This window comes from Anguilla rostrata, chromosome 10 (genome assembly GCF_018555375.3).
Source record: "Anguilla rostrata isolate EN2019 chromosome 10, ASM1855537v3, whole genome shotgun sequence".
Lineage (NCBI taxonomy): Eukaryota > Metazoa > Chordata > Actinopteri > Anguilliformes > Anguillidae > Anguilla > Anguilla rostrata.
In genome coordinates, this window is record NC_057942.1 from 30,892,177 (window position 1) to 31,036,355 (window position 144,179).

Below are 144,179 nucleotides of genomic sequence, written 5' to 3' on the forward strand. Positions count from 1 at the left end.
CCAGCATAATTGTTAGCTTTCGACGTCCAAGTTCATATTTTTCGCTGATATGCAGTTACCTTCGCAGGCGTTTCCGTTTGGCTCCATTGGATTCACGTTCAGGTTTTACAGCGAGGTCACGTTCAATGACGTAGACTAGCATATCTGCTACGTGCAGCCATATTTAAATACATCAAGGAAATTAGTGCATCAAAATATGCAAATGCTGCTTACATAGTCTTTCTTCCAGAAGCCGGAATAATGTTTTTCCGTCGATTTTATTCTTGATGATATTTTTTATGTTTTTTTTTTCTTTTCTTCATTTGCTTATATGCTTTTGTGAAGCTCCGAGCCTGTGTGCTCTGTGTCTTACGAATCCGGGAACGTGTAGTGAAGAAGCGGAGATTCCTGCCGGGGAAATCGCCCATGCATAATGAGACGTCTGCTGCACCATTCTCACAGCCCCGATGCTGTTGGCTCCAGAGTGTGTATTATTTTTAATATCGATGCATATGTAAAAGGTAGATTTGCATTTCCTTCATTTACTTACTGATGTGCCATTTTCCATGCAATTCATAGAATTAAATGATATTTACGGGGGATAAGCAGTCTCTCTACGGGCAGATATGTGCATATATGCTATAGGCTAATCGTCTGATATTCTTCATAATAAAGGTAACTAAATGCTACTTTTAAAAACGGATGACGTTTTAGTGTAAGTCTATAAAAAGAAAATCGAGCAAATATATTTGTTTATGAAAGTGTAACGATAATTTAGGAATCGCATAAACAAAGGGATCATTACTGGTACAACAAAGAGGGATAGTAACGGAATATTAGGGCAAATCGAGGATGTTTCCGTTGATTTCTTTGCTAATTCTTTTTAAACTACTCTATAGCGTCATTAGTCACACAAGTCTAAGAAAACAAATATCATTTTAACTACTTTTATTTTTTATTGATAAAGCTGTTATCAATGACATATAGACAATGTATACACAATATTGATGCAGAATTTCAACATAGTGGCCAAAGCAAAGTAATAATTTAAAATATAATATTTCTGTATAAGTGGTGTCGCTAGAAAATGAAGCCCTCTGAATATCGCATGTATCCGTTTTTGTATTTTCTTTAGTTACCTAAACAGCAGCCGTCCACTGGTGAATCATACAATGTATAGTCTATACTGCTATTTTTAAATTTCTTGATGGCAACGTTATATACGCAGCAATGAAAAGTTACATTGCTGAGGAATTTCGCTTGCTGACTGTCATTTTGATGCAGCACCCCCGATAATCCCCTCAAAGTAAATGAGTCACTTGTAACTTACCGGCATCAAAATATTTCTACGTCATCTTTAAAATCCTCCGCCTAAAAAGATGTTCGTTACTTAGACTTAAAGTAGGCTGTATAGAGCTCGTGCATAGTCGAATGCCTACAGTAACCGACTGCAAGAGCTTTATAATGGTTTTTAGTACTATACTCTTTCTCTCGTTGTGTGAACCTTGCTCCGAAGTGCTCATATGTGTCGCCCAATAGAAGTGGTCAGATGGCCACGCGTAAAGATTTTTTCCCCCAAGCAAAAAACACATGCTGACACGGACTCACAAGTTGCATTTCTTGACAAACATATTGTACGCTCAACATCTAAGTTCCATTTGTCGAACATTCATAAACATAAATTTGACTCACCTAAATAGTAAAATCCCCCTCATATATCTTGGCGACTTGGATGACTTCTGAGTTCTGAGGCACGTGGGTTAGATGCGAGCGAGCATAAAGACAGATACTAGATTACCATATAGATGCATATTCACTACAATCAAAATAGCTACACCCGTTTCTGAATCTGAGACGCAGCGTTAACTCAGACTGTGGAAAAAGTGTAGACCTTCCACGTTAAGCGAGGTTTAACATGGGTAGGGGTGGTGGGTAGACATTTTTCACGGAAAACTGCACATTATTGTTTTGAAATTAATAGATTTCTAAAATTGCTCATTTACAATAAATGTCAGCCAGAAATGTGCCATTGAAAAATGAAATTGTACATTAAGATGAAAAAAATGAAACACAATGAAAAGTTTTCTGCGACGAGTATGCGCCTATTTTGAAAGGAATGCATCTTTACTAATACGAACCTTATATATTCAACAATAACATAATATTTATGCGTAAAAAATGTCAACACTTTTCCAACTTCTATATAATCACACGTGCACGCGCGTGCATGGTAATCGCATGTCCAGTTCTTATTAACATTTCATATAAGGCTGCTGTGTCATTTGTGCTGCCGGGGCCAGTACTGTAGGCTTTTTAAATAAAGATACGATATTTTTGTTGTTAAATAGCTAGCCTGTTGCTTGTTACGTTAATGAACATTTAAGATCTCAAAGTATATTTTAAAAGATTTAAACACGTTTAAAGGCGTTTGTATTTGACAGGTATCCCAGGTCAGGTAGTGTTCTTTCGTCTGACTTTCGGTTTATCTTTATCTAGTCTAAAATATGTTGGCTACTGTGCCATAGGTTATTGTCTGGTATATTTAATCAAATAGATTAATAACACATATGAGAAAATCTTGAAACATGCTTAAATAAATGTTTTCTTTGACACTATGTTTAGTGTGATACGACTGACAAATAATTAATTGTAATTCCATTAACGTATAGGTAGACTATGAATATACGTCATTTTTATTTTATTTTTATTAGTAGTATTAGTATTAGTATTATATACACAGTATAAATTGTAAATTACCCAAAAGACTGATATCTCTTACAAAGCTACAGGCCCAGCTATGAAACAAAATCAGGTCCGTGTGTGTGTGTGTGCGTGCGTGCGTGCGTGCGTGTGTGTGTGTGTGTGTGTGTGTGTGCGTGCACACGTGATAAAAATAGTAAAAGAGATGTGTCGGATAACTTTCTGCATTTCTGCTCTTTGTTAAGTGGGGCAGTTTTTCCGACAACACATTATTACCTTTCCTGTCAATAAGCAATAATTTTAATGCCTGCCTATTAGGTAACTCTGTGACTTATAAGGGCTTATTATACACAGTGCAACAAAGATCAATTCACTTGCATATTCATATTCTCTGGCAAAATGCATCTTTCACGAGGCCGACTTTCCAGTGCCATTTCCGTAAATTATTAGGAAAATTTAACTGTATAGTCCAAAAGTAGCCACTAGACGAACTAACGTATAATTTCAACGAATACAAATGTCCTGTGTATTCATATTCCTGTGCATTTATTCCTTGGAAGATTCTGTCGTTCACACTCTCCAAGTGGAGGTTTCGCGATTGGCCTGTAGCCATATCCTTGAGTGAGAGCGACACCCAGTGGTGGGTATTAAGTCATGCACAGAATGGGCGCATTCAAAAAGAAGGAAACGTCAAATTTGTTGAAGGTCAGACGTTACAGTGTCATTAGCCACGATAATTTGAATCCTAAAATGCAATATAAATGATACTCTTTTGTTGGACTAAATGAAAATTACGTGGTGCTAACTTACATTTTGTGTTTCATTGGAGATAGGCTAAATGTTATCACTTTTCCCCTTGAGAATTTGACCAAATTGGTGTAGAAACATCACATAAAAAAATTTAAAATAACATACTTGTAAAGGTAATTGTAAACACAGATTGTCTTCCCAACACAATTGCCTTCGCTACACATTGTACTAATTCGGTATTGCATAGGCTACGCCTCTGTTAATTGCATAGCCTGATAAACGCATTTGAAGTATTTCCATGTCATTTTGAATAGGCTACTTGCCATTCTGCGGGCCACAATATTCAAGTATATGTAGGCTAACTAAAATAATATAAAATGTTTCATTGTGAGTATGTACGAACAGTATCGCTTGTGGATATCTATCTTTTATTTTTTGCGTGCTATGAAATTCTTACTGCCCTAACATCCATAAATTCTCAATAAATTCACTGCACATGCAAAACGTGAATATCCCCCCCCCCCCCCCCAAAAAAAAAAAACAAACAAACAAACACAAAAACAAAACATGTAATGAAATAAACAATGAACAATGAAATACATAAATAAAATAAAATATTGTGCTCTTGTTAAAGGTTTTCCATAAAATTGTATTTCATTAAACGTTAAATTATTGGCGCGTTTCATCTGGCATCGGGGCTGTGCGTTACATCCTACAATTCCTGATTTTCCTCCAAGCAAATTAATGAAATTCCTTTGCTTTCAAATCCGTATGATGGCATGCTTTGTAGATATTCAGTTTGTGTGAATTATAAGGAACTACTGTCCATTGTGGAGTCTGGACTAAAGTAATAACAAAAACATGTAAAATCGGATACCCTTATGGCAATGGGACATATATTGTATTGTCAGATTTTTCTCTCTCTATTCTCGTATTCACATTAGAATGTCGGAGGCCAACTAGTCTCTCTCTCTCTCTCTCTCTCTCTCTCTCTCTCTCCCTCCCTCCCTCCCTCCCTCCCTCCTTCACTTTCACTTTCTACGTGCATTGCTTTCTTGTTCACTGCAAGCAGGGAGGGATAAAATTGCCAGCGTTAACTGCGTGCGTGAGAAATTGCATGTTTGAAAAGGTGGTTGCATTCGGTGGGCGACATTCTATTATTACGAAGAGGGGGCTGTGGACTGTTATTTCAGAATGAAAGCCAAAAACTGCAATTTAACTGCTTTTAGGAATCTGGCATTATTAATACATTTAGATTTAAAAACTGCAGAACTGGCACAACACACACACACAGACACACGCACTCTTGCATAACTGGTAATACTGTATTCAGTTAAGTGAGTTAATACGTTATACGTTTAACGACGTCATACACCTACTGTGCTGACGTTGTTGTTTTACTTTTGTCAACTCCAATATCACGTGTACTACAACATACGTCACATTACTTCTGTACGTAAAACCTATATATAAGGTAAATAGCACATGCCTTTCTGCACTCCATGATGAAATAATCTATCTTCCAACTCAGTATAAGACACCGCCCCATACAATAAAAATATTTGTGATTTTTTATTTATTTTTATTTAAAGCTTGAGTTCGTTTTAAAATATCTGGATGTAGCCTATTCACTTACACACCGTTTGGTACAACGAGATTGGTACAACGTGCCATATAAAGAATTAAGCTCTCTTTAATTGAGAGTCGTAGATTGCAGTTATATAGGCTGCCTAATAAGAAAAGACTGCTTAACCGTGTGTGTTATGTCGGTGCGCGAGCGCGCGTGTGTGAGATTATACACATAGCTCAATAACAGGCCATCCTTAAAGATGCGTTGAATAGTTTCAGACAATACATATTTTTGAAGGCTATACCTATCTTTTTGAACTCTTTTGTAGAAATCTTTCATCTTACAGAGTATAAGGCTACCTCTGAGGAAATAACTTTCGTTGGTTTCAGGAATACCTTCAGTTTGTTCCAAATTTCTTTAATCCAGTTCCAAATTCGTTTTTCTTTTCATACACAAAATATTCCATCAATTTCTGCCAACTCTGCAGAAGTCTTCGTTGCATACAGGCATATCACATCATGAAGGTTTCAGTGAAGACAAAAAACTTGACGTACTCATCGGAATAATAATAATAATAATAATAATAATAATAATAATAATAATCGGTTTATCAAAAGTTTTATAATAGGGTAAATGGTATTAAGTCGGGGTGCTGTTTAATGAGAAGGTATTCTGATATGAATGCAGGTACGCAGTTCATATTTCCTAATAATTATTGAAACAATACAGTGCATATTCTGAATCATGCTTGAAATATTTTGTGATTAATTAATGATGAAAGAATGTAAATATAATAGCATTTACGACCTCTAGTGGCATAATTATTAAATGTCGCCATAACGCCATGCAATTTGCATGTTTTTAATGTTTGCGTTACTTTTGAATTGACCGAATTAATTTAAACTATTTAAGGATAATTAGTCTAACAGAAAACGGAAGTCAAATTCCGAAACACATACGTTAACACACGCATGTAATTGTGGACAGGTGCACGCACTCACGCACGCGCACATACACACGTACGCTGTACAACTATACAAAAAATACGAAATAAAAAGGTGCCAATAGCTGTAACTAAACACTTAATCTCGGACACTTATCATCCCTATAAAAAGAGATTTATCCAATATTCAATACGGTTAAAATGCACGCAAATAGGCATTGATTCTCGATTTCCAACGATAATCTATGCCTATATGAATGAGGGTGCTGAATGCGGGTTCAGTATGTTCGAGATCAGCCATTTATTTCGAACAAAACCAAAAGTTGTCAATATCAATGGCCGGAAGCCTGTTAATTAGCCCCTCTATGCTGTACCATTGAAAATTCAGTGCAAAACACAAGACGACTCATATCGCTTTATGTCATCAGGTCCAGCAGAAAACAAAACGTAGAAAGATTTTCATGAGGTTCAACAGAAAATAAAACGTAGAAAGATTAAACTCGAAATATGCACTGTGCATTTTACATGACCGTGAGAAATTATTTTGAGAATATTATCTAATAAAAACGATCGAAATCTCTGCTGAATGCGACGAGGCCACCAAGAGCAGGGCTAATTACAGATCTACAAGCCATCTTACTGACACTACTTAGTTAGTAACAATTTAGGCCTACAAGATCTTCCAACACGCGATGATGACGACGACGACAACAATACTACTACTACTACTACTACTACTACTACTACTACTACTACTACTAATAATAATAATAATAATAATAATAATAATAATACAATTTTCGTAACGCCAGTTATTTTCATCAAAGTAGACGTACAAGGTCTCTGTAGATATATTGTATTTTGAACTAAAAAGGATGCTTCAAATACAAATACAATTAACAACGATAACATAATTATTTTACCTTTTTGATATGTTTTTCAACATCAAGTTGTAGAAAACCTGGCGTTAATTTGCTGAGGTAAAATTGCATGCAACACTTGATGGGGGAACTCACATCAGAACCACAGAAACACAGTCAGAACCACAGCCATGTTTAAATATTCAGCCAATCTTAGTTGTCGACTGCAGACAACTATGTTGACCTTGAGATAATAAATAGGTTATTTTTTGCATTAAAAAAAATACTACGATAAAATATACAAAATTACTGGGTCATACAACAAAACAAACACAGATGGAATACACTGAATACAGTCACCTTATAAAATACACAATCGAAAGGTGTAATTGTATTAAATCGTGTGTTTGAAGTGGATCGCCAAGAATCCGCAGTTGTTATGCTATGAACCCGCGTGCACGAAGGGACAGTCGTGTATGCCAAATTATAATTAGCTAATTCAAGGCACGTACTGTTACTTTGAACGACCCACAAACATACTTACATTAACGAACTTCTGGTGTAGGAATCGTTGGATTTCACAGCAAACGAGTTGGATTTAATTCACTGAAATAACAAGGAATGAAATCCCTTGTTTTCAAAAGGAAAGCCGTTATACTGGGGGGAAAGGATGTATTCAGGACATCCTATACAACGTCAGGCTAATCTATGGCCTCCAAAACAATCTCCAGGTGGGTTTGTGATCGCACTGATTGGCTGAAAAGGACTTCCTATGGGCCTACTGTAAACCCCGCGCCACTTTTCACTGGCATCTCGTGGCTCCATTTCTCCATTGTACACCTTTGCGCCACAAACCTATCAAAAAAGAAGCCAGCTTTGCAATATCATCTTAACCAAAATCAAAACAACCAACATTTGCACACGTACGCGCACGCACGTGGGTGCACATAATTTAATCCACAATTTGTCCTCTTGTTTACACATTGCGACGTCACCAAATGCGTATGTAATTAACAACTGCTGGACAATCAGCTGAACCACAACCTACTGCAATTTTTTATTTTAAGAATATTTTTTCTTTACCACATTCGGTAATTTTTATTAGTCTATAGATCATCTATCATAGATGTAACTGATGTAAAATTGTACGTGAAAAGTTTGAGAATGCGTTCATTTGTGAAAATGCTGTTATCGGGCGGGGCTATTTTAGATGATCCTTATAGCTTACACATAATGGATGAATGTACGTTTGGATTAAATGGCTAAACTTTAAGTCTGATGCGGGCCCATACACAAGCAGTAAATAAATAAATAAATAAATAAGGGAGGGACACAGGGAGTCTGTGATATGCAATGGTACTACTGTTCATAAGAGCCACATAAGTGAAGATCTCTAAAGCTCTTTAGACGCCAGTGCGCCAGTTCGAGGACACTACAGTAAGCAATGGGCAGAAACGACACTGGTGCCCCCTTCTGGCATATTCTGGCATAATTGGGTGACACATTAAATCCTCAGCAAGCTATTTTTTACCCGAGTAGGCTACTTCAGCTCCGAAACGGTGATAACACATAGACATGCGCACACGCAGTGGCCTACATGTCTTTCCAATTTGCATGGTGACAGGTCTGTCACAATGGGAAATGAAGGGGCTGGGTGGATGGAATTAGTGGCTGAAAGTGCAGATTGGTTGTGTGAATTTGCGGATTCTGTCCCGGGGCTCTCCTCTTCGAGTTTACAAAGCCTCTTTATAATCAACGGGCTGACTAAAAAAAAAGAAGAATTAAAAACGGGAACACAACGTGTTTGATTTATCCTACACCTGCAAACTGCCTTGTAAGAAAATATGCATAATAAAGTAGCTATTTACAACGAAGGAGTCATTATTATTGTTTTGCCGAATGATATACATAGATATGTGTATCGCACACACACCTGACTTCGCTCTCTGGGCACTGTATGTGGGTCTCCTGTACCCCAGCCCCAGCTGTTTCCCTGGTGCGGCCTGATTGCGCAAGGCCACACGTGCGCTCATCTTTGGGTGGGCTGTGCGTTTAGTGCTGTCGGACCGCTTCCCCGTCTCTGGAGGACACCGCCGTGGTCTCCTCCAGTTGTGTGGTCTCTACCTCAGGGCGCAAGCCTTAGGAGCGGGCGGAGGACAAGGTGGTTGGTACTGTGTGGCTTTTTTGCACACCCTGCAACTCTGATAATGACACGCTCTGCGTAAAATGTCAACGACAGCAACTCCGCAAGGAAAAAGCTAAAATTCTATATATACTCTTAAGAGCGCAAAACGTGGACTTATTACGAGTTAATGGTAAATGTAGTTTGCGTTTTCAGACAAATGAATGGACCTACACCTTGTAAGCTACGCACACACACACACACACACACACACACACAGCGACACGCGCCCAACAATAGGCCAATGCAGCATAAAATTATGCGTGGGCAGTGTAGCCTGCGATCTTTACAATGTCATATTCAATCTAATAAAACCGGAGCTTGAAATATTGATAAAGCAGCACCCAGGACAGTTGCAGAGTGACTGAAGAACCGGGGACACTGAGTATGTATGCATGCTGTCAGTGTGTGCAACAGGTCATGAACACATACAATCGAATAGTTAATGTTTCCGTGCATTTTCACTTTTTGACTGGATTGAAAAGCCCCCGATGTGAATAAAATGCTAATCTCTGGACGTGAAATTCTCATTATTTCTTTTTTTTATATTGCATGTGATCATTCATAAAACCTTATCGGTTTTATGCCTTTGATGTTTTTTATTTTTTATTTTTTTAATTCTCAATGCACAGGAGGTCAATTTAAACGGTACTCCATTGCTTTAGAAATGATTCATGATGTCATGAGTGATGCACCAAAATGATTACAAATGTGAACAGTGAAAAATAACTAAGGAAATGGCAATGCAATAACTTATGATTCATTTCTCAGTCGAATGTGCTGTTAATGCCAAGATATGTAATCTGCTTTACATGGTGGCATAATATAATTTTGTCTCAAACTATCTATTATTGATAACATCATATATCAGTTTGATATCGGGATGTACTGATACTGAGGAATAGCCATAGACAATGTGACAAAAATCACACCCAGACAGCAGATAACTAAGAAAGCCAGAAACTTTACTGAATTCTCTGCAAAATACAAATACCTTTTTTATTTCCAGCAGGAGAATCTTTATTTCCATATTTTCTTTCACTACAGACAGCTGAATTAAGTCCCTTGAGATACAGAGATGTGGTTTCATTTAATAACATCTTGCTTTTCAAGTGGCGACAAAGTCCAGCTTGTGTCGCTGTGAGCCTCTTTTTCAAAACATTTACTTCACATGTTCTCCATTTTGTGTTTTTTTTTTGTCTTTTTTTTAATACAAGCTACATTTGTTACTACTGTTCTTTTTATACATTTTTTTAATACTTTTTCATTTTTTTTAATCGATGGAAACAATTCATTTAGGATAAAAGAAAACTGCAAACCAGGTGGAGCAATCCAAGTTTCCCGTGTAGGTTATAAGACCAAATACCCACCAAAAGCCATGGCTCTACACATTGCTTTACAAGAACTGGGTGGCTGAATACCTTCTGGCACCAAACAGACACATCAACGGTAATCTGAGGTATTGGGTGGGTCAATTTGAGGTACCAGTAAATTACAGAATGAAACAACAACAAACAAAAAAAAATCAATTAGGTTAGTGAGACACTGATGGTAATCTGAAAGAAAAAAAAGAAGAAGATTGCTCCGTGTCTTTGGTTGAAAATATGAACGAAAGAGAAGCTGTTACCTAAACCCTTTTGAAGCGCCATACAGGTGTTCTGTGAGTGTGTCCCATGATGCGAGTTTTTAGGAAACCATCATCGAAACACGGACATGTTTTTGTTGAGGAAGAGAGAGAAAGAGAGAGAGCGAGAGAGAGAGCAAGAGAGAGAGAGTGAGCGAGCGGGAGAACAATACAAGAGGGAACAGACAGTGGAGATGTTTAAGCAGGCCAGTCTTAAAGAGTGAATTACCATCCAGTGGCCTTTGGACTGCAGCATTAGGTAAATGCTCCCAAAAGACCAGGCAACACCAAACTGAGCATGTGCAGGCAAAATCATGTGACTATACATTAATGGAAGGAACTGCAATTGCAGACCATTTAAAAAAAAAAAAAATGTTTTATGAGCGTCTCATAATATTTATTTATATGTCACAAAATGTTTGGTTGCTTGCTCCTCATATGTGGATTCATTTAGTTTTTCTTATTCTACTTGTAAATGTGATTTCTGAAAGATGATTTTAAGGGCTCAAATTTAAAAATACAAATAAATGCACGTTTGGGTTTTCTTCACCATTGATAATGTACGAATGCTAAACTAAAATTAAAAGATTAGATTAATTTAATGCCACTGGCTTTGGTTGTCCTAAGAGACTGTTGCCTAAAATCAGCTTGTATTCCCTGGCCTTGCAATTTTCTTGAATTAAAAAAAAAAAATAGGTGACAAATCAGTGGGGCTCTGCCCCATTTTGCTAGACCACATGTACACAGGAACAACATGGCAGCCACTGTCTCGTCTATTCTGCGTGTAGCCATAACACTTGAGCAACAACAGGTTCAGATACAGTGTGATTCATAGCTTCATACAAAAAAGTGACTTATCAAATGAAAAGTTGTGCTTCTGTTCAAACCAGCTTTTAGGGTTCCCCCCCCCCCCCCACACATTTTCTGCTCAAGTCGCCATTTAAACCTAAGTTTTCTTTCACCACCTATTTGCGTCAAATAAAAACACAACACCTCTCCTGATCAACGCACCTTTAACACCCGCTAAATCATGAAATATTGATTGTACAAGAAAGGTAAAATCTTCAGTATCTCAGATCAGTTTTTCCGAAAAGATACTTCGGAGGTGCAGCTCGTAACTGTGCTCAGAGCACAAGTTCGTCACGGAGAAACGAGGTTATTGAGGGTTTGAGCTCTAAACATACAATATTTTGCCAAAATAGGTTAAATCGGACAAACACTCATAACGGGTTTTGATTCAAGGCTGTTTGTCAAAAAGTGCAGCATTTAGGTTTTAAGTTCTTAAAACATACTGTAGGTTTAAAACAAAGGAAACACAATTTTCTTTTTCGTGTTGTTGTTGTTGTTGTTGTTGTTGGCAAAAGCCTTGAACAAAAGCGTCTTCTGATTCAAGCTTCAAGATACATGTGAGTAGTGCTGTGATCTCTACTCTCCTGTAGAAATCACCCACCGTCAACAACCAGACAAACTTCATGAAACGTCATCATTTTTAAAGAGGCATTTTTCTTTTGTTTGTTGTAAAAACACAGATATGGGAAATTAATTAATCGGTTACCAGAGTTCAACTAAATATTACCCTCCGCAAAGAGATTGACCGAAACAGCACAGACAATATGTGCGTCCGCACATACATGTAATGTTACCCCACTAATAAGATAAAAACAATGTCTGCTATGACCATAATTATTATATATTTATATATTAGAAAGCTATACACAAGCATGTTAATTTCACAGATTTTTTTTTTTTTTAAAGATTCTTAATATTATCATATATAATTAGAAATACACGTTTAAAACAAAACCTCTACAAAGAGAAAACAGTTCATCAAAGCAAGGGGTTTCAGTGTCCGTTCCATGGCTTCGAGGGGAAAAAAAATCCCAAATAATTCTTCATTCTTTTTAGCCTTATCTTTTTTTTTCTTTTAATATTAGCAAAGCTATCAAAAAACACATTCTGGCTCATATAAACTACAAAAAGCCACAAATGCTTTGCCTTGTATTCCTTTCATAAGAAAATATAAGCAAATGTATTGTACATCCTTATTAAATATCTAATGCAAGACCCGGATTTCTCTGAATTTACTAACATGGCTCTTCAGTAAAAGTATGGTCCATGGTCTATTGAATGCCTTTTGGTAATCCTGGTATTACTAAGCTCCATACTTCAAGGGGAGTATAATATTCATTTAGGGTAATAGGGGGCTCGGTTGTGTCATCAATGGGTCTGCAGGTAAACCTGTACAATCCTTTAAAACGTTGCATAACAGCTTTCTTCTTTTGTTTGTGGTAAATAAGTCCGCAAAGTCTGGCGGCTTTTGCCCCTGCCCCCCACCTCCCCCCCTCCCCTTCGACAACCCTCTATTTACATAAATACGTTGAACCTGCAACATGACATTATCTATAGTAACATACATTTTGCAAGGGAGTTCTGCAAAAAGGGGTAGGTAGCAATCAAAGCAAATCTGTACACGTGTATTAGTTGTACAACTCAAGTGCTACACTGTTAAACTCAGCAATATATGCTTTTATTTTTATCGTTCATTCATTTATTTACGGTATATCACTGAGGCAAGTTGTAAGTATTTTTACAAAACAGAGTACCTGACTTTTTTTGTTTATTTCTTTTTTATATTCACACATATACATACATGGTTGTATATACATGTATGTATATGTGATTTTTTTTCTTTTTTATCCACACACAGCACAAAAAAAATGCATAGTTCCCCACCCACCCCATCCCCACCCTGACATCATCCAATCCCGTCCTCTCCTTTCCCCACACCCCTCCCCCCAGTTCCCAACCCCTCCCACTGTAATATGTATAGCACACACACTCTGCAAAAAAAAAAAAATTATAATAATAAAATATTTAAAGTTAAATTTTTTTAAAAAGGAGGGGGGATCTCCCCAGTGAACGAGCCTTGGGGGGGAGAGAGAGAGAGAGAGAGAGAGGGGGCGGGTCCGGCTGGGGGGGCGGGCGACCGCGCAAGACGGCAAGGGGGGGGGGGCGGGGGAATTGCGGGTGGGGGGGGGTGGGGGGGAGTGGGCGGGAAAGTTGGGGAGGAGCCTATCATGTGGCCCAGCCCTCGGACAGGCGCACCCGCTTGACGGACGGGCTCTCCCGCTCGTCCAGGGAGGGCCGCACCAGTCCCAGGGGCGAGTGGAACTCGTTCCTGTGCTCTTCGCGGTCGCTGCCCTCGTGGGAGCTCCCGCAGCTGCTCAGGCTGTCGACGGGCGAGCGGCCCGAGTCCTGGCGCGACGGGGCCTGCTGGGGCCCGTAGCCCGCCGGCGTGCTGCTGGTGCGATCTCTAGGAGGAGAAACAGGTTCGGACTTGATGTGCAGGCTTTGAGCAGAAGGCAGGGAGAGATTTGAACTCTGACATAAGTGAGTGCTAGTGCAATTTCTGTAGGAGGAAAGGAAACGTGGTTACAGGATGAGGAAAGACACCCGCACACACACACACACACAGGCACACGCATGCACACACACACACACTCGTACAGAGACACACGCACTCGCACGTGCACACAAACGCACCCGCGCCACCACACCCATACACACGCATGCACGCTCTCATACAGATCAAGTATCATGTACAATGCAGTTGCAACTTTAAACACACACTCAATTACACGTAAACAGAACTGTGCCTGCCAGGTCCGCTGAAAATCAGAGAAAATCTCAGGGTTTAAGGAGTGACTCCCTCTTCAGAAAGAGGCCAGGCTCATTCTGCATTTAGAAAATGACAGACATGTGCTGTCTGGTGATGTTGAAATTAGTCTACTTTAAGGCAGGAGATGATATTAAATGCCCTGCAGCATTTGTCAGTCTTCCTCATTTGAGGAAGCAGGTATTTGAAAACCTGAAATTGTGCTATTGTCCTAAAGTCCTTTGTTCAATATGTAGAGACAATATGGCAATTCAGCTGGCCACATACTGTGTTTTAAAGAGTAAGAGGTTTGGAAATAGGCCCCATGGAGACCCAGAGAATAAAGCGTAGCATGGAATGAGCCTAAGAAATAATCACTTGATAATATGGTCAATTTAGGGCACACTCTTAAAGCTGCATAATGAAAAAGCCTTGGCAGTTATATGAGCCTTTTATTTATAGCCTTTGCATATGTCTCCATGAGCATGTGTGTGTGTTTGTGTGTAATCGTGTGTGTGTGTGTGTGTGTGTGTGTGCATGGGTGTGCGTGTTTGTGTGTGTGTGTGTGTATGAGTGTGCATGTGTGGCGTGTGTGTGTGTAGGAGCATGGGTGTGTGTATGTGTGTGTGTAGGAGCATGCATGTGTGTGTGTGTGTGTGTGTAGGAGTGTGCGTGTGCACAGTATATGTGTGTGAGTGCGTTTGTGTGTGTGTGTGTACAGTATGTGTGTGTGTGAGTGCATGTGGGTGGTGTGTATGTGTGTGTGTGTGTGTGTGTGTGTGTGTGAGCGCGTGTGTGTGTGTGTGTGTGTGTGAGCGTGTGTGTGTGTGTGGTGTGTGTGTACTCACCCTAACTGGCCGAGGGCTGAGTGTTGCATATTCTGCAGGTGCTGTTGCTGCCAGCCGGTCATGGAGCCAAGATGGAGGGCACTGGCACTGTTAAAACCCGACAGGGAGGACAGATCTGCACTGCTGAGCGAGTATTCTGTAAAGGAAACAACACTCCATCACTTTCTGCCCCTTACATCCATTACACACACACAGTCACTATCTACCACTTATATTACACACAGCACTCTATCACTATCTACCACTTATATCCATTACACACAGCACAGCTGCCCTTACGGAAATGTACTAAATGTGTGGACATCGTTGATAATGTTGTGTTTAATAGATTTTACAGCAGTATATTTATTCAAAAAAAACATATTGGATTATCTGAAAATGACAATAATTTGTATATGTGCCCATATTTAGAAGTATTGCAATATCTGAATATATTTTACATCCGTATATTAGTAGCACTCTCATACTGTATGGGTGGGTTTGAAAGAATGTTGGCAAATAAAATAATAAACAAATAAAAAATACAAAAAACATACCATCATTTTAAATTTTTTTTGTCTGAATATAGGTGAAAAACGTTTTTATAACACTGTCAGTAATGTGCAGAATTCTACCGGTGTCTAAAGGGTTAAAGTATTTGACCCATTTCTGAGAGACAGGCGGTGCGGTGGCGGCCGCGGCATCGGAGAGGGTGCGGGAGAGTGGGGGTCCATTGCCCGCGCGGGCCTCCGCGGCTACAGCGCAATTGGTCATAACTTTATATCGCCCCTTTCCGTTTCACGGGAGCGGCAGCGCTAATTTAGAGTAATAGCCCCGGACTTTGGGGTTACAGGATTCGTGCGTCCAGGTAAACCCCCCACCCGTTGTTGTCCCTTTGAGCCCAGCACTTAACCTCAGCAGCTCCAAATTCGAGGGGAAAAGCCGTTCAAATCACCTGTGTCAATGTGCGGTGTCTGCCAAATAAGGAATTAAATCATGTAATGTGACAAAGGAGGGGGGACCAAAAAAAAAAAGCAGTGACCACATAGCACCATCTTCTGTTGGCAGATTGTCATTACAGCTGATTTATCCACACCGAGCGCAGCTGGGCTATTTGAGTACAGTATCTGATACACGGTAAGGATGGATTTATCTGAACTGTCACTTCTGTCTCCCGAGATTAAAATGATCTTGGGGCAGCATCTGCCAAGCAAAATTAACTCAGGGGAAGGGCATTGTGCACGATGCAACAGGCATCCGGTCACAAAACACACAAACGGTTTGCACACCCAACCAACAGTTTCTTAAGACGCCTGTCTCAGGTGTTCAAATAAAATGAACGGCGAATCAAAATGAAGTTATTTCCCTGCATCAATCAAATAAACACAAAATCAAATGCGTGTAATTGCATGTATAATATAAAAAAAATACACTGTTTGCTTTGATGTAGGTCATATTGAACATACGCCGAACATATGTCCGTTTAGCCTACGCATGCTGGATACTCATTATACACGGCGCTCCAGCAAAGCGCAGATCCGCTAATGGCTTTCATCGACCCTGCTGTGTAAGAGAGAGGCTGTGGCCTCTCGTGTGCAGGAAGTCGCGCGCCCGCGCGTGCGCACGCCCGTTTCCTGAGGTCAGCGATACCTACCAGTACCGTACGTGGTGGAGATAGATGACGGATATCCTCCCATCCCCTGCCCGGGCAGGGTGGGCGTTGCTACAGAAACCACGGGGGTAGCCAATGACTGAGCGGACTGCGAGTTGTTTATTCTCTGGTTCTGTAATAAAAAAAAAGAAAGACCAAACACGCATTTGTAAATTAATCAAGACGTTAAAATGTGCCTGTAGGACTTGGACTGGAATCAACACGATATATATACATCTCGAAATGAATATTTTAACGTGCGCCCCGAACTCTGCCAACCCTATCATTTACAACCCCCTTTCTGAGAACCAGCTGTCGCTATAGTAACCCCTGCATCATGGTCTCCTTGGCAACAGGATCAGTAACAAGGGAAAGGGTTCTTTCATTGTGGCAGGAGCCGGGAGTAATGGCGGTTGGATGAAACAAAAAACATCTCCCTTTTTTTTTGGCTGCATTCTCCTTTTCTTATTTTGAACAAACAAATACATAAAATGAAAACAGATGTGCGATGTACTGTTGTACTGCTATTGTGAATCCGTTATAAAAGAGAGGGAGAAAAATAAATGCAGTGATCACAAAGGACAGATGACATCCCCCCATGCATTTATCCATGTGCGCCACTAGGGGTCTCCCTCAGTTCTTGTGAGAGTGCAACATCGTCAAAATGTGAACCACATGAACCTGATCATGAGCCTCCAATTTAGCCTCTTGTAAGAGCACAGCTAGTACTGATTCGGTTCCATTTCAGACTGTCCTTAAATGATCTTTCTGGACACCCAGTTGAGGATGGGGTGGATTTTGCTAGACATCCTATTTGTCCGACTACATTACCAGCCAGAGGCAGTCCCACTTACCAATAGCAGGTCAACATCCTCAGACTGATGGCATTGGGGGTAGGGGGGGGGGGGGGTAATAAATTGAAATTAGTGTCATCGGTAGTTGGGGGTGAGGTGTAAGGGTGTGGATGGGCGTGGCTCTAGGGATGGCACGTTTCTGAGTGTGAAACTACATCAGGAGACGGGCTAGCAGGCTACGTAGATGGAATGAACACTACAAGGAGCAGAAATACTGAATCTGATGCTAAGAAACTAAACTTGCTCAGGCTGAGAGCCTCTAAATGGAAAGACCTGCACACAGCAGCTGACGGAAAGACAAAGAAGAGAGAGAACAAAAAAGGAGGCGGAACAAACAGAGGAGAAGAAGATGAAGTGTCCTATCAGAAAAAGAGAGAAAAAGAGAGAGATGGGGAGGAGAGTGAAAGATAGAGAAAGTGACAGAGGATGAAGGAATGTTCAAAAAGAGGATGGAAAATAAAATGGAATGGGGAGAGAGAAAGGATGAACAAAGAAGGGTGAAAGAGACAGATGTGTATGAACGAATGTAGAAAGACAGAGAAACAAGACAAAGGAGTATGGGTGTGAATATGTGAGAGAGAGAGAAGAGAGGAGAGAGATAGAGAGAGAGAGAGAGAGAGAGAGAGAGAGAGAGATAGAGAAACTCACAATGGAGGGCATGGTGTTCTTGGCTCCGGGGGGGATAAGCACTCTCAGGTCTGGCTTGCGGTTGTTCATGCCCAGGTTCATGGGCGGGGGGGACTTGGCCTGCAGGTTCTTGTTCATGTTTCCCGGGGAGCCCAGCAGACTGGGAGAGTTGCGGTGGTTCCCGTACCCATTTCCTGCAGAGAGGGAAAGGGAGGAAAGCAGAGACGGGAAGAGTAAGACTTCTGCACTGTGGGGAAAACCTGGGTACATCTCAAATGCATCGAAACGCCTTACCACTTTCACACATTGACTTACGTGTGTGTGTGTTTGTGTGTATAACTCCACCACACTATTTTACCCATTTTCTTGTACGGGGGATACAATGAGATTCACTCTTTTCTCTTTTCTCTTTTCAAACACACAGTTCTATGGTAGATAAGTGCACACACAGAACTCGTTGTTTGTTAAAATCAGCCCTGAATGATGAAAAACACTGCACTTGGTCACTTTCGTAAAAAAGAAGTGGGTAGAAAGAATTTCACAACTCCGAAGAACAAACGGAGCTTTCCTGAGACAAGCAGCCAAGGCGTGGGAATTTTCAAAAAGCGCATTTTATTTACAGCTGCTTCAGACCTCCAAACCAATTGTGCAAAAGACATCCACCGTTACACAGCACACGATTAAAGAAGAGGAATGGCAATAAACCGTGCCCGGGGACGCACGTAATAGCATGTTTTGACAAACCGCTCTTCGCTCGCGTGTTTTTCTGCTTCTCTTCTAGCTAACAGACAAACGGTTTTGATGCCTTGATGTCACGGAGGAGCCTGAAGAAGTCGGAACGGCGGCTGTGGTTTGGCGGGGCTAAGCGTCTGCTAGAGCATCCACCTCCATAGGCTAACTGAGCGAACGAGCGAAACTGCGGACGCGCTACACAGCGTTAGCGCGCTTTCTTCGCGGACCGCGACTGAAAGGAGGAAGCAGGGGGTGCTGCACGCAAGTGCTGCGGTGCGACAGCGCCACCGTCACCCCTTCGCGAAACTCCGCGGCCCGCGGCGCTCGCGCTCCTTTAGCTATCTTTAGACGAGTCACGTGATCGCTCGAGACCCAGAGTGAAGCCTCACTTGTTCCCCCTGTGGTTTTGTTTTTTTCTGGGGGGGGGGGTGGGGGGAGCAGGTGTTTTGTGAATCGAGATGCGGGCACCGCAGTGCAGTTTTTTCGAAGGGCGAGGCCGGCCCAAATTCGCCCGCTTTCAATTGGACCTTCTCCTTTCGGCGCTGACGATGTGAATGAGAATGTTTGTTGCCATGACAAAAAAGGGGGGGGAAAAAAACTTTATAGTCGAGCTATTTAAAGACTCTAACCGTTTGCTGTTTAAGTGGAAGTGTACAGTACAATCTCTGTTTTGTTTCTGTCTGTTATTTGGTTGTAGGACCCAAAGGCTGCCATTTTCCAGTGATCCAGACAGCAAGCTGTGCAAATCTAAATAAGGAAAGCCTCAACCGTGGTTTTGAAAGCCACACAGTAAAATGTCCAGTGTTAATTCAACTCGTAAGAGTATGTACTTATGAGTACGTGTGAGTGCGACAGGGACCATACGTACTCTGTAAGAGTTTATTTAACGCTGAACATTTTATGGTGCCGTCATTCCGTGTAACTGATAAACATACGGATGGATGGCTTGTGGGTCACTGCTACAGAGCCACTGCATGAATCTTTTAAGATGTTAGATGACAAATATGCGATTAGAATGTTCTCAACTGCACACTCTAATGCTGATGTAACAACCACTACTGGTAAATGGAGTTCTAGAACACTGATATAGAATGTTGAAAAAACATTCCAAAAAAACGTGCTCTTCAAAGGGTTAAACTGTGCTCCTCCAGCTCGCAGTTTCTTAAAGCAGAATTCGCTTGCGCAGACAGAGCCATCATTTCCCTCCTCGAAGATGCCGCGCGTTTTCAAGGAGTCAAAGCCCCCGGCTTTCTGCGGCTAAAACGCCAAATGCGCTACGCCGGCCCTTCCCCGCTTAAAAGAGGGCCTGGAATTACACGTTACGCTTTAAATGAATCCCCTAATCACATGCTCGGGCAGAATGAATCACAGATGTCTCTTCCCCTCCGCGATTTAATTGGCGAACTCGGCGAAAAGAAGAAGAAGAAGAAGAAGGAGGAAAAAAAAACGTAAAAGGCGGCAGTTTTTTTTTTGTTTTCGAAATGAAAGGCTCGACGGCGACAATTTGCGCAGTCAAAAGGGACACAAGGGCCCGCCAGCCGCACTGGCACGGAGGGCTCGCGTGGGCGGGGACGGCGCGCGCGCGACGCCTTTTGTGCTGTAAAGCGCTTCCTGGTGTCGGCGCAGATGCGCGAATGGGCCCCTTCTCGCGGGCTCCGGCGCAGCTGAAGCGCCGGTCCTGGCCGTCGCGCAGATGGGTGAGCAGTCAACGGGCTCGGCAATCACCGAGGCCTTTCACTCTCCCGCGTATGAATGTGAGCGCGGCTTCGCGGGCCCGTGTGGGGGTTTGCTGGCCTACAGCCTGGATTCAATCAACATCGGTCCTTAACTTTGACTTGGGAACGAATGGGAGGCGTTGGTGATTTGTCTTTGCAAATGGAGTTGGTGAGCTCAGCAATGACAAAAATAACTTGCCAAACCCAATGTTTGTGAAGGCTTACAAAAAAGTATTTATTGTATATATCTAGTTTAGACTGTAAAAACTAAATTGGACAAAACGACTGTGACGTCACCCATTGACTATCTATTGGTTTGGGAAAAGCACTTTAAAGCAATGGAGTGCCGTTTTTGTGCCTCCATTTTGGAAAAATTAGCTAGAGACTGTGCAGTAGGGTGAAGGGGGGACCCTTGGACTGTCAATCACAGTGTGTGATTACTAAGCATGTGGAATACGCCCCGCCCCCCCACCCAGTGACGTGACTCAAACTGTCCTTGAATGATATGATCCACCTATGGAGCACATGGGGAGACATTAGACAAAGAAAATAAATTGTGACTATGCTCTTGTGAAAAAAAAACCGACTTCCTATTTTGACCACATAGGTACCATTTACTTACAATGAACTGGGTGGCTGAAATAAAGACCTATACCGGAGCCAACCGCACTGCCGCTATAGCAACCTCTCCAAACAGGACTACGAAGCGAGCTTCAAAAGTAAAGTCTCAGCCTCTGGCCCTTTGATACATATTCAAAGGTTAAGGACAAGCACTGAGCGAATCAAGGCTCTTAAAGGCTCTTGATTTGAAGGTCTACTGACCTCGGGAACTGGAAATAAACACCTAGGACAATATGGCCGCCTAAAAGCTTTCAGCCTCGCTCCCAGCCGCGGGGCCTCCCGCTGCGCCTGACGCCTGGAAGACCGTGGCGGCGCGGGGGCGGCACGCTGCGCAGCGAGATTGCAGGCGCTGGAGTGGAGCTTAACGGCTTGCGCTTAAAAGGCGGTCTCCGCGCGACACTTCGCACAGCTGGAGGTTTCCCCGGCGCCTCCGGGAACAGCCGGGGTTCGCTTCTTCGCCGTCTGGGACGCAGAGCGCTCATAACCCTGCCGTCGCGCCCCTCTCCGCAGCCGACGTCTTACGGGGACAGCGGCGGCGGTCCTCGTCCGGCTTAAACCGCTTCGCCCCTTCTAGCCGTTCGCTCGCCTTTTGGCGTCCGATAACCATGGCGACCGATTTTGGGTCTGCTCTTCGTAATGTCTTAACGTGCCTATTTCTTTCTTTTAATTCTCATGTGCATACTGAGTGCTTAAGAAATGGCGCGGCACACGCAGCGCCTACACACTGAACCTCAACCTCGTGTCGCGAAGAACCCGACAGGTCAAGCGCTTGGTTTTCACAGCACTCCGCTCACCCTTATCAAGGCCAACAGAAACAGGGAAGAGAATCAGCGCAGATATTACACTTTTGAGTCTCAAACCTGTGCTGCTATACAAACTGAGCCGTTGTGAGGTATAGCCAGCTTTATTTAAAAAAAAGGTAAGCCAATTAACCTGCAAGAAACTATGTGCGATATGCACACTGCCTTCCAGTGGATGTCTAATGAGTTTAAAAATAATGGTGGTGTGTGTTTGTGTGTGTGTGTGTGTGTAGGTGTGCATGTGTGTCTTTAGAAGGCATATTCTTCTCACAGTCTGTTGTGTGGAACGCAGTTGCGAAGAGGATGCACTTGTCCGTTTGAATTGGGGAAGTAAGCATGCTGAGGTTATCTAGATAAGATTTGTCTGCTGTTCAAAAAAAGAAAGATCTGCTAATTTGATAAACCAAATGATATTTTTGCACTTGAAATGCACCTACACTGTATTCTACAAGCCGGTAAGTTCAAGTCACTTGTGAATTAGACGAGCGTACATAGAACACCCCTGTCTTCACTTCTCCTCATTTGCTTGAAACAGGTGCGGTTAGCAAATGCGCACTCGATGTACAATTTCAGATTTTTCTTGTGGTCTAACGGACAATTCCATCCAATTCTCCATGCACACAAAATTTCCGTTGAGGCTTCATCTTTAACTGCGGGCAACTGAAAAAACGAAATAAAAGTTGCATTTTTACGTACACTATGTGTATACCATAAATAATTACTATAAGTTTTGATACACAGTCTTGATGGTGCACTTGTACCCTGCAAATAATGCTACAATCCATGTCTCTGCTGCGTGTTGCCACAAGTTGTACGGCTTTTCATGCAGAAAGTAGTGACAAAGCAAGTGGAAACTGTTTTTTTAAGTGCTTGGGGTCAGAGAGGAACAAATTTCTCAAATGTACCTTGAAAGGTACAGTCACGTTCTATTTGGGTACTAATAAGTACTTTTTACAAGCAAAAAAGGCACAAATGTATTGTGTATTGCTGGGTAGGGGTACAACTTAGGCTACTGGGTACCACCCCAGTGACATTTGTACCTTTTAAGGCATTTTTTGTACTTTTTTTCAGAGAGCGTATGCGATGAAAACAACCCTGCTGACTTATTTTTCTTAGAATAGGGGATAAAAACATCGCAATTTCAGTGAAATGGTAAAAGGGCGCACAGGTGCAATTCAGGCGAAATCGAATGAAAACCTGACAGTTCGCTGAAATTACCCACACACTTACCGATGTAAAAAAAAAACAAAAAAAAAAAACGGATTACAGTTCATACGAGGGGATAGGAGGTACCTGCATCCGGGACAGGAACTACTCCCCAAGAAGACTGGACCTTACAGGAAACGCTAGGGCGAGGGCGGGTCTGCCGGAAGTGTGTCGGCAGGAAGTGTCCAATGGGACACCCCTGCAGCCTGGTCCCGGATGGGTGGCTCGTTGAAAAAATAAAAACTCACCAGCGGTAAACAGACCGCACCGTTTAGGTCTCTGATAGGGCAGTGGCCCGCGGAAGTCAGCGAGCTCTGGGCGTCCTCACAAAAACAAACAATTAATGGTGGGTTTTGATGAACATACCATCTAAACGTCATTTGCTGTGCGGAATCACACAAACCGACCTGTCCGGGGTGTATTCCTGCCTCTCACTCAACCAATGCATGCTGGGATAGGCTCCATGACCCTGACCAACGTAAGCGGGTATAGATAATGGACGGATGGATGGAATCGCACAAACCAGTGCGTAATGAGAACAGAACCAACGTCTGGGCAGGATCAAGTAGGGATAATTTGAGCAAGATCCAACCGACAAGATTCGAAATCAGTCCAGGCTTCCGACCACAGACCGAGCGAAAGAGCACAGACGTGAGGTCATCCGGACAATTCCAGACAGACCACAGACACGGATGACATGTGAATGACAGCATGTTTCTGTCACCATGAGACATCTGTCTGTGAGACGGGAGAACAAGAGCATTTTTCAGTGATCCCAGACATGTGGTTGATGATCTCGAGTCTCTTTCAGTCTCTCTCTCTCACACACTCTCTCTTGCTCTCTTTCTCATTCTCTTTCTCCCCCTCTCTCTCTCTCTCTCTCTCTCTCTAGCTCTCTCTAGCTCTCTCTCTCTCTCTCTCTCTCTCAGAACACTGACCGGAGACGCTCAGCAAACTATCGGGTTAAAAAAGGGGGTTCTCAGCGCTTTGTAACAAAACGGCCCGAATGGAATCCGGCGGAGCCGCGGCGAGCGGCGGCGGGGGAAACACAGGCCGTCTGTTTGGCCGGCCGCCGCGGGGGACAAAGGCCGCGTTTGAGGCGCGCTCCCCCGCCGTGTCCCCCAACACGCCGCGCGGCCGCAACAATCGCCCACGTTGTCCGGGGCGACGGCCGAGCCCAGATGGCAGGACCCTCCCACATCCGCCCCCCCCCCCGCCCGCCCGGGTGACCCCCGCGTCGGACGGCGGCGACCGCAGGGCAGACGGGGCGACCCAGCTGTGCCCGGGCGAACCCTCAACAACCCCCACACCATCCGCCTCACCCCCCCCCCCCAAACGCTACTCCACGCCGACGAGTCCGCACACGGGATGCTACGGAACCTACCAGACAGAGCCTCACAGTAAAGTGAAAAGGAGGGAAATAAAAATTTTTATTTTATTTTTTAAACGCACAGGGGTTCCACACAAGACGGTGCGGCGAGGTACGCCAAACGCGCGCTCGTTTTGGCATGACGTCACACCACATGAAGAGCTTTAAATAGCGGAACAGCTCCATCGAATGGCGGCCATCTTGTGCTGTCATTTAGGGTTGACATCAAAGCCGTGGCGATAAAGGCGAAGGGTCTCATAAATTCTCGAATTGCAGAGTTTCTGTCCAAAGAACTCACGGTCTGTCGGAGGAAAAAAGGACGCGTTTTACTGCGGCGCTGCACATGTGCGTGCGTGTGGTATTCAGAAGCCTTTTTTTCAAGTGTCCTTTAATCTAAACTGTCTTCATGAAAGTTTGAAAGAGCGACTAAAAAACTGTGTCTTCAACGCGTCCGCACCCAAGCGTACAATTAAAGGATCGCAGAAGTTCACGACGATGAATTCTCACGCCTTCTTTAGAAATCCGTATTTTCTCAGCATTTTAATGTTTTTTTTTATTTTTTATTATTTTTTATTTTTTGGCAAACACCTGAAATTCCACAGGCTGAAAAGCTTCCTCAGGACATCTGAGAGCAGCATTCTGGGTAAACACTCCGAGGGAAAGCTCACACCGCTAAATCGACGCGTGATCTGCGTCGGCCGTAGGCCTTTCCGCGTTTCCGATCAAAAATACTATTTTTTTTTGGGGGGGTGGGGGGGTGAAAGGGGGAGGGGGGAAATTTCTTACCGGCGCTGGTGCCTGCACCAGTCGTCATGTCAGCACCCATAAGGCCTCCTAGGATTTAAAAGAGAAGGAGAAGAACACGTTTTTAGGGGGGCGGGGGGGGGGTGGGGGGGACAGACGAATCCGTGCTCTTCTCGCCTCACGACGCGCGTCCGCACGCGCGAGAGAGGGCGGGCGATCGAGAGCGAGAGAGAAGCGGGGCTTCCTCCCGCCGCGCCTTCTACAAAAAGCCCTCGTAGCGCCGGCGACGCCGTCCAAGAAAAATGACACATTTCTAAAGATGGACTCCGTGCGGTTTTGGGGTGTCGCGTACCTCGCCAAGAATCATATTTAGCTTTGCTCCTGTAATGTGGATCAAATTGTACAGGGGAGCCAAGGATAATCACAGACCTCACAAACTGACCGGCGGACAAAACAGAGCCTTGTGACGATAATAGCAAACCCAGAACAGGATTAAACTTTTGCGCTATAGTTATGTCACTGGAAACTCAACACTTATGTATGAGGCCCGACGTCTCAGGGTAATGTTCGGAGTTAAATAGCGAGCTAAGCTAACTTCCTTTCGGTAAAACGTCGGACCGCAAGACCAGGAAGGCTCGATGATGTTTTCTTATATCGTTGGCCAGAACTCCACAGGAGGGAGATGGGCTTGTGTTTCCGCCCTTCAAATCCTCTGTTCTTTTCTGAAAGGACGACTTCAGAAAGCTTGTCAGCCACATGTACTCTTTTAAACCTTGAGTGATTTCGCAGAGCTTATTGGTGGAAAAAAAAAATTAAATCATATTCAAGATCTCAATAGTGTAATATAGAACAAATGTGAAAATTTGAACATTTATTTTCATTCCTACATAGGGCCACTTCGAATATATTAAAATACATAATATCCATATTACATTCATTTTCCTTTTGATGTTATCGCTTCCTTTGTGTTTCCCAATATTTTAATGTGATCTCCATTCTGAGATGAGGATGATGATGATTGGATGATTGTACTGATGACAAACCTATGTAATTATGTTTGGGGTGACTGCTGCTGGACCATACCTGTGATATCAGCACTTAAACCTTCAAGGTGTGAGATCACAATTATGTGATTAGAATGTTCATAACTGAAGATTCTAAAGTTGATGTCACAATCACTACTGGTAACCGAACATAGTGGAGTTCTAGAACACTGACTTAAAATTTTGAAAAAAACATTCCAAAACACCTACTCTTCGAAGGGTTATAAGGTTTCTGTATGTGCGTGTAGCTGCTGTTGACTAATCTGTTCCTGTGTTTCACCACTGTGGAGGTCAGTGCCCTTGCTGAGGCTGTCGCGGTGACCGTTACTGGACCGTACCTGCGTTGCCAGCACTGGGGGGTCGGTGGGTGATTCCGGGGGACATGCTGTTGCGCTGCAGCGAGTGGTGGGCCAGGGGAAGCAGGTTGTGGTTCCCCAGGGAGCCTCCGGAGTGGCTGTAGATCAGGCTGTTGGGGTTGGACACCGGCATCTCGTAGTTAGAGGGAGGGACAGCCTGCTGGAAGAACACAGACACAAAAAGCGCAAAATAATCAGGTCAGGATATGAACAATGTGTTTTTCATATAAATACACATGGTAATTTAAAAAAAAAAGAAATGACTTCTTTAACGTTTATACAGCCGGTTATTTAACGGGAGTCCCGCTGAGGGGACACCGTGGCAGGGAACCCCCCCCCAACTGGGAAATGAACCCACAATGTACTGGTTACAAACCCGGCGCCTTAACCGCTAGGACACGCCGCTGCCAGACGCTGACTCATGCACTGCGACTGAATCCTTTTTGAAACAGAGCCCAAAGGCAGACACGCACTCTAGGGACAGACGGCCAATTGTCAATGCATCGGTTACACAGAGGACGGCCCTCTAATCTCAGCAAGTTTACATGTTTGCCTTCCAGTTGTTTGCTGACAAACTGGCTTAAACCAGGGAAAGTTCTAGATGCCAGTCCCCCTCTGTATGTTCTTTGGGAAGTACGAATACCCCAATATCTGCGACCATGTGTTCCAGACACATGTTAATACTCTGCAGAAGGAGTATGTACTGGTGACAGATGAGGCTACTGCTGGCTGTCTACGCAAATGTTATTTCTGAAGGGATAGGGAGCAAACTTCTCTCCACTAACGGCTCAGCGTCCCCCCCCCCCCTCCTCTCCCGCCTCTATGTTCTTCTAACGGCAACCCGCCGGTCTGGTCTCCGAGTAGCGCTCTTTAATTACCGCCTGGCAAGAGCTTCCCTCTTTTCTTTATGATGTCTTCCATTTTGGCTGCCCCCAAACTGAAATGCACTGGGGGGTGGGTGGGTGGGGGGGGGACTGGGAGGGTGCACACCCCTGTGAACGTGAGGCAGGCTGTCATTTGGACTATGCTATCCTTCCTGTTTTCGCTGATGCCCCCCCCCCCCCCCCTGCCCTCCCCAGCTCTGAAATCCAGCAGCCCGCCGCTCAGTAACCACGGAGACCGCGCTCCGAACTGTCACTCGCTCCCTGAAGAGGCTCTATTACCGCTGCCAGTCCCTCGAACGACACGCTCCACCGGCCCCTCCCACTCCGTCCCATCCACCCTCCGCCCCGCTCCGAAATAAAAGAGAAATCTGCCCCAGTCATTACCACAACCGATCCAAACCCCCAACCTCCACCCCACATCACTCCAATAACTCTCCGCCCGCGGCAACTAGCTTTCAATCCGCGCTCATAACTGAATTTCATTCTCCCAAATACGCTCTGTTTTCTTAATAAACTAAGTACACATTGTTTTAGGCTTGTTTTAGTTCACACAAGTTCACACTGAGGACACGGGCCTCCTCATAAATAGCAACAGATACTGGTGTTTCTTGTGGTCGGGGCGCAATATGACCTCCACCACGTGCTGTGCGTGTAGAAACATCAGAAGCAACACAGCAGGGGGAAAAAAAAGAACATCCATTCCACAGGTGACAAAACCAGACCCCACACAAAATATTAAAGCAACGAGCTGAATCGTTTCTGAACCAAACATCGGAAGTGTTAATCAGGATTGGGTGAGAAGCGTGCTTTTAAGTGGGGACAGCACGGATGGGTGCATGTGTGTGTGTGTGTGTGAATGCGCATGGTTGTGTGTGAACGTGCATGGTTGTGTGTGTGTGTGTGTGTGTGTGTGTGTGTGTGCGTGTATGTGAATGTGCATGGTTGTGTGTGTGTGTGTGTGTGTGTGTGTGTGTGTGTGCGTGTATGTGAATGCGCATGGTTGTGTGTGTGTGTGTATGCACGCGTATGTGAGTGTGTGTGCGCGCACGTGTGTGCGGGTTCCGGAATGTTGGACAAGACAACAGGAAAAACATGCAAGGCAGGATTTTCTCTCTCCTGATCGGTGGGGCCAGGCTGGCGGCAGCTGAGAGTGATGTGGTGAGTGCAGCTTGTGGGTTAAGAGCGGGAAGATCTTCAGGACCCAAGAAGCAAAGCAGTCGATCTAATCTAGCGTTAGCAGCGCTGAAAAGCCACCACCTCCTCCTCCACTGCGTATGTTCAAATACATAACACGGTTCCAGCTCTCCTGTTAGGAACCCAACATGCAATCTTCAGAGCTTTAACCCTTTGAGTGTGGTGAGCTAGCTGAATGATTAAGACAGTCAATTTGATAGGGAGCCATATTACCTGAATGAAAAAATGTGTATTTTTATTTTATTTTTGGTACCGTTTTCAGTCATGCTAGAATATGACTGCTGGCACGTGAACACAGGACTGAAAAACATGGTTAAAAACCCCTCAACTGCCAGATCTTGAGATGCTTTTGTCTTTTACAATGCAAACCACTGGATTCACATTCACATCTGTTTTGGCTTTACTGACCACTTAAATAAGTTGCCATCCCGGACTACGGGAAAAGGCTTTCATTTTGTTTCTTGGGGAGATTAATATGTTCCAAAAAAAAGGCCACACGGCAAGGGTTAAACGGGTTACTGCGGTGGGGGTGGGGGGGGGTGGGGTGGTGTGAGGGTCTTCTTTTCTCTGTGTGAGGTACTTACAGGGATCTTATGGGTCTTGATCATATTATCAAACTCCTCGTTAATTTGTTTGTATTTCTCCTCGGTGCGTGGGGTGAGCGTGAAGGAGGAGTCAAGCTCCGGGCTCTCTGAGCCCTTGTTCTCCTTCTTGCTCAAAGCCTTGGCACGGGCGTTCCCCCCCAGCCCGGAAATTTCCACAGAAAAGACGCACACACAACAACAACAAACAAAAAAAAACAAAACAAACAAAAAAAAAAAAAGACAGAGAAAGAGGAGAGAGAGAGAGAGAGGAGCGAAATTAGGCTGGGGTGGGAGTCTGAGCGTACTTACACACAGCCTCTGTCGGCTGATCATCAGATCGATGTCCTCGTTGATCTTCCGGTACTTGTCCTCGGACTCGGGGCTGTGGCCCACCGAGTCGTCCGCGTCCGGGTCGGGGCTGTCGCAGCCGTTTAGCCCCTTCTTTCTTAACGTCTGAAAACACGGGGGGGGGAAGGGGTGGGGGGTTAACAAAAAAAAAACCAGTCGCGCGCTTTTCAGTGGGACGCAAGAAGGCAGCGGAAAAAGAGGGGACGTCGGGAACCTTGCCAAAATAACACCTTGAAACACCCCGGACGGCGAAACGCATTAAAAAGCAGCGTCCGCGCAAATAAAACGTCCCCCGAGGAAACGAACGTCAGCACGATGACAGAATCAGGTGCCCGGCTATGTAAATTCAACTGCAAAAAATTTTTTTTTTAAAGTTGCTCATTTGTGGATGAAAACAAAGAAAAAGGAAGAAGAAGACCACGTTGGGTATTTAAAAAGGAACGTTCAGGGTTCACCCCCTGCGAGGTCCGTTGCCTTGGCAGCGGACCCTGAATTGCGCTCGGGGAGCAATATCCCCGCGCAGCCACCTGATGGCCACATTCTAGCAGAAATGGCACCTCCTCCGGAGGGCTCCGGGGCGCCTCCTCCCCAAACCCCTCTCCCCTCCGGAGGCGCGGACGCCCCTCCGCCTCTCTCCGGGTCCCGACGGAGCTCCGTTTCGCGCGACGGACGAGGACGGAGGACGGGGGGCGGGGGGGCGGGGGCGCGGGGGCGCGGGCAGAAGAAGAGTTTTAGAATTGTGCCGATTTTCTTTGTGCCGCACTCACAGGGCGAGGGGGAGTGGATAGCTATCGGGGCTAATCAAAGCCCTCTCCTACCAGATTGACTGGGTTTAATAAAAGGGGATTAGCGGAGGCGAATATTAGCGCTTCCCCCCGCCGCCGCCGCCACCGCCGTCGCCGACGACGACTGAAGCGCTTGATCGTCTCTCTCGCGCGACGGCGGCGGCGTTCAGGCTTCCGCGCGAGCGCCGGCGTCAGACCGCAGTAATTAAATTTACTTTGGAGCCGCTCATATTTCCGCCCGGGATGACTGAGGGAACTCAGACAGGTCGGCACGGCGACGCCGTAATCTCTTCGTCTGCGTGACACTCTTAATAATTAGGATGTTCGGCGGTTAAACCCGAGAAGTCTTCACCTGATTTTTTATTTTTTTGTTTCATTATTATTATTAATTTCGTGCGTCTTTATGATTTGTACTGCTGTCAAATTTTTTAATAAAAGAAGGAAACAACATTTTTCCAACAGTACATTTTTTAAAAAATTACTTTTTAATACACCCGAAAAAGCAGTATATTTATATGCATGACCTTTCATCTTACAAGTTGACAGCTAGGGCATTACACATAACGTGTTCAGTGTTAAATCAACTCTCATGGAGTCTGAGTCTGGCTATTTCTGTTAGAGCTGAATTAACCCTGGGCATTTCACTGTGTAATATCTGTAACTGTAAATTCATGTGATGAAAGGTCATGTTGCACATTACTCCTGACAAGCCACAAAAAAAAACAGACAAAAAGAAACTATAACAAAAACTTTTTGTGTGACAGAACGCCTGGGATGGAGTTAATGTAGGCAATGAAGTCAGCTGTCCTAAAACCAGGTGTACAGTCAACATGGATTTTCAGAACAACCGCTGAAATGCTGCCCTCTATCTACAGGAGGGGGTAATGCATGGCTGGGCCCAGACTGATGGCTCCAGGGGCTGTCCTAGCTTGGATCAGGGACCCGTGGGACGAAGATTGGGGGGTTAGACTGAGAAAATGGGGAGAGCGTCGTGGTGGCGCTTCGGAGCGAAAATTTAGGGGGTGGGACGGCGTCATGTGATCGTAAGGCACGCGGCCCCTGGCTCAGCTTTCCGGCGCGCCTCAGCGCCTCGGGGGCGGGGCAAACGATGGCCTCGCCCGGCCCGGAGCAATTCCACTCATTCAAGACATTCGCACCTGTCATCTCCCCCCACACCTGTCATGCCCCCCCCCACCCCCACCCCCCAGAGGCTCTGTATCCAGCCAATCACAGCCCCCGGTAGCAGGGGATGGCCATAGAAGGTTCTCTCTACGGTTACAGACCAGCACCCCCAACCCCCACCCCCAAACCAACCCCCAACCCCCAACCCCCTGCCATCTGTGACAAACAACATTCTGCCACCTTCACCCCACCCAATCAGGGCTGGGGTTTTTTTCTGCATCCTCTGACATCATCGCTTCAACGGGGGAACATTTGGCTCAGGGGAAAAAAGCACAAACAAACAGACGCAGACAAACACACACACACACACACACACACGCACAACAAATACACATGTGGACGCACACACACACACACACACACACACACACAGCCAGCACAGCCACATTTCTCGAGTCAAATTCCATCTTTGCACAGTAAAATGCCCAGTATTCATTTACAGTGTTAATTTACTGGAACTGGGACCATATGTACTCCGTGAGAGTTGATTTAACACTGAGCATTTTACTTTGTGGTTAGTAGGAGTTAACGCACATTACTATTTCACTGTTTCTCAGAACTTAAGGGTGCCTTCAGAATTGTCATGCAGACACTGTTCAAACACAATACAATACAATACATACAAGCACAGAATCGCATTTGAATATCAAATGGCTACAATCCTTTTCAAAGGATTTTCAAAGAAATACAGGTCTCTGGGCAATGCAGTGTATGTAAATAACATTGATCGCATTGTGCCTGCTTTCCGCTCAGAAATATAAATGCTTTGCCTTTGAAAGTCCCATCATGTGAAACGTCACCAGTCTGACTGTGACTAAGAAAGAGCTGGTAAACAGTTCTGTGTCTGACGATGCTGACGTCTCCCCAGCACTAGGGGGGGAAAGTCGCCGTGACCCAAGGCTCTGACTGAAGTGAGACCGGTCTAAGAAAGCAGCAAGCAACAGCGGGTGAAAAACAGAATGGCACGGGAAGGGAAGAAAAGGGAGGATAGAGGATAGAGAGAAAGAAAATGGGAGAGAGAATAGAGCAGGGATGGAAAGAAAGACGAGGAGGAGAGAGAGAGAGAGAGAGAGAGAGATGGAGAGAGGGTAAAAACTCTCTCTCCTCCCTCCTCCCCCTTCTGAGGATCGCTCCTAATTAAACCACTTCTTCATCACTCTCCCTCCCGGCTGGGCCTGTCAGGGGCCTGCTCGGTGCCAGGCAGAATGTAGACACAGCGTCCTACATACCTTCATCATCAGTAACCTTCAGCCTGGGAACTGTGCCGTGTGCATTACTGGCAGGCTCGAATGGGGGGGGGGTTTGGTTGGACAGCTGACTCTCAGCCCCTCCTCTACACCCCCCCCCTCCCCCCATACCTTCTACCTTCTGTGGACATCGACTGACTCTGCGCTATGCCCCTGGTCTACATGCCACCCCCCCCCCCTGCCCCCCCTCACACCCCCCGGGCGCCCCTGCCGTCAGTATCGGGATACAGAGCCGGGACCCCTCCATGTTAACCTGCTCCGTCCTGCCATTCATCCCAGCCCCCCTCCCCCGCTTCGTTCAGCACCGTGGCTGCTGCACATCCCCATCCATCCCCCCACCGTGCTCCGATATTACCGCGATGTTCAGAGGGGGGTAACGCGTACCTGTGGCGTCGAATCATCGGTCGCTAAGGGACGACTCCCCGCGTCGCTGATCCCCACACAACCCAACCCCCATCCCCCCACCCCCCACCCCCGGGCACCCCCAGAAATTCAGGCGAGACAGAATCACAGCATGGCGGGCTATTTCGGGACCCTTTTTAAAAAAGGTAACTTGCTCAGCTGTGGCCACGCCCCACTCGCCCACCAGGCCCTTATATGGAGATTCTCGGCGCGGGGCGGAGACGGGGGCCGCTCGTTCCACCCGCCCGGTGTTTATTTGCCATTCCGATGACGCCGCGGCACGGCAAATACCCTTTACCCAACATGCCCCCTCGCAGCGGCCCTACCGCGGAATATTAAAGGCTGAAACACATCAACAAAAAATATCAGTAAAACAAAAATATCTGGATGTGTGAACGTCGCTCTACGAGAAAATTAAACCCGTTGATTTGGTTTGGTTGAACGAATCATCTTTGTATGCGCCACTGACCTAGATGTGAACTTGTTTTGTCTATCTAAAAACGTATGGCCCGGGGGGACTAATTTTTAAATACTTGGAAATTATTTTTGGCTGAAAGTGAAACACTGAAACCTCCCAGCAGATATCCCGTACGCGTTTTAATGAGAACTGAGATCGACCGCCGACGGCTTTTCACAGGACGGCCTACAGGGTCCGCCAAGCGTGTTTACTCTGCTTCAGCGTCTCTGAACTCTATGCCACAGACTCCGGCCATGTAGAACGGACGATGGACTGGGGGTAAAGAAAAGACTCTTAATGAAAACTTGCCTTACATATCACTTGTCAGCAAGTTGGTTTTTGTCCTCAATTCCAGCCCGGTTTGGCCAGAGCCAGAGAAGAATTTTAACAACATCGCTGTTCAGCAGTGAATCGAGTTTCGCATTTCAGGAAAACAAAGCAGACAATCAGCCATTAATTCCTTTTCGGAACTGGAGGCGGTTCTGTCGAAGTCGTCGTGCGAGATTTCGTCAGGGCAAACGGCAGACGTTTCTTTCTTTCTCCCGACGTCCGCGTCCCACAGCGCAGCGACGCAGTTCGGTAGGCCGCGCTCGTGCAAGCGCACGCGTGCGAGTGAGCGCGTTTAGGCGGTCATGCATTTTTAAAGCAGAGCCCGGCCCGCACGACCACCCCGGATCGCCCGTCACGAGAGGAACCACCGGCGTCACCGAGAACCTGCGACTTCAAAAAGCCGCTTCTAGCGCAGTCCGCTAACGTGCAAGCGTAGTCCTGCAGGGGGTGTGTTTGGGGAGGGGGGGGGGATTTCGAGAGGGGGAAGGGGTTTGAAGGACTGCTGCTTGTTTGGTGTGGTGGCGGGCATTGGGGAGATCAAGCGTGGCTGGGTTTATTGGAAGCAGATGGGGAATCCAAAGTGGGAGGCTTTCATTTTAATAAGCGCGGTTTGACCGTGCCAGGACCGTGCGAGAGGCACGTTCAGGGAGGACATCAGGAGAGCCTTGTGGGGTGGGGGGGGGGGTGGGTATCCCCTCGGTTTACCCCCTTTTTGGTCGTGACACAAATTGGGGCCATCACTCTGACTTAGACCACTGCGGCCTGGCACCCTCGTAAAAATCATCCCGTGTCGGGTGGGGGGGGGGGGGGTGACTTTTCCGTAATTCGCCCCATTTTGAAGACCCCCGCACACTGTAATCAAGAATCAAAGGCTGGAGCGTGTGATCTAACAGCCCAGAAGCAAAGGGCCCGCGCATCCCATAATAACGCACTCCGGCGTGTAATTACAACTGTCTGTGGATCTCGTAGGATGAGCTAAACAAAAAACAGAGCTTTAGATATTTAATGCGGAGAGGGTCTGCCCAATCCCTGCTAATCCCCGGCACAAAGACAGGGTCTCAGAGCGGCTGCCAGCTACTGTAATTCGGAGAGGCTGAACATTCATGCGGTGATGAGAGACAGAGATAAGATGTAACATTATCAACTCAGAAACTGATAAAATAGCGGCGCTGATTCGCATAGCACTGCATGGTAGCAGCGCAGTAGCGCAGCTACAGCTACGGCTACAGTCCAATGTCTTCTGAAGTTCTCGGACGGACACGATCGCTTTAAATGTTAACACACATCAGGGATTTTAACGGGTGCCGTTTCAATGCGTCCTCGCTTGGGTGTTTCCTTTGGTCATGAGCTCAAACTAGTTCCCATAAAGCGCCTTAATGTCCAAGCTGCTCGGACGTAACGCCGGCCTTGTCACACTACTAGGGCTGGGAGATCTCTCTAAAAGTGATGTCACAGTGGTGGCACTTGGAAAATATCCTTTTTTATTCTTCTTATTTTTTAAAGGAAACGTTGTGTGTCAGTACACCATGAAGCAGCATGGCTGATGAAAAATAGCCTCTCCAATGAGACCCAAGCACCGTTAATGACAGCAAGGATTCCGCATAGCTGAATTTACTTTGCATCAATTATTTTCTCAAGAGATGTTTTTCCCTGAACTTAGAAAGGCCACAGATTCCATGCCCCCCCCCCCCAGACACCCTCTACAGGACCCCCACCTCCCCCAGGCACCCGCTACAGCCTCACCAGAGGTTCTGGTGCCCCGTTACAGAACTGAACGTCTGACCCTCGATGAATCTTCAGAACATGCATCAATCTGGAATGTCTCAGCTTTAGTCGGCTGGGAGACAGACCGTTTTAATGTTAGGAATATATGCTGTAGGAGTAAACTGAGTCTGCTGTGGCTGAAGACATGACTCAACTGAGGTCAAAACCCAAAACCTTGATGAGGTACACACACACACACACACACACACACGTGGCAGCTTACACAGACTCTTACGCTTTCACAAGCACTTTCACGGGCTCGCGCTTCTCACATTTGGGATCGCCCGTTGAAGCGAGTCCCTTAATCCCTTGTGACCGACCGATGTTTACTACCGGCCACATCTGTCCGGGGCAGAAGAGAGGGGGTGACAGTGCGGTTATTCATCTCAGGATAATTGCTAATCCACCACAGGGACACAATGCCACTCAGTGTGGTCGCATGAAGAGGGCACTTGTGGGCCAGATCCTTCCAAGTTACCAGCCAGGCTGTGAACCGTCTGCCTCGTGGGCGAACGGGGGGGTGGATGGGGGGGGTGGGGGGGGGGTGGGGGGACGGCCGACACAAGGGCAGTGATTCTTTTGGGTGGTGAGTCTAGGCCACCCCCACGCCCCCCCCCTCCACCTCCTCCCTTTCCCCACCCCATCAATTATCGGCTTTTGTCTGACCGGCCCTTATCACATGCACCACTGCAGGAAGGGGACCAAGTCAGAGGGTAACAATGATGGGGATTTTGACCTCATGGGGCCCGCCCTGGCAATTCCACACCCCGCCCATGCTGACCAGGACCGGGGGAGGGGGGTGTCCCATGAGCGCGGCTGTAAAAATAGATCCTTGTTATTTTCAAAATTTTCCGCATTAAATTCAAGAATACGTTTTTGTACGGTCTATTTTAATATGCCAGCAATTGGCCTGAATGTCTGGCCAGCAACATCTTAAGGGGACTGATCTTCACAGCAATTAAATAAATCAAAATTTAAAAAATATATAAAAACTAAAAATAAATTGAAAAATTAATAAATTACCCTGTAAAAGCATCCTATTGAATGTTTGGAACATCTGCTTTAAGACTTCAGAATCTGAATGCATAAAGATGAATTCAATATAATTTTAAAAATGCAGCTTTTCCTCTATTTAATCTCATTAAAATACATAAAATTAAGGTCAAAAGACATAATTAATCTCTTAAAAAAAGAAAAAGTAAAACTGTTGCACATCGTTCAACGGCCTGCTCAAGTTTGCATTTCGATAAAAGAAAAAGACGTTCTCGGCAGAAGCGTCCTCAAAGACTGCTACGTTCGCCGGAGGTGACTTGTTCGCTCGGTGAACACTTAAAACTAAGAGCGCTCAATCCTCCGGACTCTTTAAGTCTACACAAACGCGATACGGCAGACTCTTTGCCAAAACCGAATCCTCTCTTTGTACTGAAACCGTCTGTTCGGTTAAAGAGCCGAGCCTCGGCTGGCACCTGCGGGCTTTCCGAAACGGAGCCCTCTCGCGCTCGAGCCGACGCGCGAACTCGTTCCTCCCGCGAGCGATTCTCTCGTCGTTCCCGGGCCGCCGCTCGCCGCTCTTTTTTTAACGATCTCGCGTCGTTCGGAGCGCGCCGGAAGGAGAGAAGCCCGCAGATAGCGAATCCCTGCCGGACGCGCTTGGACGGCGGACAGACCGTGACAAATGCGAGCGGCTCCACAGGCACTCCGCTCCCGCCGTTTAATTCTATTTCCCCGCCCCGCGGGTCCTTCAGGCCTGTTAGGAGCTCTGAAGAGAGATTTGTTATCGGCTCCGACGACTACGAACGGATACGGGCAACGCAAAGAGTTAGGGTGTGTGTGTACGTATGCGCGTGTGAGTGCGTCTGCGTATGTGCCAGACTATCTGTCTGTCTGCCCGCCTGTCAAAATGTGTACTGTGCTTGCTAGTATGTATGTATGTATGTGTGCTTCCATTTGACTGTATGTATGTATGAGTGTGTGTGTGTGTCTGTGTGTGTGTTTGTGTGTCTGCGTAGGTGCCAGACTATCTGTCTGTCTGCCCGCCTGTCAGCATACGTATTGTGCTTGCTAGTATGTATGTATGTATGTATGTGTGTGTGTCTGTGTGTGTGTGTGTGTGTGCGTGTGTATGTAGGGGCCAGACTGTCTGTTTGTCTGTCTGTCTGCCTGCCTGTCAGCATATGTATTGTGTTTGCTGGTGTATGTGTGTGTGTGGGCGTGTGTGCCAGTATTATGTGCCATATTGTATCTCCTTGTGCGTGTGCTTCTGTTTGTCTGTCAGTATATGTAGTGTGTGTGCACACACACGTTCCTGTGTGCGTGTCAGCGTGTGTCCGTTTGTGTTCACGCTCGTGTGCGACATCTTTTTCCCTCGGCCATCAGAAGCGCTGAGAAACAAAGCCCTGCATTCAGCCAGCCGGGAGTTTGTGAGTCATTAACGGACTCAGTAAAGAGGAGCTGTGACGGAGAGCTGTGTCCCCGGCACCCAATGGGGGCGCAGCCCCGTGGCCGCGGCGGCCAGGGGTGCTCCGGCACGGCCGGAGGAGAGGGGAGGGAGGGAGGGAGGGAGCCGAGGGGCGGGGGGTGGGGGGGGTGGGGGGGGTTGCTCAGCCATCCCACGCCTATTTTTCAGCATTTTCCCCGGCGCCGCAGCGAGCCAAGAGCTATTTTTAGAGCCCGCCGCCGTCTATTTTTAGCCAACTACCGGTTTTGAGGCGTTTATTAGGGAAAGAACGCAACTGAAGAAAAAAAAAAACACACACACACACACACACACACACAAAGAGAGGCGGAGCCCCCTGATTCCCGGGGCTGACGGACAGGCCGTCCGCAGCGAATCCCAGCTCTCGAAGCTTCGCTGCGAGGGGGCCTCAGCTGGTTTCAATCCCCGAGAAGTGAGGGGGGGGGGGAAAACGGAAACGGAGGGGGGGGAGAGAAAGAAAGAAAGAAAGAAAGAAAGAAAGACAGAATGAAAGAGTGAAAAAAAGATTTCAAAAGTTCTTGTTTCTATAAATATCCGTGCCCTCCGGCACACGAGGTGAAAGTACAACAAGCTGTTTCTATCTTAAACACCGGGCAACAAAAGGAGGAAATAAAATGACCCAACACAAAGGGGGTCTCTCTCTCTCTCTTTGTGATGCGTAAAGCTCCACGGGGACTGGCCGGGGTTTAGCTGGGCACGCAACGCATTTCGTTTCCCTCTCCACTCCTTGCGCACGTAGAAGTTTGTTTTTCAGCCATCTTCGTTTGTTAAAACCGAGAATACAATGCCACTACAATACTCTGTAACTGCACTCCTGAACCCAGGACGAATGGGAAGCAAACAACTGGTGTCTCCACACACACACACACACACACACACACACACACAATATTCTTACAGCAAGTAAAGACCACGGGCCTCACTTATCAATATTTGTACAAAACCGTGTATACACATAATCAGAAATGAACTGACAGCTTCCCACAGATTTATTCAACTGACTTATAATTTATCCAAATAATTTTGGAATAAAAAAGTACAAACACGACTGGAATGGTATAAAATAAATGAAATACTACAAGCACAAGCATGCAAAACTTAACAACCGTGTTTTATTTTTATTATTTACGCACACAGTACAAACAGTTTATAGCGCATGAGAAATTTGTTTGGATGCTAAGAACCAACCGACATACAAAATCTCACATTTCGTTTACGGAAATGCACTTACGGGCGAGCTACGATCAAATTTGTTCAGCTTCCCTTTGACGAAACGAAACCCATCGTAAATAAAGTCACGTTTTAGCTGTGGAGTTTTTCTTTTCTCTCTTTGAAAATGACGATTTATCTGATGATCTTCCAGCACCTCGTGTCACAGCCGAGGTAGATACGAGGTGAAAATGAGCAACTTTGAAACTCTGGTTTTTAATCTCTCGGTAATATTAACAAATTAAAAAAAAAGGCAAACATGTTCACCTTTCCAAGTCCCAGAGTTACAGAGGGCAAAAGGTCAATTGACTTATCCACACAAAGCTGATTCTCCTTTAAATCCCTTGAAGTCACTGGCAAAGCCAACCGATGTGGCTTAACTCTAACCGAGGAAAACAAGTCAATCTCCAAGCTAGCAGGACCGGCAAAGGGGTTTTATACACGCAACACAAAACAAGAAGCAAGTAGCAAAAAAAAAAAAATTCATGTCAGAAAGCCAAATTCACAATAATGTCCTTATGACACCGCTGATATATGAGAATTAACCAAATGCGCGTACAAATGGGTAAGTACAGCGAGCTCCATAATGTTTGGAACAAATGGATTTATAGGTGTTTCTGATTAGGCGGGTGTGTCAAATTGCTTAGTGCAGGTATGAAGCCTACAGAAGCATCAAGCTCAAGCTGATTCATCCAAACTCATTGGCTGGTGCTTCATCCTACAGTAAGACAACGATCCCAAACATGCTGCTAAGGCGACAAAGGAGTCTTTCAAAGCCAGCAACCGGAAAATTCCAGAATGGCCAGGTCATTCACCCGAACTGAATCAAACTGAACATGCGTTTCATATGCTGAAGGCAAGACAACTAGGCAACTAGCCCCCAAAACAAGCAGGAGCTGCAGTGCACGCCTGATAGAACATAAAGCACCTGGAGATGTCTATGGGTCACAGACTTCAAACCGTCATTGCATGCAAAATAATAAATATGTAACAAATAAACATATCTGCTTTCATTTACATAACATTCATGTCCCGATGTATGGGCTATGTATAATGCCTCTAAAAATGCCTCTTTGATATCAAATCTAAAATTGTGGAGCCAAATCAAAAAATATATATATTTATTTGTCCTAAGCATTATGGAGCTCATGATGTATTGCAATATCAAATGTTTTATGAACAAAATAAGAAGCCTTTCTCCACCAATACAGAGAGAAATGTTCATTAGGTCAATGCTCCCTTCACTGTTTATAATCCAAGCACAGCACACAGATATCACATCTACTCAAAAACATTCTTACAAGCAAAACGAGAAGTAACCTAGCAGTTTCGAGCTAAAACCTGCCTCAGAACCTACTGAAGTTTGTGAGCGTAGCGAAGGAATATTTAAGATGCCTCGACAGCAGCGATAGTTTCGGGGGCAAACAAAACCGAAATCGGCCCAATTAATTAGCTTGCCTGGTATTTATAAACGTGCAAATCAAGCATTCTTTCTTTTGCCAAATTAAACGCGTGCGAGGTGTTCGACAAAACCGGTAGGGATCCATCTGTGTTTTTTAACATCCTTCCCCCCCCTTCCTCCTTCCAGGGGCAGTCACGGGGACGACGTCGCCCGCCGATATTCTTCCTCGCGGGTTTTTTTTCTTTTTTCTCTCGACTGAAGACGAAACGCAGTGGGTCCTGCGCGCGTCGTGAGGGAGCTTTTCAGAATCTCATTAGCCGAGCAGGTAGTCATTAACGGCGTGACCTTTGGAAATAATTAACAGCCCCCCCGCCACCGCCAACACACCCACCCTCTCCCCCCCCCCCCCCACCCCCCAATCATCCCATTCAGAAGTGCTCGGCGGGTGAGGAGAGAGAAGCAGACGAACCCTACTGTTGCTTTTTAAGATTAAAGGGTGAGTGTTCTCGTTAAGATAATCTGGCCAATGGGATTGGTGGGGGCCTAAGGGCGGTGGGGGGGGGGGGGGTCCACGCGGCTCTTCTCGTGAGCCTCAGCCCCCCCCAACGCCGTGCCCTGGTATGAACCTGCCACGCCCGCACGCCTCTTCTCCCGCCACGCTAGCAGGCCGTCATTCGGCCGGCACCGGAAAGGCGAGCCTGCGGCTTCGTCTCTCATCTTCCCGGCCTCGAGGAGAAAGACCTAGCGGAGGCTAGGGATTTAGCCGCTAAACCCGCCGCCGGGCGGAACGCCAGAGCCTTCGCGGAGGTCACGCGGACCTGCCAACCGGAGCCCTCGGCGAAGAAACGGCAACAGAAATAAAAAAAGCTGCTTTACACCACGTAAGGGCAGATCATTTGTTGTTTTCCAGAGCTTAATGTTAATTACCGGGGGGCTTATTTCACCTTTTTGTGCGGCGTTGCCGGGCGGGGCGTTGCTAACGAGCGGCGCGGAGCCCGAAGCGCGCCGCTGGAGGCCGACGGGCTGCCCGTTCGAACGCGCAGGAAAACGAACAAACGTCAACGCCCCGCTCGGCGCACCCGATCCCCATTGTTTTCGGTCGATAAGGACACGTTACTCAGCCCGCGATTCGATACACACCGTCATCGGCCTCGAGAAGCGCTACTTGGGATATCGGATAATTTTTTTTTGGGGGGGGTGGGGGGGGTTTCGTTGTTGCTTTGTTTTTCCCCTACCGTTCACCCCCTGGAAAGGGAGGGGGGGAAAATGAGGGTGTGAACAGAGTTAATGGCTCAGCCTGGGAGAGATGAGACATGAGAGGATTGTGGGTTTGGATTCAGAGGATGGCTGCTCTGCTAAGGCTCTTTGCAAGGGCGTGAATCATCCTACTGCTCCCTCTGTGTCTCTTTCTCTTCCTCATCTCCCTCGCTCATGTCTTCTCTCTCTCTCTCTCTCTTTCTCCTGCTACCTCATGCAAATGCACACACACACACACACACATACACACGCATGCACGCACACACACGCACGGCACACGCACACACACACACACACACACACAGGCATGCATGCACGCACACACACACGCACACATGCATGCACAAACACACATACGCATACACACACACACACGCACACACACGCGCACATGCTTGCACAGAGGATCAGAAAGGAGAACAGGTGTGCGGTTTCGACCTAGACTCTCTTTCTGAAGGGCTCTCAGGCTTCAGAGAGAGAGAACAGTGAGAGGACAGGAGCTCTCTAAGAGCGAGTAAACATCAGCCCCCACCCCCACCTCCACCCCCGTTCCACCCCCACCCCCTCGCCTATGTGCCACTGCACCAACAATGCTAATTATCAACCCAAGACATGCTAATTATATAGAGCTCTGCTGCTAATGTAGCAAGCTGCCTTTCAAGCCGCCTACGCGCAGCCTCCTCGCACCACCCCCCCCCCCAACCCCCCCCCCACCCCCCTCGAGTCTCCAGGCGGATCCCGCGCCTGCAGCCTGGTCCAGTAGCTCCTGAACGCGCTGACGGAACATGCCGGAACATCTCCCACACGGAGACAGCCGGCACCGTCAGCACCCTCTGCCTGTGCCCTCTTCAAAATGCCCCCCTCCCCTCCCCCCCTCCTGTGCACACCCACCCACAGGGCACAGATCTCAACAGGAAGTCTGCTTTGTTTGTTTGGCGATGACGTAAGCCAGAAGCTGAGCGTGTGGCCCTGCTGTCTGGCCGCCATTACTGAGAGCATTACCGCGAACGCCTTTCTTTTTTTTTTTTGGTGGATTACACTTCATGGCTCCAACCCTGATATGGGTTCTTATAAACTCTTTAATCACCACACTGGTCTAACACACTGTGAACTCCTGCTGCAAAGAACCTATCACTCACGATTTCACCAGATCATACTGTATGAACAGCTAAAGTCTTTTGATTGGCAGGTATGAGGCATTGATATCATTTGGCAGCCCCGCCCATTGAAGGATTTGTGAATCTCCATTACTCTTAATAAAGAAAACCACAGTCTTCTATACTAAAAAACTTCACAAATGTATTACTATTATCATCATTATTATTATTATTATTATTATTATTATTATTATTATTATTATTATTAATCCTTCTGAGGTTTATGCTTCTTGCTTCAAAACTCTGTTGTGACAAAGCCCAATGCGCCTCTCATCAGGAGGCCCCCCTGCTCGCGTTCACGGGTCAAGAGAACTTCACCCGCGGAGCCGTGGAGAAATGCAAAAACGCAGAGAGGTCTTCTTCTTTTTCCGCGCACCAGAGCGACAGATAGGATGTGCGGGGAGGCCCCCCGACGCCTCCGGGGGGTGTTGCAACGCCGAGGCCCCCTCGGTTTCGCTTTCGTACGCGGGCGTCGGCGAGGGCAAGAGAGCGCGTTCTGACGCCTGCAGGAATACGCTTCCCCGAACATGAGATTCTTTTATGCTGGGGGGGGGGGGGGGGGAGGGGTCACGGAAGAACCCAAACTTAAAAAGCTACTTTGTAGCGTTGGAAACCGTTTCCCCCCCGCCGCGGCCGGCGCTAAGGGACGGTAGCTATGGCAACCGAAGTCAGACCGATAATATTTATAAACAAAAACAGGCGAAGGAAGAAATTATGACTGGCGAAATGTGGTAGAACTGCGGCGTAGATGGTCGGGAGATGCTCGATGGCTGGAGAAAGTTAGCGGGCATACAATGCTAAACGCTGCCAGCTCTGATGCACGGACTTTTATTTTGCTTTAATTATTAAAGCAGGAAGTTGTTTGTTCTTTAAGGCAGGTCGGGTCGTGCTTTCATCTACATCTCTTCTATGTAGTCCTCCTTGCCTTTATCGCTCTGACTAGAATGGTCCAACCTGCTCGCTGCCTGGAAATAAAACGCACTGCCTCAAGATCGATTGTAGGAATCAGTGGGAGACGCTAACGTTCAGTAATCAGTGGAAGACGCTAACGTTCAGTAAGCGTAATTCTGTTGGTTTTGCGCATCCGCCTATGGGAGAGCACAGGCGTATCTGGGAGCCCCGCCCTGCTCTGAGCACCATGGGGCCAGTCCACATCCCCCCCCCCCCCCCATCTCCTTTCCCGCATCTCACATGTCCAGGAAAGCCGATTCTGTCGTTTAAGCAGCAGTGAGCCGGGAGATGGGCGGAGTCAAATCCCTTAGCAGCCCAACCCACTCTCCGGCGAGGGGGGGGATGCTCCGGGAGAGCGGGCTAAAGCCTGTTATGTAACCGGGTTGGGTCGGACTTAAGGCTCCCCTGCAGGATATGGACTTTGGGGACTGGCCCTGACACTCTCGTTTAACTTCGATTTCCCCGAAACCCGCTTACAGGTCGGGTGGGGTCGGATCGCAGCGTGGCACGCATCACCCGCGCGGCAGCTACCAGATGGCGAGGTGTCTGCCAGCAGGGCCGCCACAGCGCGCGCGCGATGCTAACAGGAATACAGCACAGGAACCGGCTCCGTAAACACAAGAGCAGCTCTGATGTCACCGTCAGGGTTCTTCCTGCATTAAAATGTTTTAGGACGGCCGGTTTTAGGTGTTTTTTCAAGCCGCTCATGCCGGCAATAGGAGAAATCGCGAAAAAAAACCTATAAAACAATTAGAAATTATCCATGCTTTTTTTGGTAAAATTTGGTCATGAATGATACTGCATTTCAAGGTTTTTAAAGTTTTGACTTTGAGAATTTTATGTGCAACCTTAGACACACTAAATTAAAAACATCAACAACGACAATTTGCATTCAGCATCGTATGAAGCATTGATAAATCGGTTACCTTAAATTGGTGTTGTGCCTTAAGCATGCGTGATTTCATGATCTGCGATTTAAATATATTTATAGTATAGTGATTAACCATAATTGTGAAATATCTGAAATATGTGATAATGCTTTATGTAAATATGCAATCTCTTTAAAATGGAATGAATGGGAAATGGTTCAGGATCTGGCAATTCAAAGCAAATTATGCAATAACTAAGTGCACCCTGTATTACATTTATGATTACAGATCAGCGACCTCTGAAAATGACAGAAATAAAAGTAAACCAAAAGTAACGCTGAAGGATTTGTTTCAGTCTGTTAGCCAAAAAAAGTAAACACAGACCCATGGCCTAAACTTGGACCTGAGCGGTTTGGCTTTGGGGGCGGTCTCACCTCCACGATGTCGGAGTTGGTCCGGCTCTCGTGCGGCTCGTTGTACTCGGTGTACTTGAGCAGGACCTTGTCCATGTCGGTGCTGGCGTACTGGAACAGCTTGTTGGTGCTGTTGAAGATGATGAGGGCTATCTCGCAGTCGCACAGTACGCTCAGCTCGTAGGCCTTCTTCATCAAGCCGAACTTCCTTTTTGTAAACGTCACCTGGGGGAACGGAGAAAAACAACATCGTGGTTAGCCGCAATGCTAAAGCCACAAAACAAAACAACAAATGCGTAAAACTCGGGGTGGGGGGAGTTACCCTATCTTCCCTTCTGTTACTTTGTGGTAAGAGGACCATGTTGACCAGATGCTTTAACAGATAAAACCTGGTTAACCAAGTTGTCATGTTTACAACCTTATCAGTAGACATGCCTTGACTTGCTTTCCAAAATTCAAGAAAAAAAATGTCCGTGTGTGTTTATTTAGAAAAACGAAACACGCACTGCACGAAACAATTTTGCAAAAGTCAAGGGTCAATTTGATTCTTCAACTAGCAGTGGGGACTACAATTTGTCCCAAGAAACGCTGCACTTCAAACCCTGATCTTTGCACTCGCGCTTACATTGAAAGTCACTATGTCATTCTGGGTGACAGTGGCTGCTAAATTGTTTATTAGAATAGGTCCGGTTTTGCTTTAATGAAGAAACTAAAGTAAGCGAAAGGATCTGCGAACCGCACGACGCAGCTGCGAACGCTGCGTGCCGCGGTGTGAGGCCAGGACGTCGCATCCTATTTTGCTCTGAGGTCTGTTTTTCACCTGGCTAGACAAATCGCGGTCGCGTAACGGGCGAAGGGGGGACGAGTCACGGGCGCGGCGCTGAACAGCGTCCCTTCCCCGGTTGTCTCGAGGGCTGAGTTAGCACGCCGCGGCGCGCTCGCGCATCCGCAAACCCGAGCGCCTGGGATGCTTACCGCCGGCGCGAAACCCGACTCCCGAACCGGGAGCGCGCGGGGGGGTGGGGGGTGATGGGGGGCGCGGCGTTCTCACCGGCGCTCTCGAAAGACGCCGCGCCTCGCTCTCCGCCGCGAACAAAAAAAAAAAGAAAAGAAAAGTACGCAGCGTGTCAACTTGACACTTTTCGCCTTTTCTGTGCCTTTAATTGACGCGAGCCGGCTCCTTTTCTAACAGGATGATGGGCTGCTCTTAAGAGAGCTCCAGAGTCACGCAGCCTGCTGAAAACAGTCCTTTAAGGACCTCCCGGCAGGAAAATCAATCACCGACTTAGATGCGCGTTTTTTTTTTTTTTTTTTTAAACGCAACCGGAGGTCAGGGGCAGCGTAACACGCGGAGGGTCAGGTCCTTTTATGATTGCTCCGCGAATGAATGGATCTAAAAAGCACATCCCCCGGTGTTATAATGAACACCTTGTAAATTACGCGTTTCGTCCATTACGGCAGCGGCGCGGGGCTCTCTGTAAAAGTAATGGGATTACGATTTATCAGCGCGCTCCGTTCCGCACTCCCCGTTAAATTTAGAAACGGAGACCAAGGTGAAGATCGCGCCCGGGGCGGCTTTTCATAAATCGACGTTTTTTTTTTCCTTCTGGGTTTTTTGGAACCGCGCGCGCGGAACCTCGTCGGGCTCGTCGTCGCGGCGCGTGGACGGTTTCCGGGGCCGCCGGTCGCTCGATTAGACGCGGTTCTCTCCTTGACGCACGCTCCCGACGGAAAGTCGCGAAAGGTCGGCGTCGGAGCAGGGGCGGGCGACCCTCGGGCGGTCGAGACGGTCCGACTGATTCATTTCATCACCGCTTCCCTTCCCCTGCGAGAGCGACGAGCCGATCGCTACCGAACGCCGCACAGACTCGTAAAAGAAACGCTCGAAAAAAAGGTGCTATGTAACGTCTCCAAATCCTACGAGAACTCCACGTCCCACAATCCAACAGGGGAAAGCTGATCCGAGACCAGCTCTCCAACTCTTGATGTGATTTATGAATATAAGCCCAGGATGTCACCTGACCCGCCTTGTTTTTCAAACTTGCCCGAAACGCGCATCAATCACCTTGGAGTCCCGTTTCACAATGTTATCAATGGGGGAGACAATGGTGAGGGAAGGCAAGGCAGCTTTCGGGCGTTTGACCCTTGACCTGACGGAAGTGCATCCACGTCCTCTCCACCATTTCCTGAAGACTCGAGCTCGTAATCGCACACGATTGGTCCCTGGGTGAGACTCGCGCAGAAATGCGACGAAATAAATCATACATAGAACAAAGGCCCGTGGCACGTAATGACCAAGAACCACGGCAGGATGACTAATTGTCAGCAACAGATATCAGATCTTCTTTCCTCTCTTCCCTTATTTTGACAATCTACCTGTTCTGAAGAGCAAGCGAAAACTAACCACAAAGCTTCCAGCGCAGATAAATGCAAAATGAATGAATAAATAAATACATAAATAAAAGAAAAAAGCCATCACTGTCTGTCTGCTCAGACTACTGCTGCAATGATCTCCACTGTAAGAACAAGCTCTTGTCATTTCTCTCTTGGGTTTGAGCATTATAATCCAATCCGGTATTGCTACCATGGCTCACATATAAACACCACAGAACTCCATCTAAAAAACTTTCAAAGTGAATAAATCAGTCCAACAGAATTCTGGCAACTAATGTCCACACTGCGTAACAGTTTGTCACACCTATTTCAGCTGAAGGGGTCTGTGTTCATCCTACCCACACTGCATCGGCAACAAAGGGATTTAGACAAGAACACTGTATACGCAACCGACCCGTTAGGAGAATCCGTGTATTGGACTGACAGTGGAATAAATGCATGAAAATATCTGTTTTGCGCGAGAGACTGACAGAATGCAGGGCGTATTTCACGCTTGTTTTTTTTCGTCGCTTTACCGCGTAATTAATTTTTTAAACCGTGCGTGCGCGGGGGGGGGGGGGGGGGGGGGCTCCGCGGCCTGCCGTGCCGGGCGCCGGGTTCGCCTTTGAAGCCCAGCTGGTCACGGCATTCAAGCGTGGCATTCTGGGGTCTCTAATCCCCGGAGAGGGGGGTCAGGGCTGGCTCAAAGGGGAGCGGCACACGCAGGCTCTCAGTGTACCTGCTCCCCATACAGGTATGGATATCTGCCTATCTCCATCTCTCTCTCTCTCTCTCTCTCTCTGTCACACACACACAAACACACACACATACAGACAAGCAAACACCAACTCGCATTCCAAAGCATACACACGTTTAAACTGTAGACAGACACACAAATACCGACACGCACGAAACACAAATACACACGTACACAAACAGCGAGAACCATGCTCACGCAAACTATGTGGCACACATACACGAACACATTCGAGAATCAGCTCAGTACTTGGTGAAGTGAATTTGGCACGAATGGAAACCACGATTCACACACTAAAAGAAAGTCACACATCCACGCCTGCACCCCCTTCCCACACACGAGTATACACACACAAACGCAGGCGCACACACATACACACACACACACATGTACAATCACACCTAAAATTTGATCTGTGAAACATACTGATATACATCATTAGAAAACCCAAAGCATGCGACATGTACTGCTCTCATACTCCAATTAAACTTAAAAGATTAAAGCCCCATGCAGTTCTATCAGGTGGTAAAGTTGAATATATCCCCATATGCTTTTCTGAATATCTAGAATAAGCAGGGAAATCAAACAAATCCACTGTTTCCTCCCACAAACCCACTGATATGATAAACGAAGAATGATCTGTGACGACAAATGAAAAGTCAGTAGTACAGAACAACTGTAACATTGGCCAGTATTGGACTTGCTACGTTAACCCACAGTGGTCGAACTTGAGTGGCTGGATGAGGCCTGGCTACCCCTTTACTCCTGTCACCTGAGCTATTGCACTTCCTGTCCATTACATCTCCCACCAACGGGATTCAGTCAATAGTATACCACTGATCAGAACACAGACACTTGCTCTGACGCTGATCGGTCAATTATGCCCGCAACGTGAAAATCTCTCTAGCGTTTTAGCCGACAATTACGTACTGCAATTACCAGCCCTTATTATGAACTTTCACTTTCAATGGAGCCTGTTTCTTGAGTGTTACTTGGACAGTAACTGACACATTCTTTTGCCACAGGAAAGTACGTACAGTCTGCTAACTTCAAAAAATATCAGTTGAATCACCTCTGCCACAATGGGTGATTTTTCACTTGCAAGTGTGAAAGCACAACAAAACTCCTTGCTAGCTTCTGACCACAAACCAAAGACCCCAACCAACCCCAACCTCCTCCACGTCAGCACACAGTAAATGTAGCTGATATGTTATTGTACTTGCCAGTCTGCACCCCTACTCAAAAGCCCCCTAATGAATTGATCACCCCCAGTCTTGAAACTAGGATAATGTCTCCAGAACAGCAGGACCCCCGAGGCGACCTTTTTGGAAGCCGGAAGGCTTGGGTGTGTAAATTTCATTGGTGCATGTGCTGCTAATTAAATAAACCTGGTGTGTTTTGATCCTTTTGGCGGCCGCATACGCTGCTTCTGAGACTGGTGGTTTTTTTCTTCTTTTTTTTTCTCTCGTTTTTTAAACCGGAAGGGAGCGCGCTCAGTTGGGGAGCAGCCACCCCCCCCCACCCCCAGCTCCCCCCCCCCCGCTTCCCGACGTTGCTCCCTCACACTCAGCCAGTGATCCATGGATAAACATGTTTACCAGGAGGCCTTCCAGAACATGACGGTGCCCCCGTAGAAGAGTGAGCGTGTGCGTGTGCGTGTGGGTGTGTGTGTGTGTGTGTGTGTGTGTGTGTGAGAGAGAGAGAGAGAGAGAGAGGTCAACAACAGCCTCATTCCCTGGCATGCGAGAGGTCAGGAAGCACATTTGTATGCATTTCCTCTCATAACAGGAAGAGCCCAACTGCTTCCCCTTCACAAAGCCTTCACTTCTGCTTCTGATTCCCACCTCCTGCCCCCTCCCACCCCCCCACCCCCACCCCCACCCCCAACCGCCCCCCCCACCCTCCCCCAGAGAAACGGGGATGACAATCGCCCATTTGTCCCCTCCGCCCCGCGCGTGCGTCCGCATGGACACTGTCCCATTGTCACGGGCCACGGGGACGACCAGGGATGGGAGGAGACCGACTCAGGCAAAAAGCAGCACAAGAACTGGGCCTGAACTTCTCACTGGGCCGGCTAATTAATTGAGATGCAACGACAACAGGGCCTTTGTTTCGCCTCATTTCTGCAGTGCACTCTGTAGATCTTCTGATTTTCCCCCCTCTCCTTCCATATCTCTTTTTTCCTACACCCCCAACCCCCCTCACCGCCCCGTCCCTCCCCCAACCCCTGACATCCTGAATGCCCAACAGCGTTTCATTTTTATAAACTGTCCTGGCTTGCAGAACACACTACACTAACCTAAAAAAGATTCAGTTGGTTGCAAGACCCCCATATTTATTATTTATTATTTATTATTATTTCATTCTAATATCCAACTGAATTATTCAAAATAAGCAGGCCGATTTACAATTTACAAGTCGCTACTCCCAGAAAACTATCGCTACTCAAGTATGTGCAAACTCAGAGCACTTGAAGGATAAAACATCGACATCCTCGCAGGCTCCTGCGTTAAGTTCATAACAAGTTACACGCGTCGATCTTAGCGAGTGAAAACGTTGACATTAGCCTATGCTAGCCAATGCCTCATAAGACACTTCTGTCCTTCTCCTTTTGTTCCAGATCACCAAGGAGAAATGCAGAAAGGCACAGCGGTGAACTTAAACAGACGTAAAAGACAAAAATGAGGTGATAGCAGCAAAAATAAAAATCGATAGTGTTCTACGGTTAAAAAAAAATAAAATAAAATAAAAAACACTTCTTTTCCCCATTACTTCTGAAAAACGAGGCAAGGACGGAACGCGTTTAAGTGGAAAGGAAAGCTGCCGCGGCTGCCAGACGCAATGTTCCGCGGCTGTTTCTGGATCGGGGCGTGGAGCGGGAGCCGCTGATGAGCCGCTCGAAGAGGTAACGATCGCGAAGGAGGTGGGAAAGGAGGAAGAGTGATAAGAGCGGTAAGACACCCAACGGGCCTCATTATTTTCCTGCTGTTAATTTAACTTGAACTGTTTCTTCACTCTCGTGCTGTTGATTGGAGACGCTTGCTGTCACAGTGTGGCGTGAAATGCCCCGCCCGCTCACTCTGTCTCTCTCTCTCTTTCTTTCTCTCTCTCTCTCTCTCTCTCTCTCTTTCTCCCTCTGCCTCTCTTCTTCTCCCTCTCCCCCACGAGCCCACCGAAAGTAAAAATGCAGTTTCTCGACAAGCCCCAGCAAGAAGTTGTGTGGAGCCCACTTCTTTTTCCTGTAAACCCCCCCCCCTCCCCCCCCCAAAAAAAATGAGAAGAAAATTTGCCCTGCCCTGCCCTGCCCTGCCTCCCTCCACCCTGTCACACCAGCAGACGTGTTGCGGCACTGTGTCGCAGGTCTGCTGCCAGACCCGGTTACCCACCCTCCAAGATGGCCGTCTCGCCTTGCAGTGTGACAAGGGACTGAGCCACAGAGGCCTGAGCTGTGAAATTCTCTGCTCTCACATTAAGTGAGTATGTATGTGAGAGCGTTCGTGTGAGTATGTGTGTGTGCGTGCGAGTGTATATGTGAGTGTGTGTGTGTGCCTGTGTATGTGTGCATGAGTATGTGTGTGTGTGTGTGTGTGTGTGCGTGCCTGCATGTGTATGTGTGTATGTGTGTGTTGTGTGCAGTGCGTAGGTGGGATATGTGGGGTGTATGTGTATGTGTATGCGTGTGTATGTGTGCGTGTGAGTGTATATGTGAGTGTGTGTGTGCGTGTGCGTGTGTGCGTGCCTGCATGTGTATGTGTGTATGTGTGTGTGTGTGTGCGTGCGAGTGTATATGTGAGTGTGTGTGTGCGTGTGCGTGCCTGCATGTGTATGTGTATGCGTGTATGTGTGTGTGTGTGTGTGTGAGCTCCCCGGCTGTGGCTAATGCGTTTATAGCACAGGGGGCCTTTCATGTGATGTCCCTGGGAAAGTGTTTGAGTGGCTCTGAGGAAGCGCTCTGGAGAGCGCACACTGATGCTGTGTGTGTGTTCTGGGCAGCCGTTCAACACCAGGGAGGCCCAGCTAGGCCCGGGATCGCCCAGCACCAGGGAGGCCAGCCACGGCCACCCCGGGGCCCGCGGAGGCGTCGCAGAGGCAGGCAGAAGGACCGGATAAACGGGCCCGGCCCGGTCTGTGGAAGCCCCATCGCATCAGGGCCAAGCCTCGTGCGGGCAGAACTGGGGGGTCTCAGCATCGGGAGGGCGGGGGGGGTGGAGCCACAGTTGATAAAAGCTCCTTTCTGATACGAGGGCTTTATCGACAACCTTTCTCCCGGGGTCGCGCAGTTCCGCGCCGCCGACTGCCGGAACCTTCCCCCGCCCCTTCCCGCCAACTGTTTTTTTTTACCAAAGCGGGTGCGGGCTTGTGTTCGCGTTGAGGGCTAACGCTTGCGCTAATCACGACAGAACCCCCCCCCCCCCCGTTCTCTGAAAATGGGGATAAAGAAAGGCCTGGAACGAGCGCGAGGCAGGCGGCAATAAAGCCACGCCCTGCGGAAGCGGCGGTACCGCCGCTTCGGAGATCCTCGTTAAAGAAACCCCACCGGTACCGCCACCCCCGGGGGGCCCAGCCGGAGGACGCCCTGAACCCCCTTCCGACGCCGCGGATTCGGGGGGGGGGGGAAACGACGAAGCCCTTTTCTAAAACATCGCTCTGAAGCGCGTCGAACTTCTGACGCCTTCCCAGGTGCACGACGGGGAAACGCACGGCACGCGGACGCATCCGTCGTCGGCGCGCGCCACGCCGGCGCGGATATGACACCATCGGAAAACAAAAAAGAGCAGAGATGTCAGATGTCTGACACATGCGAACGTTTCGGCGCCAGTCAGCCATGCGTGCGTTTCGTCTGTTTGCTGCACCACACTCGGAAGGCTCGTTTTTTTTTGTTTTTCACAATTCCACCAAGTGTTCTATTTTAATTTTTTTTTTAAACACTGAAACAGATTTGAAAAATCTACTTTCGAGCCGTTTTGGATACTTTATTGGCTTTCGGCGAATGACTGTCACTCCTGACATCTCAAAAATGACAGGGTGTGAACTTGTGAATATGTTTTATATTTTATATTTTAATTATTCAATTATCTTATTAGGTTTAACGATGTTGATTTTAGCAGGAGCTTTTCCTGACTACAAAACATAACTCGAGTACGAACAGACTGAAGAAAAATATTAGTGAAGTGCTACTGAGGCTGAAAGTCAGGCTCAGGATTTTAATAAACACGAAGTGACACCTTAAAAGTCAAGAGGTGATTGTTCTGGTGAGGAAAGCGTTCTTAAAAGAGGAAGTGAAATTATTAAAAACCTGACTATTTCAAGAAAATAAAAATAGAAAACGACCTTGCACCTCTATGAGGCCAAGGTATTCTCTCCAGGTCCATATCTAACTTATAACAGCAATGTGTGCAATTAGGCTAGCAGGTAGGTTAGCGGTATTTCCCCCTTTAAAGGGCATCTAAGGTGCTTCTCTGGAAAAAAAGAGTAAATAAATGTTTGTCTGTCAGTACTTGATGTGACGTGACATTAAAATGAGAACATTTAGCCAAATTGTTTTGGATTTTTTATAGTGAACTTCTAGAGTGAACAAACATTTTAGCATTGACTACTATGCCAATATTTGTATATGATCAATGTGTGTACGTGTGTACGTGTGTGTGTGTGTGTGTGTGAGCGTTCGTGTCCGTGCATTTATAGATCTAAAACACGTACGCAAATTCACCGACATGAAGTAAGCATATTTACAAGTTGCTAAATAATATAATATGATATATATAATAATAATATATTTCGTGAGGAACGCCAGTGACAACCTTTAACCAGACAGACGCGCCTGACAGGAGAGACAGACGGCGCGGAGAGGACGGGAACCCGGCGGCGCTTCCTTCTGACAGAGGAGCGCGCGCGCAGGCGGAGCGGCGGGACGAAGCGCTAAGCGCTTTTCTCTCTCCCCGGGTCCGCGCGGGGTCGACGCTCACCCGGCGCTACGCCGCGGGCTCCCCCAGCCGCGGCGGTGAGCGAAGGGGGCTGGCGCTCCCGCATCGATTTCCATCGGGTCTCCTTCCTGTTCCGATCTTTAATCTCCCGGAGCGGGGGGTGGAGACGTCGCTGTGGTATAACCACAAATGGGGTTGATAACATTTGACAGGATCTTCTCACTGCAACCCGATAGCACTCACCCCAAAAAAAAAACCAGACGAGCTCCACATTACTTTCTTCTTTCCTGTACGCATTTACTTAACTTTAACCTAGATTTACTCTGACTACGTGAAAAAAAAGAAGAATTTATAGCGCCAGGTAATTCCCATCTACCTTGATGCGATGCCTATGATTATTTCCAACATATTTCGCAAGAGATAATCACATTACTGTATGAATAATTCTTCCCGTGCACAAGAGAAAACGTATTCAGAACTGTTTTTAATTACTTTCAAATATAAATAGTATCTAGGTGGAAAAAGGTTTCTCTATTAAAGCAAGTCTGCCAAACAGGATAAATTGGCTCAAGGGCTTCCCTATGCTGTGGCACTTTCTGAGTACAGGCGAGCGATTCAGTCCGTATTCAGCTTATATTCTGTAAACCGATTAAAAATAAACACGTCGGTTTAGACCTGATTGACTTACGGCTTTCTGGTCTGGCGCTCCAGTAGTATGCAACTGGCTGGCAACCTAACAAACAGCAGGCTGCTCATAACTTTTGTCATATTCTCTTTAAAATTTTATTGTTCTGTATTAATTTAGCACTTTGTACAGCGATATGGTCTACGGTCTCTGTCCTATGTCTGAATGTTTCTAATTCTTACTATTTTGTCAAAATTTGAGAGAATCTGTAAAGCTACTGAAGAGTAAATGGGTCACATCAAACATATTTTACGAGGTAAAGATTTTGGCAGACATTATTAGTATCATCCAAAGTGAGCTACAAGGTTAACATGGTAAAATACGCTAAATGGAATATATATATATATATATATATATATATATATATATATATATATATATAGACACACGAGACCACACCTTCTTTCAGACAGTGACCGCCAGTGATACCCATATACCCATCCTGCCTGTGCACAGGACTAATTGTTCTACCCAACATGTCCTGTGGTGCCTGACACACCCCAATCCCCCGGAACAATCTAGAACGATCTTTCCTCATCTCCCTGCCGGCCACAGAAGCCTCGATACGGCGCGCTCCAGACGCCCTCGCATTTACAGTAAAAGCGCTTCGGTTTCTACGGTCTGGCCACCGGTTCGGTTTCCTGGACTCCGAGCCGTTAATCCGTCCCCCTTGCAACGTGCGTTTCTCCCCCCGCCCCCCCCCCCCTCTTCCCGTCTCATTTTCGTGCTCGCAGCTTTTGCGTCTCCTCGCTAGAAATGAACCGTAAGCAAAGGCTGCAAGGATTCGGGGCCTGTTTGGGGCCTCCCTATTTGTGGCCTCCCTATTTGGGGCCTCCCTATTTGGGGCCTCCCTGTTCAAGACATAAGAATGGCTGAACCGGGTTCAAGCAGTAGAAAAGAACTGCTGCGGCTACCGCGGGTCGCAGAGAGACCGAGCTCTGCGGCTAAACGTGCTGTTTGTTAACCTTTTAAGATAGGCGTCATCTGCAGCCACCTATGTTTTTTTTTTTTTTTTGCACAGAGGGCTAGGCTAAGAAGTGTTGCTGTTGCTTCATCAGTCACTTTCCTTTAAAGAAGACCTGCTAAATAAGCGGTGGCTTATTGCTTATTACGAGCCACTTTATTCCTTTTCCATCGACGAGACTGAAGATTGGTTCCGAACGCTGTTTCCGACCGCAGCTTTCACAGAACGCTACCGGGCGGCGGCGTCCGCGCGTGCATCCACCTCGAACGACGGGGACGCAGGAGAACTGCGGTCTCAGCCGACGCAAGAGAGCCGATTGATTTCGCGTTTTCATGACTCCGAGTCTGGCTTGCGAGCGTGTCTCCTCCGCTGTCGCCGATTTTCAAATCGCCGGATTTTTCCACCACAGGTCCAGCGTCACCTTTCTTTCTGGTTTCCCGCTCGGGGTATTTTCGACGTTCACACCTCGGCTGGGACAGACGTAGTAACCGCGTATCCGTGCGTGTTTATGAAAAACAACCTTTATAAAAAAAAAAACGAGTGATACCAGCAAGTCAGACTATTGTCTGCGGTTGGCATGGCTTTTCTCCCCTCTCCAAAGGTGTAAAATGATGTCAAGCGGTTGACAAGCAAAAAAGATTCACACCTAAGAGCTGGTGCTCTCTCAGAAGCATGGGCAGCTGTATTTTTGTACAGGGCAAACGCAGCCCCTAAAATAGCGAAAAACCAGAGACCCGAAATACCCCCGTCCCCAGATACACTCCTGGGGACTGAAGGTTGTGAACACCAGTCTGTTTGGCTGTATTTTTCCACTAACCCACACTGAGGAGGTAGACCCCGGTTTCGTTTGGGAGATTGCACCCGCCAATCCCAAACCCCCCCACCCCCCATCCGTCCCCCCACACACACACACACACACTGGGGTACCTGTAAGAGCATCCCCCCCCAGCCTGCCTGCCTACCTGTCTGTTGCGTTCGTCCATTATCCGCGTGATCTGAATCTTTTTTCTCCCCATCGTCCCCGTCTTCTCTTCGGTCCTCTCCCCAAACTTCTTTGTGCTTCCTTTCTTCTTTCCGAGTATCCTCCAATCAGTTTTCCTGTCCTTCTACACACGTGCTCCTCTCAATTCACAGATTCCAGCATCCACTCCTAATAGCATGAGAAAGACAGTGTGAGAGAGAGAGAGAGAGAGAGAGAAAGGTGGTGAGAGAGAGAAAAATAAAATAAGTCAGCTCTAAATTCTGAGAATAAATAAATAAATAAATAAATAAATAAATAAATCCGAGCAGCCACAAGAGACAGCAAACAAAGAGAAAAAATGTCAACTTTTTGTGTGAAAGTGCAGTGGAATTTTTTTTTTCTTCTTGTCAATAGCATGCAAATCTGTTGTTGTATCTTATTGTAGACTATAAGGAGAGACAGGACTGTCATGAGCTCCCCTAGTTTACAGTGAATTTGACAGTGTTCGGAGGCACAGGCAACTTAAACACTCTAATCACCTCCTTACTCTTACATCCCCCGAAGTCTGAACGATGAGAAAATGCCCCTGGACCATTGGAAGAGAATAAAAACTCAACGACACTCCTGTCTTCAAATCTACACTTCATTTAGCATTTCCCTGTTGAACACACAAAGAATATATAGTGGATTCACTAGTAAGAACCCATCCTGAAGATGAACTAAATGGGAGGAATTAAGAGACAAAACTTGCATGTGGTATTCTCCCTGTCATTTTTTTACTACCACGACATATCACAGCATAGTCAAACAGTTGAGATATTTTGGAGCAGTTCGGTTCGGGTCTAGATCGGGCAGTGATCGAGGACTGGATCTCAACTAAACTGAAGTGGCTGCTTCACGTCTTCTCAGTAGCTTCTGACTGAATCACCAGCGCGCGTGAAAGACCGGCGCGAATCGTAGTTTCGGCGCACTCCTTCCTGAACCTGCGCATTTTAAGTAGGGCAGCCGATGCGTCTCGGAGAAAACAAGAGCTGTTGTTAGGTTTGTGTGACAGCAGAGGTGATAACGTCCCCCCGTTATGCAAATGAGCGCTCCGTTATTTAAGATCTGTTTCATGCTCGAGAGCTGTCGAAGCCTTCGCCTGAAGATGCGTCGCCCTTTCTTCTTTAAGAAAAACAACACGCGCCAGAAACGTTGATGTGCAGATGATGCTGCACCGCGCAACAAGAAACGTTTGCTCTTTTACTTTCTCATCATCAGCTATCGACTTGCACGGAGTGATGTACACGTGCAAGCAAAGCACAGAATCATTGTGGCGCACCAGTCAATAGCTGCCTTCAGAAAAGTATGCATTTTCCCCGCCACGGTATAAACTATTTACACTGTGAGGCCATGGGAACTTTTGCGTGGTCTGAGTGGATGACGTGCATGTTTCTTTAAAAAAAATTGTAATTTATTCATGAATTTCATATTTTTCGACGACATAACTGAAAAAAACGAAGACTGTAAGAGGGATGTTTTTTTTCACCCAATGGGTGTTGACCACGCTGTTGAAATGAGTGCGTACCCTAGGGAGCGCATAAGACAGCACAGAGATAAGTCAAAATGCAAATGAAGATGTCATAGCAGCGCGGCAAACGAGAGGGGGTTGGTTTTGTTTTTAATAATACTGCTAGTTATCACAAAACATCTGAAGCAAATCAAAAAACCTGTATTAAATTAACAGTTTTGGGATTCGACTGCTGTGTATTCAAATGAACATATGTGTACGAGTAGTAATTTCATCATAGGGTGATATGTTATAGCATGCAATTAATTCACTGTAAAAAATGCACAGCCTCCTGGACCCAACTGCGCTTTTTTAACGAATCTGATAGTCTAATATAATATTCCAAATACATATTTATGCTATGCTTTGTTTGCAAAGCGACTGGCATAAACATGAAGTTATTCCATTATAGTTTGGGCTAATGTAGAGCGGATTAAGCACCCGATTTACAGTATAATTTCTAATGAGAACTGGCAGTCCCCTGGACTGAAGCCACTACTACCACGCAAAGACTCCGATTAATGCAGCCTACGTCAACTGACAAAATCATATTAACCGCCACGACTGGGTTTGGGCCTCTATGTATTAGCAATAATATATTCAGTGAGAGGCGTGTGGGCTACCTCCGGTGGAGAGATAGCGGTGTGCAGCTACCGCTAGGGCCAACACCCCCCCCCACCAAATCAAAGTCACTTCAGGCTTACGGCTGCTCCCTATGTCAACAAACTCCTACAAAACCTTACATAATAGTAATCCGATGTCCTGAACATTTAATCCCGGATTTGGCTCCTGCCCCGTAATACCGAGGTGAAGTGCTACTTAACCGGACGCCTATGATCTTTCCCCCACAGAGACACGAGATTCCCTTCCAAACTCCTTCCAGCCCTCCAAGCACAGCTCTGTGGACGTGGGTCCGGTTTGAAGGCAGGACGCTCACCAGAGCACTGATGATTTAAATTATATTTACGAGCATGATGCCACATTTAAGGCGACAAAAGAACTTATATATTTGCATAACAGAGAAAATAGAGTCCGAAAAATGTTAAAAGGTTGCTTGTTTATTTTATTTTTATTTTCCATTCTTATTCCCTCACACAAGTGATATCAACACTTACCCCATACGAGAGCAAGTGGGAAAGCTGAAATCTCAGCACATGCCAGAGTCTAACAAGCTTTCTCAAAAGCATTAAGCCAATTCACTAATCCACAGCCAAATTACACAGGGGAAAGAGAGAAGGGGGGATAGAGAGAGAGAGAGAGAGAAAGAGAGAGAGGAGGAGGGAAAACATAGAATAAGGGAAGAAGAGACATGTTCTTTCTCTCTAAAGTGAGCCTGATGTCACTTCCCTATCAAGGCACACTCCAGCAGTGAACTGGAGGTTTTCTCGAGAACACTAAGAGGTGGTGGGGGGGGTCTTGTACACACTTCCTTCATGAACTAGGTGGAAGGGGGAGCAGGCAGAGAGAGGAGTTTTAACTGGAGTCAGGCAGACTCCAGGGCTCTCTTGGTGAGCTGTGTGTGTGTATGTGTGTGCGTGTGTGTGTGTGCATGTGTTGGGGTGTGCCTATGGTGGTGTGTGTGTGTGTGGAGGGGGGCGGGGGGGCACCACGTCACTCCCATCTGTTAATCAGTCCCTTTATATTTCCCGCAGACCGGTGGAAAAAAAGAGTGGTGAATGTGAACACACTCGGTCTTCCCGGGCAGCCCAGGTCTGTGCTCGGAAACACAGCGGCTCATTAGAACGCGAACACAATGAGAGCTTGATTTGGTGTCATCATCTTCCACCAGACTCATTTCTCTCTGTTTGTTCAATGAGAAATTCATTAAGAAATGATTGAAATTTATATTAAATTCATTGGGAGGAAATGTGTGTGTGTGCGCATATGTGTGAGTGTGTGTGTGTGAGAGGGAGTGTGTGTGAATATATACACACACAAACTTTCCCCCAATGAATTTAATATATTTTTTCAATCTTCAAGTGTTTATTAAAGTTCCTTCCCTTTTAGGGTTGTAATATAACACTGAAATGCTTTGAGCTGTACTACGAAACTCCCCCTAACAACCCCCCCTACCCCCCCCCCCCTCCCCCACACACACACACCAAACTTTGGGTCCCCGTTTCAATTCTTCTTTTTTAAACTGAGCTCACATCAGGACGAACAGAGATAGAGACTAAGGTCTATTTTCATTTTCAACATATCAACAAACCAGAACATTAAATGGATTAAATGAGAGAAACTAGTTCCCCATCCCAATACAGTTGTGACCCAAGTCCTGTGTTCTTGGATATTAGGATCCTATTTCCTGTGGGTCTTTTTCTCTTTCACTGTAAAACGCTGCATAGAGCAACCTTAATGCATCAGAATATGATTTATTACCGTAGGATGTGTAATTTTTTATTTTTTTATTTTTTGTTGCAAGTCCCTTACTGGCCGATTACTGCAGTCCTTATTCTCTCAACACATCTGCAACACATTTAGTAATAATGTATGATTCAGAAAAGCAGTACCCTCTATCCTCATAGGATATGTGGTTATAAGGATTTGAAATAACATATTACAGAGCCGTAAGTAAACCTTTTAGGGGGTGCATGATACATTACATAAACCCACACGCTTTTAAAATAAACTCCCATTTCCTTGAAGGAAAAAAAAAACATCTTTGATATAGTTTCTGATCAATCTAAGCACGGCACAATGTCGATGCTAACCATAGCTTCGTATCTGCATCTGGCTAGAACGATTTAAAATAAAATTTTAAATTCATATTCCCTTATTTGATTGTGGATATAGTTTTTAGAATATCCTTTGAAGCTCACAGCTAGCTGCCTATCTCTGGCAATGTAGGGGTGTGAATACAAGGCCACAACAAAGTGAACAGTAGGTGACTCACTTCGTGTCTCATCTCATTACAGTCAGAGTCTTAAGTGTGCCATGCATTAATCCAGCCTGCTTGTACGAGCGCTCGATGGTGGCAAACAGCTATCGCCGAGATGTTCCTGCATTCGGTACACCCGTCCATAACACGGGAGAAGCAATGTAAACCTGAATTATCTTTGCTCTGCGCTGGAATGCGAGCTTTTCAAACAGTTCCCTCGCAAACACTGAGACTGTTTTCAGTGAAGCAACTCCAGCAGAACAAAAGGGGAGCGGTCGTTTGATAGAGTTTGACTTGATGCAGACGCTTCAGGACGTTATACAAGCCAGCAAATCAAAACACATTTCAGCTTCCTTTTTCTGTTCCTGCTAAGAAATTCCAACGCCGCTCCTGTCTGTGTATGCGTGCACATTTTTGAGTGAGTTGATGTGGATGTGTTTGCGCATAAGTGCGTTCATTCTCGGTATGCGTGTATGCCCGTGTACGCCTGTGTGCAAATATGTGTGCGTTTTTTTGTGTTTCTTTTTTTCAGTCCAGAATTGTACACAGAAGTAAATACAGACAGACGCACAAAAAAAGATGTTTCCAGGGCTTCATTTTCCAAATCAAGAAGCATGAACACACAGGAAAATGAAGCTTCTCTGGCAGACTGTAGTCAATTCTCTTTCAGCTGAATAAGATCTCACAGTAATCACCAATTAATGAGACCCTACTTGGGGACTGCACCCCAAAGCATTTGGGGGCGGAATACTGTGGAATGGCCCCATGGAGCCCCACAGCAACCCCCCATCCCCCCCCCCCTCCCCAAAGCTCTCAGAGCCACACAGAATGGCAGGAAACATGCGCCAAGCTTTCACGGAAGGATGTGACATCACAGACCACAGACAATAAAAGGTGCTAAGGTGCATCCTTCCCAAAACTGAGGGCAAAATGAGAACCAAAACTCCGGCACTTCCTCCTCCCGGCAAAGAAATCTGTCCCACTCCGCCGTTTCAGCTGACCATCGTCGAAACCGCCATTTTTCTGGGGCTCGCCCAATGACACCCGGTGACAGAAGACCTCAAGAAAAAACCATTTGGTGAAGTGTGGCCCATATGCCCTCTGTTCCATCACCCCCAGCAACTAGAGTTCCTGCCGACACCACATTCTCATTTTACTCTTAAACCACATTTCTGTCTAATTTCAGAAGCCATCAAACTTGTAGTTAGTAAAAAAAACAAACAAATTCCACATTTATTGTCATAGCCATATTGCGTCGTTGACGCACTGAATCTGGGCCAATGTTTCTACTGTTGTTTGTTCACTGGATACACACAAAAACCTCATCCGACAGGAATGTACACAAGAGTCGGGAATCTGAAGACACCGCTGGAGGCATTTAGCGACAAAAAAACGAAAAAAGAAAAGCTAAAACGATAATTGCACAAAGGCCGGTTTTGATTTTCCCGTGACGTTACAGACCAAACGCACCACCGTCGTGAAAATGTTAGGATGGGCAGATAGTGCCGGGATCTATTGCAGAGCACAAGACATGCTTTATCGGAGTGCGTGTTTTCCGCAGTGAAAAAAATTCCCTGAGTAAAACTAAAGGCTTTATGCTCGAGAGTGTGAAATTACGGAAGAAGTGCATTTCTGCTGGGCTACATTCTGTGAATAGCTCTTTTGAGGTGCTATGCTAGATTAAAGCACTGAGGAGGAGGAGGGGGGGGGGTGTGGGGGGGGGGGGGACGTAGGGTTTTTATTTATGCATTACAAGGCTCTCTTTCAGACGCTAAACTGCCATGCTATCCCCCCCCTCCGCTCCTCTGATAAACTGCAAACTGGTTGAAGGGCTCGGAACAAGAGCTCTGCCTCGCTTATTTTTCACAGTTTTTTTTTTTTTTTTCAGCAGCGATTAAAAGAAGTCAGACGTCTTAGTCATACACACCCCTCTCCTACACTTCCCCACACACCACACTCGGTCCGCAAAAATCACTTTGCTCTGATCTGTTCCTTTCATAAAAAATAATATAATTTGCACTTTTCAATTTGATCATATTTGAAAACGGTATGCCATCATAAATAGCTCATGTAAACAGCTGAATTACAACTTATAAAATATTATCCTTAAAGAATGTACTGTTCTAGAACATATTATTCCCACAATGAATCGTATTTCCATAATTAAATATAAGATGATGTATTGCGATGATTTTAATGATAACTGCAATATTCCACAATATTACATTTAAAATCGCCAGCACTGAGATATATTGGCCCCACGTGTGTTATATATTCAGAGAGGAAAAAGTCATGCTAGCCACTCTGTCAAATCATCCTCCTTTCAACGCACTCTGTGCATCGATGCACTTTATCTGTACATTATCTTGCTGTGCAGAACTCTGCTGCTTTACAGCTGCCGCCCCGGCAGTGTAGAGGAGCACTGGCAACCCTGCGACTGTATCAATCAGAGCCGAAATGGGGACAGGTGAAATCTGTCTTTCCATTTAGCCATGGCAGACCCTCCCAAGGACAAAAGGAGACGAAACCTTATGTCAACCCTTTTTGAAAAGAGGGAAGTGCTCCAGAGACCAGCTGCACAGCTGCAGAAAAGAGGGGGGGGGGGTGGCAGGGAGGGGAGGTGTGTGTGTGAGTGTGTGTGTGTGTGTGGGGGGGGGGAGAAGTCCCGCCCAGTCGGTTTAGCGTTCAACGCTGCAACCTTCCTCTCACCTGGTTTTCTCAGGTCTACAAACTGCAGTATAAAACTCAGGAAAAGAGTCTGCCTGCACAGGCCAAGAATTTTTTTGTAAGATGTTTTCAATTGAGTGCACTTGGTTTGTCCAGGTAAAATTTTTTATTTTCTTTTTTTCCCAGGTGAAGCTTGTGCACAGCTTACGTTTCCTGAACACACCTTAAATAATTTCCAGCACAGAACGAGGCCTCCCTCCAGACCCACGTTAAATGTTTGTGCTGCTTCCTGATTTTGCAGGCTTCGGGAGGCTTGTTTGCAGAGCAGCTGGGACATGCCCTGATGATAAGATACACTGGTGGGGAGGACAGGGTTGCCAGGCTGAAACCAAAGGGGAGGTGGGAGGGGCCAAAAAATAATATGAAGGGCGTCTCCTGTAGCCTGCAGAGTACTGACCACATTTTGAGCGGCGACATCAGCGAGCGAATCGAATCCAGACGCGCGACCTTTCTTCCTGTTCCCCCTGTTCTTCCTGTCTCTCTACGCTGTCCTGTCCAATAAAGCTGAAAAAGTCCTAAAATATATATATATTTTTAAAAGTATGAAAACACACATACCTGAGAAGCTAAAGATGGCTTGAATAAGTATTTCCAAGCAACTGTTTCTACGCTGTTAGCTCTCGACCGCCACTCTTCCCCGTTGCAGACGGCCAGACAGGGACTAGGCCGCACGGCGCGAACACGCGCTTCCGCACACAGAGGGAAAAAAGACGCGCGCGCTTTAACCCGAGAACCGCGGGTCTTTACCCAACGCGCCGGTCTGTGATAGTGTCTCATCTCTCCCCCCGTCCCTCCGAGGTCCTCCTGTCTTTGCGAACGAGTCGAAATGCTTAATTCTGAGGGCGCGCTGGAAAGGGGCGCCAGAGGGAGAAAACACACAACGCCGACGCGAGCGCAGCGTTATGTCATCCGTCAAGGATAACCATGACTTCCGGTGTCCTAGGTGTGTCTTAGGGGGCTGGCGCGTGTGTGTGTGTGTGAGTGTGTGTGTGTGTGTGTGTGTGTAAAAGAGAGAGGTGGCGGGTAATGGAGATGCCATGTGGCCCCCAAACACTAAATGGAATGGTTAGATGATCCGCTGATTACTTCATCTCACATTTCAAGCATTCTAATCAGCCTAATTAAAGCTTTGTTCATTTCTAAATCTCAGATGACAATTTGTTTCACTCTACCCTCCAGCAATCCTGTGAAAAAGAGAATTAAATTTGATCTTCTGACAGCAATTATTAAATGTTCCCCACTGGCCCCAATTAAGCCTAGAGGCTTACAGGACTCTGAGATTCATCTGAATGCCAGATTACTTCCTCTTTCTCTCTGTCATTTTTTTTTTATTCCATTTTAACACAGAACCAAATACAGTAAATTAATCCCGCCTCAACTGTTTATTGGAAATGTAGTTCTACAATGATTGGAAGAGAAACATGTTTCCCTCTGCTTGTGGTTTGCAAAGAAAATACAGGGGACAGACAGAGAAAGAAAAATAAATACAATGCAGACAAAAGAGGAAGCTCTCAGACTTTGTGAAACACAGACAGCAGTCAGATCAGCAGTTTCACAGAAAGTAGAACATGCTTGCTTTGGCCAAAGCTGCAGCATTTCACTGTTACAAGAAACACTAAAGAAAATGTAATTTAAAAAAATATACATGTCTGTCAAAATTGATGACTTCTCAAAGTGTTCTCAGACAGTCGTTACTTACTTCTGGAACATCATAAAACTGCAGTATGCGCAGTTCAAATATGGGTAAGCCAGCTATTGTTTATGCCAGTCATCATGTCAGTTACTTTCCCTGTTAAATGTAAATTTTCCTTTTTCAGACTACCGTAAACAACTTCCTTTCAGTTTTTTAGGCGTTTTTTTTTTCCTTGCAGAGCTATTTCCGCACAGCGCAGCACACCGATTAGTGGTGAAGAGTGGATTGAGTTAGCCTTTTTAACCTCAGGTTCTACTCCAGCCTCCTCGCGGACGCTTCGCGTGAGGGAGAGAGAGGCTGACCTCACGCGGGGGGTATCGAAAAATTGGCCACCGGGGCCAGCGTCGCGAGTGTGAGGAAGCATGGCCCCAAGAGGACCAGAGACCACGAGCACCCACTCGCATGCCACTGCACTGTCCAGTAGCTGCTTGAGAATAAATGTGATCGCAAACAAGCACTACCAGAACTTTATGCCAGTATCTGCTAGCACACGCGTCGCTACTCTATCTGACAGGTCTGATGAACGCGAGTATCTCCATCTAAACTGTTCATAATCTTTTTTTAATACTCCACATCACAGAAAAAACAAACAAACAAGTGAACCACAGCCCACCCCCCATAACACAATGGCACAGAACTCAATTAAAACTGACACTGTGTGACCTTGCGCTGAGCGAACATCTCCGGGAGGAGAGCCGTTTCGCAGAGAGCCGGAGAGGGCTGTGCACTTCAGCAAGGATGTCCTTCACAAGTTCGACCTTCGGAGGGTTACATTCCCCACGCGCTCCATTAGGAAATGGAGTAACCCAGATCATGTAGAGAGGAAAGTGAGAGAAATAAAATAAGTCTGATTCTAACAGGCCCAGACCGAAGAAAAGAAAGAAAAAAAAAAACCCACAAAAACGAGTAGGCGAGTCCGAGCCTGTTCGTCGCTATGTCACTGCGACACCCAGAGCGACTCCATTTTTAATACAGCCACAAAGAGCGAAAGCCAATCACTGCTTATGTGTTATATTATGTTTTGTTTTTTTTTGTTTTTGGCTGGACCGCAACAGCGGGGCCAGCCCTACAAACGCGAATGTCTGTGAGTGACTGATTGACTGACTGACTGACTGAGTGATGAAGTTACACCATTGGTCGGCCGAGTTATGATGTTACGCCATCGGTCGGCCGGATCACGTGCGTTAGGTCCAGTCATATACTAGGTTTTAACCTGGTCTTGTTTTACTGCTTTTTAACCCCTTCGTGCAGATACCAAATCTGGCCAATCCGCACCCATTTAGGGGGTGTTCTATTTAAAGCTTTATAGCTCCAGATGGGAGCATCACAGAGACTTGGCTTAAATGAAGCAAGACATGAATACTTAGATTATTTTATATTCATAATTTATGGGGAAAGTGTCACAAATGCAAATATCTTTGTGAAAATGCAAAAATGCAGTTGTTCTCCTTTAGGCTGAAATTAAATACTGAAAGATCACACAAAAGAGATAACACTACACATACTCTTTGACCACAAGTGTGCAAATCTGAGGATGATACGTGGAACTACTACTGTTTTGACTCAAACTCACTTTTGCATTATACTAATGCAATTATAGTATAATACTAATACCCCACATAATGTACAATACACTGTTGGAAAGCTTATATTGTCCTCTACTGTATAAATGAGTTATCAATCAAACCATAACAAATTTAAAAGAGTTACAATGGTGTAAAATGCAAGTGGGTTTTTACGCATGGCCGATGTAAATGCCCACCCATGCTTTCTATATACATGTTTATTTCTCAAAAGGATTGTTCAAGACAATAAATGGCCACTGAATGCTGAAAGGGACATGTGTAAAACTAATGGTAAGATTGTATATTTATTCCATATTTAGTTTCAGATATTGATAGTAGAATGACATGGTATAATTACACAAAACATCATTGTTTATCTTACTATTCAGGCTATTGTTGGCTATTTAGGCTTAGTTGTTGTATATGGTCTACTCATAAAGCTACACCACAGAGTTTGTTGTTTCCGTTCATAGTTTGGTCGCAGGAGCACTGAGTCAAGCAATATGAGAATGGCGGTATCCTGGCCACTAGGGGGCTTGCACAAAGAGGTTAAATTGCAATTGATCCTGTTTGTGTGTGCAGGTCCAGTTCTGTCTAAATATATCCCTACTCTTAGCATGTGCATTTACAGGAAAGAAAGATTATTTCAGGCCTCTTTGTTAATGTGTGTGTGTGTGTGTGTGTGCAGCAGTTTGTGCATGTGTGTGTGTGTGTGTGCATGTGTGCATATGTGCGTGAGTTTCCGTGCGTGTGTGTGCATAAGTTTGTGCGTATGTGTGTGTGTGCATGCGCGTGTGTGTGTGTGTGTGTGTGTGTGTGTGTTGGGGACTGACCAAGGCTACGATATATTGCCCAGTGTGTAAGAAGACTGGAAAACGCTGCCCTACCATGGTCTCCTGCACGCTGCTATTACTCAGCAGCCCAGCGAGGCTGCCGCGTTTGTAGTGGTTTGAAGATCCAGCAGGGGCTGGCAAAGCCACACACTCCACTCCGACACCATCACAATCCGACCTCATCAGAGTAAAGGCTCATAATTTGCCACAGAAAGCCGCCAATTAACATATGTTAAAAGTGTGCGAGTGTGGGGTGGGGGGGGGGGGGAGGGGGAGGGGGTGGTGAGGGGGGCAACTCTCCAAAACAGATAGCATATGATTAAAGAACGCGCGCAGCTGTGGAAAATCAAAACGGCAGGGTTTTCAAGGAAACCTCAACCAAGGCTAGAAGATGGTCGCTCCGATAAAGCTCGCCCGCCCGCTCCCTCTCTGCTTAACCCTTCGGTAAAGAGAGAGGAACGGGGGCGGGGGGGGGGGGGGATAAGAACTGGCAAACGAGCCGCTTTGCATTGCAAGAGGCATGAAGTCTGGGCAGAGCCATTTCTTATTGTTCCAAATGACTTTGTGCGCGGTCCACAGCATCGCGACGAGCTCACCCATCGTGCCAGAAAGCTAACGCCGGGTCAGCCAGGCCCTATTTTTAAACCGTGGTCGCATGCCACCGCGCCTGACGCGGTCTCGAGAGAGTCTGTCGACGTGGTTTATCGTACGCGGACGTTCACTTTTATTTTTTGCCACTGCTCAAACAGGCTCCGGAATGACTGACAACGGCCATGAGATACCTTCAATTAATCTCCCGCTCCCATTTTACAAGAGAGCTTTTTTTTTTTTTACACCCTCCTCACCCCTGGCAGAAAATAAATAAATAAAAATAAGAAACCTTTCCACAACTTTCATACTCTTCCCCCCCCCCCCCCCCCCCCTTACACTTCAACCTTCGGCTCAGCAGCATTTCATAGAGGAGCCGTGCGAATCGAGATGTGTTTTTTTCTTCTTCTCCCTTTCGTTGCTCGATACCGAGCGCAGGCGAATTTGCATAGCTTCCTTCGCTGCGCGTGTGCGTGTCTCACAGCTGCGGCGGACTGTTTGCGGCGAACGATCAGAACTGGTGACAGGAAAGTTCGGGCTTCTTGTCACCCCACCGCCGAATGCAAAATTAAACTGCGCACATTTTGTTTTTGTTTTTTGTATCTCAACGGCTCAATAAGAAAAACACAGCGCTCGCTCGCGACTCCATCCGTTAAAAAAAGAGAGGAAAAAAAAGAGTGCAGGGGGATATTTTTCTAAATGTATAATTTCTGAATTGGAAAATAATTACCCTTCATAATTGTTGTTATTCTAATAATAATCTCTACGCTAACTGAATAATAAAAAAAAAAAACAGCAAATATGTTTTTAAAAAGACGCGGGCGTAGACAAAGTGTTTTCTTTGCAGTCTTATCCTGAACATCAACATTTTTGGTTTGGGAGGCGAAGGGTTGGGAGCGGGAACGGGGGGGGGGGGGTGCGAGTCGTTTCACAGGGTCCTGTGCAGCCTCCATGGAGCACAGGACCCGCCTTGAGTTCCCCAAATCCCAGGGCTCTCCTCGCAGCTGCACTGTTCACATAACCTCAGCTGTCCCCTGGCTAATGATAGCCGAGCGCGGCGCTCGAGCACCGACGGCTTTTTCCACTCCCATACTGGTGGGCACACACAGCACCACACACAGCTCCCCCCCGTTTATTGGATTTCTCTCCGTCTGGGAAAAGTCTCCAGTCGCATGACCTTGAGATAGGCCGGGAGACCCTGGACTGTAGCTGGTGGAGAGCAACTCCCCCACGACACACACACACCCACACACACACACACACACACACACATTCACAAACGCAGACACACACACACACACAAGCATGCGTGCACTCACACACTCAAACACACACATGCACCAACACACAAACACACACAGGCATTCTCCGGGAGTTCTCCTGTGTGTTTTTTTCTTGCAGCATTATCCAAAATAAACATCTCATTACATGTGTAATTAACCAAGAGGGGCTGGCGAGCATCGAAAAACCTAATCCTGCCTATCGCGCCTCGGCCCTTCCTTCCCATCATGCCGCAGGGGGGAGAGTGGGAAAGGTAGACTGTCGGACAGACCAGGGAAGGGGAGGGAAGAGACAGTGTTCTCAAATCTACTTCCCACAGAAATTAACCCCCCCCCACTTCGATTTTTTTTGTGCCGTTCTTCCTGGTTCCCGGCCATCTCGGAAGTGGGTCGCTGCTCACGCTACGTGGCCTAATTTTGAAGAATATTACTTTTCGAAAATGAATACACAGCACAAAAAAGACTTTGCTCATTTGCCGCCACGACGGCCATCAGAAGCTTTCGCACGTATTAATAGCCTGCAATGCTATTCCTCTCTTTTTTTTTTTTGACAGCGTTCAGTGTTTAATTCGCTAATGTTGTAGCGTACCACAGGAAACACTTCAGCCTCGGTTTCTCTTTCCTAGGATGTCCTAGTTAATAAGATTACGGGCCCTGCATTAAGTGGACCACAGAACAGAGAGACGACCGCTCATTTATGGATTGAACAGTCACCACAAATACAACTTGAGAGGAAGCACTGAAAGGTTTACGGGAGCATTTGTAGCCAATCCTCTTGAGATGTTTCTCTCCCTAAATATATAGCACATAGCATATAATGCACTCACAACTGAAAAAGAAGGTGAATAATCACAATGAACACCGAATTTCAGATGCGGGACCAGCAAAGACCACAGCGGCCTTAATCTGATTAAGGCGTCATCTTTTTCTCTTTCATTGATTATGGCATCGATACCCACCCTCGCTGACGCGATTACAACCAGGGCCGGGAATTTTAAAAAATGATTTAATGAATTGTTGCAACTTTTTTTTTTTTTAATTCGACCTTTTCGCCACCTGAGAGGCTTCTGGGGCAGACCACCGCCGCCGTCCAGGAAAAGGATCCTATTGGACAGGAACCGGGCGTGGATCCAGGGCCCCTTCCAGCTCGGCTCCAGGGAGTGCGCCGCCGGCGGGGAGGGGGCGCCAAGTCGTCCGGGTCCGATTCGCGGGGCCCGCGCGCCAGCGGCGGCGGCGGGAGCAGCGGCCGCGGACAAGCGAGGGCGCTGTTAGCGGGGCCAATTCGATCGCGCCGCGTCGTTAACTCTAATTAAAAGGGGAGCTCTGGGAGGAGAGAAGGCAAACAAGGCAGACCGGGGGGGGGAAGCCCGGCGACGAAAGGTCCAATTTGAGCTGACGCGCGGCGGGTTGGCGCCCTGTCCTCGTCTGCCCTGATCCCCGCCGCCGCCGTCGCCGCCGCCTTAACACGCAGTGGTGTTCAGTCGCGCGGCTCGACGGGAAAGGTTAGACGACGAACCTCGAAAACGAACGCCGACGGGGTGCGCGGAACAAGCACAGAGCCACAGAGTTCGGTGCTAAAAAAAACTGTCCTAAAGGCTGTAGCTACAACTGACAGTCCCTGTAGCTAGAGACTCTCTTTTCAATCTTACAGTAATGTTTCCTACACTTCATACAATTTTATCATACAATATTAAGGACAAGTGATAAAGTAAAAAACAGACTCAGAATACCAATGCACTTCACTTGAGCCCTGCACACATATTTCTCGTGCCTTCTACTGTGTGCAAAATCTACTGTCTTTAGGTGGGGTGGAAACAAATCTGGACTTCAGTTAATTGCTGCAATCTCACAGGCCATATATCAATAAAGAGGAAATTAAATTACGCGTGGAAACACATTGATGGAAATGATGTCAAATAGGCATGGCCCTGTGAATTTACATGCTTGACACCAAAGAAGCCGGTGTCATTTTTCACAGTCATTACAAAGCTGGCCATTTTGCATTGATTTCAATGGGGGGAAAAAAACAGTAAAAAATGATTAGTTCATGTAGATCTGCTGAGATTAATCTTTGTCTGCTCTAGCCTACGTGAACTCAGTACTGCGTCTCTGGGCACTGAACTACCGTGGCCAATACTGCAAGCAACTAACTTAATGATTAAACGTGTCAATGGCGAGAGTCAAATGAAAAGCTGTTAAATGAGCTCGCTATTTTGTTAAATTTACTCCACAGGTTATGTAACATGTTCATGGTGCCCTGTTGGGAGAGTGCGGGGGGGCGTTGAGTTGGACAGTGGGAGAGAAACCGGACACGCCCTAATGAGACCAGCGAGTGGGAGGACAGGATGTGACATCAGAGCTCCGAGGCTGTTGTGAACTGAAATAAGAGGACAGCAGGTATCCCCCGCACTTCCTCGACTATTTATAAACGGAAGCGCACTTCCACAAATAAAAGAATGACCTTTCTTTTCCCAGCGCGGGCGAACGCGCGACGACACGCTCCAGCGCGGCGACACGGCCCGACGCTCACACACACGCGCTCAGACGCATTCCCGCGCCTGCACACACACACACACACACACACAGAGGCAAATATACCGCCACAACCGCCCCCTCCCCACCCACACACACACACACACACACACACAGCCCCCATCCCCCTGCCCCCCCACACAAACAGACACACACACCCATCCCTGCCCCCCCAAACACATGCACACACACACACACACACACACACTCACATCCGCCCCTGCCCCCACCCCCAACACACATGCACACACACAAGCCCCCTCCACACACTCACCGACCCCCATCCCTCCCCCCCACACACACACACACACACACAGCCCTCGTCCCCCAGCCCCTCCAACACAAACAGACAAATACAAACGCACACAAACAACATGCAGACACGCGCACACAGAGGCAAACACAACACAACCCAACACACACACACACACACACACACATACTCAGACAATCACACAGAGACACAAAAATCAATCTTGCTAAGCCATTTCTGTCAGGACACTTTTTAGGAAGTGTAGGATGAAGGCCAAATGGCCTTGGAGGGGCTGCAGACAGTCACAGAGAGCTCACCCCCCATCGCTGCCCACTGCCAACCTGTCACTCACACGCCCAGACAAGCTTATTTGCTTTTCCATTGAGCTTCGCCAGGATGCCAAGGAAAGGCGCAACCTCCCAATCCGGCGAGCCCTGAAGCGCGGACCGGGTCTGAAGTTTCAAACACAGCGCCTTTATTAATTATACATGCAGCGCGCTACCGCAAATTTCATTTCTCGCATTTCTTTCGTTTCTCTCTCCCTCTCTTACTTCCTCTCTCTCTCTCTCTCTCTTGCTCTCTATCTCTCTCTCTCTCTGTCTCTTTCTCTCTCTCTCTCTCTCTCTTTTCTAGACGGTGCATCTGTGAAGTATGACTAAAAAAAAAAAAAAAACAGAAAACCTTCAAAAAGAAAATAAAATCTTTAATAGCCCGTTTGCCCTCAGTGACTGCGGTCGCCTGCTTCTTCTGGCCCGTGTGATGTGGTCGGCACACAGGGGGAATGGAAAAGGTGGAGACAACACAAATTTCAACCATTAAAATACACGCAAGTACATACACACACTACGTACACAAGGCCCAATCTGGTAAAATGGTTTTATTCAGCCATTTTCAAGGACCAATTTGACCCCCCTCTCAATTTTTTCATGTAAAAATTTAATTGACGAACGTATAGGGAGAGGGAGGGATATAAAGATAGATTGATAGATGTTAGGACAGGGTGTGAGGGAGGGAGGGAGGGAAAGAGAATTCCTACACTCTCTTAAAGAAGAGCAGAGTATACTGCTCATGCATATGGAATGGCTATGGTCCAGGTTTACCTCAGGTCACCATCACTGATAATGCACATGCTCAGCAAACAATGAGATCAATCCTTTATATTGTTTTGCGCTAAGCTGGAGAACAACATATCCGTAACAAAAACACATTCAGAGTCACATTACCGCTTGTCACATTGTAAAGAACCCGTTATTGTCACTCAGAAAAATGAAACAATAGGTTTCTGATTAACCATGCAAATTATAAGTACTTTACAAAATGTATTATCAAAGCAATATTTAAACAAAATATTAGAATGCATAATTATGTGCATCATTCTTTTTTTACTGTCTTTACATCCAATTGAATGTCTTTAAAAATGTAATATTTTGTAATGTTTTTGTTTTCTGGCAGGCACAAAAAAAGCTGACTGGATTGCGTCTGTATTTATTCATCGAAAAAGGCTTGTGAAGCCGACTGAAGCGCGCGGCGGCGACTGTCTGCAAGCGCGAGCGCAAAGTAGATGACACCTTTCAGATCGGTAGAAATCTAACCTCTTTTTCATATGGAGATCTCCCCGCCTGTCACGCTCAAGATGAATCTGTGACGCGAGCGTAGCTCGGTTACACACAGTAAACAGGCAGCGCTACAAAAGCGAGACAGAAAGGTGGAAGCCATTTCAAGAGTAGACTTTTTGGAATGTCTTTTTAAAAAAAATGTTTTTTTTATTTTTTATTTTAGTCAGTCGCCAGTAGTGATCGTTACATCAGTGTTACAGTGTTCAGTTAAGAACATTCTAATCGCGTATTTGTGATCTTACACCTTAAAGGATTAAGACGGACAATAAGGGGTTAAGTACCCACCCCTCCACCCCCACCCCCAGAACCGTGGCGCACAGATGAAGCCGTTCCGTCAAACGGACGCTGACTCGCTCTTAAGCGGGAGTGACGAGAACCACCACCCTTTCTGACACGTGCGTTTCCACGGGCTGAACGCCGTTTGAAACGAGAAAGCAGGCTCTCAGCGTCAGCTGGGAAAAGGACAGATGACAGGGCCGAGGGAGAAAAAAACAAAAAACACACTTAGCGCCTGTTTGGCAGGACACCCACCGCGTACGCTGTTAAAGGGGGCAGAGAAACCTGCTCGAAATCGCCCTGCGTCAGTATTTTCCCCATTTGTATCGTTGCATTTTTTTTTGCGTAGATGTTATTCTGAGTTGCGGAGGACAGGCCTCACAAACAACTTCCTACAGGGTCTGCCTGCTGTGACAGGGCCGTGGGTTTCGTTCATAACGCAAAACAAAAACAATAGAGAAAATTGCTTTTGTGCTTTTGTTTGCCATGTTCTGACACAAACACAAAACGGCAACTACAAACGAAAGGGCTTCCCTGGAGTGTTTTTATTTACTTACTACACTGCAAAAAAATAAATAAATAATACAAACAAAAGCCATAGCCATTTTTTTTTTTTTTTTCTTTTTTTTTAAATGGAGAGCATGTCTCGAAATACATTGGTGTGGGCCTGAATGACCTCACCTCCTTCTCCATTGTGAACACAGGAACTACTAAAAATACCCTCTTTAATACACACTCGGGCAGAGAGTGTTCAGATTGATGCTACCTGCAGCTCCGCACAGAAGCCTCTCTGTCCTCAGCTGCCTGGCTGGAAGATGTTACTGAGGGAATCGGCCGCGTTGCCCCAGCGACAGAGATGAATTACGCCGGCTGGAAAATACTTGAGCTTTTTTGGGCTAGTGTCCAGCCGGCCTGCGGACAGGTCTGGAGAAGTGGACGAGCGGGACCCCCCACGCGCACTCTCACCACACCAAAAAGGGCACGGGCAGGCCCTTCCGTTTCATCACGACTTACCCCCAACCCCCCACCCCCCCCCAAAATTTACACAGCGTCGAATGAACAAAACGCAAATATTCTCCAACCCAGTCAGTCCGCGCACCCCCTCCCAGCCAAAAACTCCCATTTAATTCCAAACTATTTTAACACTCCGCATTTTTTAATCAAGTAAAGAGCCTTGAAGGTTCAGATTTCTGTTTGACCGGGGTTCAATCCGAGTAGTACGTTTCTGGCCTTTATCAGCGCGGAGACTTAAATTGAGGGAAAAAACCTTCACCGGAGGACTGCCGAAAATAAAGCCAACAAACACACACGGCCATGAAAGCCGGTCTGTAATTACCCAGCACTGACTGTCTCTGACATGCTACATGCGTGCGTGGACCGCGCAGATCGTTTCAAATTAAAAGCGAAAGCAGTTTATTTCTGAGGAGGCTATTTTTTTTTTTCTTTTTAAGTTCACAGTGCAAGACCGAGCTATGGCGTCGGCAGAAGAGACGGACGCCTCGTCGGTACGACACACTTTCACGCTAGCCTCCCTCGCCAATTTTCTACACTCTCTCCATCCCTTGCTCAGAAATAATCCCATGAGGAAATCCAGTCTAAATTCTCATCCAGACGTGGGGGCCATTTTCTTTTTTTTTTCTTGATGTCTCTTGGCCAGGGCTACAGCTGAAGATATAAACCAACAGCGGCCAGCCAAGAGGTCTGCCACTCCGGACCACCCAGGTCTCCAGCTTTGGCCCTCACAGGCGCCTCCTTCACCTTTTTCAGCTGTTTGTGACACACCGCTTCTCACTTTGGGAGAGAGGTTAACGAGGCCCAGCCCTGCGAGCCTGTCAGTCTGTCTGTCTGTCTGTCTTTCTCTCTTTCTTCTCTTCTCTCAGGCTGCCTGACTGACTGCCTGACTGACTTTCCTAGCTGCGTGATACAGGTTCTTTCAACCAGTTCTGCCAGACTGCAGCACATTACAAGACTTAGTATCCTTTTCCCCTTCTGAAAAAGGAAAAGAAAACTAAAACAAAATGTGTGCACACACACACGCCCACCCACCCACCATATTGGTAGCATTAGATTTTATGCAGAGATATTTTAAAATGTATTTTACAATTACAATTAAACATCAAAGCCAGATGTATTCCACTGTGATCGCATGTACCCCTGTGAATAAAACCTACACATCCCTCCCCACTTAGAGGCAGAATAAAAAGTTACTGAACGTCACTGTTAATTACTAGATAGAGATTGCAGAGTTTGTGTTGTTATGCTAACCAGGACCCGCACGAGTATCTATACAAATAAACCATTAGCTATGCATAAACAACAAAGAGTTGTTTGAGTCTTATTGTTTGTTTATTTTAATAACTGCAGCTTTAAAAATGAAGTCATTGTGACGATGTGGTCCCAATTCGGAGTTTTTAGATGTAAAGTAAAGGCAAAAACTGTATCTCTCAGAAAGTGTTCTCCGCAAACATTGAAGTCATCGTTGCTCACTTTAGTTTTAATCCAGAAACATATACGTCACAAGAACCGGGGTTTCACCACGGTAACCATGTCAATAACAGGGCCGACTAAGAACTTTCTTACAATTACAGAAGCAGATCCAACACCTGCCGTGAAGCTGGTAAATTAAAATCCTATGAAGCTCACTACATATAAAATTAAATTATTAACATCTGGTGGGACAGTGCAATACAAATACAGAGTACAGATGCTGCTGTGCACACTACCAAATTCTGAAATATACTTAAAATCAACAGACAAAACTGCAGAAAATGTAAGTTCAAATAATAGTGGGTTTAAGGTGGTCCCACATATAATACACAACAAAGGATATATCTGAGAGGAATCGTTTAACTATAGGAAAGTAAGTAAAGCATAGCTCCTGCACTTTTTTTTTCTCCAGGAGGTGAAATGTGCCATACACATTTTGAGGAGCAAAAAAAAGGAACAATGCTCACTTTCTTCTGCATCTATTTGCTGATCTTGCCGATCAGAGATCTGCAAATGAAAGCATTTAATTTTTTTTTTTTTTTTTAATGGAGAAAACCACACATTTTTCCCCAGTATTTTACAACTATGACTAAGCTGGCTTCCACAGTACAATATACACAGGCATTAAAAGCCTAATTTAAACAAAAGTATGTGTCTACGTGTTTCAGATTGTCGAGACTTTTCTGAGAAATTATATTTGTCTTATGTAATTCCAATGAGCAGTATTTCCCCTTTAGTGATAATAAAACCGTATTTACTCTCATATAAAAGCACACCGATAACAAATCATTGGCAAAATCCTGTCAGATAATGGAGAACTATAACGGTAGCCAGTATCGAGGGAGATGATTCACAAAGTGTGACGCCACATGAGGGGGCAGATAGTGTATGGGCAGAGGGTCAAAAAGTAGGCTCAGACAGACGTTTTAAACCGGCGCGCACAAGAGCCCCTCATCCCCCCCTTTTCAGATTCCCGCACTCATCTCTCCACTTGCAAAGAGGGTGATCTGCAGTAGGGGCGTTGAGGGGATGGGGGTGGGGGGTTAATCTGGAGCTACGCTAGACGGTGCCGGAGCTCCCATTGTGAAAGCCCGCCAGGCTCCGGGGGGGGGGTGTCGCGCACCGCGCCCCAAAACGCTTACCTCAAGGGGCCCGGGCCTATCAGGCCGACACGTGAACCGCCCTATAATCCTCCTTTCTTTTTTTTTTTCGTGCGTCCTCCCTGTCGGTTTTGTGAATCGGCCGGGGCAATCCACGGTGATTACCCGGAGATGACAGGTCCCCGGCAACAGGAGCGCGAGCGGCATGGCGCGCGCTGCCGGTAGCTACTCTAAGCTCGCAGCCCTTAGCCGAGGGCTCGCGAGTAATCACCCGTCCGCACGCAGCACGTTCACCTCTAATCTAAGCAGATTAACTGCAAGCGAATCCCCGCTGCAGAAACAGGCCGCTTCCAAACAAAACAACTTAAATGGCTATTTATCTTTAAAAGCGTATTGTGTTTGATTTTATAACTCCACGATGAAGCCCACTTTGATGTCATAACAGCAGGAAAGAAACTTTGGAAGGTTAGGTAATTTAAGCACGAATACCGAAGCTAGTCATCATAAACATGCTCCATGCAAAATTTAGGAGAATAGCAAAACTAATTTATTATTTAAGATACTGACCGTGAGTAAAAATAATAACAAAAAGCATTTAAAAGCCTGTGAGTTTGTAAAGGCTAGTTTCATAATATTAGTGTGAATCACTTTTTTAAAGGACGTGCTGTTTTTTTGTTATGATACAGAATTCTCACATATTCAATATATAAAATGATAATAAGAGATTTTCTTTAATGTGCTAAAAAAATAAATATATATAATCCTCAATTTGCTCAGGAAATTCTGGCTCTCAAACTTACTGTACTCCGGTCTTAAAAAAGTCTAATATTAAATATTAGTCACTAAATTATTCATTTTTCATTTTGCGTTACTTTTTGAACCCAATATGCTTTTTTCCCCTGGAAAAAAAATCTAGAATTGTTAAACTCCTTACATATGAAGAACAAATTGAAATGAGTATACTGTACTGGCTCCTTGTATAATAAATAAATATATTAAATCTTTATACCACTTATATTTTATTTTGGTAATAGAACCGGTAGGAGAGTTTTCACTCTCTCTATTTCTCTCTTTCTCGCTCTGCCTAAAAAGTGCTTTGTTTTTCTTTGGCTTACACAAAAGCAAGTGTAAGGAAACAATGTTCGGTACAGTAGAATACACTACACTGGAGACGTTTTTTTTCTGAAGCAGGCATGACTGGAATCAGTAAGAAGTCAATCGAGAAGATTGGCTCACAGGTGCTTTGTGTTTGAGCTGCCATGCCAAAACCTCCAGGCAATGCAGCTATTATGATCCAAATAAACATCTTTACTCTGCGACCACAATACCGTCTGCTTTGTGCCAGCAACAACATTACCAGTCAAGATTTCAGTCTGGCATAATGAGACACATTGGCCACCTCGACTCCTGTGTATAACAAGAAAGAAAGCTGAGCGACTTGAGTACTTTCAATTGTATCTGTTGTGCCCACCAACAGCTGGTCTGCACAGACCATCAGTAAAACAGAGTTACCCTCTTCGGCACAATTGTAGAAGAGTTGCCATGCGTCAAAAAAATCACGCTCATTTTAGTAGGACCGCAAGACAAAAAAGGCACTTGACTTTTTCATCTCTGATATCACAAGCATTCAGGTAAATAAATTCGGCAGCCAAAGTAATATCCAGTTCTGTTTAATTTAAAAGGAACGTGGTGGCATAGGTTGAGCTGTCAGTATTTCTACAGTATTGATACAATATAAATACAATACTACTGTATTTATACAACCTCAAATGTAAATACAGTATTTGTGTATATATCCATATCAGTAAAAATATTTGAGAAAAATTATCTGTATTTATTTGATCAAATGAATGGGGTGTCCAGTATGGACTGACACTTAATGTAAAGTGTTTAGGCAAATGTTTAGAAATGGCATTATTAAAAAATATATATGTATGTATTCAAGTGACCCTTTACATGTAAGGTGCATTTCATGCAATTCAACGGCACCTTTTTAAGAGTGGAGATGTTCATTTGGAAATGATAAACACAGGAAAATCTGATATTATATAGTCACAGAACATCTTAAGAGTTTTGCTACCCTTCTGCTTCACCTAAAATGAAGCATTACCAAGTGTACATCCATAATTTAAAGTATTAAAAGTAAATAAATAAATAACATTTCGGCAAAACTAAGATCATACTGTATAATATATGCGTTTGTTCATATTGACATTTTCCCCGATGGGTAGTTTGTTGCGATATTGTGGGAACGAGATAAGGCAAGGTCAAAGCAGCAGTAGAATACAAACAATTCCACGAGTAAGACCTTGATTCTGGATACGGCCCCGTAAACTGGCTCTCCACCCAACTCAACAATTATGTAGTTTGACACAGGAACGTTCAGTGATCTGTCAGCAAGAGCAAACAAATCAAGTTTCTATAAGGTTACACCTTTTAGAAAAGCCCACAAGTTCACCCGGTAATGTCAAGCTGTTTTACCCTGAACTCCCTTATAAAGATGACATTGTCGCAAGCTACCGTGTAACATCTGGCTGTGACATCGTATTAATTGCAATAGGAGCACGTTACTTACTTTATTATGCATGTAATCGGCCCGGTAAATGTCAGTTAACACGTGCAATTTTCGCTTGTCTTGTCCAGCAGGATGATACGATTGAAAGCCTTCTGTGCACGCTAGCACTTCGCAAAAAGAGGTGAAAACTCTCTTTAGATCCACAAAGGCAGCGGCGCAACTCTAATGTAGTACAAACGTGGAAAAGTAGCTCTAAAATTGCAACACAAACTAGCCGGTCTGTCTTATGACATGAAAAACCGACAGTGTCTTTAAAGGATTGCGAGGAGCGTGCTTCGGTCTCCCTTGTCGTCTCGGGGTAAAGGGGAAAAGGATTAAACCGAGAACGCCTTTCGATGATGATGAGGTCTGCTCCTGTTCTCTCCCACAATCCCAAACGAGTCTCTCTCACCCTCTTCCAGCGCAGCGAGAAATAATCAGTTTTACTCATGAAAGGGGGCGGGCTCAGAACTCCCAAGTATTTTAATGAAAGAAGCATAGCCCTAATACTTTATTATCTCAAACCCATGCTGATAAAGTCATGTGTATAGACTGTTTGTGTAAGATAGCGGATGGATGTGTATTTAAAAGCTAGCTAGCTGTAGGCTTCGCATTCCGTAGTGGATCCAGTACATTCAAACAGTAAACCGAGGACCGTTATAAATAATGATTAAAAATAACACAGGAAGGACGACTTTGTCCCGCCGCGTTATTTTTATTTACTTAGAGGTCTATTGATAGGCTACAGCACGTCGGCTAGATTCACTCGCCTAAATTATCACAATGGTTTCCGAAATTTTAATAAAAGCGGCTGTAAAGGGCTAAAAAACGGACGATTGGATGTACTTACTGTGAGAACCGTGTCAAGGACCATGCCGCACAGGGTAGGCTAATTGTCCTATTCTGCACTACAGCGACAATTAAAAGATTACTCAAATGATTACACTTTAATTCGGTTATTGGATTGATACAGTTGATCGTTATTGTTTAATTGTGTTTGTTTTATTTCTGTAATTTGGCCTTGTTTAACTAAGTGACATAGCCTACTGTAGTCAGCTCGTGTTCTTTTAAGTGATAACATATGGGATATGTGCGGGGATTTTGCGTGTTGGGACTTCACATAACCTGCCTGCTGTAGTAGGCTACAGAAGTCCTATCGCTTCTGATAAACGACTTAACTCACATCGATGTAATGAATGAGTAATTCACTTTTAAAGAGTCTTTTAACGAGTGTGTTTGGGTATATAATCCGCTCCCTTTACACATCGTGCAGATAACAGACCTCCTAATATTACCCATTTTTATGTTTGACGATGGACAGTACCTCTATAAAAGGTTAAGCTATTTGTTGGCCTTTATACTCTACTCGAGCCTCATTGTGCATTTTCGTGTACAACGATTTAGAGTGGGCCTATCACACTGAAAGTTATTGCTCTTGGCAGCAATTAGTGGGTGTCTTGGGCGACGCATCGCAGCCGACCGATTCAACCCCTTCCCACGGTGCGAATATTGATCACTTTATATGCCACTTGTTGAATGCTACCTTGCAATAATACAGTACAATACAATGTCGTATTGTATTAGATGTGTTGATGAATTAATCAAGGTAGCTAATCTGCTTGACGCAGGACGTTGAAGGTAATTGGATCCTGACGTGTCTGCTTACAGTACATGGCGATACCCACCTTTATGGCACACGAGACTTTAATCTTTAATTGCATTTCCTTTGTACATAAACCGCCACGATCAGTAGCCTCTACAGTCTAAAAGACTGTAGCAGAGTAAACGTGCAGTTTGTCGCTTCAGAGACCACGCTTTCATAGTGGCACTCAAAAGCGAAACCGATACATTTTTTATATAGTTGTAAATTTTTTATTTATTAAATACGATGGGGGTAGAGGGTAGGGCAGGTTTTTCTGCAGTTATGTTGTGATATTAAAGTTGTTGCTGCGTTTTTCCGTACTATACGTCGGTTTGGAATGGAAGCGCAGAGGATTGTAGCAGTGCGCAGACGGTCTTACCCACCACATTCACGTTTCTTTCTGTTCAAAGCTTCAGCTCCAGAGCTTCCTGTCCAGTCTTGTCTTTCACTGTACCACCAGAAATGCCATCAGAGGTTTAAGTGGGTGTTTTTTTCCTGTATTAGTTTGGCACCTAGGGAAAAAAAAGCAGAAATAAGAAGATGAAGCAGATGGTGATGACAGAGATGCTCAGATTATGATGATGAGGATGAGGAAGATGATGGTGTACTACTTATGAGCAGACCAAAAATGTACCTGTATCACATACAGAGCAAAACAAATCAAACTTGTGCCAGGCTGGATTAAGAAAAGAATCAATAAAATAATTGATTACCTCAACAAATATACAAATACTGGCGGAAGTGCTTATAGCTCCAACAGTAGTGTTTAGAGCCAAGAAGAATAGCATTATATGAACTGATTCAAGTCATTTAAAATTTTGATACTCCACTTCAAAGGCTGTTTAATTACAACATGTCAAATTTCTCTGACAGAAATCGGGCACTCTACAAGCAGGACCTGCCCGGGCCCATACCCAGGTGAACTTTGGTGAAGACCCGGGTCGGCTGTGATCGGACAGGTCACACACAGCAAAGAAGGAGAGGGGCAGATGCATTTGCACAGCTGCAGTCAATTAGTCTGTCACCGTTTTATTTTTTTATACCTTTTTTTTCTTGACAATTGAGATACTGCTCAGTGCTTTACAGAAAAAAATATTTTCAGAAGATTTTTTTTTTAAATGGTAGCTGTAACTAGTAAACAGCAATGCAGTAAAATGTTCAGTGTTAAATCAACTCTTACAGAGTACATACGGTCCCTATGGACTCATATGTACTTTTTTTTAGAGTTGAATCAATGCTGGACATTTTATTGTGTGTATTTGCGCCAAAACGTGCTATGCATTTAACAGATGCTCATATTCAGAGCAATTTTTACATACAATCAATTCATACAGGTGGATAATTTTACTGAAATGAATCAGGTTAAATGCGTTGTTCTAGGGTGCATGTGCTGTGCCACGTCTCGGAATCAAACCTACAACCACAAGAGTTGAAAGCCCAGTTCTGTAACCTGTTACACTGCATAGAATGTAGGCAACTTTTGATTTTTCAATTTTTCATCTGAATAAAATGAATCTGTGTTTCATCTGTGAGAACCTTGTCTAGGTGTACCTGTACAGTTTTGGGAATACAATCTCTTCAGTGTGTTGCTTTGCAAAACCCCTTTGAAACGGTATTGTGAACAGTAAAATGTGTCGTTGGGCAGCGGGATTTTAACACGCAAGTTCATTTTCTGCAAATGGTGTTTTCAAGAAAGCACTGGTCATCTGCTCCTAGATGGTACTCTTGTGTAGATATCCTAGAACATTTACATTGCATTACTCAAGTAATTACTAATTACCATTTGTTTTCATCAGAAGCTTGGGGAATTTGTTTTGTTTTCTTAATACTGGAAGTTATGCAGCACAAATATATTTGTATTTAAACCAGCACAAGGGATATGTATTCATTTAAATCCGCACACGCACTGTGGAATCCAGAACATTTAAAAATACAGTGTTTTCAAAAATTAAATTTACGGCACAATGCCTTGGTTTAGGTTTAAGTTTAAAGCAATACATGCTGCATTCCTTCAGTCTGTGATTTATTTATTTATTTATGTATTTGGGGGGGGTGTGCGCTAAGAATACTATAAACACATGCCTTTTGGCTCATTGCACTTTTAATTTTATAGAGAAGGTTACAGCCTTAATAAGTACTCATTAATTCAAATTGACCATTTCCTCATTTCCACCCTGCACTGCCCCCCCTCCTTCCCCCACGCTGCCTCACACATGCACCCGAGCCGGCGTTCGCAAGGGCGATCTTTCCAGTTCATTTTCCCCTTCAAGCTGCCAAGCATGTAGAGCGAGATCCTAAAGTGAACTTTTTTGGCATCCCGGTGTTTGTCAAGATGCTTTTCAGTAACTTAAATGTGGAAAAAAATTTCTGTGTGCTGAAATGCTTATACAGTGAATTAAAAAAAATGCAACACCACTGTCCGACGTAAGTGGGTTTAAGCATAAGTATTTTTCCACACACAGTTTTGTGTCAGCTGTTCTTATAAACCAACTTCAAAAAAAGCAACGCTTGAGAAGCAAATCACAGGGAAGTCTCTACTCTAATGCTGATATCAGGGCAGTAGTATGGAATAATGCTTAGGGAACTGGGCTTGTAACTTAGAGGTTGCAGGTTTGATTCCAAAGTGCTGCAGTGCTATTGCAGCCTTCAGCAGGAGACTTGAATACACCTGAATATGCTTCAGTAAAAACACATTCTAACTGTATATAATGGACAGTGTAAAGAGAGCTGTGTGTGTAAGAGCATCTATTAAATAATAACAAAATGGCCCATACATTATAAAATATTCTAAAATATTTGCCAGTATGAGTCCCATACTAGCAAATATTTTCCAGCGTGATATTCGTATTATTTTTGCGTTGCATGTGTGAGGAAGGAAGGACAGGCCTGTTGTCCTGGGAGACGAACGCAAGCATGTTTCTCTGCCAGACTGGAGGCTGCGTATAATCTATTGTCAATCGCATGATGTACATGAAATCACAGTGCGCTTGACACAGATGATAATGTTGTCAGCCGACCCCTGAGAATTACTGCAGCGGTAAATATTTCAATATCTTCTTAAGACTGGAGATCGTTGCCACATCTTTTTTCTTTTATTTATTTTTTGATGTATTTTTCCTGTGTCTTTCCCTTATTCCCCAAAGTGTAAAACTATGGCAGGTGTTTTTTTTCCCCCACACTTGATTTGAAATGATTTGACTACTCAGAACATCAGAGAACGTTTGTGAAGCACTTGTGAAGCAGCGTTGCCTATAGGCACATATACTGTACCAGTATGGTGAAAGTCATGAGTGCATGCTATACTGCAGGTGTGCATTAGTGTGTGTGTGCACGCGCGCGTGTGTGTGGGTGTTGGCAGGCTTGGAGTGTGCACACACGGGTGTTTGCATGCTTCACCTAGTGTGCAGTCACTACCATGTGACGCAGAGACAGACTTCTCTTTTGTCTCACACCAAGTAAATGATTCTCCTCCTGCCAACCAAGTCCTCTCCCACCGGAACGGGACCCAGATTCTCCCTGTCTGTGGTCGTGTGGGGATGTATAATTATCCCTTCACTCATTCAGAAGGACATATGCGGGAGGGAAACTGACACATGCAGATGTGGTGGAATATCTGCTTCTTTCATTAAAACACTGGCTCAGTGACCTTCGTATTACTGATTATTTTTGTCAACTTTCAAATTCTCTAAATTGACGGTATAATTACAATGATAAGGATTTTTTTAGTCAGCTAATCTTTTCCTCTTGTACTAAATTGACATTGACACTTCATTGTCTAGCATAAATATTGTAAATGTAAGTGAAACTTAAAGAAATGGTCTATATTTTCGAATATTTTAGAAAAAATAAACGAAAACTATGTTTAACTCAGAAGAATAGAATTTCTAGATTTCCCTCTTGACCTTTGCGTGGCGAAGGACTCCAAAATAAGTGCAAGACTAGCTCCAAATACACGCTACGTGCACAGTGTGGTCCAAAAGCATACAGCTCATGAAGAGTTTAACAAATATTGTAAATCATTTTCCCAGTTTGACATTACATTATAATCTCTTAAAGTGATGAAAAATGTCATCTTGCACAGTGAAAACTGCAATAGTTTTTATCCGTTTGGGAGCGATTCTTGTTTCTGTGAGACAAAGAATAAAATGATCGCCTGTATTTAATATTATCGTGTTTTAACCTTATCGGGACAAATAAAGGCCAAATACGCTTACAAATAAGCTTATAAACTAACAGTGAAGGTCATCGAATATTTTTCTCTCCTTGCTGTAGGATTTCCCAGGACGTTCGTTTCGAGTCTTTTTCCCCCCCTATCGGGCTCTGTGTTCCTTAAAGGGGTGACTGAAGCGTCGCCGGAGAAAAAACAAATTTGGTCATTTGCATGTTCTGTTGGGCAAACAGCGCCAAACGCTACACCTTTGATTCATTATAAATGAGCCACATGGCGTTGAACACGCTCTCCTTTGTTGCGCCTCGCTCCAGTTACAGCGCCGCAGCGGGGCTGTGGAAAACTCCCTTACCGATTGGACCGCGAGCTGTAGCCTACCTGTCAAGACTGCTGTCACAGCGTCGTTTCTCTGTTGTGATTACATTGTACCCGTAACACACTGCTCGTGTACAGTTTGCGTATTCAGGAGTGAAGCATGTCTGTAAAACAACTGGGTTTTTATTTTATGTTAATGGACGCATTATTTATTTATTTATTTATTTATTTATTTATTTATTAGTTGCGTGATAGAAGCTTTAAGGTATCCCTTCACTCCAGGTTTCACTGTAGAGAACTTTTACAATTTACGACTTTGACCAGTTGGGGCGCTCTAAAGCCTGCTTTCGTGTTTGTTCCGAAACTCCTTTCCTTTGCTTACAGCACGGGGCTCAGTCTGAGAAGTAGCCTATCTTGCGCTAAGAATCTCATATCAAAGACTGTCATCCGCAATTTCAGCTAAAACTAAACGGAATTTTTACGTTCATTCTGGTTATTTATTATTATTTGTTTATATGGCAGTCTTTGTAAAATCCAGCACACATATATATATATATATATATATATATATATATATATATATATATTTAAAACCGTCAAAACATTTTACCTACAGTAATTCACAAGTCCTTTATTATGTCAGCATCTTTCTATTTTATAAGAATTTCTGGATATACATTTATCCAGTTCGGACAAAACTGCACACCCTGGGCATAGTTTCCAGCAGTGATAGCTGTGTAATGAGGATTACACGGTGCATATATTGCATTACAATAATTACCAGGTTTATCTGTCTGCAAAACTATTATTGTTTAAAAATATTATTACACTGCAAGTAAAACTGCTGAAAGGGGCAGTATTCCTAATTCTTCTATTTTTGCTTGCAAATGACACTTGTATACCAGGGCTTCCCTGGATATTTTGTTTGTATGTAGTACATATACAAGCATAGTTTTGTCTCAATTCATAAAATAGTTTTGAAAATTAAAATTAAATTACTATTAATATAAATTAATACTATTAACTTGTTCATATTATTAATATTTAAAAGATTTGAAAATAATTCACTCTGTGTATTTGCTCCATGTTGATTTTAAAGCATGTATCTTTACAGCTTTTTTTAAATGGAGTTTGTAAAATAATAACACCAATACTCAACTATCCAGTCTTCAAAATGGCAGGTGACTGTCAGCATGGTTTGACGTCGCTGAGAGGCTGTGCATTTCTGAGTGGTACGGAAAAGTTTGCGCAGGTGAACTGGAATGGCATTTGATGAAAAAAAATAGCTGTAATTCAGAATTTCAGAAATGAAAAGCACCAAGGTAAATGTCAGAGTGTGACGAGGAAAAAATCATCTACCAACTGTTTTCCACATAAATTAGCCCTAGTCAGGGATAATCACAATGTGTTTTAGCACTCCAGGAATGGCAAAATCTTTTTCAATCCATAGATCAAAATTAAATTCTCCCATGTGTTGTGTATGTGGCGTGCACATATACTCCAAACAGCAAGCCTGACCATGTCTCTTTTTAAAAATGGCGGTCGGAAGTGAGAAGGCTGAAATTATATCTGTGTTGATGAAAATCACATGGATGAGGAGAAGAAGAAGAAGAAGAAGAAGAAAAAAAGAACGAGGGAAGTCGAGGGAACAGGGTAATGCAATGTCCCAGCCACTCCTGGCTGCGGTTCAGGAGGTAAAGAAAGCAAATTCTCCCTCGTATACATTATTAAAGTGGGAATTGAGAGCTCGGCGTGTCGGCGTGTCGCTGTGCCACTCGCCCCTTCCAGAGGGGGGCCGTCCCTGACGTCCCTGACGGACATCTTGGCGCCCCTGCTCCAGATTATTCTGGACCTTCGTGCCTCACCTCCAAATTGTCGCCGCTCTGTCCCGGTGACGGCGGCGCAGCTGCTGAATTCCGCCAGCTTTTTTTTTTTTTTTTTGCGGCGGCGTCTCCGTCAACAGGGCCTGTCACTCACCGGTGCCCGCCCCGCTGCCATTGGTGGAAACTGCGGTATGAATGCTCCGTCTATGGTAATGGTTCTCAAAGCCCAGGGTCATTTAGCAGTGAGCTACAGTGTACTGTAGGCATATTAGAGGCGAGAATGCATGGCAGCCCAATACATCAGGGCTTTATTGATGATAATCATACTAATAATAATAATCACAAAGGGAGCAATTTGTTTGGCACTCTAACTCTAAATATTCAGTGTAAAATCAACTTTGACAGTTTGCTTTTGACTCTGTTAGAAGACAACCTGCATGACTCTGAGCGTCCCTGCATGACTCTCATACACACAGTTGGAGTTGATTTAACACTTTTAAAAGTTGATTTAACAAAGGAGATATTTCTGTGTATCAGCACTGCCTTATTGATGAGAGTCGAAAGGGGAACGCAGATGCTCTGCGGTGTTCTCGAAACCGCGCCCGCAGCCAGCTTCTGCAGAGCTGCGCAAACACAAACAACAATAAAACTGCGTGACAGCTACGCCGCCCGACTAAATATACCCGAAACGATGAGCGCTAAAATATGGAATGCAAATATGCTGATGAGTTTCTCCCAGTCAGGCTTAGAAAGAAGTGCGATATAAAACCCTCTCCTGCGTCCCCGGCTTGTTCCTCATGCAAACAAGATCAGACAGAAGACAGGCACCCAAGATTAACTCCAGATGAGAACCCCTAAACATTTCGCAGCGCGTTGTCAGGTTTTTTTAGACAGGCTGCGGCTAAAGCCTCCCCCCCTGTCCCAGTGTTCCGCACAGTAGCCACACTGACAGAGCCCAGAAAACAAGGCCGACCCGTAACCGGGAGCGCCGGAATGAGATCGCGAGCAGAAGAAAATGTTACACAGTCACCGAAGGCACTTATGAGAATGAAGATAATTTTCCTTTCTGTACGAGAGGGATGTAACTATTTCCATGCGGCTGATATGTTTTGCTTCACTGGTAATTTGTTTTGAATATGAAATACACTTTTAAAAAGACAATAATATGGCTCGTGTAACCTAAGACGTGGGCATCTGGAACTCCCATACACTCCATAACTATAGCAACTACTGTATCACAGCTATAAACACATTTAAAGTTAAGTTAAGTTACCTCATTTTTAAAAGTATGTTTATTTCACTGGCATTTATGCAGCACACCAGCATGGACAAGCTAACACAAAATGAAGCTTATTAGAGCTGAAGTTAACTGAAGTTAAGAAAGGGTGGCTGCAACTGAACAATTATTTGATCCACAGCATCTCAATGCTTTCCAATTATTTTTTAATACGATATCTTGAGCCTTTTGAGACCATGAAAGCAGTCCCGATTGGTAATATTTTTAAAGTTACCGCTGACTCTTGCTAATTAAAGGTCATCGCAGAGTATACAATCGGTGTGAAACCTCGAATGTGTCTCAGAAGTGAAGGGGAATGTACTACGAGCCTCTGATGCAGAGAGGCAGAAAGGACTGAAAACACTGAATCGCAAGCCGGATCGTTTCAAAGGCGAACGTGGAAACAGCTCTGGAGGAAGCCACCCCACGGTGAAGGAAAACAACACGTTTCCTGTGCCCACTTTGTACCCAAGCCATGGATTTTTTTTTCCCCCCCCCAAAAGATTCTGGTGCGGAATCTAAGCTTCGGAAAACTGGGTCAGAGTGGCCCAGGTTTGTCGCTCTGCGCTGAATTTAAAGTTGCATTGTACCAAGCTGGAAAATGAAATAAACATTTTAAATAACCCGGTATACTGGCCAGGATTCAGTCAATAACCAACCTTAACTTTGACTTACAAGAAAAGCACATGAATTACCATTTTCTAAATTAATGTTTTATTTATAAATTTTGGTGATTGTTCAACTTGGCAAAGAGTTTTTAGTGATGAAAAGTAACAACTGAACTAAATTGTGAATCAAAAGTTTGGCCTCCAGCAGACTGCATCAAAGCCACTGTGAAAAGATATTTTATTCGCCACTTGTCATTCAAAGTGTGATTATTTGTAAATTCTTGCATGCTGATAACGGTCTTTGCACTTCCATCAACCTGTTTAACAACTTGCTTTTTGCTTTTATTTATGTATCATTTACTACATTGTTCATAACATAGAACAACATAAATCTTCAAAAAAATAATCAATGCAAATTTTCCCATCAGCCACCATTACTCAACATTAACCCCATGGTTTGGCTCCAATAGGTTATATCAGTTATAATAATGAGTAAGCGAATCATGGGGTCTGGGGTCTCTCTGGTTTGAAACTCTGGCCACAGAACTTGGAGGTGCCACTGCAGTTATCTCAACGCCACTGGCCACACTGTATTCTCCCAAAATGCCTCTCACTGCTGGAGTTTGCTGGATAAATCTCCCGATTTATTCATTACAGCCAGGTTTTCAGTGCGTGCCTGAATCCAGCTGCAAGAGGCAAAAGGGCAGAGAGTGTTTTAACAGAGAGACGGGTGAACAGGGAGGGAGGAGAGGTGAACGAACGGCTCCACCTCGCTCGGGGGGGGGAAAACGATCGTTGCCCTCCGAGATGGCTGTTTTTTTTCTCTCCGCGAAACGTACCCCCCCCACCCTACCCCAGAGAACGACACTGAGAACTTTCGCCGGTTTGATGTGAAATCACACGACGTGCTCCTTGTCCAATGGCCTTTCCGGTAGCACAGGTTTTCACTGGAAAGGTTTCGGGGGAAAGTATTTCCCACAAAACGCTGTCCCGTTCAATCAATTTTCATTTTCCGTTACCGCACATTCGCCGTCAGCAGAGAGCGTTCCTTATTCCGTTTTCAGAAGAAAATTTGTTTCAATGTTCCTTTCCCTCGGCAGGTTTAAAATGACAAATTTCCTCTGTTTCATGGTTTAGCCCCTAATGTCATACATGATCCGTAAGTAGTGGGACGTAAATTAGCATTGAAGCCTTCTGTGGCCAATTAGGCGGGTACTTTAGGGGCGAGCAGGTTTTTTGAAGAGAGGAGCATGTAAAAGGGGTGTCATTTTTTTTCTCAGAGAGCACCACACATCACACAGCCAGGTGCTCCAAATAATTAACCGCAACAGAACCGATAACTTGAACTGACTGTGAAAAAAATAACAACACGCCACGTTCTGCCCTTTATCTTGGTAACGTAGCCACGCAGCATGAGTTACACTTGAAGGCAGAACGTCAACCAACTCGGACATCCATACCTAGCAACCGCGAGGCATTAGATATGCGCGAGAGGTGACTGGCAACAGCTGTTTGCATCGATTTCAGCCGGCTTCAGCGTTTCTCACAAAGCGGCCTCTGCCGCGATTGGCCTCTGCCGACGGGGTTCCCGTTTCTGAAACGGACGCGTTGAAGTAGCCCGATGCCGTCCGCCTCTTACATGCTTCGCTAGCATTGGTTTGTTATTCTTTGACGTACAGAATGAGGCACAAAAGTTTTCTAAAAAACAAACTCCAGCAGAAGAATACCATTGGAGTGAAACAGAGGGAGAGAGGGAGAAAGAGGGAGATAGAGAAAGCAAGAGAGACTGAGAGAGAGGAGAAAAACTTTCCGTAAAACTCACCAGTGCCGTTGTGTGCTTCCCCAGGAAGTTACGCCCTTCAGCACCTGCTGTGGGCCAAGTTTATCAAACAATCACAGGTAAAAAAAAATACTGAATTAAAATAAAGGAAAGAAAGGAAAGAAAAAAGAAACGAGAAAATAAAAAGAAAAAAGAAATGGCCTGCATCAATAAAGCCAGACCAGCTGGCTTTGAATAGAAACCCCCGATTTGGGTTGTGTTGCGTCCCGATCTGTCTCCACACTGAACGCGGGGACGATTTCGACCCCCACTTAGCTGGGACCCGTAGGATCAGTGATCCTTTGGCACAAGTGTCTGTCTGTGCCCAAACCACCTGCCCCTGTCAGTCCCAGGTATATTTAGCCCTGAGAGGTATCAGTAACACCCAGACCTTTGTCAGCGTTAGCACATGCACCCAGGATTACTGCCCTGCTGAAGGCATGCGGATATCCAACACAGGGGGGGAAAAAAAAGAAGAAAAAAAACACCACACATACCCAACACTCTTTTAACAGTGGAAAATGCATTTACGGTAGGACTTCATAAAGGACTTCTAAAAAAGACATCATTTCCTTAGACCCAAATTATTTCTTATTCTGGGAGAAAATACATAGCCTACATTAATACAGGAGGAACGAAGAATCTCAAAATCCCATCTCGTCTTGATAGGAATTTAATGTGTTAGTAGACTTTGGTTTCCTGAAAAGGCCATTTGGAAATGGATTTGCAAATGTACGCACTGTAATTAAGGAGAACATACAGTATGTTTTCTTTTGCGGTCAGAGTGAGTGAGTACTCATGACTATTCGACCGAAGGATTGAACTTCCCTTATAAACACTGAATAACTATTATTTTTAAAAGCATTACAAAGGAATTAAAAAGAGACTTTCTGCCTTTTTGGACACAATTTAAATTTTAATAGGGGCATGAAAAAATTGTTTATTAAAACCATTATTACAAAAAAAATTAATTGTGGATTTTATCTAAGTTAATATTTTGTTATGCGGCAATGTGTAATTAAACTACAAGGTCAGCACAGTCGCTACAGTATCTGATTTATATCATAATATTTCCACACTGGTTCCTACAGAATTCATTCCAGTTTACTCCGCCCAACCCTGTTCTGTTTACACATGAAATTCTTGGGAGAACAGGAAACAGGAAACAGAATAACTTTTTGATCTTTACTGCTTCAGGTAAATGGTAATGAATCAGAGTGAGTCTGATACTGCCAAGCCCGTCGCAAATGAAACTCACTTGACATTGCTTACAGTAAATACCAACATTTTTTCCTGAACCTCTAAGTGATCTATTCCGAAAGAAAGTCTGAAAATGCCTTGTTGTTTAAATAAGCAACAGGTGTATTTATCATTGTATCTGCAAACTTGACTGCTTAATATAAAATATATAATATAATATAAAAGGAAAAAATAGTCTTGTTGATCCTGGGATGTTTTTTTCACCTATAATTACCACACAGCTGACAATTTTTATTTTAGAGGTCACAAATCATTTTTTTCGTTCACTGAAATAACCTGTTTACCTGTATCATTGTGACACCGCCATACTTCTCATTGAATTAAAATTGGCATTAGGGAAAGAAGCCATTTACTTTTTTTTTACCACCTGCCTGCTCTGTCAAGAGCATGGTGGAATAATTACAGGTATTCATCACTACCATCATTTAGTTTGACCGCATGCCTGTAGGCCTCTTTATAAAGTGCAGGTTGACATCCTCTTTGATAGCGAGGTCTCTTAAACACTCACAAGCTATTCGTTAAATGGCTGTGGAGTTACGTGTGGCCTCTGGCAATATTTAAGCATTTTTTAAATCTGTTTGTGCCCACATACATGCCCATTTCTAATCACAAGTTTTTTTTTTATTTACTCAAGGTGAGCATTAGAAATCCAGTGACACTCTTGCACATTTGTCAAACATGGGAGCCAGTGAACATATTTTTTTGAAACTTGATTTTATTTATCGTTTTGCTCGTGTCATTTAAGAAAAGCACAAACTTTGCTACTTTTGAAACCTTCAGATGAGATGATTTTCAATAGATTGAATTGATGAGTTTTAGTAGGACAGTTTGGACAATCCTCTAAACTTTAAACGGTCAAAATAATGTCATGTAACCCTGTTTCTTTGTTATGAATATATAATGCTCAAAGTGACATGCAGACAGGTAACATAAATCTGCATAATATATGATTAAACAGGAAATAAACAAATTGTGCATGAATTGCCATAAAAGCTTTGGCAAGCCATTAATCATAAAAACAATGCAAATCTTAACAAAAACAAAACAGAACTGATTATGATTTTAAACCCTTCCATATTCCATTCTCTTGTGCTATTACTGGTCAAATCATTCCTGCTCCAACAGGTACTGGCACGTTTCTGAAAAACACTGAGGGTCAAGTAATCTTTTGGATTTAAAGAAATGTTCAGGTAACCAAAATAATTCAAATTATGTAATATGACATCCATTATAAACGGACAGTGTTTTCTTAACTCAGACAGATGGGTATTGCAATGCATTGCAATGGCATTTTAAAAATCTGCCCAAAACCCGTGGCTAAATATCTAAGACCCGTCATTTCTATAAATATGCCTGTCTGGCAAATGGGGACACAGTCATAACAAAGTACATAGCTTGGCAATAACTTGATAATGCAAGTTAGCTGCTACAATCAGTATAGGCATTTCCATTTAAAAACACATAAACAAATAATGGAGCTTACCTTAAGCTGTCAAGATGGCAACAACACTTTTCAGTGTTGGCATTCTGAAGTTTTAAAGATGAAACGCTAAAGGACCATTGCCTCTCACATGGCAAAGAAGTACAATATTAGTTTAAGGTTTCCACCCAACCTACTGAGAAATCAGCAGCTTCATCTAAATACACTGTGAGCTGTGCTACCCACCAGGACTAAAAAAAACCCCTTATTTCAGTGCAGTTGGTGTTTTGTTATGGATTGAGACAAACACAGAAGCAATCCCTGGAGCTTGGCCAATTGCACTTTTCTGTCGAAATAAACGCATTAGCATCGACATGCTGGTGTTCCTTTACAATATTTGCGGGATAAAAAATCTGATCTGTTATGTTTTTTGACACTGGTGTTGGGATCTGTTCCTTTGCGAACGCTAAAGAAGGCAAATCAACAAATGAAGTTAAAATGTGTAGCGTTGCACAGACGGAGAGCTGACGACAACAAAAACAACGGGAGCTGGAACAGGAGTGGTCGCCTGCTTCATTTTCCACTTAAAAAGGAAAGAACAGGAGCCGCTGTCCTAACAATAGATACGCACAGACTAAACACACACCCGTATCTTTGTAAACGAACTCCTTCGTCGCACCGTGGGCTCATTGGAGTTCGGCCCGAGCCCCGCGCTCCGACTCCCACAGAGCAGGCAGCAGAAACGGGAACTCGCGGGCACTCCGCCCAGGGCCCCCCCCCCAGCGAGAGACTGCGCAGAGAACCGGGCGATGTGTGCAGGTCTGCGCAGCCCTGAGCCTAGACTGCAGGAAACAGAGAGAGTTCTGCGCAGCAAGTGAGCGTCGGGGCCTATTGTAGAAGCTAAGCTAAGGCTAAGCTAAAATCAGCCGGAGTCACGCACTGACTGTCTGTTAACCGGGGCTCTTTAAAGAGGAAACCGTTTCATTATCCTGAAAAGGCCACTGGAGTTATTTGAGTATGTGTTCTCACGTGACCTCTGACCCCTGACAGTGTGCATGTGTTTTCACAAGGTCTGCTGGGAGCGGTGTTGAAAGGGTGCTGTTAAGCAGCCCTGAACAAGTGTCCCCAGCTGCCTTTTTTCCCCTGCAAAGTTCAGAGATTCAGATCAAACTGGGCTCCTTGCGCAGCTCACAGAAGCTCCTCTGTGTCGGGGGAGGGATGAGGATCCCCCCCCCCCCCGCCCCTCCAAGGGTCCGTGCAGCATGGGCCAGCCTCAGCCTACCTGCCCCCTGCACAGGGTCACACTGTGTGTGTGTGTGTGTGCATTTGTGTGTTTATACCTGTAAGATTACATAATAACTGCTGAGAACATAATTTTCACCAATGGCATGCAAACAAATTTAATAAATAATTTATTATTATAATTATCATCATCATTTATTATTATTATTATTATTATTTAATACAAAATTATTAATTATTGTTCTATATTTATACACACACACACACACACACACGCACACATGCAATGTTGTAATGTTGTTTGTTTTCAAGGAAGGGCCCATGGCTTGATAAAAGACAGCCAGACGGCCGAGAGGGAGAAGTGGGGGGAGGGGAGTTGGAGTGGGGGTGTCAGCCCGCCTCATTCCAAAAACAATATTTTCTTTCTTTGCTTAAATGAAAGGTAACTCTTTACATCAGGTCCTTTTGAAGGCTGGATTATGACTGGCACCATGTGTGATTTTGTATTATTTTTATCCAGTGCTGCTCCTGGTACATTCTCTCTCACAGAGCTTTAGTGCCTGTTGAATAGAAGCAGACTGTAGATAGTGTAGTTCCTGAATGAATATCCTTATCCCATGACTAGGAATGGTACTGAAATAGACACTATGGCCAAAGGTATGGACACTAGACATTCGACATCTCATCCAAAATTATGGGCATTAATATGGAGTTGGCTCATCCTTTGTTGCTATAACAACCTCCACTCTTCTGGGAAGGCTTTATACTAGATGTTGGAGCATTGCTGCAAGGATTTGCTTCCATTCAGCCAGCTGAGCATTAGTGCGGTCGGGCACTGATTGGGCGATTAGGCCTGGCTTGCAGTTGGCTTTCCAAATGATCCCAAAGGTGCTGGATGGGCTTGAGGTCAGGCCTCTGTGCAGGCCCGTGAAGTTCTTCCGCACTGTTCTCGAAAAAACCATGTCTATTTGGACCTTGCTGTGTGCCCCGTGGCATTGCCATGCTGAAACAGGAAGGGGCCTTCCCCACACTGCTGGGTAAGCACAGAATTGTCTAGAATATGATTGTATGTTGTAGCATTAAGATTTTCCTTCACTAGAACTAAGCTCAAACCATGAAAAACAGCCACAGACCAAGGGGTGCCTAGATAATTTTGGTCATATAGTGTATGCCATTAAAACACGTGTATATATTGCTAAAAAATATTAGTGATTTACTGAGCTAATGTTCTTAATCTAGGAATGTGATAAAGCTTTTTTTTGCTAACTCTATTACAAATTGTATTACAAACTTGGCAGGCAACTCAGTATTGCAATTCTGATATAGGTTTGTATGCCAAACTCAGTAAGAAAAAATGTTCCTACTGTGTGGTAAGGGAAAAAAAAAACTCACAGACATGCACATGCATGTACACATTCCTTCGTTAAAGATAAATAAATAAAAAATATCATGATAAATAAGTTGATTAGAAACCTATGAAAACAACACTTACTGAAATGTGTTAAAACTGATACCAAAAGGGTGTAGGTGTAGCCCAAATGTTGCTTTGCTCAAAAACGTGGGATTTTATATTTTTTGTATCTTCCCAAAAACATCCACATCCTGGAGGACACAAATCTAACCTATTTCATCTAATTCACTTATAGCATTTCAAGATGGGGGCAGTGGGGGGGGGGGGGTCTATATTCAGAGTACCAGAAAATGGTCAACCACCATGTATCTTTGGGTGTCCATGGAAACTAACTAAAGCACTTACCGTTGCTCTCAGAACCCCTTCTCCAGTTCACAGGATTGGCACTCCTTGAGTAGCTCTTGGCTAATGGCTGTGTAGAGAAGGCCCTTTCCTCAAGACTACAGAAAGAAGCCCTTGATTGACCCCTGCATCACAACTTGCCCATCATCTTTGTTTATACCCAAGCTAGATCCGGTTTAGCAAACAGCATTAAAACTACCACAGTAGTTGCCTTTCAAAATTGAGTTTTGATTTACTACCCTTGATTTATTCTCTAAAAAATAAAAAAAGAAGATTTTACAAAGCCAATGGACTGAATATCTGAATAAGATTTTTTGTGTAGTATGACGCACAGCAGGACACCTTGGGATAGGATTTGTACATTGGTTTTGGCTACAAATAGTTTTGGCAAAGGATCTGGTATTTACCAGCTTTGAAAATGAGACAAAATCTAAATGCCATCCGTTATTATCATCATTAACAACCAATGTTAGTAATTGTTTAGTCCATGAAATATACCTGTTCCCACCACTTTCAAGGACCGCAACCTTTACGATCCCGAACGGATCCTTTCTCTGCAGCCGCTAGCAGTTTTCTTGGGAACCAAACTCCCGATAACAGCGTCTGCCGCTCCCTGACAGCGTAACCGAGGAAACGGGGCCCGTTCTTCTCAGAGAACGAGCGAAGACGCGATTCATCAGACGGCAGAGGATTTCAGAGAGTTCAGAGATTTAAAACTGAACCGAAGTCCATTTCATGCTGCATTTTTTAAAAATATTGGCGTCCATAATGGAAGCAATTGTTACACTTCAATCCGGAGAAACGTATGCCTCAGGCTCAGTCTTTAAAGCAACGGCCTGGCCAATTGCAAAGCCAGGCTCCAAAACCTCAACTTAAGGAACGTTTTGAAGTTATTAACCTTTAATCGGGGGGACAAAAATTGGGATAACGGTTTGATTAAATTAATCCTGTGTGCTTTCATGAAGCAATTTAAAAAGAAACTTTTGTGCTTTAATAAAGGAATCAAAAAGAACGCTCGCAGTTAATACGGAAATCAATTAATGGAGTGGTTCAAAGTTTTAAATATTGCCCATAATTATATCCGTGACATTAAATTAAAAATTGATTTATTTTTCACATCTTCATGGCGTATGTGGCCATGACTAAACATTTGTGGCAGAATCTTCATTTCGGTGTCCATCGTAGGCTTATATTAATTATGTGAAGACTCCCATTCAGTCACCACACTGTGCTTCATTAAGTTAAATGATTATGTTGGATGCTGAATGTTTTCATCACTTTTGGAGACAATACCAGCAGGAATTGGTGCTTTTAACATAAGAATCAGTTTTGACAAGAATTTATTAGTTTACTAATTTAATTGACTACAGCTGACACAGGTCACCTCAGTTAGAGCTTCTGTAGCCTACCTGTTGGTCACCTGGTCTTCAGATTAGCTAAGGTAACTTATTATTCATAGCCCATTATTTTGCATTCCTTGAGTAGAGGATGGCATTCCGACCAAAAAAAGATAACATGATAAGTCCAGAGGACAAAGCCAAGCATTTAAAAAGTGTTCACCAATACGCAGTAACATTTTCAGTGTGGACCTATTGGACGCATATGTGCTCTCTTTGAGTTGAATTAACACTGGACATTTATCTGTGTAGCAAATGATAAACAGCACATTGAAGTGGACAGTACTTCTCATCAACAAAATAAGATTCAGCTGTATAATTTTCTCCTGAAATTACATTGTAATATTATGATAAAATCTTGCTTCATTGCAGCAGTTATGAAATAGATTTTTTAATGTTGTCCAATGTCTTTATATCTCAAGTAATATTTTATTTTCTTCACTGATAAACACTTTAAAAAAATAATACAAAAAACTAATGTTCAAACGTGTGTGCGTGCTTGTGGGTGCGTGTGTGTGTGTGTTCACAGCATATATTCTTTGTGTAATCAAAATGCAACACAGTACATTGTTTTCAAAAGTAAATCATATCTGAAATTTGTTATTATAACTATATATTTCATTCGTTCTTTTTCTTTTGCCTCTTTTTATAAAAATAAACAATGAATCAGTATCCAATGAAACACGAATCATGGACAACTAATGTGAAAGCACAAAGAAATGGTACAATTAACATGCACTGTTGGCCTAAGCAGTATTTACATACACCTAATGAAGCATATTTTATCATTGGAAAGAATGTGATTATATTCTTTCCTAGTCCCCACTAGATTATGTTGAATGGCAACACAGTGACCAATAAATGTTAAGGATAATATTTCAAAAACCTTGCAGGAGAAATTGATATTTAGAGGACCTAAAGTCAAAAGCATGACCGTAAAATGAAATACCACAATAGAGAGATCAGACTTTTCCCTTTACTTATGAACTCAGGATGTGTGTCCAATGACAGAGAATGGGGTTGTGTGGGTGTGTGTGTGTGTGTGTGTGTGTGTTTAAGAAAGAGCTGAGACATCTGTAAGTAGATGGCAGCAGCAGAGGAGTTTGCTTGGTCAGCAAAACACCTCTGACCTTTTCAAAAGTTATCTAATAGCCCTCTGCTTCCCACTTGAAACATACAAACTCTGTGCAATGGAGAAACCTGTATGCTAACATTAATTTATTTTATTTATTTATTTATTTATTTATTTGCATTTTTTGTGCAGAGTTAGAACTGTCCTCTTTTCAGAAGGGTGAGCAATACACTCTCAAAACAGTTAAAAAACATTCATAAAATTTCATTTTTTAACACACCTAACATGTCCAGTTAAAAACAACACATTGTGTGTTACCTTCAACACAGCTAGTGCTAAAAAAGTCTCCCTTCATAATTATATATTAAATAGGGCAAATTCTAAATAAAAAAAGAACCATGTCCATTTCTCGACCCAGGGGTTTGCTCTACACAGTAAAATGTTCAGGCTTAAATCAACTCAACTCATATGCAAAATGCATATGGTCCTGATTAGAACATATGCACTGAGTCGAATTAACACTGGACATTTTACAGTGCAGATGAATGCTAGAGGGAAAACATGGATGTTGCCGCAAAATATATGTACTGTTGCTCATTTGTATTAATTAGGGCTCTCTGTGCCACTGAATGGTGATAACAAAAAGGGAAGTGTGGGAATTTTGTATTACACTTTAGGAAAACCTGTGACATTAATGAAGTTTCACACGTATGTGTGCATTTTAAAGTTACCTGCAAGCTGGCTGGCAGAACAAGAGTGATTAATTAGAATGCCTTTAATTTGATATTACGTTTGCATAATAATGTAATTACCTGGAGGACTAATGGTGGAACTCTAATGTTCCCTCAGAGACGCGAGGGTCTGTACCGAGATTTAATATTACTCAATCGATTTCATGCCTTACGTGATAATTAGTATTGCTCAAACCTAATAATTATTTATGAAATATTTATGAAGCCATTTATTTATTGTGGGGTCTCACACAATGTTTTCTTATGGGAAAAAAAAAAAACTGAGTGAACACTGAGCACAATGATAATTGTTCATATATATGTTCAAACATTCCAAAGGAATGGGGTTTACAGACACATTATATATCAGTTATAGCATGTCATTTCCATGCATGTAACAGGTCACGCAATGCCGGACGTATAATTATTAATATAAACATCATTCATTGCCTTGGAATGTACAAGCAATTAAATATCAAGCAATTAAATATACTTAAATATCTGACATTATGTTAATTTATAGACCTGGCTATTTACCATGGAATTCTGAAAAAAGACTGATTGTCCTGAGGTTCAAACCTGCAACCCCATTATTACTGGACCAGGGCCTGGATCCAATCATAATTTGTGTATATCAAAAACTTTATCTTTATTTTCTGTTATTTCATGTTATTAATGTCATCAACTAAATTACAATAGAGCATACAATTCTATACACAGATCTTGTTCTGCCATAAAACAGATTCACACACACACACACACGCTGTGTGCATATGAAAATTCATGAAATTGAAAATGACTTGGAAACTGCACTTATTTCACTAAGCCCTCTGTGCTGGTGGTTGCCAAGTAACTGTCTGCTAACAGCGATGCTTGTAGGTTATTATTGTCTGCCTTTTCCCACTAGTTTATTTCATTGCCTGGGAGGACTCACCATAACTGAGATACTGGGCTGATTACATTTTCCAATATGGCCGTATTAATGGGAAGGCTGGTCTTTAAAACAGCATTACATGTTTGGTTTTCTTCAGACAACCAGAATACGGTCTTGGTAATAAGTAGATATCAGTAGGATATGCAGCTCCCTCGACTGTATGCTTCTCCTGCATATCCAGTTGCTAACAGGCTATTCATTTGATTGGCAACTCAATTTGACTGAACACATGTCTGTTTTGCTATGATTCCATGGTGGTTTAATTTCACACTATTATATGATTATTTGTGATAAAAATGAATGCTCACAGCACTGACAAGTTGCGATCTTCTCAGCTGAAAATGGTCTTTGTCTTGCAAATTGCTGCCTTTTTCATAGCCAAGTTGTGTATTCCAGGAACAAAATTAATTATGGTGTTTCTAGCAAGCCACTGATATTTACTTTATTCCCTTGAACTCTCATATCTTAATGGATAATTGTAAACAATCAAAGGAACTGCAGCAATACATTGCTAGACCTGAAAAGAAACGAATGACATCCCCCAGACACTGTATATAAAATATAAAGAGTGTATGGTAATGTAACATAACTAAATGTCAAGAAATGCTGCTGTCACCTCAAAAGAAGAAAAAAAAAAAAACTTCAAGTTTGAAACAGAGGTTTTGGGTGTTGGCTGCCCTGTCAGCTCAGTTTAAAATGAAAGTAGACACTTCACCCTGGGACCACAAAGAAATGTACTGCATTTGTGTTTTGGTACAGTAGCACCAAAAAATGAAATTTTCCAACCTCCCCACCCAAGATCTTTAATGTCTCATTTTAAATGAAAGATATGTGATTTGTAAAATTAAGACTACCCCTTGAATCAATAATGAGAAATGTTTTGTGACTGTTTATTTGATGCAGTCAAGTGGCAAGTTCATTTCACACGTGACGGAGACGAGCTGGAACACTGCGGTGAAAAGGTTGCATGGAAAACCCAGACTGACTGAGTGACCATTAAGAACTTATTTTGAGAGCACTAACTTCTTCAGCAAGCTGAACAAATGTTTGCAGAACTAACAAGGCAGTGTAGTATAACAGGTGAGGAGCTGGTCTTGTAACTTAAAGGTCACTGGTTTGAATCCCATGTAGGCCATTGAACCCTTGAGCAAGGTACATAACCTGCATTGCGTCAGTATATAGCTAGCTGTATAAAGAATAAAAAATAAAAAAATAGGATGGAATGTAAATGCTATGTATAAAGTTGTGTAAGTCGCTCTGGATAAGCGTGTCTGCTAAATGCCAGTAAGGTAATAGTCTTTTGCCAATGTTCGAGAAACGTGTGTGTGTGTGTGTGTCGTTAAAGCAACATGATAATTATTAGGGTGAAGAAGTGAAGTGCTCTGAACACATATCGTGAGACAGAACCTTCTTTCTGCTTCAGTGCGTCTCGGTACCTGGTGATTTCCGACAGATTCAGCCATCACAGCGAAGTTTATTAAAATAAATAAATAAACGAGCGTAAATGGAGTCGCTCGCTCGTTAAAAGGAAGGACCCTGTCAGAGAGGGATGCGGGATGGGGGGGGGGGGGGGGATGGTTCCCCCCCTGTGTGGAGTTCTCAAAGTTTCCCCTGGGCGCATTGTGCTACATGACTTTAATTAGGGCGTTCATTAGGAGGTGCCTTGTGTTCCCTCAATTATTCCCTGTCATGGTTTTTCGGCGTGCTAATCTTCTCGATTAAGTCCCCGCTTGTTTGTCGGAGGCCCACTCGGGCTCGGCACGCCGGAGCTGTCGCCGCCCCGGCGCTCTGTCAGAGAGCGCAGCCGTTTTTAAGGCCTCGCCTCCCGAAGGGCCCCGTCCCGGGCCCCCCCCCTCCGCCTCTAATCGTCCGGAGGAGCCGTTTTAAACGTCTTCCCGTCGAGCCATTCTCCAATTACAACCTCTCCGCCCTACCATTTGAGTCATTTTCTAATCTGTCTGAGGCCGGCATGGGGCGGCTCCCCCCCGCCCTGTTCGGGTTCGACGAATTAACCCGTCGAGGCCGGCGTCCTCGGGTCCCCGCGCGCCGCGGCGTCGGCGCGTACCGGTTCCTCTCCGTGGACCCCGCGAGGTTCCCTCGCTAACCCCCCCCATCCCACCCCTGGCCTGGCTTTCGCCCCAACAGCCTGCCCGTCGAGGCTGTCCTGTCCTTGTAAACGAATCTTCAGGGCTCCGTCTCTCCCGATCCCCTCGCCCCTCTCGCTCTCCGCAGGTGAAATTGAATTAAGCGCGGGCAGAGAGCTCTGACTAGCGAGAGGAGAAGCGTGATCGCTATCTCGCGGTAACTCAGGAAGCAGGGGGGAAATATCGCCTCTGTTTTGTTTCGCCTCTTTTGTCGGTGTCAGCTCCCCTCATGTTTTCGGGTCTAAATAGGTTATTTTTGAATCTTGTTATTAATTTTTTTTTTTTTTTTCCGGTCCGTGTGAAGTGGAGTACTCGTGCTAACACCTCCGGGCTGAACTAAAAGGCCAGCTCTTGGAGCGGATAAGGTGAGGAAGGTCAAAGCAGATGGATCTGAAGTGCAATTATGTGTCCTAAGGGTGGTACATTATGGTCTGTTAGGTAAAAGTGCCTATAACCCTTTAAAAAGACAAACACACACGCACACACACATGCACACACACACACACACACACAAACAGCAAACCTCCATCCTGTGAGGTTTTTTCTTTATTTTATTTTATTTTTTTTCTCAGGTGCTCACATCTTTGCACTCGTTGTGTTGTTGTACTGCAGTACCAGGCTGTAATGATGCATACAATGCTGTAACCAAAAGCTGCCAATCAAAGACTCTCAAGTGCAAAAAGTGTCTGGGATTTATGTACATTCAATAAGCCAGTATTTAGCTAACTCTAATGCTATACATTTAACTCCCACAGAATACCTTTTAACCCTTTCATAGTCACATGATTTTTTTCACATTTCAAGTTACACTGAAAGTTTTATACACCTTTCCGATGGCGAAACGTAATGAAGAGAAAAGCAAATGTATTTAAAAATAAAAATGTAGAAAAAATTAACTGTAAGAGCTCTGTAACTTGTAAGAGTCACACTGTTCCTTCACAAACTCAAGTTCAGCAACTCACAGTGAAGAAAAGCAAACTTAAAAGCAATAATGTTTCTCTTCACAGTGAGTTTTATTGAAAATTAAGGGCAAATGGTGACGATGCCCCAGCCTAAGGCATGTGTTTCTGTGAAAGGATAGTTGTTCTTGTGCAGAAGATGCATCTGTGATACTGAGGGTGTTAAAAGAATGAATGAAGACACTATTAACATTTCTATAAATACCATTGGAAGCGTAAATGAATTATTGCTTATGTTTTTTCTTTTTTTTTCTCTTTGTTTTTCTCAGAAACTACTGAAAACCACTGTATTCATGGTTTAACAACATAAAAGCAATGTGAAGTAATGAAGTTCATGGGGTCGTGGCTGAATTCTCAAGGTTGGTCTGGGTCCAATTAGTGTCTTCAAGCACACAACATGCCTGAATAATGATCTCACAGCTTTGTGTGTGTGTGTGTGTGTGTGTGTGTGTGTGTGTGTGCATGTGCGCGCATGTGTGCTTTTCCTCCCGCATCTTACTGATTGCCCCTTGGAAAGATTTTTTTTTTTTTTTTTAGAACAGCAGTTTAATACGGAAATGAGAATTCAATTGGATTCTGTGGTGAATTCAACGAGGGTGACTCATTCACCGCATACAGAGTAGGGGGTGCTGGGTAAGGGGGGGGGGGGGGCGTCCAAGATAAAACAGGACAGAACTTTCCGGAGAGCGATCGTTTTCCTTTTGTGTCCCGCCGTCCTCGCCACCCCCCCCTGGGCAGGGGGCGTGCTTCTCGCGCTCGTCGCCGCGGCGATTAGGTCATCCCAGCTCGTTACGAGCGCGACGGCCCATTTCCCCTGGCGAATCAAACGGCGGGATTTGGACGAGCGTTCCTTAACTTTCGGGTTCATTAAACATCTGAGGGATCGCCTGAAGTGAAACAGATGCATTTTTGTTTTCGACCAAATACCTGTTCCGAGCCATCGGTTCTCGAGACGGGCCCGTGCCAAGGTGAACAAATGAGATGACATCATCAGGACTCCGTTCGCGGGCCCAATTGCACCGCGGCTCCACGCTAATAGGGTGGATGTGTGACGTATGCGTTCTCCGGCTGAGTCCTCGCAATGCATGTACTTTTCAGATCTTTTTTTTAATAAACGTATCTCCACACTCTAAGAAGTGTTTTTATGACTTTTTCCACCACTGCTAAGATTGTACATAGTAAAATTTTCAGTGTAAAATCAACACAGTGTATAGTTTCTCTGATAGACTGCATGCTGGAGTTGAGTTAACACTGAACACTATACCGTGTATACCACATGTCCCACAGAGTTTTGAATCCAGTTTCAGTTTCTTATTTGATCCGCACAGCATCCACTATTGATTTTCTTTCAATTTAGTTAGCAGGTTTGGTTCCAAACTCCCAAATCTTTACACAGACGTGAAGCTCGAGCAATGTAAACTGCGGTTGCCCCGTTCAAGAACTCCCCTCTGCTCGTAAAACCATGTGCAAACCAACTTTAACCGACGCAGAGTATTATATTTAGAGCCATTTTAAAAAGAGCACTTTGATGTTGCGAGAGAGAATAAACACGCATGTGTCTTTTCAGTTCATTTTCCTGAAAACCTGTACTTTGGGTTTAAGCTATGATAAACAGTCGTTTCAGTTCATTCGATCCAAAAGGCAGAACTGAACCCAAGCTTCCTTCAATAGGGGAATGGTGCTGGTTGAAACTGTAATTTAATCTTTCAGTTATATTGAACTGAATATTCATTTTCCAAAGGAGGGATTAGCAAAGTGACAAAACAGAACCACTCCAGCTTCTAGCTTCTGGTTAATCTGTTATAAGTCAGCTCAAAGTAGGATATTATTATTATTATTATTATTATTATTATTGTTATCTCCTTTTGTTGTAGAAATATTCACTTTCTTTCATGTTTGATCAGAATTTTAAACATATTTCTTTTTCTGTTGTCTGAAAATTTTACTTCTGAAAATGTATTCATATATATTTTTAACTAATTACTATCGCAACCTGTTACATTTATTTGTTTCGACAGCTGCAACTGTTAAAATATTTACATAAACCTCCCCCCCCTCCTTCCCCAAGCTTTTAAAAAAATCAAGCCTCAAAGCTAGTGCTAGTGCTAAAAGAGAACTGGAGTAATTTGCAAAACTGATTCAGCCAACATTTCGAGAGATGAGACCCCACTTTCTATGAATTTGTAAATTTAATTCCTGCACCATTATAACATCTCTCGTTATGAATTATTAATTTATTAATGCATTAAAATGATTTTTATTTTAATGTATTCAAATGAACACCTTCAGTTTGAATAAATGTTCTGAGCGAATGTTGATTTATTAAGCCAGAGCGATAGATGGCATTTTAAAGAGAATGGGCTTTTACTGTCTTTAGTTAGAGTTAAGACTTGTTTGAGTCTTTATGCGGTGTTGAGAGGTTTTGTTTATTTCACCACTTAAAAGAAAGCCATCTATCATTTCTGAAGCACTTTATGAAACAAGTGAGGTGATTCAGCCAGATTTGGGGATCGGTGGCGAAATTTCAGATGAGTGACTGGTCTGTTATTGTGGTCAGTATGATTCAGAGCGACTGATTTTCAGAGATGTGGAATTTTGCTGCTGCTCGAGTTAACTCAAGACTGCGTTAGATTCCAGAGGCCCAAAGTAAAATGCCCCACATCCATATCCCCACATCCCTACATCCATATCCAATTCCTCACTCTGCATGAGAGAGAGAGAGAGAGAGAGATAGATAGATAGATAGATAGAGAGATAGAGAGAGAGAGATAGATAGATAGATAGATAGACAGATAGATAGATAGATAGAGAGAGAGAGAGAGAGAAATGGAAAGCACATCATTTACTCCTCTCCTGAGCTCCGTCTATGGAGAATGCAAGCACAGACAGACAAACAGAAAGGCATCAAATCACTACCTGAAACATGTATATAGAGGAACACCAGATGCACGTTCGGTGGATACGCGTGTGTTTGGCAGTGATCTCCTTCTGGTAATGAGATAACATGTACGGCACCACGGCAGCCGCGAAGGTGAGCTGCTCCGCCCCTCATAAGCTGAGGCAAAGCGCCTGGGGCTCCAGCGAAATCTATCCACTCTCCGAGCAGCATGACCTCCACTGAGGCCTGAGGCCTGACTTTACAAATGGGCTCCAATGGAAAATCACAAAAATATGAATTATTATTAACCAAGCATTATTATTAACAAGGGGCTGTGCTGTATTGTGAATACAGTCATGGCTACAGGGGTGTTGTTAGGCACAACGCAAAGTGGTTACAACATAGAAACAATTAACTGATGGCACAATACAATTTATTTTGGAATATTATTTGTAAGGAATGGTTTGTGTGCAGATCGATTACAAACAGAGAGTTTAATTAACTGCTACTGTACTGGGTTTACAATTACTGTAGAACACCTTCTCAACCAATCACCATCCAGGATTGAAACAACCTGTTTCATACTAGAACTCGTTTTATTCTTTGCACACACCCTGAACTTCTGCCTCCTGCACGGAACCCAGAAGCTTGCCGGTTTTTGATCTTTGTAATGACTCTTTCATGGCTTAAAGAGGACTCCCCCCCTACCCCCCCACCCCCCATTTCTTATTCCATTAGGGTCACCGTGTCAGCCAAAAAGGATCAAAGCCTGATTGTGGGTATCGGGGTTCTGTGAAGGGTGACCTACAGTGTGTGAGTGTGCTGAGCGGGGAAGGCGGAGGTGAAGCGGACTGCTAATATCCCAGGGTAATGCACAGGCCTGTCGATACATCTCCAGGACCGACAGAACACTTTGTACAATGTAGTCAATACCAGGCAGGGGGGGGAGGGGGGGGGGGCGGAGGGCGGGGGGTATCCATATTCTTTATCATCCCATTATGCTCATGCTATGATGTCATTTGGAGAAAGAGAGTCCTGCAAGGACATAGGGTATGTATAGGGATTACACAAAATCATACATTAATATTAAAACAATAAAGCAATAAATAATTAACTGTCAGCTATACCAGGTGCTATAGAAACATGTGTATGTTGAAGAGGGGCAAATATATATATATATAAAGATGAAATGTAATTAATTATTAAGGGCTATCTTCCTAGGCTTTCTTCCTATTTAACAGTTATTACTGTGGGTAGCTAAACAGTCAGATAGTACATCATTGATTACCAAAGAACAAGACCCTCAAGTTCAACTTATTCATTTCTCTCAACTGCATTGGTTCACTGGGTCAAAATGCTTTATATATTTTTTAAATTCTGGCCAACTGCCACATGAAGAAACTATCCATTTACCACTTTTAGCAGGAAATCTATAACTGTGTCAACCATCCAGAGAATGTGCGAGAAACAGCATTTTCTTTAAACTGCGCAAAGGTTTCCATTTTTTTTGTTGTTTACAAAATATTCTGGTCAAACAATTTTTTAGATTTTTTTACATGGCAGTAATGTTAAAGTACAAGCACACATTATTGTTACCAAAACATATGTAACATTTTAATTGCCTCTTTAATGGGACAGCAGTATTACAAGAACAGTGTAGCACGTGGAGCTTGGAGCAATACCTTTTCTAGCAACACTAGTGGCTTCACTTTTTCACACAAAAACAACTATCCATTATTTTAATTGATGATAACATTCACACATGATGGTGCCGGTAATTGTTGTCTGAACAAATGACTTTCAAACAATGTAAAAGAGCTAACAATGGGAAGGAAGTAGGTCACGATCACAGCCAAGATGTATCCAGGCCCGACGAGGTAGGATTTTGTTAACTTTGGCTTTTTTAGCTGGAGAAGTGAGCTAATAGCATGGAGCTTGCTAATGAAAAGAAGGCAATTCACAGAAGCTAACATACTGTCACGTTTTAGTGTGCACGTAGACCTTAAGGATCTTTAGGAGCTTGTGTAAGACATGGATGTGTGACGCGGACAGCATGTACTGTGCAACTAGTCCGTAACATATAATTTATTTGGTGCACACATTCTATTTACATTTTCATATTCTGCAGTAGTAAGGAACAAGGTGATTGGACAGAATGTCTCAGTGAATTGAATCAAGATTGACATCCTTGTTCCTTTTATGTTGCATTTTTATTCCCATTAATGTTGAAACTGAACATTTCCATTCATGCATACACCACTGAAGCAGTGCAACTCAAAGGATAAAATTGCAATGGCCAGCATGAGCCGTTCACATTACAATGTAACAGGTTTCTTACATCTGTGACATGAAGGAATGTCACATTTTTAAAGAGACATAGCCTTCAAACCATATATTACTGCACTATTTAATGAGTAATTAAGGAATATAAAATATCAAAATTCTGGTTTTCAAATGTAAAGAAGACAATCTTGTCCTTGTTTGATTTTACTAACAACAAGAAATCAATTAAGGAGCTGCAACAAAACAGAATGTTTAAAAAACCGTCTGAACAATCAGTGCAACTGGAAAAAAAAGCGGGCAATCCCAAGTCTTTAATTTGTCTTGTAGCAAAGTGTGATGAAGCAAACATTAGGCTTTTGTTGCTACAGATAACAGCGGAGTTCTGTTATTTAGGCAAGTGCTGTGCAAAAAAAAAGAGACTATTGATTCTATTAATTAATCCACTTACCAAGGGGGGCATTCTGTTGCTTGGGACTGACTAAAATATTTTACACAAATTAAACTGTAAATTTGTTGCCTTTAATGATATTCCCAAGTAATTAAATTGCAGGGATACATCAAAACGTTCGGCATTAGTATGGGAAGAAAAACTGCATTAGCGATGGATAACCTAAATATAATATGGTATTAATTCATTTTTGATACGGTTCAAGCCCGTACAAAATGGTTGTAATTATGTGTTGTGCGCAAGAACAAAAAAGTAATTTGACAAGAAATGCATAACAGCATGACGAACCCTCGTTTTTTCCCCTCTTTTGAAACAAAATATTTGTCAAACTAATGCTGTGAATAATTACACAGGAATGCAATGTGTGATTGAAATGAACCATAGTTATAATCAACTAGCAGCCAATACACACTGGCAGCGTACAGTAATTATTTGTTTGTACCAACCCCTTTCATATGTATATGCAGTGATTCACTGCAAGAGCAACTGAGTTTATGTGTGCCACTCCTGGTTCATTTTCTCTCTCAGAAGCCGCAGTTTCATTTTTCATTCCTATTTTAAAGAGATATGGCACATTGAGAATATCAGTTAATATTCTGCATTGCACGTACTGTAATCTAGTACAATTTAAATGAGTCACAACTGCACCCACGCCATCTATAGTATTAGCGAAACTGCCTCGAAAACCACTCATTACACTTCTAATGGATATACAAATGGCCACTACGGCGCTCTTGTAAACTGGTGATGGCCTAATATCATCATGTCGAAAAAACAACATGCATGGAACATCGTGCAAACATCCAAAATATACCTGCGTATTGTTGTGAGAGACAGACTGTGAACTGTGTAGTTCACATTCACATGTTGAGTCTGTTTTCTTCACAGATAAGCCACTGAGAGCATTCAGTTTAACCACTAAGGGTAATTTTCCTTAATGTTTAACAATGGATATATTATATTACCCGCTTATCCTGGGCAGGGTCACAGGGGAGCTGGAGCAAACACATAGACATTTTAGGAAGACATCCTGGGCAGGGTCACAGGGGAGCTGGAGCAAACACACAGACATTTTAGGAAGAGATGCAAACTCAACACATAAAAGGCACAGGCCGGATTTGAACCCAGGGCCCTCAGGCTGTGAGGTGACGGTGCTACCCACGGCACCACCATGCTGCCCCGTGTACTAACCAGTGCCCACCAAATGAACTCTGAAGTCTAATAACAAAATATTAGAGGCTACTTGTCTTAAATTTTCATCTCAAGGAATTACAAACAACTCAATTCAATTGCTTTGAACTCAGCCCTTTAATGCGCAGTGGAATTGAAAAAGAAACTGCATTGACAATGAACCACATCTTCTTTTGTCATCTCTCTTTTTTGTGACAGTGAATTTTAACGGAATTCGCGAACACTCGCGGAAGTCCGGAATGCCCGTTCGGCTCAAGCGTCCGAGAGAGTTCGAAACCGCGGAGCGTTCCCCGGCGACCTGGCAAAAAGGAGAAAGCCCGGCGAATCGTCGGCGTAGGCGGGCGGTCGGGCTGCCGCTCTCCGGCTAAATCCCACATGACAGCCGTGTCACAGCATCCTCTCCAACCGGGGCTGAATGGTGTACGTGCAGATTATCCCAGCTAACACCTGTCGGGGTAATTTTACATGCTCACTCTTCCCTTTCCTGTTGGAAACACACGGGGTAAAAAAAAAAAGAAAAAAAGATGTAATTAACTCCTCCTAATTACTTGCTCGACTGCTCGCCTGATATGTTCTGCGTCGTCTCGCGAGGGGCTTGTTTCACATGTCATTTTGCGACGTTCGCGGCGTTTCGTGGGTCTACTGCACGGCAGGCGAGATCGCTGAGATCCAGTTCGCGCGTCGCATTTGCGCGCTAACGCCGATATTAGCACATGCGTGTGCACGGGCAGAGATATTTTTCCCGTTTTGTAAGGTGGAGTTGTTTTGCACCGAAAATCCTCAAACTAGGACATGATGTCAACAATGCATATCTAAAGGGGGAGAGAGAGGGAGAGAGAGAAAGTGAGAGTGAGAGAGAGAGAGAGAGAAACAGGTTTTTGTAGACTGCTGAGTTGACTTATGAGGATTGAGAAAAATAGATGTGGAAATTCTTATATTCCCAAGTGATCAACAACTAGCAAAACCTCAGCAGCCATGCTTGAAAAATGTCACACATGCTATTTGTGCTGTCGGGGGTAGCAGCACATGAAAATGGATTTACTCACAGCGCCTTGTAGAAAATCAGTGCATATCTGTGGCATCCGAATGCAACAGGACTGGTTTGACAGCACATGGTGGACTTCTGTGGTCAGTAGATCAATTATGCATCACATAAAAATGTGAGGCACAGCTTTAGGGGGAGGCATGGTCCATCTGTACCGCTGTCTGTCTACGGGTTTGCAAACACTGACCTGAACTTTAAATCTATCATGCCGATGTTGCGTAAGACTGAGTGGCAAACAAGAGTGATTTCTTAGCCAATGTGATAAAGTTATATGGAATATAGCCTACAAGCTTGGGTTCAAGGGTTAAGAGAGCCAAAGCTAAACTGTACTAGATTGTTTTTTGTACTCCCACTGAATTCCACATGTCCTGAGCTCTTCCAAAATTATGAAAGAGGAGCTTTCAAATAATAATAATAATAATAATCATCATAATAATAATAATAATAATAATAATAATACTTAACCTGCATACTAATGTGACATTTATGAAAAATGTGTATACTTATTCTCTCTCTCTCTCTCTCTCTCTGTCTCTCTCTCTCCCTCTCTCTCTAGGATCACAGTTTAATATGATCTGTGGGGTGTGTGTGTCTGGCGTAGCATGTAGACATTCACACAAAGCTCCTCCGGGCCGAGCCCTTTCAGAACCCCCGCAGCTGCGGGCCCGATCCCCGACCCGCCCAGACACAGGGGCAGACACAGCGGCGGGAGCGCCGCAGCCAGAGGGAGGGCTGGCCCGGCCCAGAGCGAGATATTATTGGCTTTGCAAAGCCACACGAAGCTTCTGCATCCGTCCCTGCTGAACACCGTGCCATGGTTTGGGCGTAGGGCTAACAGGCCAGCGTGCGCTAGCGTAGATGTGTATTTTGCGGCTTTGCTCGCAGTTTGTGAACTTGACATGCCCGTGGCTTCTGAAGACAATCTGCTCAGTCTCTGACGCTAAGCAGAAAAAGCTGCAAACGTGCACAACATAGCATGATCATGCAGGGTGATCTATTCATAGGAAAAAATAAACCAGCAAAACAAACTAGGCTAAGGAATAAAAGTTTCGTCAAGCGTGTTTTCTCAACCCTGGCAAAGTGTCCAACTAAGTTCTGAATAAGTTGTTCTGTTTTTTTTTTTGTTGTGTTTTTTTTCAAAAGGCCATTTTATGTTATCCACAATGTAGAAATGGAGAATGTTTCCCTTTCTCTCTCTTTTTTTTTTTTTTTGCTTTGGAAGGGGGGGAACAGAGCCCGAGAAGGTTGTTAGATTTAGTCTTGTCAACACGCTTTTCTTCTTTTTTTACGCTTGCTTATGTGAACTACACGCGGCAGCCTCGCAAGGCGAAATAATCAGCACGCTCACCTGCGTTCCGCGCCGCGGCGTCGACTGTGAAGTTCGCCGCTCTCAGGGAAAGAACCAGAGTTGCGCTCTCGCAAAACCGAAGCGCCGCGGCATTGGGCGCTCTCCGCTCAGCGGTGGAATAAATAACATTAAATAACGTTAAGGCGGGATTAGACCAGGGCGCTAAGCGCTACCGGCAACCGCGCGGCGCGCGCCGACTTTTAAAACCGCCCCGGCGCGACCCCGCAGCCTTTCCGCTATCGAGGCTCGACCAGCGGACGGCGCTCAGAAAAACAGGCGGCCCTGGAGTTCCCCAACAAATAGCTTTAATCTCTCTTCTTCCCCTCCTTTATCGTTTTCTAAAGTGATGCTGCGGATCTGTCAGGAGCGCACAGGCTAGCGCGTAGGCCGCGCCGGCTAGCCAGGTGCGAGCACCCCGCCGGGAGCTTAAACTACCGTCTAGACGCCGACGTTTTCTCTTGCCTCGCCGGAGAGCTTTCGCGTTGACCGAAGCGCGCGGAGTAAACACCTCCCCCCCCGTCCCTGTGGCAAACTGCCGGGGATACTTTTTTTTTTTTTTCCCGTACCGCGTTCAGAAAAGACTCCGGCGGTGTCTCGGCAAAAGTGCAATGTAGCAATTACGCGCCGCGTCGCTCCTCCCCTCGGCCCCGATGAAAGGAGATGAATTCCGATACAAACAAATAGGATATTATTTTGCACAGTTAGCCCTGCCTAATTAGCCTATCTGCCTGTCTCCGCCGCTCTGTCTGCTCACGCAGCTGGTTGGCCTCAGATTCGAGCTGTTGAACTCGCAGGAAGGAACAATGAACTTAATTTAAATGGGACTGTTCCGCGCTCAGTCACCCGCCTAATCTCACTTTCACCCCCCCCCCCCCCTTTCCTTTTTTTTTGCTTTCTTTTTTTGTACTGGAAAAAGTGAATACGAGCTTCAAAGGGTTGTGGAACTGAGGATGAGAGGGAGTTAAACTGGCATCGCGAGCTCACAGTCGAGCTCAGATGTTTCAGTGCGTCTCTTAGAAAACAGTAGGAAGTCACTCGGGTGTAAGGAAGCAAGCGATACTCCTGAAGGCATGAGTGATTATGTTGGAAACTGAACAGGAGTTAAACCCACCTCCCATTTGAAACCCTATTTTTGCTGGAGGGGAAAAGTTGAAAAAAAAAGCACATTTGCTTGTCTTCCATTTTCAGTTCAGAATGGGGGGGGGGGTTTAATTCAATCTAACCCCCTATGGTGCTTCGTCCTTGACTCTGAATAGTGAATTCATGCAAGTATTTAAATTCTCCTTTATAGGGGTTCATACAAAATGTGGTTCCTTTTATTTTCGGGGGAGCGCTGAGGTCATGATTTCTGGTTACTGAACTCTCTCAAAAAGATCACTTCCTAACTCCCAACCCCCCACCCCCCAAGCCAAAAAAAAAAACTTTAATCCAAAATCCTGAAGAATAAACTGCTACTTCAGTAGACTGAACTGCAATCTACTGCACTCTTTCTTCCTTTTCCCCACTCCGCCGACCCACCATAAATGCTTCAGACCTTTGGCTCAATTTTGCCATTTGTTTAACCCATGGATCTAACAGGTAGAATTAGGAAGTGTTACCCAGCACTTTACATTAACAGGTGAACAGCTTCAGGCCCGGTGCAGGGGGGGAGGGGTGTTTTTCAGGGAGGGCCTACCCGCGCAGGATCGTCGCGGCGACGTGTCCCCGGGACGGCGGTGACATCAATTTTCACCTTGATCGCACCCCCGCCGCGCGACCTCCAGCAGTCGCAGTTCCATCGCCACCTATAATTGAGGTGAGCCCAGCCGCCTGAGCGTGCCGCGGCTAATGAGAGCGGGCTCCTTCGGAGGGAGCGAGGGAGGGAGGGAGAGCGAGAGCGAGAGAGAGAGAGAGAGAGAGAGAGAGAGCGAGAGAGAGAGGGAGAGAGAGAGAGAGAGAGAGAGAGAGAGAGAGAGGGAGAGAGGAGAGAGAGAGAGGAGAGAGAGAGAGAGAGAGAGAGAGAGAGAGGGAGAGAGAGAGAGAGAGGGAGAGAGAGAGAGGGAAAGAGAGAGAGAGAGGGAGAGGGAGAGAAAGAGAGAGAGAAGCAGTTAAATAGAGCCCAGGCCTGTGAGCTGAGGAACAGGCGAGAAAGGCAGGAGTGAGAGCCGACCCCAGCCCTCCGGGACCTTCCCGGTGGAGAAAACAGTCTGAAAAAAAAAAAACAAAACAAAGAAAAAAACAAAAACACTTTATTGTTTTCCTCCCGTTAAGCGGATTCGCACCTTGCTTTCTCTGAAAAAGAGATCGGCAAATCAGAGTTCATTCCCCTTTTCAAAGACTGCCCTGTTGTTCTCTGTGTACATGTGAGTTTCGTAGACAGGACTAAAAGGACAGAGAGCAGTTCTGCTAATGCCTTTCAATTAACGTTTTTTTTTGGATATTTTTTTTTTTTTACCTTTCTAAGAACGTGCCACTGGTAAAAAGCATGTGTCAGATTAATAATTTGGTCGTTTTTTGATTAAGTGATTTAAGGGCGGGATGTCTGGACCGACGCCAGGAAGCTCAGCGGCCTCTGAAGGACACGGTCTGAGCGGCACAGTCTGGACCTCGACCCCCCCCCCACACCCCCCACCCCACCCCACCCCCCGCCCCGCCCTGCCGGACAAAAGTGCTTTCATCAACCGTGGGCCCGCAGACAAGAGGAGAACCCGTCGCCTCTGTTTTGGCTCGTTGCATCTGTCCTTCACACACACACACACACACACACACACACACAGGGGTGTGGCTCTGCCCAGACACCTCTTGAAATGTCTCTACTTCAGCCGGTGCACCATCCTTATCCTCCTCATCCTCCTCCAGCTCCTCCTTATCCTCTTCCTCCTCCACGTCCTTCTCCTTCACATTTTTCTTATTTTTCATCATGTTCTTCTATTATTCCTTCTGCCTATATTTAAAGAAAAAAAACTTTTAAAAAGTCCTCTGCAGTAAAGATTTGAATTTAAACATGGCATAATACATTCACAAGCTATGCACATGGAAACGACACATCATTTAAAATTTAAACAGGAATTCTTCCTCACAGTTGAATGCTGGCACACTGCTCTGGAGTGAGAGGTGACATCAGAGGACACTAGAGTGACACTAGCAAGCATTTTTTTAAATGTCATGGTCTTGTTTCCAGGCAAAAGGATATATCCCATAATTAAAATTCCACTTAAATAAGGCTCTTCAATAAAGCACATGAAAAATATACAATTATTACAGTTCATACTAACAGCTGTTGTTCTGATGTAGCAGTAGCAGAGAGAACATGTTCCCATAAATAACTTCAAAGGAAATGTTTAATTATTATTTTTTTTAAAACTTGTTTCTATTTTTAGTGCTGCTTCTGCTTTCTATATATTTTTGTAGTTATTCCATATTTATTTATTTTTTTATTGTAGCTGTCAGACGTCTACTTCTTGGAAAAAGAGGTCAAAGCATTTTGATGGCAGTTATATATATATATATATATATATATATATATATATAATATGGCAGTCCTCCAATATATTTGCTTGTGGTTAAAGCTTAGACGTCCTCTGTGTATCACTGCTAAATATACTGACATGGAGATTAACTGGACTGTGTTTACTGTTCTCAGAGACTAGTGGGTGAGGGGGAGAGGAGGCTGCAAGTTCAGTGGAAGTCTCTTCAGCAAAACAAATGTAAAATGCAATTTCAGGACCATAAAATCTATACTGGTCCCCCCCCCCTCCCCCCAAATTCAAAGCCCTCTAAATTGTTAGGAGAACTTAACAGTTTAACAGTAGAATTTACAATAATTTGGTTCAGGGTTAAAGCATTTGGTAATTGCAAATTGAACAGAGATTGGAGAATTGCTTTCCATGTAAACAAGGGAAAAAACAATAATGGATAATGTCCACTTAATTAGGCATCATATGCTGTGTCATTATTGCGTCCAATTAAAATTAAGCATTCACAGTGCATGTGACCAGTGAACTGTGGGTTAGAGTTCCTCTCGGGACATTGCTGAACCTTTGTTTAATGTTTCTTCAGGAGATGCCTACATCAAGAACCATACTGCAATCATGGAGTAAAGCAAAATAGTAATTGAAATGATAGACATACCAGGAGAACACACAATGGGAGAACAAAGAGGTCATTTTCAACCAGGCCGCCTTGTTCAGAGGTTAACCTTGTGATGCTGTTTGCAGGAACAAGAGGAGCAGGGATGAGGTGGGGCAAGAGGTTCAAAGGTCAACCTCAGTCACCATCCCTATGAATTAGTCACAAATCCAGCCCACTAGCCTCTACTCTTCACCCCAGTTGCACTCACAATTTCAGCGTCAGCGTCAGCGAAAACGTTAGCACAAAGGGCCCAGATACTGCCGGATGACCTGCAGTACTCCCGTGTTTTCTGGTCTGAGCAATGAAATATCCCATGAGGCTTCGCTCTCTCTCTTTCTGTGGCTCAGAGCACCGCCTCTGGCAACAGACGCACGCTGGCCGCGCTCCTCCGGGGCGATACGCAACCTCGCCGCCGAAAACAAGCGACAGAAGCCTCTGGGCGGGAAGCCGCTACGAAGCGGCGAATGAAAGCGGGCATGGAAGAGGAAGGGAGGCGAGCGTACAGCACAGCACCGGTCCTTAGTCCTCCTGCCCGGCCCGTCTGCTTTAAAAGGCAGGCGCCGTTTCATCGCAGTCCGGCGACCGCGGAGGGGACTAGACGAGGGGGGAGGGGGGGGTTTCTCGAAACGACGCGTGACCCGTACCCGCTCGGGCGCGCGGAAACTGCTGCGCGGGCCCTAACCAGCTCGCCGCACTCCGGGACCCACGCCCCATTAGAGGAAAACAGAGCGGCCCTTTCTCTGGGCCCCGGGGCCCGCGAGGACACGCTTGTCATCGAATCAATTCTCGGCCGTGTTCTCATCGCTCCCCCGGGGCGTCGGCCCGTTCCGCCGAACGTATTTTTACAGGTTGACTCGTGCCAGGGTTTTGGGGGGGGGGGGGCAAGGAGGGGGACTTCTGTTAGAGTCAGGGGAGCGAGGAAGGCCTCCTTGTAATCCTTGTAATTCCAGGGCTGCCAAATAAAAACGGCACTCTTCAAATTGCCGGTTTGCGCTCCGGCCAATCTGGATTAGAGGCTTAAAGTGAAGGAGCCAATACTGCCTTTTGATACAGTTACACTACTTCCTCTTCCCACGAGCATGTGCAGAGAGTAGAGGCCACTGAACACCACTGTGCACAGGTATTTAAGTATTTAAACTATGATAATGCCTGAATAACTTCCCATGAACAAGATTTTGTGGTCACTTTTGATGATTTTTTTAAGTTTTGATTTGATTTTTTGATTTTTTATAAATTTAGAGCCTAAACTAGCTTTCTGAATCATGTTATATTTCCTGTAATCAAACCAATTTTTCATTTAAAAGGGACACTGACAGGCTCTTATGTGCTCTAAAGAAGAAATCATTAAAACTTGTGAAAAAGCAAAGGTTATAGAACAGAACACAGTGCAGCACGTTGCCGAAATTCAAAGACAAAGACCATTGTGGTTTGACTAACAGAAGATTAAATTACCTTGTATTGTCTGCGATGGTGGTCATCTATGAGACGGCTGTGATAGGTGTTAGAAATACAGGAAGCCAGGGGGACCTTAGACCCCCAAAACAGACCTGAGCTCCCCAAAAAGTGACTTGAGCCCCCTGAAAATGGTCCACAATCACAATCTCCCACATACCCCCCCCCCCCAGCCAGTGACACAGTGTAATTCGAACCCTGGCCATGATGCATGCTTGGTAAGACAACCAGCTGATGTTTACAGTCAAAGTGCCTGAAATCCATGATAATGAAACCAGAGTGGAATAAGCTTTGAAAAGAAATGTAATGTAAATCAAAATGACCCAGAGTGTCATTTGAAACGCAAACAGGTTCTACTGGAACGGTACTTTTTTTATCGCGAAACCATCCCAAAAAACAAACAAACAAAAAATGGAGTGGAAGTGGAATGAAACAACGTATTGGCCTCTTGCACTTTGTTCACGTTAGTGAATGCAAGAGGATTTTTTTTTTTGCACCCTTTGAAAAGAGATGAACTTTGTGTTCACTTGAGCTCAGTATATTTGACAGATGAGCTTGTGTGCTGATGCGATTCCACTTTGTTTGAACTGTCAGAATAATGAGAAAAGTATTTAGCACAGTGATGTTTTGGGAAGACAGAAGATCTGTCAGGTAAACAGGCTTTGTTATGCTTGTTTTTTTTTCATTATCTTCCCTATTTAGAATTTGTGGCAAATGCTACAAGCCTGTAGACCGACACATGGCCCGATCTACCACATTAAATGAATAAATCAACAATTTGCAATTAAACTGGAATCCAAATACTGCATCCAACGAAAAGACAAATACTTTTGCAATCTTGGGATGTTTCATTCACCACTACATTCACATCATTTTTGTTTCTGTTGCCAATGACCCTGCCGGGTGTGCTAATAGATACATCATAAAATGTGTCACTTTACTTATCATCACAAATGAACCACCTTGATGTAACATGAGCATGCATCAATTCTGGGCTGGTAGATAACTAGAGTTTATTCCGTATAACAGATAAGATGTGTGGATTCAGTGTACATTACTTTTCATAGGCAGCAGACATTATTTACATATTCCACTCAACAGATTGCATGGATTCTCTGGGGAGAGTCCATTAAACAGCATGGGTTGTGAATAGGTAAGAACCGGATTGTCACGCTGCGTTCTTCTGGAAGCATCTGTAGGCCTAAGCATGTTTTAGCCATGTACAACAGAACCTCTTTAAGTATTCCATCATTACAGAATGCAAGACTGAGTGATGGGCAATTGACTGACACATTTTTCCTCAAACTGAAAACCAGCTTGATGTTGAAACTGACCTGTTTCACGTTTTCAAGATGTCACTTCAAATTAGCAGTTCTTGTGATGCGCCTTCTTATAGACAACCGCAGCACAGCAGCAAGAACCGCATCGGAAAATTGCAACGTGACTGAGGTAGTTCGTACAGAAACCTTAATTTCCTAACACACACACAATCACAGAAATGTTCACACATTGTCCATGTTGTCAATGATTATTATTGCTATTGTTATTGTTGTTGTTATTGTTATTATAATTATAATTATTATTTTTTGTTATTATTATTGTTGTTGTCATTGTTGCTGTTGTTTATTCATTTATTTATGTATTTATTTATTTTATACATATATATTTGTATCATTATGTGCATTAAGTGGCACTAACCTGAATAGCCACATAGTGAAGTGTTGAACTTTGACGAGGACACACACAGCGGGGAACAAGAGATGGCACTGACAAGAGATATGAAGAGTAATTAACGTCCTTTAATATATTATTTCAAGAAAGGTAGTTCACGTGGCTCAGAGGAGGACAGGAAAGAGGAAATATAACCTTTGATCCACCACACAGGGTGTAATTTCAGTTCCATTTGGGTTACATGCTAAAAGGTGCCTGCTTGCTGCTCCAGGCAGCCATCCAACAGCCCCTTAATACAAAAAGTAAAGAGGGAGAAACAGAGTGCAGTAATGGGGGGGGGTGGTGGGTGAATGAGAGAAAGAGAGAACACAGTGGGAAGATATGTGGGTGGAGGAGGGAGGGAAGGGGAGGGGGAACCACCCAAAACTCGTTTTCAAAAAATCTGTACTTTTCTAAAGTCAGCATTTCAAATCGGGAGCGTGTCCTCTCACATTTAATGCACCACTTTACCGAACGATAAATTTTGCGAATTAGACATACATCCTTTTTCTTCTTAAGATATCGTGTCTGGTAAGTGAAGAGCAGTGGGGAATATGAGCACATTTTGCAGGGTCAAACTCTAAAACCCAGAGGGAACTTTAGTACAATTATATTGGGGGGGGGTTGCTGGGAATCTTTAGAGGAGACGCGTGCAGTACGTGGTTATCTTCCATGGTTTATCCTTTTAAACGGTTCGTTAACAGGGATAAAAGCACTGGATTGGAAATAAACTTAGTTCTGCCTCCTATCTGCAAATCCTTGGTGGTCATGGGGGATGATCTCAATTTGCTTCTTAGCAATTCTCTTAAATCTTGCAATAATAAATAAATTCTTTAAATACCAGTTGTGTTTGATTAGTGCTAAGGCATTTGATTTGCACATCCTCCACAGAAACATGCACTGCTCGCTCCTAGGATATACTGTATTAATATGTCAGTGTACCACAGAATCTTAAGTATGTTTATGTTGTTTCTTGAATTGGGCATCGTTTATTTCAAATAAATTGTATTTAGCCTAAAATGTGTTAGCACTATTTATTAATAATGACTTTAGGAAGCATCACCAATACAGATTCACTGTTATAAATTTAACAACAGAATATGAACTTAATTTACCTCAACTGAAGATGAAACAACCAATGGCAGATCTTACAGTTGACAAGAAGGCGTGACACTATGTGGAAGACAGAGCCTTCAGGTCTTGCTTGTGACTTGCCAAAATATTTCCGCGTTGCTTTTGCTATGTGCCTGATGAGGAACACTCGGATTGGATGTTGACCCTCACTGTGGGCGGGTCAGTCACGCTGTGCCAAGTCGAGAAAGGACGCAGGCGTATTTCGAAACTGTCGCCCATTACACGGGGTGATCACGCCGGTCCACCAGACATGCGGAATCATCCGCAAGGGATCCGGAGAGCAACAAGGTGACCGGCTGATTCGTAGGACCAATCAGCACCTGGCATCGACCATGACCCTGCAAAGCCGAGCGATACGGTTGGTTCTCTGACTTGCCCGGTTGCCTCGGAAACTCCATAGACGCTCCCAGAGATGCACTTGCACTTGCGTGTACACACAGGGGCCACATCTCACTCTCCTCATTAAAAACAACCATGCCCTCTGCAACTGTTCAGACACACATAAATAACACTTCTCAAGTTGACATTTTTGCAGCCCTGCTATTTCACAGGAGCAGATGAGAGATGTGAACTCCAGCGATATTTTTCTCACGTTTCTGAAGCTGGCTTGAAATACGTGTTAAATGCACTAGGCATTAATGATGGTTTTATTTTTATTTAATCTTTGCACTTGGGAAAAACACTGGTGTTTTACACACTTACATACCAGACTTGATTTACTAGCTTCAAGCAACAGGGAGTGTTGGCTTTGACAAAAGAAGCTATGTTTTTGTTGAATTTGCTAATTATATATATATATATTAGGAAAATAAATTAACTTTGACATAGAGAGAAATTTTCATCTTTCCACAAATTACTTCCTGTCAGTTCCTCTCTTTTATATATTTGCCCTCTTCAGAATTTCTTTTTGACTATTTTTGCTGTTTTCTTGCTGAAAAAACAGAAAACTATGAACCCATTACATAATCACACGGGGATAGTTTGAATCAATTATTTTGAAGCCTTAACTTGCAAGTAGGAAAAACAAGCAAGCAAACAGACAAAAAAAAAAAAAAAAAACTAAAACAAAACCAGGTGGAAGACGTTGTGGTTTCCTTTGTTTTCTCAAGAATTGATTGCTCTCTGGTGAACCACATGTTTACCTTTTGTTTTTGCCAAAAATGAATTTTTTATTCATTTATTTATTTATTTATTTTTAATACTTGCCCTTTCACAATGTTACAGCGAGGGACATAAACAGAAGCATGCAAGGGTGAGCCAGCCTTGAGAAGTGTTGAAAAGAATTTAAAAACATGTACAACATCTGTGCTCACCTGTTTTTGAAACTCCATCATTATATGTCTCAAAATAGGAGGTTAAAATATATGCAGTGTTAAAAATCTAGAAGAAAAGCTTTCATTGTAACCAGCACAACAATCTCTCCAATTCACAAACCAAACAGAAATGTCAAAATATATTAGTCATGTTATTCTGAGCAGTATTTTGCTAGTATGTGACCCCCTAAGTTATTGTTATACATTTACATTTTAGCTGACACCAGACCTGGGTCAAATACGTATTTATTTGGGATTAAAATACTTTTCTTAGCTTTATTGATCTTGTCTGGTGTATTGGAACCAATGAAATACTCTCAAAAATTGCAAACCCCACCTCCTGGTCATATTGGCAGGCTCAATTACACCCGGAAAGATAAATAGAGCACAAAAAAAGTATTTTAATTGTTTTCTGTATGTATTTGACCCAGGTCTGGTTGACAATGTTGTCTCGAGCAATTTACACAGCATACTTTTTATTTATTTATTTGATTTTTTTGCATATAATCCATTAATACAGCTGGATATGTATCGAAGCAATTTAGGATAAGAACCTTGCCCAAGAGTACAAGAGTAAGGTTGAGCCCCAAACCTTGGAGTAGCAAGTCAAATTCAGTAATGCACTGGCTACTTCCAACTAAACACAATTCTTCAAACTTGTCTGAAAGTAGCAGCCATAAAGTGTGGTGAGCATATTCATAATTCGGACTTCTGCAGCTTTTGAGAGGAAGTTGTTTAAGTTATATGCCTTCCTTGCCACCCGCATATTTGCTGATGTGAGAATATGAAATTACTGCAGACGTGATACCTAAGTGACATCTCATGAAGGTCAGGTTGTACCTTATGCATTTTTCTATAAATAAAGCTCAGCGGCACGGATATTACATCTTTCATTTGTTTTTTTTATGTTTTATTCATTACTTCAGTGCTAAATTGATACATTGGAAAAATAAGCGTTGAAAGTTTATGTGGAGTGGAACATAATTGAATTTTAATCTAAATTTCCAATCATATCCTGGTAAAAGTGAAATGTAAACATGTACTCTGTGCACTATGCATAAGAGTCAACCAGTTTTGACAGAATTTACATTTTTGGAAGAAGTGCACCTTATTTCTCATTTCATGAAAAATAAACGTTGGGCAGGCTGGAACCAAACTTAGACCAAGCTCAGAGAAATGCAAACTTCCATGGGATATCATTTTATGTTTCATGTCATAACAAATTGCCTTCCAAAATGTACAAAAATATACAAATTTCAAATTACAAATTGTCATATCCAGTTTATAGGCAAAGGCAATAGTGGATTATTAAGTACATTTCTGTCAACATGTGAATTTGCTATATTTTTTTATGCTTGGTTATATAAGTGGTCAATGGATACTATAGTGTATTTCGACATATGGAAATCAAATGGGGTTTAAATCAGTTGACTGTATTTCTGAGGTTACAGTGTAGCAGGGCTCACAACTGCATGAGAAACCCTGACAACAAGGTCACTATCTCAGGCATCCCAACAGTGGGTCATGGGTGGCTGATCCCTTTGGCCTGGGGTCATGGATCATGGGTCAGGAGCCGTGTTTGTGAGGGTTACAGACAGTGAACAACTGAGGAATGATCGCATCTCAAAGCCTGCACTGACAGAGGCACCTTAAAGGAATGAAAATGTGTTTTATCCACACTGACATCCCTGTACGTAAAACTGGCGAGTTCACACCATGAATATTCAAAGCATACTTGAAGTGTATTTTGCCCCAAAGCAAAATGGTAGCTTTAACATAGTGCTAAAATGTATCAGCTATCTAGGACAGATATGCACTATGAACAAAGTCCTGGCTAAAGGAGATAGCAAACAGACAACTGGTACAGCGGACAACAAATGTTTAGACCCTCCTCAGAGTACATCCAGCTCTGGGATGGGGGTGCAGATAACCACTGGGGATTGTGAAGGATAATGTGGAACCAGGGATTGGACCCTTTGGTTTCATTTCATTTCAAATCAAACAAGATCCCGGCATCTTTCAGTATGGAGTCTGGCGTATTATTTTTTAAAAATATATTAACAGTCGCATTACAACATGCTATACTGACGAATGATTCCTTTTAAAGTTAACGCACCATATAATTCCTCCACTTTTTAACCCCCACCCCCTCCCTATGGGGAGGGGAAAATAAGCGTATTATTAAATGGCGTAAGCCCTTGGATGCATGAAGTGGCAGTCTCTTCTGGGAGCGTGGCTCGAAAAAGCAGACTGTCAGCCACTCATCAGTTGATGGCATGGACCTGGGTGAAGCACAAGCTTGGCAGACCCCAGTGAGCCTGGATAACAAGAGCCAGCTAGGGAGAGATTGTGTCTACCAAAGAACATAGCCATATAGTATACATACAGTATATGTATAGAATATATACTTTTTGAAAGATGGCAGGATTCAAAAACTTCATGAACATATTTCATAAACAATAAAAATAATTACAAGAGGAAACCCAATCATAATACTAATTATTATTGTTGTTATAAATATAACTGCAAGCAGTAATAGATTTTTTTTTTTTTTTTGTAAATTGTAAGCACGCATATTGTTTGAATGGTGCAAAAGGTTTCAAAATTGTATTCATTGTATTCCCTGGCTTAGAGGTCAATAATAATACAAGTCATGATGATGAAGCCATTGCTAAGCTTGTCACATGCCCACTGACAACTTATTGGCTGATAGCGGTCATACTTTTGTCAGATATAACTTTATGATTGTATAGATTGTATGTCCAATGGGAGCCTGACACAAACACATAGCATGCAATGTTTAAACTTGATCGGTCAAGCAACTGAAGAGTTACAGACATTTTTCTCTATTTTTGTCTTATAGTGCCAGCTTTTAGCAGAAGGCCACCAAAATTAGTACACTGCCTCAAGGGCGACCACTGCACATACACGTCAAGTTTCATAATGATCGGACAAAGCGTTCACGATTCATTTCAGGCTGTACAGATTCTTCGCATCCCAATCAAAATCAAATTGGTAGGTGATGTTGGTTCATGAGGCAAAGTTGTTCATCTGAAAGAGTAGTATCTACTGATATAAATCACATGATTTTCCATTAACACTAGAAAGGTCACATTTTTTTACTACCTTAAACCGCCAAGCCTGACGCTCAGCGTTGATTTCAGCACCCACAGTGACCTAATTTCATTGAGATTATAAAACTTTATGTTGCAAAACTAAATTCTTGAAATAAAGGAAATAAAGGACATGATTGCATCAATTTAAACATTAGTATTTCTAATTTATATCGGTTTTGTTATATAGGTAAGGGAAAATGCACCAAGGCGTATTACAGACACATTGAGAAAAGCGCTACAATGTGCAAAACAAGCAAAAAAAAAACTAAATTGAGAAAGTACTTGAAATATACAGTGCAAAATTTATTTTATTTAAAATTATTCAGTCATAACAAATTCAGCTCGCTTCTCCCTTCTGTTTGGTTCTTCTATTTCGATTGAGCTTTTACGTATGTACTGTCTCTTTCCTCTTACTCATCAATTCCACAGGGAATGCACAGCTTTGGTTGTTTTTGTGAGCAGGGACTGCACACAAATCGATTGCATAACACACCGTTGCCTTTAGCTCTTAGCGTAGGCCGGTCTCTGGGCCAAATGGGTCGGGAATTATGCCTTTTCAAAATGAGTTTTTCCAGTCCAAAATGACTAATTCTGTAAAGCTTGCAACCTTCAAATAGGTGTGAAATTTTTCATAAAAAGTTATCAGAAACATTTGCCAGAAATTAAATATTGGAAGGTATAATAATAACGCCAACAAATACAATGTACGAGCACCTCTTTTATTGCTTGGACCCCTAATAATAATAATAATAATAATAATAATTTTTGGTCCTTTAGTTTTTAATCATTAGCCGGCTTCTTCATAAAGGGCCTTCATCAGTTCCCTCTCAACATTTCTAACTGAATAGTCTCTGCATTCTGTGACTTTGGAGTGTGTTCCAGAGACACAGAGTTCTTTATTTGTGGAAGCCTATTTCCCCCCACGCTTCCTGTCATAAAGCCGGTTACCTCTCCGTGCCTCCCTTTTCTCCCTTTCCATTCTGCTTGAAATAGCCATTTGTCATTTCCTCTCCGAATCGTGAGCGGCTAAATCGAACGTCCCCGCAGTCCGCACTGTTGCCGGGGCGAAAAGACAGGGTTGTTGTGAACTCCCTTTCTACCGCACTTTTCAATCTGGAAACAACTGCGGTTACCCTCACATTTCTAGCATTTATTGTGGCGAAATCTAATTCTGGAGAACAGATTTCATATACCGTGGTGATAGAATACGTACAATGCAAAGGACGACTTTCCGCGTATCGTTAAAAAATGCTTTTTTCCCCTTTGTTTTCATATTTTCAAGTGTTGCAGCCGAACAGCTCTTTTCTAAGAGAGGGCAGTCTCAGAAAATCTGTAAAGTAATAAATTGTTAAGCATTATCTAGCCTCTTATGCTCTTAGGGACCCTAACAGGATTTTAACATGGCCCATTAGGTCATTTGCTAATGATTACACTAAGGTTGGACAATATGTTATCCGCTCTGCGTGCAATGGCCCTGTAGCCTGGACCTGAAGAAGGAAACTTACGAGTTTGCGAGTCTGAACACAGTATGTACCTTTTAATGTATGCACTGCACAAGAACAGTGTATTTATTCAGCCCAAAACTAGGCCAGTTTGATACATTAACTCCCAGACAGACTTTGCGGTGATTAACTGTTTGGTGGGGCTTTTTGTTCATTGTACGAATGTATTCCATTATGTCTGATTGCGCTCCAAGACTGTGTCGTTGCCATTACGCAAACTACTTTATGACAAAAGGCTGTAATATATAAAGATACATGTGAAGAAAAAACTCTGTATGTAAATTCTGGTTTATAATGTAAAAATCCCGCACGATCATTAATACTACAGGATTTGTTCATTCAAATTAGACACACCCATTCCCAGTGCATATTTTTAAATGGAAATTAGCATGATAAATGGCGCAAATACATTTTTCAAAAAAAACTTTTTGAGCAAAAAAAAATATGGCAGCAGTCGCAGGGAGTCGGCAGCAGTGGAAGGATAGGCTTTAATAACACCGGATTTCAACGCGGAAACGTAAGTGTCCTACGGCATTCCGGTACCTTCCCGAAACACAATGGAAATACGAGCATCCTGCCATCTTCTTTGACCTCCGCAAATCCATCACGCACAAGCCACATTGTACTTCATTCTCCCCACGCCTCCAACTAAACCAGGAGACCCGCTCTGTGGCAGACACGTTTTTTGCTTCCTTCTCTTTGACTTCCCCGTTTGACTTGTGAGCCCGCCGTGAAATACGCGCCCAGCCACCGAGGGCAGACTTGATTATACTTCATCATTACGATTCTGCTGATAAGCCAGAGTGGAGGTAATTAGGAACAAGAGGAGAGTGTCAAGCAGATTTAAAGTGCCGAGCACAGTGGCTCTCGAAAATTACAGCTTGCGCGTCCCTGTCAAACGGTCCTCACCCTCCGTGGCTGTCCCTACGCGCGGGCAAGTCTTTTGACCGCCCGGTATAAAAGGGGACGCCATATTGTTTTAGAATTAAGCCTGCTGCTAGGCCTCTAATTGCACGTTATACTAACAGGTTCCAGAGTGGCTGCGAATAGACCGGAGGTTTCCGGTCAGTGTCTGTGAACACAAATTAACCAATTTAATGTCTCATTTTTTTTTTTTTTTTTTTTTTTTTTGAGGAACATAGAACGAGGCTCTGCTGTTTTCGTGCGCTTCCAAATAAGCGAGCGGGCTTTCCTGTTGTGTCGCTCGCCGAATCTGCCGCACGACTGTCGCTAGGATCTCGGTACGGCTGGATTCCTCTCTCCAAAGAAGAAAGGGCACCCTGCTGTAATCCTCCGCGGTACGCTCTATGGCACATCACCATCATTTTCGTGTTTTGTATCTTTCTGATCCCCCTATTTAAATAATTTATTGGGTGAAAGAACAGTCTTTCACCACCCTCTCTGAAAGTAAAAAAAAAAATTTCAGGGCCAAACCAATGTCGCGCTGTGTTTCTGTTCCCCCCCCCCCTCCCCCTCCCGCGCTCCCCCAGCCTGCAGGAAAGCGAGCGGCTCGGGAGCGAGGCGGGGAGAGGCGGCGCGAGGGTGACCAGCTGTCGGAGGAGCCCGGGGGGGGGGAGCGCAGGTAGCGAACGGCGGCCCAGGTGCGTCTCCTGTCTGCGCCGTCATTGACTCGGTGTTCGTAATAGGCTCCCTGGGCGGTGCTTTTCCCGGGACCTAATCAGTCAGCGGCTCTCCACACCCTCCGCCTCCCCCCCTACCCCTTCCAGGCCCTCCCGGGATGGCGGGCCGTCCCCGTGGCGCGCAGGCAGGTGTCCGGGGGGTGGGGGGGGGGGGGGGGGCGGGCGCTAGCAGACGGCTGCAGTCGGCAGGTAAAGAGCAGGATGGCCTGCTGGGAGACTGGCACTAGCCGCCAGCCCCTTGCTCCGTTTAAATGGCGGCATTCAAGGTGATTCAAATGCCAAGTACCCTGGCAGTGCATATGCTCGCACACACACACACACACACGCGCATGCAAACGCGCACGCGCTAACACACAATATTTACACGCACTCCCACATACACGTTAACACACATACATGCAAACACACGCATACATCTGCAGACACGGACAGTCACGTTCACACACGAGAACACACAGCATTGCGCAATTACAGACACACAAACACACAGAGTACACACATTTGCATGTGCCCACAAATATATAAGAACACGCAGACAAGTTTACTCACAGACACACATCATACATACGTAAGCACACACACAAAGCCACACCCTCACAGTGTTTATTATCTATCTGTGTGTGAGGGCCAAATAAGTGCCAGCAGAGATGGGGAGAGAATAGCAGAGCTGTCAGTCATAATCCTCCTCCTGTTGGAGGAGGGGGATTTCAGCATTTTTTTTTCCTTAAAAAATGGGAATCCGTGTAACGAGGCTCCCCTTTTCATTCAAGTCAGTGAAATCGAGGGAAGAAGAAAAAAAAAAAAACCGGAACAGAAATATCTGACAATCAAAGTGAAAACCTGCTGAACTGACAGTCCAGACAGCTGTTTATCATAGATTTCACAGTATCTGGGCATAGAAAAAAACAAAAGTGTGGATTTTTTTTTTTGTCATTCCAACCAATGCCATGTATCTGTATTCAACCCATGTAATAGAAAATCACTCAATTTCAGCGTGGGAATACTCTGACAAGTCACAATGGGCAAACGACTGTGCTTCTTCTTACTTACGCAGGGGAAGCTTTATTATCATTTTTGCTTCTTACATGGGTCAGAATTCAGGGTCATGGTCAAGTCAAGTTCAACGAATGAATTGAAGAATCTATTGCAGTGGTGTCAAACTCGTTGCCATGGAGGGCCGTGTGTATGCAGGTTTTCATTCCAGCCTCAGATCTTGATTATATAATTAGTTAAATTATTTGCTGAATTAGGGATGCAGGTTTGTGCACAATGGTGACCCGACGTCTATGGTGACCCGCATTGTCTAAATAAAAATTTTCTTATATTCTGTGCTTCAATGCAGTTAAACGCATATGGCTGAATGAGTAATTAGACTCAATTAAGGCAGCATTAATTGGTTGGAATGAAAACCTGAATACACACGGCCCTCCATGGAACGAGTTTGACACCACTGATCTATTGGAAACTATGGGCATTTTGGGAATTAGTGAATTCGGTTTAAATTTGTTTCCTGACATGATTGATCAAAATGGAACTGGCCCCTACCCTGCTTCAAATGTGATGTGTCTCACCTTCAAGTATAACTAGCAGTGGAGTTGCTTGTGTGAGGTGGTGGCACCTCTCACTCTGATTTCTTCGGGTTAATTGACCCTGACGAGGGGCAGGTGTGTGAGTGCTATGGTGAGGTGATGGCACCTCACAGGCATTTGCTCTGAGCTAATTGTCCCTGATGAGGGTCAGGTGTGGGAGGCCTATATCTAGCCCCTGATTTCTGGGGTTCAGCACAGACTCATTGTTTGTCAGACTCTTGGTGTGTAGGGGTGTGAGAATTGGCAGAAGTTACCGTGTTGATCCTATCTGCCAGATTTGATCACCATTTAGTTTCTTCTCGAGCTGTTTATCTCTTCGCGCTGTGGAGGACATTTTGCCCTCGTCTCTTTAGTTTTCCTTTTGTTTTCTCCCCGCCAGGCTGCGAATATCCTTTTTCTTTTGTAAGTCACCCCACTCTGTTTTTCTAGTGGGGGTTTTCTTTCTGGGTAGCTACGCTGCGGCGGTGTTTCATTTCTTTTAGTTTTCTGAGCCCGCTGACAGAAGTTTCAGTGAGTGGAGGGAGCGATTACTTGGCTCTATTTGGTTTTTCCCCTTCCCTTTCTATCGCTCGGCGATTTTGTGGTTACCCCTCAGGGTTAACTTTTAGATCCCCCTCGGTCCGCAATTGCGTCCCACCCTCAACCGTGACAGCTTGCTGTGTTTGTGTGCAGACTTAAAACAATCGCTCCGTGTATCCTTTGGGCCTCCATTGTGTGTCTCCATTGGACCTCCATCACATTTCTTCATTGGACCTCCATCATGTGTCTCCTTTGGACCTCCATTTTGTGTTACATTATGTTTATAATAGCATAATTTTATTTAATAAGAATCAAAATAAATAGTTTATATAAATTATACATTATATACTAAAAAACAAATTTCCACCCTCAAGAACCATATATTCTACTATGCTGGAACCTATACTACAAGGGACATTCAATAAATATTAAAAAAAAAAAAAAAAATTTAGAAAATATTTTCATTGCAGCATGTTTTTTGACATCCAAGACACTTGTATTCTGTCAATAAATGCAGACACTCCAACTTATTTTTCTACCAGGTCTCAGGAGGATGTGCTGTTTATTACACTTCACCATTCAGCTGCCTCGTTACGTAATCTGGATGTACGTCTGAATGCGGGTCTATGGAATACTGAATGTAAATTTACTTATTATACTGTGGTTTGGGTAAAATTGATACTGAAAAAAACAACTGATTATTTCTGAAGTTTCTGCAAATGTTTCTAAACTAAATTGATGGTCAAGATTTGCTTGGATACAGCAGTGCTGATATAGCTTAGAATAAGGAAACACACGTGGACCAGTGGCAAACACTCAAAGTACGCATTCGCTCAGGACCACAGGTTCAAGAGAAACCTCTGGATAGCTTTCTTAATGCCTAAGCCTCCATCTTGAGAATCACTTTAAAGTAAAAAAAAAAAATACATACAAAAAATAAAAACTCAATAACAACAGCATATTTTTAAAAATGTGTTGCCATGGCGAGGAAGCAGAGGAGAAGCAGACGGGGGAGAGGCGAAGGAGTGGCGGAACGACAGACAGCTCTCTCGAACGGCCGCGCAACACGCACCGCCGCAGCGGGAGAGCGGAGACTGATCCGGGCTCCACCCATGCCAAATGTCAATAGGCACCTTTCATCCTCCGCCCGCCCCCCCTCCGCGCTCCACCCACCCCTGCTTTTCACAGGCTGTTTGCTGGAGCCAGTGGAAACAGGAAGACCACCTATGGCTCTCCTGAATGTGACCTAAACGGAAGGAACACAGATTAGCCCTGCTCTAGTGCCTATTGCAGAAGACATGTCTGATACCGTACCCAATCGCCCCAATACCGTAGTCCCAATACTAGTCCTGATACCATACCCGCTGGTCCTGATCCTGTACCTACTGGTCATGATACCATACTGCTGGTTCTGATACTGTACCCACTGGTCCTCATACCATACCCGCAGGTTCTGATACCATACCCGATGGTCCTCATTCCCGAGGCCCAGTCAACATTTTGCCTTTAACTTTGACTCACAATCAAATCTAACTGTAAAATTCCACAATCCAATAAGCTAATTTACCATTTTGTGTTTGACAAGAAAAAAGGTAAGCTGGAAGAATTTAGGACAAATGCCGATTGGATTCATGCCTCTACAGAGCACTCTCTCAGCATTAAAAAGCTAGATGTGGCCATCACAGCACAGTAATCAGATGTCTGCAGTGACCACCATTGTGCTTTTACTGAAGACCTGCTTTGTGTTCATTGGAAAATAACATAACATTTAAGGCATGTAAGTTAAGATTAGATTTAATTTAAGTGGAGAAATGACCATTGAGCGTCTAACACAATAATTCCTGTATCACAGTGGAGAGTTTCAGGATGGGAAAACAGAAAATGGGAAAGACCCCTAGAGTCTAAGACTGAAGCACATTCACCAGATTCACATAGATACCAAATTTTTGATTTTACTGCAAATATTCAGTGTGTTCAATTCCATATAAACGTGAAGGTCAGTACAGTAAGATTTGATTTGAAAGTTATGTTAACAGTAATGCATGTAACACCGCATGAACAGTTCAAGTTTCCTATGAATCACAAGTTCACAATACTTACATGGAGCAGCAGAGGCAGTTGCAGGCTTTTCTTCCAGGTCAGCTGTAGGTACACGGGCCATTCTTGTAAAAAAAAGCCTGCATTAAATGCTTTCTTACCTTTCTATGTAAGTAAAATGGACAATTTTTTTTGCCTCGCTGTTCGATCCTGTCTCAGAAATCAGTAAATTGACTCGAGCAGAAAGCTTTGTCAATAGCACAAAACGATGAAGGCCGTCGTTTCTTTCATTCCGAGCCCATCTTTCTACGAGCGATTTTTCTGAGGCCGAGAAGCTTCGCGGTGTCGTAACCCCGTTCGTCTTTCTGCTCCGGAACTTGATCAGAGAAAAGATCAGGAGGCTCCCAAACTTGCACTCTCTCTGTGCAGTGCTAAAGAGCTGCAGGAGAAGTACCTCCGTATTGATTAAAAGCAACTAGCCCAAGGCAAGCGCAGCTTTTCTTGGTTCAGGAAGAGTTTTTATTTTTATTTTTTTTTATTAAGTTGTGTTCACTCAGGATGTACTACTGGGGATATCAGGAATGGCTTTAGAGGTGCGGGTACTGCAAAAGCAAAAAAAAAAAAGAAAGGAAAGAAATAACAGAGCAGAGTGCAGGAAAGGCCTAGGGAACAAATGCAAAAATTAAAATCCATCAGTAAATTATGCATAGGCCAAATAATCTTTCCACATGTAAATAACTGGGAGCATTATTTTTAAGTAGGAGGGCCACAATGCACACACCGTATACGTACACACAGACACACAGTCAGACACAGACGCACAAACACAGACAGACAGACACACGCGCACACACACACAATATCAATCTATAAACTGGTGGAGGGGGAATCCCCACATGAGCAATTTGATATTCTCAAAAAAAATCCAAGGCCTGCATTTAACGGTCATTTTGGTCAGAACCACGAGCCTCAGCCGGCCGGTCACTTGCCAGCACTCCACGTTGGTCTGTTCAGGGGGGAGCCTATCATGTGATCTGTTATTTCAGGATAATGCGATGGCAATGGAGAATACGTTCTGCTGGCCAGCTCTTAATACGGTCACTGGCTCCTGCTCGATCTCCCTTCAATACACAATGTAAACATGGCGGCCGGTCGAAGGCCTTTTTATAGTGGCTTCCAATACAGCTTTGCAATGTTATTGTCTCATACTGCTTGGCCTAAAATGGGGTAACCTCATTACCGACTTTGACAGACAGGACCAGAGAGGTCTGGCAGAAGCACAAGGGCTCGTTCCGGGCTGCCATTGGCCGCCCCGGACAGCCCAAACCCGGCCGCACACCCACGCGTTCTGCAATAAGGGCCAGACTACGGTGGTGACATCATGCGCGCCCCAAATACAGGCGGGCGTCGCGGTCTGGCCTTCCCCGTTGAGCCAGGCCCACCAATTAAACGGGAATGGGGGCGTCGCGGTGGATCTGGTCACTGTCAACGAGTCGAACGCTCCCGTGTTCCAGGGGCGGGCGCTCTGCCGCGTCTCCATGGCGAACGATGTCTATTCCGCACGGGTCCGGCTCGAACCGGCACGACGCGTTCACAATTCCGATTCAGAGCCTGCTTCAGACGGATAATTAATAGGCTCAACAATCACTGCAGTGGAATGCAGCGTGTTCCACTGCGAGATGGACAAATGACTGACCACTTTAACAATCAACTTAAATTATATCAATTACATACTAGCTTTCACACTCACACTCATTACAAGGAATAAATTGGGGAACTGTAGCATTAAAATGCAACCGACATTTTGAAACGTATAACTAGTGAGTGGGGTGAGGTTCGCACTTCTCCCTATTCCAAACAACGCGATCTGAACAGGTGATCTGGCGTCTTTTTAAAAACGGTTTGCTTCATTTGGATATCGATAAACATTGTCAAACGTTCACACATTGTCAAGAAACCTTGATTGACAAAAACACAAATGTAAGACCGGCCAGCTATAGCGTACGCCGCCATCAAAAATAAATAAATATATAAACAAAAATTCTGCGCCACGACACTTTTGAAACAATATCAGTTGAAACAAAGAGTCGAGCGCTCTTCCCCCTTACGAAATTTAGGGCTGGATTCGGCAACTTTATTTAAATTCAGAATTCTGGAAATTCAGACAGCAACAAAAAAAAAAAAAAAAAAAGAGAGAGAGAGAGAAAACAACAACACTAAAACTGTGTACAGTTTCATATCCAAACACTTTTCCTTAATGAGCCCCTGTGCTTAAAAAAGGCCTCTTTCAGCTCCGCGACTTTGTGAGTTGCCGCGGTAATACCTTGAGGAGAAGTGGAGTGGGGGAGGGGGAGGGTGAGGGCGGGGGGGTGGGGGACGGGGGGGGGGGGAGTTGGGGGTTATAAAAGGCAGAAGAGGAAGATGAAGAGGAAGGAGGAATCAAACGGCGCGGGTGGAGCGAGGAGGAGCGTCTCCCGGCTCCCGGGCTCGGCAGAGTCGGCGCGCCCCGCTCTCATCTCCGAGGACGCTGCGGGCGGTTACCGGCGAGCGCGTAAACAAGTCAGGGGGAGGGGGGGGGGGGGGATTTGGGGAGCTCAGCTGTTGGGGTTCATTCCAGGGGGCCTGCGAGCAGGAGGAGTGTTGGGTGTTGGATTTTGGGGGGAGGGGGGAAGTGTGTGGGGGGGGGGGGGGTTGTTTGAGGGGGTCACCGGTGCTCCCAGCTCTCCCTCTCGCACCCGCGGGGGCCCCTTAACTTTGCCACTCCCCTGGGATAGTGTTACGGTGAAAAGCCATGATCCTGTGTAAAGCAATCCCCAGCTATGAAGCCTGGCCCGAATGCTTTTGGTCCCCCCCCCCCAAAAAAACCCTTCTGAGCATGCTCTGAAAAGACCAGCTCAACTGCTCGGGTCTACACAGGTGCCAGGGCGACGGGGCCGGGGGGGTGTGGCCACATGCCTGCTTGTCTGCTAATGGGAGGGGCCAGCATCTCTGCTGCCAAAGCACGTATTCAGACCAGGCTCCACTTTCTCCACAAACTCAGGAGCACACGATTCATCAGTGACTGATACAGACATGGAGGAAAATTCACAGGGAACACCAGTTAGAAATGAGAATGGATAGTTCATCGGTGGCTAACAGGATGATTCAAACAAACAAGATCCAACATCTTTGTTACAAAGAATGCATCAATGAGCACTGACAGAAAACTAGCATACTAGTAAGAATTTGAAATAGTTTAGTATGTAAATCTCGCATTGTTCCTATGGTAAACCTCACCCTTGAAAGCATCCTGTAGTAAAATCTCAATATAGAACTTGCTGCTATCAACTTGTCTGTCTGCTATCAGCCTCCGCCTGCATTCGATCTTGCAATCAAAGCACTTGCTGTCCTCCTGTAGCTAGTTTTTGCATATCAAATAAAATGTTGATTTTACCATAGACAAAGGGTGCTTGTCAGGGTCAAGAAGCACAAGATGGAGACTGGGGGCAAGTGCAAAGTCATGTTCTTCATGGCAGAGATGGCCTCAGCACAGTTTCTGTTTGTTGCCCCAGCAGGGACAGGACAAGCAGACAAACTATATTAATTATAAAAGGTTCGTTTCCTCCCCGTTTCATTTGCTCTGTGGCACGTCCCCTCTTTTTCACCCCAAAATCCTCCCCCAAAATATCTCTTTGCTGACCCCACATTTTCTGTCTGTAATGCTCACCACAGAATTTCAGGCTTCTGTGAGTTAATTACAGAACGTGTAGTAAAAGTGCCCAAATGCATTTACAGATTTCACCACTTCTGGGTTTTTTCTCTGGTTTATATTTTGGAGATGAAAGGTTAGTTATGTCATATCAGAACTCAGTCCACAACCCATTTGTATGAATTTCATCTGAAAAAGAAGTAAACAGGACTTAAACAGATAAATTATCAAATAATCAACGTTGATAGGTTTAAGGCTTTGATTGAGTCGGCTTATCATAAGCATAAATAAACTCATATTACATCTACATTTATAATTAAAAACAATTCTAACTTAACTAGTTATATTTTTTTTTTACAATATATGCATTCATATATATATATATATATATATATATATATATATATACACACATACACACACAGACACACACATATATATATATATATATACAGTATATACACACCAATGCAGTAATAACATACAGCATATAATAATTATATTGAAAACTTGATTTTAAAAATCTTCTTGTTTCATAGTATGTGTCTTGCTTGTTACATCAAAGCAATTGTGAAAAGATAAACAATTAACCATGGACTGGGAATATGTTCATACATAATGCATTTTTTTGCTCTCTTAGAACATAAGTTTTGAAATGAATAACCTTATACAGATCTAAAAGTTTTCACGCTGTGAATTGACACAGATGGCGTTAGCCTTTCCCCCAAAGGCCACCACCATAAAAGAGAGGAATACCAATGACATTTCTAAATAACTAAACATAAGCACAATACAAGAGGGAAAAGTTCTGCACCAGAATAAATATCTGTCCCAGGATTTGAAAACACTTCTTTGTAGGAAGTGATAAAATCAATGCGTTTGCCCTGATTGGTGTCGTATTGACTGCTGAATTCAGACCGCAGTTGATTATTTTAAGAGTCTCTTTCAGCCGCAACAGGTTGCGTTTACAAACAGCAGTCGATGATGTAACACCGGTTGCCAGTTTGGTCAATTTAACGCGTGGGAGCCGTGCGGAGATCATCAGCGGTGGGAGCTGGAAGCCTGTGGAGCGGGTCCCAGGATCCGTGGCTGGGAAAGGCATCGCGTTATCAGAGCCTTATCTTCGCGGTGACATCTGGGACCTACGCTCCTGGGAACGCAGCGGAAAGCAATGTGGGTGGGTGGGTGGGTGGGTGGTGGAGGGGGTGGGGTTAGCGGGATAGGCAGCAGGATGGCTTACTCCCTGCACAAGAGCCACTCGACCAAGAGGAAGTCCTGATAAAAATCCAGCAGTCCCACGACAAATTTGAAACTGATATGAACTGCACACACCCCACTTTAAGGCCTGGATTCAATCAGCATTTATCCTTAAATTTGACTCATTCACAAACACTGTTCTCACCACAGTGTCAGTGAAGAAAAAAAAACACATTTGTCACAATTAAAGTTCAAGAAAAATGTTTATTGAGTCTAGGCCTACACAAAAAACAATATCATTAGCATTGAGAATGCTGATCAATTGCCTGTTAAGGAGAAATGTTGACTGAATTTGGGCCTAGTAGTAACTCCTGAAGGACAGCATAACCCAACCCATAGAGTAGGAATGTACCTCTGCCTTTTTGAAATGTCTGCCCACCCCGGTTTCCCTTAGCAGGCAGATTTGTTTTGGGACAGCTTACCTTTTCACTTTCTCAGACCCCTTTATTACCATAGCAGTTGTGGTCACGAGCCATTTGCGAGGTCGCCATGGCATTCGATCCCACAAACCCCACCCCCACGCCCCCCCCCCAAGTGCTCCACAGGGCAGAGCTCCTGTCGCCACACCACCCCGTCGCCCCGCTTCTCAATAACATCCTGTAAGAGTTTAGACGGAGCCCTTCTGAATAGGGAAAGCAGCGGGAGGGGTGGGTGGGGAAAGCCGAGGAGTGGGCGTGGCCTTCCGGTTCACACCTCCAGCCGGTGCCAGGAACCCCGGGTCGGCGGAGCGCCTGGGTGGTCTGACCGGAGCCCGTTAGCCGGGCTCCGCGGCGTCTCCGGGCGATAGCGGTTAAAAAGAGGTGCCCCTTTACCCGGCCGATGAGTCAGCAGTCCGGGGGATTGAACTGGGCGGAGGAGCGAGAGAGACATCCAGTTCTAGTTTTTGTTTGTTTGGGATTCTGTGGGCACTTAAAAAAGAGAGAGAGAGAGAGGGGGGAGCAAGAAATAAAAACATCTTTTTTTTTTTGTTCAATATTTGGAAGATTTTTTGACTGTCGGGTCAAATATTGCCCGAGGGCCCGTTATGATGGAGGGAAAACAAGTGTCCAGTTCACCTGACAGAGGGACGTCTGTGGCTCGCGCCGGGCCCACTGTTTATCTATCTGTCTGCTGGGTTTATCTGACCGTCAAATTATCCCTCTCTGCAAACATCTCGCCGCTCTCCGAATGTAAATATTATTGCCCTGGTCACATGGTGTGCGGGTGGCGTGGGGGGCGGGGGGGGGGGGCAGGGGGTGGTTGTGGGCGCTGGGATTGTCGGTTAATGAGCCCGAATGCAGGGCCGACCACTTTCGTGGCTGTTTCATACAATCACGATATTCAGCGCGCTCATGAATCCAACTCATGTCATCTTCAAGTCAACACACTTGATGTTCCAAAACCCATTCTGCGGTACATGTGTCACGATGATCGTTTTGGTTTTAAAATTTCTTGTACAATGAAAACGAGATTCTGATGTTGATTCACCTTTTTCATTTATATTGTATTATCATGAAAAGATAATAACTCTTGGCAGATTCTACTCAAAAAGGGTTATTATTGACATACTATATACTGTCTTTAAAAACCAGATTTATAGAATACAATTTGGAAAAATAAATGCCTTGAGCAATATACTTGATTTTGTTTTGTAACTTCAGAACTTAACATTAAAAACATTAATCCTCAACTTAGCTTAGCTTTCTGGTTAGGATATCTTTAATTTTGACAGATTTCCTTCATTAAAACTGCAGCCCTGTATAAAATCACATCCTTGAACACATATGATTCTGTGCTCGTTTTGTGGGTTCTTTTAATTTATTTTTACAAAATATTATTTCCCCAAAAACGGAACTGTTGCATAACGGTCTAAACCTTTTGTCACAAATAATTTAGGTGATTTTAATTTCCGCGAAATCAAACGTTGTTGTTTTTTTTCTCCTCAAATCTCATAATACCTCAACGTGTAACGCAGCATAAGGAAATCTAACATGACCATTTTATGCAGGATCCAACTGAATAAAAAAAATAATAAAACTGTCTCACTGACAGACCTTCTGAGTGATTAAAAGATTCTCGCCAAAGTTTCTAACCAGAATGAATTATTTTTACACACAACCGCAATGCCCTAGTCTGTATGCATTGGGCACTGTCCAGAGCATAAAATTCAGTTCTATTTAACTTCAGAAATGGTTGCTAGGAATCTGCGTATTGACTAAACATCTCATTCAATGCCTTTCAGAATACAGTCTCATTCATTCACAGTTATTCTTTGCTTTTAACACGCAATGCAAGAATACAGACTTTGTCATGTTTAAATAGATACCCTTCTGCTGCCTAGAGCGAGTAGCACCTTAGAGAAAAGTTGCCATTTTCTTTGTTTGCTGCTGACTCCCGTTGTTTGGACCAGTTGTGTTATACTGAGCTCTGGGCTCACAGCAGGATCGATCGCATGCTATTGAGCTCACATAGGCTAAACGACATGCTATTTCTCTTTGTGAAGGTTGTCGTTTTGACTGGTACTCAAAGTTTGTTTGAGTATAACTATAACTACGGATTTAATTTTTATATTCACACTAAGAATAGGGATTGTGGCTATAAAAAAATGCTAATATTTTTAGTTTTTTCTATGGCAAGTTTCTGCAACATACGTGTGAGGGTATGGGTGGGTATGGCAGGGTACGGCGGGGACAAATTGCTACCTTCCCAAAGCCCGCTCGACCGAGTGAGTCTAATGAAAGGAAAAGCCTTTGAATTCCTCCACTGTAACTTTCCATTCGCGGAACGACGCGCTGATGTTCACTGTTCAGCTGGGCAATGCGCGGAGTCTGTTTTCAACGCCTAGTGTTTTGGGACGCAAACACACATTTTGGTCTCGGGCATGAAATTTCCTTCGCTCAAGCAAAACCGTGAAGTGAGCCTACAAGCCACCCGGCAGCCCGAACCGCAAGAAAGGCCAACGTCCGACCACTTCTTACGGAAAACCATCCAGGATGTTTGGGCACATTTTTTAATTTCATAAACACACACCGGTTCATAATACCCCCTGTTGCTACAGCGTCAGGTACGGGATTCAGAGCTATTAGTTCATTTTTATGTCAATGAGAAATGTGTGCGGATCTCGCATAATGAATTGCCTCCCAAAGGAAATGGCATAAACCGAGGCTTCTGAGTTTTAAAACGCAAAACATTTTCTTTAATAAGAAACCTCCTTTTTTTAGTAAAAATGTCGTATGTACAATGTGAAATAAAGCCACGTACTGTACTGTTATGGGAAATGGCCTTCTAAGCAAGCACAGAGCTCATCAATCACACAGGACAATACCTTATTTTCTCCCATGAAGGTGTCAGGAGGTTGCCCACTTTATGAGATGTCTGACTTAAAAAGGGCCAGTGTAAGTGTGTGTGAAGAAAGTGTGCATGCGTGCATGCGGTATATATATATATAAATATATGTGTGTGTGTGTGAGGGACAGTGCATATCAGTGCATGTGTGTTTGAATGTGTACAGGCACGCCAGTGTGTGTGTGTGTGTGTGTGCTTCTGCATGTAAATGAGTAGGAGTGCAAATTAGTGTATTAGTGTGTGAATGCTTGTGTGTATGTGTGTGTGTGTGCATGTGCATATGAGTGGTTGCGTGCGTGTGTATGAGTGTGTGAGCACGCATGTGTGTGTGCCTGTGCGTGCGTGTGTGAAGGGCAGGCACGTTTTCCGCAGTCTGAACACGCGTGGTGGGGAGCGCGCGGGGTGGCGTGCGGAAGGCGGTCCGGCCGCTCGGCTCCAGAGCGCGGCGGCTGCCAAGGAAAACTGCGGTCGGAAGAGTCTGCTAATAGAGCGTGATGCGCGTCACCTGAAACTAGAATCATCCTGAGCCGGGAAACCGCTTCTCCAGCGCCACCTCCCGGGACTCCTCTTAAAACACGGCGCCGGCCCCCGCCCCGCCCCGCTCCGCCGTGCCTCGCCCCCGTCTCCTGTCCGGACGCCCCGGCGCACCTGCAGACCGCCCCTCGAGGGATTAATCCTCCTCGAATGAACACGCGGGCGTCGTGTACGGGACGGCCGG

The 144,179-nt window shown here is 44.4% G+C and overlaps 1 protein-coding gene and 1 long non-coding RNA gene across 12 annotated transcripts; one reads left to right on the top strand and one right to left on the bottom strand.

Moving 5' to 3' along the window:
• Nucleotides 1-9,928: 9,928 nt before the first annotated feature.
• On the bottom strand, nucleotides 9,929-93,248 carry mef2cb (myocyte enhancer factor 2cb). Of its 11 annotated transcripts, none has more exons than XM_064296499.1 (11): nucleotides 92,969-93,248; nucleotides 83,340-83,468; nucleotides 57,385-57,572; nucleotides 45,741-45,944; nucleotides 29,780-29,923; nucleotides 26,791-26,968; nucleotides 25,452-25,499; nucleotides 18,244-18,416; nucleotides 16,745-16,874; nucleotides 15,112-15,247; nucleotides 9,929-14,017 (listed from the first exon to the last, which is right to left on the bottom strand). In XM_064296499.1, the coding sequence occupies exons 3-11, from the start codon at nucleotides 57,436-57,438 to the stop codon at nucleotides 13,684-13,686; spliced, it is 1,401 nt and encodes a 466-aa protein (XP_064152569.1). In that variant the 5' UTR covers nucleotides 57,439-57,572; nucleotides 83,340-83,468; nucleotides 92,969-93,248; the 3' UTR covers nucleotides 9,929-13,683. The 11 variants fall into 11 exon arrangements, with proteins under 11 accessions (XP_064152569.1, XP_064152578.1, XP_064152577.1 ...); XM_064296508.1 differs by lacking the exons at nucleotides 83,340-83,468; nucleotides 92,969-93,248 and adding exons at nucleotides 29,471-29,608; nucleotides 81,336-81,703 and having other exon boundaries at nucleotides 26,791-26,965; nucleotides 29,864-29,923; XM_064296507.1 differs by lacking the exons at nucleotides 29,780-29,923; nucleotides 83,340-83,468; nucleotides 92,969-93,248 and adding exons at nucleotides 29,471-29,608; nucleotides 81,336-81,703 and having other exon boundaries at nucleotides 9,929-13,921; nucleotides 26,791-26,965.
• On the top strand, nucleotides 81,716-86,601 carry LOC135233198 (uncharacterized). The gene is made up of 2 exons (XR_010323783.1): nucleotides 81,716-82,198; nucleotides 83,830-86,601. It is a non-coding gene; the product is annotated as an uncharacterized LOC135233198 (long non-coding RNA).
• Nucleotides 93,249-144,179: the final 50,931 nt, after the last annotated feature.

Coding starts and splice junctions, on each gene's coding strand:
- mef2cb (XM_064296508.1), bottom strand. CDS start 57,438: ATGGGGAGAAAAAAGATTCAGATCACGCGGATAATGGACGAACGCAAC. Junction 45,945..57,384: donor TGGACGAACGCAACAGACAG/GTAGGCAGGCAG, acceptor CCGTTCCCCCAG/GTGACGTTTACAAAAAGGAA. Junction 14,018..15,111: donor TCAGCCCTCGGCCAGTTAGG/GTGAGTACACAC, acceptor TTCCTCCTACAG/AAATTGCACTAGCACTCACT.